At 41.5% G+C, this 144,179-nt stretch overlaps 2 protein-coding genes across 2 annotated transcripts; one reads left to right on the top strand and one right to left on the bottom strand.

Annotated features, from left to right (window-relative positions):
• The first annotated feature begins 25,561 nt into the window (after nucleotides 1-25,561).
• Nucleotides 25,562-124,600, top strand: CA8 (carbonic anhydrase 8). Its single transcript, XM_081258748.1, has 9 exons — nucleotides 25,562-25,888; nucleotides 27,161-27,352; nucleotides 40,302-40,426; nucleotides 73,085-73,180; nucleotides 79,703-79,765; nucleotides 81,772-81,820; nucleotides 83,448-83,560; nucleotides 94,347-94,516; nucleotides 119,856-124,600. Exons 1-8 carry the CDS (start codon nucleotides 25,789-25,791, stop codon nucleotides 94,479-94,481), a joined length of 873 nt encoding a protein of 290 aa, XP_081114874.1. The 5' UTR covers nucleotides 25,562-25,788; the 3' UTR covers nucleotides 94,482-94,516; nucleotides 119,856-124,600.
• On the bottom strand, nucleotides 69,458-70,393 carry LOC308630279 (developmental pluripotency-associated protein 2-like; the record flags this gene model as incomplete). Its single annotated transcript, XM_081258792.1, has 1 exon — nucleotides 69,458-70,393. The coding sequence occupies one exon, from the start codon at nucleotides 70,391-70,393 to the stop codon at nucleotides 69,458-69,460; it is 936 nt and encodes a 311-aa protein (XP_081114918.1).
• Nucleotides 124,601-144,179: the final 19,579 nt, after the last annotated feature.

The following is a 144,179-nucleotide window of genomic DNA, read 5'->3' as shown; positions in this document are numbered from 1 at the left end:
CTATTGGGAATATCATCTTATTTGGCCCTTCATTATAATCATAACTGGGTCATCCTAAGTTATCTCTTCCAGAGAGGTGCTTCAGGCCTCACCTTACCGAGCACTGATATTAATTCATTTCTTTTTAATTTATCAAGGGACTTCCATCAGCTACTAATTTAGCAGAGCCCAGAGTCTCCCTGTGTGTCCTTGAGCTGAGATGTAGAAGATAAGTATGTAAGTGAGGAACAGATATGAATTGCTTAGCCTGCCAGCTGTTCACCTTCTTGTTTTTCAAAATGGCTCTTAGCAGCAAGCAGGAGACAAGAAGAAGGTTGTTTTAAGTTGGAACCTGATTTAATGTGTTCTGGACACAAAACTTTCACTTTCAGCCCCGTCAAGCCTGAAATACATGAACTACAACCTGCAGTGTATTCAGTGCGCTGTGAGTGGCCTAGAGGTCAAAGGGAATCAGGCATTAGGGGAAATCTGATCCTGTTGAGAAGTGGCTCCTTCAGGCTGGCTTAAGACGGATGTGCTTGGGCTTCCCTGGTGGCGCAGTGGTTAAGAATCCACCTGCCAATGCATGGGAAACAGGTTTGAGCCCTGGTCCGGGAATATCCCACATGCCCCGGGGCAACTAAGCCCGTGCTCCACAACTACTGAGTCTGCGCTCCAGAGCCTGCGTGCCACAACTACTGAGCCTGTGCGCCACAACTACTGAAGCCCGAGCGCCTAGAGCCCATGCTCCGCAACAAGAGAAGCCACCGCAATGAGAAGCCCGTGCGCAGCAACGAAGACCCAATGCAGCAAAAAATAAATATAAGTAAAAAAAAAAAAAAAAAAAAAAGACGGGTGTGCTTGACTTGGTTCCTGACTTGGGAAGCAGGGACAGGGAAGTTAACAATGGCCCCTCTGGAGCAGGGACAGAAAAGCCTTTCCAGATTCCTTTCTCTTAACGTCTGACTTTAGGCAGACTGAAGTGGCCGTAGCTGAGGCCACAGGTCCAGTGGCTCCAGGCACTGAAAGGACAATTGCAGTGTGGGAACACAGCACTCAGCTCTGTCAGTGCTCAGACCTGCAGGGTCCAGGGCCTGTTTGCTGAGAGTGGAAAGAAAAAGGCTACTTCCAGTTTTTTGGGGTGGAAATTGTTCCTCTGCCTTGTTTTGCTCTGTTGCAACTTGTTGACTTTTATTCTAGTTAAGACTCATCAAGGGGTAAAAATCTATAGAATCTGAAAGGATATTTGTAACAGAAAGTAATCTAAGGATTATTTTTCTTTTTCTCCACTCTGTCTTTATTCAGAAAAAAATTACATGCAATGTGCTTAAGTTGAAACAGATTTTTACAGTTGAAATCATAATTCTGATACTAAATAGTTGTTTTACTTTGGTCCCTTAATATTTCTGGATGTCTGCTTCCTCAGATAAAAAAATGAGGGGCTTAGAATAGATGAGCTATAAAGACCCTGTTAGATTTAAAAACTTTATGGTTCTTCCAGAGGCTTAATTTATAAAGAAATATACACCCCCGTACCCCAGTCAATCCCAGACAATGGGCTGTTTTTCACAAACATTACTGATATAGCATCTATTTTCAGTTTCCTTTGAAATGGAGAACAATGTGACACATTTAAAAGCTAGCTCATGAGAATATTACCCTGCGTTTATCAATCCTTCTAGTTAATTCTCTTGATAAGAATCACATGATAGAAACCTTTCTTTGCTGCAAAACTAACAGCAGTCTAGACTATATTTGATAATACTGTACCTGCACTCTGTAATAGCTCTGAAAAATGATTTCATATTTGTCGCCAATTGAGTTTGCTTGAGTTGAGAAAAAGAAGAAAATTCACTTTTATGTTCATCTGTCCTGAATGACTGAACAGTTAAAAAGACATATGGTTTCTCCAGATCGTTAGAAACTATAGCTGTTAATTTCAACATGGATTGCTCTTGTGTTGATGATCCAGAAATGACTGCTATTAAGATAATTAAGAAATTTCTTTTTCAGTTTTAAGAAAATATTCTTCTGTTCACATACATGCTTTCTTAGGATGAATTAAAGGATGTTTACTAAGAAAGACAGGAGAGTAACTGAATAATGGAAAGCAGCATTATTTTAATAAATAACTCAGTTCACGGATGTAGTTTCCTAAATTTCATCTATCTAACAGCAATCTGGCTAATGTCTAACCATTGGTGATAGCTAAAAGAGATAGTAAAAATCTGTTTCCTTAGAGAGGGACAAGGCTGGGAGATATTGGGTGAGCGAGGTCAATGGCCCCTCATCTTTATATTCACTTTTAGTAACAAAGCTCCTATTCCTGATTAGGGGCAAACAGCAGAGTACATATTTTTAATGATGTGTTAACTTCTAAATGCGTAAGTAAAAAAATACCACAAAGTGATGGTACCTTAGCCAGTAGACATTCTGCACACAAAGATACTTAAGGGCTTTTTTTTTTTTTTTTTTTTCGGTACGCGGGCTTCTCACTGTTGTGGCCTCTCCCGTTGCGGAGCACAGGCTCTGGACGCACAGGCTCAGCGGCCATGGCTCACGGGCCCAGCTGCTCCGCGGCATGTGGGATCCTCCCGGACCGGGGCACGAACCCGTGTCCCCTGCATCGGCAGGCGGACTCTCAACCACTGCGCCACCAGGGAAGCCCAAGGGATGCTTTTAAAAAACAAAAAACCAACCCATCTATGCTGATAGTACTTCTCTTAATACTTTCCAATCTCTGATATCCTTTCTGGGAACATGGCACACATGCACGCACACGCACGCGTGCGCGCACACACACACCTCTTGAGTTGTTGATGGTGGGGAAGGAGGACATGCCCTGCGGTGGCAGCAGTGGCAGTGCTGAGTGGGGCTGGGAACCCGAGTCACGGCAGGAGCACCGCAGGAGCACTGTGGGTACTGTTCCCTTATCTCCGAAGGCAGCTGCAGAACAAGGTACCCAGGAGAGGGGGAGGGCAACACGGGGTGTGAACTGGGGAGCATCCTCAGCTGCTGCTCAAGGATGATGTCTCTATCTCCAGCTCACTTTTAACAGCAGTGATACGGAGAGAGTGTGGAAAGTGAGTGACGGGAGAAGAGGACAGTGAGACGGAGGGTGAGGGAGAGAAAATGAGGGAGGGGAGAACGTCTCTCCATGAAGCTCGACGTGGCCTCCGAGAAGGGCGACCAGGCATCCTGGGTTGCCTGTTGTCCTCATATAATTAGAAATAGTGTTCCTTCACTCTAAAAGTGTCAAATATGGATGACAAATTGTTACCCTCGATACATGCCCCAAATGCCGGTAGCATAACTGATGACAGGTCACCAGTCCTGGGGCTCTAAAGGGTCAACCGACACAGCCAAGGAAGGAAAATTGCTGAGGATTCGCTGATAACTCAGACAAAAAGGGAGAAAGTGTCACTGCATTTTTCCTGTATATTTCTATGATTTGATTGCTAGGCTTCTGGCAGCTTAGCAGCTTGGCTGTGTAGAGGTGTTTTTGTATCAAATATTACAATCTTAAGGTTCAATAAGACTTTCCCCTCATCAAATCTCTCCCTCTGTCTCTGTCTGCCTTTTGCTGCTAAGACAGACCCAGTGGTGCTCATACCCTTGTGTTATCCCTTCCCCTTGGACGTAGGCTGGGATTTGGGAACTTGCTTCTAGCAGATAGGATGGGGCACGGGTGATGGGATGCCTCTTCCAGGTTAAGTTATAAAAAGACTCTGGATTCATCCTCCCCCCTCTCTCAAACTGGCAGCCATGTCCTGAGCTGCCTTGTGGAGAGACCCACGTGGAAAGGAACTGATGTCTCCGGCCACCAGTTACCAGGGACAGAGGCTGCCCATGGCCACATGAGTGAGCGTGGAAGCAGGGCCTGCCCCAGGAGAGCCCCAGGATGACAACAGCCCCAGGTGACACCTTGACTACAGACTCGTCAGGGTCAGAGGGCACCCAAGCCAAGCCCAGGGTCCTGACCCACAGAAACCATGAGATGATGTAGTTTAAACTCATATTTTGGAATAATTTATTATGCAGCAATTGATAACTTAGATGAACATCATTTTTGTCCCCTTTCAGGGTTCGTGGATTAGCTTCCCACCGACCACACCCGATTAAAGCAAATCCTATAACTGGGCTATCACTGAACAAGGTTAATCGAGTGTCTGCTGCTTAGTAGGAAGGCAGGGAGTCAAGAGTTTCTGAGGGAAACGGCCACAGTGAGAGGGTGTATATGCAGGGGAGGTGTCATCCTGGAGAACGTGCCCACGGCAGACCTGGCCTTACTCCCGTCCAAAGTCTCTTACAGTTCGTACCGTCTATGGGAAGACGCCATCTAGACCCCTCATGTGCAGCCACTTCCCCTTCTTATGAGCTGCTCTTCAGCGATGGGGTCCTCATTCAGGCTCTCCACCCGAGGCCCCGACCCTGCTAGTCCATTTCATTTGGGGCAGAGGCCGAGGCCAGGCGCATGGAGCTCTCTCTCTTACTTTGTTTGAAGAGTGATGTTTCCACTTCCTGCTGCTGACTAACGAAACTTTTGGTTGACTTGTTCCACATTTTACTTTGTAGGTTTGAAAGCACAGCTGATGTCATGGATAAATGAGGCCCCCATTTCTCTCTGATAAGGGCTCTTATCCGGTTTCATTCACTCTTGAGAAGCAACAAAACCTGGTGGTTCAGAGCTTGGCTCTGGATCTCGACTTCCTGGTTTCCAGTTTTGCTCTCATGTTTACCAGCTGTGTGACCTTGGGCAATCTGCTTCACCTCTCTGTGTACCCGTGTACTCAACCAAACACTGGGTAATAACAACTGTTACTGAGCACTGATGACCATGTATCTCTTATTTATTTATTTATTTTAAAAGTTTATTTATTTTTGGCTGCATTGGGTCTTCATTCCTGCGCGTGGGCTTTCTCTAGTTGTGGTGAGCGGGGGCTACTCTTCGTTTCGGTGAGTGGGCTTCTCATTGCGGTGGCTTCTCTTGTTGCGGAGCACAGGCTCTAGGCGCGCGGGCTTTAGTAGTTGCAGAGTGTGGGCTCAATAGTTGTGGCTCGTGGGCTCTAGAGTGCAGCATCAGTAGTTGTGGCGCACGGGCTTAGTTGTTCCGTGGCATATGGGATCTTCCTGGGCCAGGGCTCGAGCCCACGTCCCTTGCATTGGCAGGCAGATTCTTAACCACTGCGCCACCAGGGAAGGCCCCTAAGTTTCTCTTATTTATAAGAGAAGTTTCTCTTATTTATAAGCCCCATGTATCTCTTATTTATAAACACTAGAAATGGTTAGCTATTTTTTTTTTTTTTTTTAGGAAAGAACTAGAAACTGAGTTTGACTTTTTATTTATTTATTAGGCTGTGCCAGGTCTTAGTTGCAGCACGTGGGATCTAGTTCCCTGACCAGGGATTGAACCCAGGTCCCCTGCATTGGGAGCTCAGAGTCTTATCTACTGGACCACCAGGGAAGTCCCAAGAAATGTGTAGCTGTTTTACAATGCTGAACAATCAGGAATACATGAGAACAGTCTCGCAGCGCGAGCATGAGGAAGTTAGCCTGTGCTTACAGGACTGCCTGGCTTTCAGAGAATGCTCTGTGAACCTCAGCTATTATTATCACAATATTATTTGGCACAAATCATTTAAAAATCAAAACACTTTCTTGAGCTCTGACTACTTTCTCCGATTTAAACTTTTGGAAGTTGCCGTGAATTGTGAAATAACCCATGGGCATAGAGTGGATTCTTAGAGAGTGGTTCATGACTCAGGTTCCTCAAAAGAAATAAGCCCTCCCTCTGCAAAGCCTTTGGAAGTCATTTGTATTCAAAGAGTGGGGATAAGTCCTGAATTCTTTCAAGAAAAGAGAAATTGCCTATTTAATGGGTGAAAAGAGAACACTACAGAATCGCTTATGGAAATTTTGAGGAACTGAAATATGTAAAATAAATGAGGCACTATGGAAAAGTCAGTTCTGTTAGTCAAAGGAGAGTGTGATTTAAGTTTCACTATTTTTTAAAAAAATTTAATTAATTAATTAATTATTTTTGGCTGTGTTGGGTCTTCATTGCTGTGCGTGGGTTTTCTCTAGTTGCGGCGAGCGGGGGCTACTCTTCATTGCGGTGCATGAGCTTCTCATTGTCGTGGCCTCTTGTTGAAGAGCACGGGCTCTAGGAGCGCAGGCCTCAGTAGTTGTGGCGCACGGGCTTACTTGCTCTGCAGCATGTGGGATCTTCCTGGGCCAGGGCTCGAACTCACGTCCCTTGCATTGGCAGGTGGATTCTTAACCACTGCGCCACCAGGAAAGGCTGCTAAGTTTCACTATTTTTTATCGAGGAGATGAATCTGGACCCAGTGATGATGCAGAGATATCCACAATAACCTCATGTCATACATGCTATTCATAGCAGTAGTTTTCAGTGGACTAAGGACATGTATGTATAGAATGCTTGGTTTATAAGGCCTGGAAATTGATTATCTGTTTTGATAATATATATTATATAATTATAATATATATATTATATATATAATATATATTATATGATAATATATGATATATATGATATGATAATATATTATGATAATATATTATATATATATATTTTGGCCGTGCTGTGTAGCTTGCAGGATCTCAGTTCCCTGACCAGGGATTGAACCTGGGCCACGGCAGTGAAAGCCTGGAATCCTAACCAGTAAGCCACCAGGGAACTCCTGAGTATATTATATTTTTTAAAAATGACAGCAGATCCTAGACCCTTGAAACTCAAAGTGTGGTCCTTGGACTGCCAGCACTAGCATCCCCTGGGAGCTTGTCAGAAATGCAGAATATCAGACCCCAAATCAGACCTACTAAATCTGAATCTGCCCTTTTAACAAGATCCCCAAAGATCTGTATGCCCATTAAAGTTTTAGAAGCATTTCCTGAGACACATATCAGGTTAAAAGTCAAGTTCTCACGTTGGTCTGGCATAGTGGTAAAAGCATGGAAACTGAAGCTAGCATGCCTAGGTTTAAATACTACTTTCACCACTTACAGTCTGAATCAGACAACTTTCTTAACCTCTCAGAGGCTCAGTTTTCTCATCTGTAAAATGGGAATGGTAACAGCACTATCCTATTGGATTGTTAATTGAACTAACAATTGTAGAATGCTTAGACTGGCATATAGTGCCATAGAAGCGTTGTTTAAACACATTTTTCTAAACCTACGTAACAATCAAAAAGTTCTAGAACTTCTTTACACAGTAAATTTATGGACTGATTACCAAGGCCTACCAATTTCTCCACATTCTCGCCATTACAGTGGTCCCTCAGTATCTGCAGGGGATTGGTTCCAGGACCCCTTGCAGACACGAAAATTTGAGGATGCTCAGGTCCCTTATATAAATATCCAGTCAGCCCTCCATACCCTCGAGTTCTGCATCTGTGAGTCAACGGAGGGTTGACTTACTTCCTTACTCCCCCTCTGGGCTTCCTCTGAGCCTCACACATGTTTCTACTCTGTGCTTAGTGCTCTGAAATGTGGCTATCTGTTTATCACTCTGCACTCTACACTAACTAGGAGCCCTTGGGAACAAGGACTGTATCTTAGTCTTTTTGGTATCCCCCCAGAGTCTGGCACAAGCATCAACAAATGCTTTTAAAGTGAATGAATAGATGTTTGGTCACTTTTTTGTCATCTTTCTCAAGGCCCAGACATTTGTTTTTCTCATGCATTTTTCTCTTCATATCATTTTAACACCATCAATTGATATTTGTGGAGAACCCATTATATGTAGCTGTATATATTTCTTGGTTTACTAAATACATTTTTGCATTATTTATATTTGAAAGTGATGCCTGGTAGTCCTAATAATGCAAAACCCCGCAGATTTCTATAACATGATTTCTATGACATGATTAGAGCAGGGAAGATTTTCTGCTCTAAGTTTGGCCCCTGTGTCCTTCGCAAACAGCAGGATGTGACTTCATCCAGTCTTAGCCCCTTTGTACGCATAGTATAGCCTGTATCACGCACCTAGTTATTTAGGCCTAATTAAGGCATACAATCCTATCTTTGAATACTTAAAATACTAGCAAACCAAATACAGCAATACATAACAAGGATTAGACACCATGAGAACTTGGGATTTATTCCAGGAGTGCAAGGTTGGTTTGACATCAGAAAATCAATGAATGAAATACACCATATTAATAGAATAAAAGACAAAAACTATGTGATCACCTCAACAGACACAGAAAGATACTTGACAGAATCTGCTGCTCCTTCATGATAAAAACACTTACCAAATTAGGAACCGAAGGGAAATTCCTTAAACTGATAAATATGCCAAAAACTATCAACAAGGATCATACTAAATGATGAAAGACTGAATGCTTTACCCTTAAGACTGGGACTAAGGCAAGGATGTGCACTGTCACCACTTCTATTCAAGTTCACAGTGTAGGGTTGTTGAGATGGGGGAATGGAAGTGATGCTAATGGGCGTAAGGGTTCTTCCGGCTGCGCCGTGCGGCATGCGGGATCTTAATTCCCCGACCAGGGATCGAACGAACCCGTGCTCCCTGCAGTGGAAGCGCAGAGTCCTAACCACTGGACCTCCAGGGAAGTCCCTAAGGTTTCTTTCTGAGATGATAAAAATGTTCTCAACTCAGATTATGGTGATGGCTGTACATCTCTGTAAATACAGTAAAAACGGGCTTCCCTGGTGGCGCAGTAGTTGAGAGTCCACCTGCCGATGCAGGGGACACGGGTTCGTGCCCCGGTCCGGGAAGACCCCACATGCCGCGGAGCGGCTGGGCCCGTGAGCCATGCCTGCTGAGCCTGTGCGTCCGGAGCCTGTGCTCCGCAACGGGAGAGGCCACAATGGTGAGCGGCCTGCGTACCGCAAAAAAAACAAACAAACAAACAAACACCATAACGTAAAAACCATTGAACTATACACTTTCAACAGGTAAACTTTACGTTACGTATACTTGAATATAAAGGTTAAAAAGTCATTACAATACATACTGACAAATGACAAATGTTGTAACAGCAGCTAACCTTTTCCTAAGCACTGAAGGTATCCTGGGCAGTGCAGGCAACTATTTAAATACATTATCTCCAAAATCACATGAGAGGTAAATGTTGCTATTACATCTTACTGTGTTTTACAGGTAGGGAAGGTGAGGCTTAGAAAGTTTTAAGTGATCTGCCGAGGTTACACAGCTGGCAATCGGGGGAGCTGGAATTTTGTCCTAAATACTACCAGGCTACACTGTACAGTGAGATTAAAAGGGAAGAATCTGGGCTTCCCTGGTGGTGCAGTGGTTGAGAGTCCGCCTGCTGATGTAGGGGACACGGGTTCGTGCCCCGGTCCAGGAAGATCCCACATGCCGCTGAGCGGCTGGGCCCGTGAGCCATGGGCCACTGAGCCTGCGTGTCCGGAGCCTGTGCTCCGCAACGGGAGACGCCACAGCAGTGAGAGGCCCGCATACCGCAAAAAAAAAAAAAAAAAAAAGGGAAGAATCTTCCAAACTCTACTGTTATTGAACACATGCTCTGGTCATTAAATATTTATGCCATTACAATTCTGTGGACTTATACAGACCACTTCCCTTGGTATGAAGTGGGGGCCTGGACTCGCAAAAGGGGGCTCGTGTGAGTCATAAACTGTTCCAGAAGTGGGCTCAGCTGAAACTCAAATTCACGCATGGGGGATCACACACCCTTTCGTTCACCCTACAGCAATGAGAACAAAATCCACCCAAATTATCAGCAACACACGCATGCAGGGCAGTAGGATCTTTCTCTTCCTTCAGCTCCTGGGGAGACAGCACAGAGGTGGATGAGCAGCATGGCGTTCTACCGCTTACAAGGCAGCCTAGCCCATGAAGAGTGAGCGTTTGAGAAGAAGGGATGGAGCGCTAGCAGGTGAAAGGGACCACGGAAGGAGGTCTTCCCTCATGTTACTAAAAAGACGGGACACTCGGTGAGCGCTAAAGCACATGGTTCTTCTGTTCGCTTCTTCCGCAGAGGCCAAGGGGAACTCTTTCACCCTCGTGTACTCTCTCTGGCTTCCCTTTTGTGATGTGTCTTGACTTTCAGGGCTCTTGGGCATTTCTTTAATGTGTTTAAAAATATTGAATTAGAAGGTGAGAATACGTAGGACAGGGTGAGAAATCTGAGTTTGCTGGGCTCATCACCACCCACAGTGATACGTGGGGACATGACTGCCGAGGGAGCTAGGACTTACTACTGGCCCCCGAGGGCCCTGAATCAGTTTCTTTTGAAAGTTCCCATTAGTGTACTATAATTACAAAAGTAAGACAACTTGTTTTTATAAATGTGATCCTCAATTTCACTTACCTGTTGCTTTCAGAGCCGTCTCCCCATTGTTTCACTCTGGGAAAAACCCACGTTAACTTCAGGCGCTTGAAAATAGCTATTTATGAGACATCTAAAAGAGAAAACAGAATAAGCTCAGGACAACTTTTAAATAAACCTAATAAAAAATAGGTGCATGGAGGCTTGTATGTATCTTTTTTTTTAAATGAATTTATTTATTTAGTTAGTTTTGGCTGCGTTGGGTCTTCGTTGCAGTGTGCGGGCTTCTCATTGTGGTGGCATCTCTTGTTGTGGAGCACGGGCTCTAGGCGCGTGGGCTTCAGTAGTTGTGGCTCGCAGGGTTTAGAGCGCAGGCTCAGTAGTTGTGGCGCACGGGTTTAGTTGCTCCGTGGAATGTGGAATCTTCCTGGACCAGGGCTTGAACCTGTGTCCCCTGCATTGGCAGGCGGATTCTTAACCACTGTGCCACAAGGGAAGTCCATTGTACATATCTTTCATAAGAGGTAAGGAGTCACAGAAACAATGACATAAAAATTGTGACCGTGCATAAATCAGCCTAGGTACTGCCAGCCAGTTAGCTGATGCAGAACAGATTCACGGGGAAGCCAAAGAAGCTCAGGTCAGGGTCCCTTACTTTCATGGGGTCACTTGCAAGACCCTTGAAGGTGCTCTGGCAATTTTATATTCTTAATTTTATATTATTATTATTTTTTATTATGAATGTAAAATTTTTATTCTTTTTTTTGGCTACAAATGCGTGTTTATTTAAAAATAATGTTCAGGAATTTATACCCACAGGACATGTTATAGTTAACATCCAAAGACAATCAAAAAATATTTCTGGATGATTTATTATATGCTTAGTACTAAAAGTACTCCTAAATCTGTACAGTATTGGCATTACAAGATTAGAGAGTTGTTTTTGGCTAATGATTTTTTTTTTTTTTTTTTTTTTTTTTTTTTTCTTTTTGCGGTATGCGGGCCTCTCACTCTTGTGGCCTCTCCCGTTGCGGAGCACAGGCTCCGGATGCGCAGGCCCAGCGGCCATGGCTCACGGGCCCAGCCACTCCGCGGCATATGGGATCCTCCCAGACCGGGGCACGAACCCGTATCCCCTGCATCGGCAGGCGGACTCTCAACCACTGCGCCACCAGGGAGGCCCTTGGCTAATGATTTTTATAGAAAAACAATGAGGAAAATTTCAACCATTACCATCAATCAGGTATAATTTTGTATTTCACGAAGGACAGTAGTCGCATTTAGCAACAGCCGCACTTATAAAGTGTACTCACTTCAAGGTTGTATTTTGATGCTGTTTCTTTCCCCTTCTCTTCTCACAAATAACCAACCAGATACAAACTGCTTCCAACCGACAATCCAAACAAAGGAGGAATCATGGCTAACCATCGAGTCGCTAACATTTATGTAAGGCAAATTGCAAACGTCACCAAAAGGAGTAAAACTGTTCCCTCTGACCACCTTCTTCCATGAAAAAAAGTGTACTCTGACTTCTAAGATGGATTTTTAAAATTCAGGAGAAAGATTTAGGAGAGTCATTTTATTGATGTATAACGTAACATAAGGAAGAGTGGACAACTGTGAATTATTCTTCCAGAAGAGCAGGCCCCGCCCTCAGACTGTATAAGTCTTAGTCCTACCACACCCATGTCAGCCTCTGCTTGCCCTTGCTTCTGTAGAGGGTCTTCTCGCTCTTCCTCTCTCTCATCCCTCCTGTGGAAGCAGAGTTTGCTTACCAAAAGCATCCCTGAGTTCTGAGTGATTTTTGGCATCCAGTTTGCATTTTGATAAAGACAGAAATGATACAATAGTCATTTCTTCAGGTTGGAATAATGTACTCAAATTCTCAACATTAAATTTAAAAGGCATAAATGTAAGAAAAAAATCTAGCATCTGAGTTATAAAATAAAAGGTATTCGGTAGGGGAAACTTAGCTAGAGTATCATCTGTGAAGAAAAGAATGAATGTTTTGCTTCTGTAGTGCTAATGAGCTCATTAGAAAATTCTGGAGTTAGGAGATGTGGAGTAGCCAGGCAAGCAGAGCGGAGCCCACGGTGCTCAGTGCACATCCACTGCGTTATCCTATGTGCCAGGAATCCTATTTCAGGAGTGTTAAAGCATAATTTTCAGAAAGGTAAAATCACAAAAATAAAATGAATATGTGTCAAATATTTTATTTAACTCATTAATTAAAATCCACTTAAATGTGTTTTTGACTTATAGAGATTTATATTCTCTGCCAGACAAACTTCATTTGCATTGCCATGAACAGGAACCATTTGCACTGCTATGGGCATACAACATTTGTGTTGTTATCTATTTTCTATAACTTAAACTCTATCCCTGCAGATTTGGAAAATGGCCTTGTCAATCAAGTGAAAGTGCTCAGCCCTTTGGAACTAGGTAAGCCCAGAGGGTCTGGTAACAATGCCCTGAGCTCCAGAAATCACTTTGGCCCTTTTCCAATACGTGGGCCATTTTTCGTATACGAGGGATATTTCCAAAGAGGAGGATGCTTGACAGAGTAACCGTGAAAGCAGAAGCTCTTGAAGTCATGCATTATGTGGACAAATGATGGTACAGGGGATATTTTCAGCCTAGCAAACACAAAGACACATTGTTGACAGTGGTTCAAGTTATAAAATACTGAAGAATTGTCATGAAGCAAAAGGTTATCCTTATTCTGTGTAGTTCTGGAGGTCAGAACTAGGTAAAGGAAAAAAACAAAAAACAAACAAACAAAACAACCAAAAACAAACAGGAAGTTACAGCAAGGCAGATCTTTATTCAATATATATGAAAGACCTGTTCAGAAGGTGCTCATTTGTGGATTCCCCGCCATTGAAAATATTTAAGCAGAGGTTATATAATTTTCTATAGGAATTCTGTGGAGTGAATTTTTACATTTTTAAGAAGCTTGGTCTAGAGCAGTCTTGTCCTATAGAAATATAATGCAGCTCATACGTAATTGTAAATTGTCTTATAGGTGGATTAAAAATTTTTAAAAAACCGATTAAATTGATTTAACAGTACACTTTGTTTAACCTGATATTCCAATTCATTATTATTTCACCATGTAATCAATATAAAAACATTAGTGAAATCTTTTAATTTTTTTGTACTATGTTTCTGAAATTCACTGTGAATTTTACACTTACCTACACATCTCAGTTTGGACTAGCCATGTTTCAAATGCTTGATAGCAACTTGTAATTACCTTACTGGACAGCACAGGTCTAAGACCACTGGTTCTCAAACTTTAGCCTGGAGGACTTGTTAAAACACGATCGCTAGCTCTAGCCTCAGAGGTTCTGATTCGGTGAGTCTGGAGTGGAGCCCAGAAATTTGCATTCCTAACAATTTCTCAGGTGATGTGATACTGCTGGTCCAGGACCACACTTTAAAAACCACTGGTTTACACAATGTTCACTGCAGCTCTATTTACGATAGCCAGGACATGGAAGCAACCTAAGTGTCCGTCGACAGATGAATGGATAAAGAAGATGTGGCATATGTATACAATGGAATATTACTCAGCCATAAAAAGAAAAGAAATTGAGTTATTTGTAGTGAGGTGGATGGACCTAGAGTCTGTCATACAGAGTGAAGTAAGTCAGAAAGAGAAAAACAAATACCGTATGCTAACACATATATATGGAATCTAAAGAAAAATGGTTCTGAAGAACCTAGGGGCAGGGCAGGAATAAAGACACAGACATAGAGAATGGACTTGAGGACACGGGAAGGGGGAAGGTTAAGCTGGGACGAAGTGAGAGAGTGGCATGGGCATATATACACTACCAAATGTAAAATAGATAGCTAGTGGGAAGCAGCCGCACAGCACAGGGAGATCGGGTCTGTGCCTTGTGTCCACCTAGAGAGGGGATAGGGAGGGTGGGAGGGAGATCTAAGAGGGAGGAGATATGGGGATATATGTATAGCTGATTTCCTTTGTTATAAAGCAAAAACTAACACACAATTGTAAAGCAATTATACTCCAATAAAGATGTTAAAAATATATATATATGGAAATTGAAAGAAAAAAAATACAGGATACAAGAATATCTGAGACTCATGAAAGAATCTGATAAAATTGATTAAATCCAGTTTATTCTGAAAAAGAAAAATAAAAACCACTGGTTTAGACAAACCTAAGATCTTTACACATAAGACGAAAAATGCTTCTCTTGATAATGGGTATGCGTGTTGGATATTTGTTTCGTGTTTTTGTGAGATGATGGTGTTTGTTCAGGGAAATTAAGACTTTCAGGGTGGACTCCAAAGGATTCTGCCTTTCTCAGTCTTTGTTAAAGTTTCCTCTATTATATCTTTATCTCATTCTTGAGCGCCTAGTGTTTTATTTGCTTTTGACTTCCAACAGAAGGTTATAGATTTTGAGAATATGTAAACATTAACATAAGAATAACTCAAAGGTGGAGTTTCAGATTGTTGTGTTCTTATAAAGGGCATTCAGTGCTGGGACATGATTTTCCAATGTGTTAGACCCCAGAGGCATCAATAGCCCTGTTTTTCTTTTGTAACATACCCATTGGCTATTGAACCCATGAATTTATCTAAATCTTTCAGAAAACTATAGATTTTTAAAACTATAGCATAAGTTTTCAAAACTTATTAATTGTACAAAATAGACTTTCTTTTAATTTTTCCTAAAATTACATCTTCTAATCTCCAAAAGGAACTTTCTTAATTTTATTATTCCAGAAATTGGCAAATACATCTATAACTAATTTACTGATGCCACATCATTTCCCAACTAGAATGTATCTAGTTATCTCCTTGGGAACTTCAGTTAGGGTTTTGCCCATTGGTGCTTATCCAATGGTTTTATCCCTCAATATCCATCAGGTATTCCTTTTTCAACTTATGCTATCAAAACTCATATTTCTTGCACAAGTTTTTTGTTTTGGCCCCTCAAAGATCATCAGTTAGTGCCAAAGCAGTTATGAAAAGGAAAAAAAAGGGAGGAGGAGTTATATTTCCATGTACTGGAAAAGGAGACAGGTCTGGGTAGTCTTGGTAGCCAAGAAGACAAAAGTTTCTTCTTAGTAGATTCAAAGAAACACAGATCCTTACAGAGAAACAAAAGTTTCTTCTCCTTAGGAAGTTCTGGAATACAGCAGGGACCACTTTCTCACAGTCATCACAGTTGATGGTTTCCATCAACTCCAAATACAAATGGGCTTGGATGTGCTCACTGGTCAGGAACAGCAGGTTCTCATCAGGCTTCTGTTACAGAGGGAAGCTTATCCAAGCTGGGGCAATTCCCAAGGAGGACAAAAATCAATGGTTTTAAAAGATGAAATGTAGAGACTTTCAAAATGTAATAAAATTTTATGAAGCGTTCCATAAAAAAGAACTGATTCAGATGTATTGTGGCTTAGAAACTCTGTGTAAGAATAGGACTTTGACCTTCAAAGTGTGCAGTATATGAAACAATACAGTTCAGTTATTTTTGCTTGGAAGTGTTCTGAATCACTTTTTGCAGACCCAGAATGTTCATTTTAGAGTCAAATTATGGACTTTCCAAAGCATTTGTTCTAGGTTATTTTTAAAATGATTAAAATCTGGTCATGTGCATTAGTCAACAAGCATTATTTTGAGTACCTGCCTCTTACTAGGTCTTGGGGATTCCAAGACGAATAATATGTAGTCACTGTTTCTTGAGAGCTTATACTCAAGCGCTGGAGAAAGATATGGAAGCAATGATTATGGTGCAAATGCTTCCAGAATAGCACCTGCTTTGGCAAACTGTGGGAGGTGGGGACACCTACATAGGGAGGAGGAACTTGAGCAGAGTTTTGTAGATAGTCAGGGGCTAAGAAGGACTGAGGAGGGGGAACAGGAAGATGAACAAGAGGAGTTCTCCATTTGTGTGGAGAAAACACCACCTGCAATGTGAAATACACGGTATATCTGGGGACCAGAAAGTATCTGGTGTTGTAGGTACGGAAGAGGTTGATTCAACCCAGCTGAGACCAATTCTGTGTGCAGCGCATGCATGGGAATTTTGAGAGCATAGAAGAGTCAAGATTGAGAGAATCTAGGAGGGGTAACAGCTAATAGGGAATCGGCAACAGTCGGTGAGAGACGGTAAGGTCTAATTAGCTAACATCTTGGTACTATACTGTGTACATCGGTAGGGATCTAATACCTTTTGAATGTCAAATGCCTTCCTGAAAGGCAGAGTTTAGCTTGTCAGTGATCTGTCAGCAGGTATTTACTGGTTGTCCAACATGCTCCTTGAGTCACAACATTCGATTATTGGAGTAATGGAAGCCATACTATCTTTCAAGCGAGCAGATTGTGTGCATATCCTAATTTCATCACTCATTGTTTCTTTCATTTTGGGGAAGTTATATAAACTCTCTGGGCCTCGGTTTCCTCGTCTGTCAAATAGTGGTAATAAAACTTACATCACAGAGTTGTCACAAGGATTAAATGAGTAAATAAGTCCAGTAGTATTTGATTCATACTTGTTGCCCAAACTGTGCTCATTTCCAGCCCTAACTCCTTCCCCTGCTTTGGTGTGAAGTGTGGTTTTCCCGTGTCTGCTTACAGGATTAACATTGATTGGATTTATTTAAATAACATTTAGAATTTTTGGCATCTCTTGTTCACATACTTTGAGCAATCTCACAAATGTGCAAATCATAAAGACATTCCTGAATACAAATACAACAAAAATAACATTAATAATGGAAAGATGGATAGTATTCAAACTAAATGATGACAATAATCAAATTAACTCAAAGATAAAATGATCTAAGAAAATAGCCAGGTCATAGACACCAAATGTCAGTTTCTTATATTACAACAATAATAATTACACTATTTGAGTGCTTATTAGTGGCAGATACAGTCCATTTTGCTATAATGTGATACATGTGTTCCTAAAAAACACTGTGTTATGAAAAATTGGCAAAAACAGCCACAGGGCTTCTGGGGAAAATGGGATTAGGGGCACAGCACTCAAACCCTTCATCAGTGACACATTTAAAAAAACCCAAAGGAATGGAATAAAATGGTAGCAGCTTTTACACACTTCAAAGGTTAAGAAATGCATAAATGCTAAAATGAGTGTAGCATTTTTACTTGGAAAAGACCTGACGTTTCCTTGTAGAAGTGTTTGCAGCTTGTGACTGACTGTGGAGGGGTGGAAGGAGGGTCACCTGAAGTCTGATGGAGAATTGTCAGGTCAGACGTAGCTGGCCGACGTCTGAGTGTGTGCATGTGTGCACATGTGTAGTCCCTGCATGACTCAGGTCAACTGGGTGAAGTTTTTTCTGCTTCCGTCTCATGTTTCTCACAGAAAACAAAGTGGCCTGAGCAAACAGGGAAGTCTTGGTGTGCTCAAATTGTTCCCTGATATATCAATTGCATGGGAACAAATCTGCATTTTCACAAAAGCATCCTAGTAGAAGTGGCTCTTCTAGTTCAGATGCATTATCTATATGAACTTAGGTAATCTTCTCAACACCGCTTTTGGTCTGGTACCATTATTGTCCTCATTTTATTGATGAGGAAATCGAGGCAAAGAGAGCTTAAATGACTTCATCAAGATCAAACTTATTAAGCAACAAAGCCATTATACTATACCACCTTCCAACATAGTGTATTATGCTAAAGATAATAATCCATTTAATAAGATATGTATTTCCATCAGACGTTTGATAATTCTTTATATCTGATAATTATTGTGTCTCACCCAAATCTCTCATGTTGTAGTTTTAGTCTATTTCTGTTATTTCCTTTCAAGCTGGGGACTATCAAGCTATAATGTTGTGTGTTGCTGCCCCTTAAATAATTAAGGCCCAGTGGAAACTAGTGCAGTCAGTCTGGTTTAGTACCTTGTGGGTACTGAGCACCACACTACCCTCTTTCTTCCATCATTGAAAATTATGCTAAAAGTGATGGTTAGTGAAGCCCAATCAATGGGGTTCCTACCATAATGTCAACATGTGTGCTCCAATAGCATTAGGAACGTTTATTGCTATGTGTATTTCATTAGTGTCCCTGGTTCCTCCTCATTACACAAACTCTTTATGAAATAGAAATATTTAATATAAAACACCTTGAAGGCTTTCTGTTTTTTGAGGAGTAGTGTATTATATGGCTAAGGAGGTACTTAATTTATATCCCATTGAGTGCTGGTTGCAAATGTGAATGGATGAATAACTAATGACACTTTGAATGGGATTTTGTTACAATAGTGGCTAAAACCTGACTCTAAGGTGAGAGGTGGGAAAGGGGCATGGAATAAGTGTTGGCTGTAGAGCTGGGTAGACCTGGTTATCTCCCGTACTTGTTAGCTGTGTAAACATAGGCAAAGCACTTAATTCTCTGAGTTTCAGTTTCCTCATCTATAAAAAAATACTTTTTATCATATTATTATGAATTAATGAGTGAAATCACATTACACACATAATACATAATAGCAAGTTTTGATTAGCAAATCAACCAGTGAGTCAAGAGACATCAAATCCTGGGACTTCCCTGGTGGTCCAGTGGGTAAAACTCTGCACTCCCAATGCTGGGGGCCCGGGTTCAATCCCTGGTCGGGGAACTAGATCCTGCATGCATGCTGCAACTACAAGTCTGCATGCCACAACTAAAAAAAAGGATCCTGCATGCTGCAACTAAGAACTGGCACAGCCAATATTAAAAAAATAAAAAGAGAGAGAGAGAGAGAGAGATCAAATCCTGAGTTGTTAGTCTGAGCAGGGCAAGCCTGAGGTTGAAGCAGAGGCTAAGACAAACAGAAGGACAGAGGGAGAGAGGTCAGAGCAGCAACAGAGATGGACTAATGCATGGCTGCAGAGTAGGGTTAATTTGGGAGCAAATCTCTTCAACATGGGATTCCAGCCACAGATTCCCTTTTCTCTACCTAAGCAAAGTCTTTCTTTTTTTTGCCATTCCACACGGCTGGTGGGATCTTAGTTCCCCAACCAGGGATTGAACCAGGGCCACAGCAGTAAAAGCATGGAGTGCTAACCACTAGACCACCAGGGAATTCCCACAGCTGGATTGTTATGTTTGGAAATGGGATTCCAAGAGCAGAATAAAAATACCAAATTTCATCAAATCCCCAAGGCAGAGTCTTAAAGTTATACACAGAATGTACAACATAAAGGGTGAACCCTAATGTAATCTATGGACTTTAGTTAATAATCATGTATCATTAATATTGGCTCATCAATTGTAACAAATGTACCACACGAATGCAAGATGCTAATAATAGGGGAAACTGGGCTGACATGAGGGGGTAGGTGGCAACTGTCTGTACTTTCTGCTTAATTGTTTTGGACCAAAAACTGCTTAAAAAATAAAGTCTACTAATTAAAAAAAAGTTTCAGTTTTGTATGGCTCTTTTTCCAAGCTTCCTTTCTTAGCTTCCTTGACCCTTCCATTTTTGACCCTCTTGACTCCAGCTGCCAAGACTGGTCCAGCATACCTCCCTGTTTGCCCAGAGGCAGGATGCATTAGAGCTGGAGTATGCATTTAAATTGCTGTCTGGTTCTTAACTGTTTTACAGCCCACATTCTCCTGGTTGTGGAGTCAGAGCACATTGGCTGAGTTCACCAACTCTGCGGGCAGTCAGTTTGGCAGCTCCGAGCACAGGTTCTAAGAGAGGCAGATCTCAGGTCACCCACCCCCTCTGTCTATGGCCACCGACGATCTCATCTGAACATGGAATGATATTACTAAAGCTCTTATGAGACTTAAAGGAGACAATCTATGGCGGATGCTTGACATAGTGCCTGGGACACTGTTAGTGTTGTTTCAGTTCTTTATGCTGCACAATTAACCACCCCAAAGCTTAGTGGCTTAAAACAATGATTTATGATTTCTCACAATTCTGTGGGCCAGGAATTCGGGCAGGTCTCAGACGGGCAATTTTCCTGCCCCACACACTGTCAGGTGGAGCCACTCACCTGGCTGCATTCGGTTGGTGGCTAAGCTGGGCTGGAAGGTCTCAGTCACCTGTGCCTCTGGGCTGCTCCAGGTGTTGTCACGTGGCTGGCTTGGGCTTCCTCACAGCATGGCGGGCTTGGGGTGGTAGTTTCTTCCAGGATGACTGGTCCCTAAGAGCAAAAGAGGAATCGGCCAGCCCTCTTAGAGGCGAAGCCCCAAACTGGCCCAGGGTCACTCTACCGCCGTCTACTGGACAAAGCAAGTCACAAAGCCAGCCCTGATTCAAGGGAAGGGGAACCAGCCTCCCCTCTCATGTGCCTCCAGGACAAGAATTACAGCAGCCATCTTTGGAGACAACTGTAGTGCCCGAATATTATTTTCTTATGAATTGGCTTTGCCATTTTGCACAACAGGCATAGTGCATCTCCTACTGCCAACAGCATGTTGTAGGGTACAGTGAGGCATCCCAGTTGCTGTGGGAACTGAAGTATGAGTCAGGCCAACAGCCTACTCTAACTTGGCCGTTGCATCGTTTCTTCATGTCAAGAGGGCTCAAAACATTTTTTTTTAAACCTATTTTTTTTTGGCGTAAAAGTCTCTGTATCCTTGAGGATATTTTTTTATTTTTTTAGCCATACCGCTTGGCTTGTGGGATCTTAGTTCCCTGACCAGGGATTGAACCCCGGCCCTCGTCAGTGAAAGCACAGCGTCCTAACCACTGGACCGCCAGGGAATTCCCTCAATACATTTTTAGTATTGTTGTTCTGTCAACAGTATGTACCTGCCTATCATTTACTTTGTACTTTATTTCACATCATGAGATTATTTTGAGACTTAAAAAAAAATCACTAAAACAGAGACACACTATTTAAAGGTGTCCTTTTGTCCTTTTACTAACACCACAGAAAGCCTTCTATTAACACCACAGAAAAAGAAAAACTTGATCACAAAGTGAACCCGGGCTGGCTTCTATATTCGAGTTTTTGCTGTTTGGTTTTCCTTTTCACTGGAATGTCCTTCTTATCTCGCTTCCTTCTCCCTTCTGTGGGCAAAAGAACACTTATTTATCCTTTAAGACCCAGCTCACATGTCACTTCCTTTACGAAAGCCCCTATTGACACACCTGCCACCAAGTGAACTTGATCACTCCCTTTTCTGTGGTCCCACTGTACCCTGAAAGCTTCCACCTTAGCAATTGTAACTTTTATTGCACTAATATATTGGTAAGGGCTGATCAGGTGGTACGTGGAAGCTAAGTCCTAAGTCCTACCATGAGGGGATGCAAAGAGAAATGAGATGAACTTCTTGCCCTAGAGGAGCTCACTGTCTATTGGAGGAGGTTATACAACACGTACTTCAAACACAATCTTCATTTCAGGGCTAGAGATCTACACAGATTTATTATGAATGCACTTGAACCACTTGAGTGGGCGATTTCCTTTGGCAAACACTAGGAAGGCTCCCTGCATAAGGTTTTGCTTGTTATAAAGATAGATTGTGGAGCCATCAATATAATGGTCTCAGACATCCCAGATTCAGCCTCTGTCATTTTGGTGCTGAAGGAGGCACTGGGCCCCAGACATAATTGGTGTGATCTCAGAGAAGTGAAGAGAGCTATGGCCCATGTCTACTGGAGGAGATGGGGGGTTTTCCATGGATAAGGGCTTTCTCATGGTGTGGTGAGGTCGTGAGGATCCCAGTTAGGGCCAGGGCTTCTAAGAAGTTTGCAAGGCAGAGATAAGTGCACTGTTTTAGGCTGTTTAGTTTCCTTACAGGTCAGAGAGGTACTTTTACTTTGAAAAAAAGACAGGTGCAAAAAAGCATTTGAGCCAATGAAGATTACTCTTGAACTCATCTTTACCTGAATGGCTACTGTAACAATCAGCTTTTGCTAGGTTATGCTGCTGTAACAAACAGCCCTGAAATCTCAGTGCCTTATCAAAGGTTTATTTCTCACTGACATAATAGGTTGACTTTGGGGTGTCTGTGGTTCTGCTCTCGGCATGTTTTTTATTCCAGGATCCAGAGTGACTGAAGGAGCAGTGCCTTTCTTGGACTGGGTCATTTTGGGGCAGAGAGACAAATATGGTGGTGGAACCACATAATAACTCCTAAAGCTCCTATTGGGAAGTGGTGCATGCACGTCTACTGATATTTAATTGGTCAAAGCTGTGAGGTACAATCTCACAGAAAGGGCCAGAGAATGACAGAAAAGATACATACAAACCTTCAAGTTGTGAACTTTCAAAGATGTAAATGTACGTTGCATCAGTATCAGGCATGAGTGACATTGCAGCTTGCCCACTGTCTCCTGTTGCTGACGATCCTTCAGCTCTATCATCTCCCACCTCCTCTCCCTCCTCCAGCCAGTAACTCTTCCTGCCTGTTCACTCGATGCCAGCCCCGTGTGCCAGCTGTTGTACTGTACTACTGTACTTTCCAAGGTACTGTACTGTAAGATTAAAAATGTTTTATTTTTTGTGTTTGTTTTTTTATGTATTATTTTTGTGAAAAGTATTATAAATCTATTACAGTACAGTACTATATAGCCGATTGTGTTAGTTGGCTACCTAGGCTAACTTTGTTGGACCAACGAACAAACTGGACTTAGGAACGCGCTCTCAGAACGGAACTCGTTCACATGTAGGGGACTTACTGTACAATCTCCCACAGCTACACTGAACCCAAAGACTAAAAGTTGATGATTCTGAAGACAAGAGACCAAGAAGAGGTCAAACAAATTAGGTTGATAAATGCTACTCGAAGCAGGCAAAATACGAGATTAATCTGTTGCAGAAAGAAATATGAAAGAATCAGAACTTGCCTACTAAACAAAGCTTGAAACCTTCAGAAATCAAAATGTATAGAGTGAGGAAAATTTTGACATCTATACTGACAAAACAAAAATCAGATTAGCGAACGTAACAACCAGAGAAGCGTCTTACTTCAGACGTGAGCCCACTGAAGCGCACATTTTTTGAGCATCGCGGATGGGTTTTGGCAGGTCACAGAAGGCTCTCAGAGAAGAAAATGGATCGATGACAAGCACTTTCATGATTCAGCATCATTGGTCATGGCAGTAATCCTACTCCCTCACTCACTGCCCACCCAAAAATCCTACTCATCTTTTTTTTTGCGGTACGCAGGCCTCTCACTGCTGTGGCCTCTCCCGTTGCGGAGCACAGGCTCCGGACGCGCAGGCTCAGCGGCCATGGCTCACGGGCCCAGCCGCTCCGCGGCATGTGGGATCCTCCCGGATCGGGGCACGAACCCGCGTCCCCTGCATCGGCAGGCGGACTCCCAACCACTGCGCCACCAGGGAAGTCCGGGAAGGCCCCCTACTAATCTTTTATGGTGGGCCTCAAATGCTATCTTTTCCCAGAAACCCTCCTGAATCATTCCCTTGTGTGTGAATCGCGTCTTCCTTAGATGGTGATGGTACTTGCCTCTCTATTTAACATACTGCCTTTATTACACTTAATTATCTCTTCTCACCTCCTCACTCCCAAGACAACTGTAAATTCTTTAAGGGCACAAACAGGATTTTATTCATTCTGGGGTCTCCCATAGCAGAGCAGTGCACACAAAGGAACACAATTCATTGTTGGTGACGTTCAGAAATTGATCTGGTTCAAAGCTACTTGACATGCAAATATTAGCTCCATCCTTGAGGTGTTCCTAGAGCACAAGGTGCGCACAAGATGAAGGTAATGATCGTTTATGACGACTCTAGGGCCCAAACTCACCAGAACAGTAAGAAAGCCTTGGGAAGGTAGATAAAAGGTGAGAAAAGGCTGGGAGCAGTGGGCTGTGTAAGTGTGCAGTGCTGTGATATCTAGATTAGTTTGCTCCTGTTAGGTATTTCTATTTCTCTTTTCTTAGTATCGGATAGTAATTAGTTACATATATCTTAGTTTTAATAAATTGTTTTAGGATGTGGTTTGACCTCAGTTATGCAGACGCTAAAAGCGAGCAATATACAGTTAATTTAAGGAATTATCAATAAAAATGATATTAGGTTGAAATGCATTAAAATTATACAGAGGGATATGTGTAGTACTAATATTCATAATATAGAGCATGAATATTTTTAGACTCTCTGATATTGGATTTAGGTGTGCTTGTTCTATCTTGTAAATCAAAGCAATGGCCTATATCTTTGATCTGTGTGTTTAGGTTTTATGGCGACAGATATCTTATAATAACTAGAAATAGAAACTCCATCTTTAGTGATATATAGTACAGCGATCTGAGAAGAGAAGGTCTTAAGGTGCTGTTAATTAGCAGAATTCTGAAGCACACAGTCTCAAAGCAATTAAGCCTGTTAATTGAATATTTGGACGCATGGTGGAATAGCTCATATGTTGCTTGCTGGGCAGGTATCCTAGGCTTGCAGAGAGGAGTTACATTACACACATGATGTTGAAAAATTCACAAAGAACAAATATGGGTAAACATACGTTTGTCTAGTAGCTAACTGTATTTATGAATGGTGATACATCGTGGGCTATATGCAAAATTGTCTATGAGTTGCAAAATTCAGCATTAACAATTCAATCTTTCAGCCTATCTGTTGTAGATACGGCGCACCATTTACTCATGGAAAACTGAGCTTTTCCCACAAGATTTTGCTGTCCTCTGGTTTGGTAAACATCTCTATAATTCATGTGATCCTTTAAATGAAATTGGTGGTCACACAGTGGTTGCAATCTAGCATCTATGCAGGTTTGGGGGCAAAGGGGAATGGACACTGCTGACGAGCTCAAGGTCACAAAGTGATCTATCTTGTTCTCAAGATCCTGCCTGGGTTCCATGAGTTGCAGCATTTGATGAACGTGTGAACCTACTTCTAAAAAGAAAGTCGATTGAAATTTTCAAGACTGTGAAAAAGTTTTCAAAAACGGAAAAAGAAATAAAATGTTCCTTTTAGAAGAACTTCAGTGGAAAGTGGTTAATATTTTGGGCAGTGCTTATTATTTTTAAAGGCTATATCTTTAGGGTAGACCTCTGCTTCTGTCAATCCCAGGCTTATTGGGGTGCAGAGGATGGAGGGTCTCCACTAAAGAACACCAAAAGGCAGTGAGTGAAGAATGAATTTAGTCTCTCTCAAACTGTGTATCAGTCCTCTGAATGGTGGACTTTCTGGTCTCTGTGTTAAGGGAAAAGTGTTCTCCTGCTTCCGCGCATTCGGCCCGGAGCCCCGGGGCCTTTTCGTGCGGTCCATCCCGGGCCCCCGCCTGAGCGCAGGGGGCGGTCCCTCCCCTGCCAGCCACGCCCCGGTCGGGTTTATAACTCGCCTGATCGGGCTGGCCGCCCGACAACTCCCGCCTCACACCGCTCGCGCTCGTACGCGCGCTCACGTTGCCCTTCACCGCACGCGCTCACACTCATTCTCGCGCGCTTGCCTCACGCACACACGCGCGCTCCCACCGCCCCGTGCGCCCTCTCGCGCGCTCCCCCTCGCGCTCCGGAGCGCTAGCCTCGCAGAGGCGCAGGCACCGCAGGCGAGAGCGCCGAGGGGACCCACGGCCTCCCCATGGCTGACCTGAGCTTCATCGAAGATTCCGTGGCCTTCCCGGAGAAGGAGGACGATGAGGAGGAAGAGGAGGAGGGTGTGGAGTGGGGCTACGAGGAAGGTAACCGGCCGCGCGTCGGGAGGCTGCCGCCGCTGTTGTCCCGCTGCTCTGGCGCGCTCGCCGCGCCCCGCGCCCGCTCGTTCCCACCTGCGTCCCCGACGCTTGCGCACGGCCCCGGCCAGTTTCGGGGCACCAGGCGCTCCGGGGAGAGCGGGGGTGCCAGCCGCCTGCGTTCGCGTCGGGGAGCCCGGCCTTGCTGCCGGGCAGCGGTTGGCACCTGCCGCGGTCCGGAGGGCGAGCCTGAAGGCTGCGGCGGTGACATTTCCGTCTTGCGAGTAGCGAGAAGAGCCGCGCTGTGCTGTACTCACCACCTTGAGAATACAGCGTTAGTGAAACTATTAGTTTCTTTAAAAAAAAAATTTATTGGCGTATAGCTGATTTAGAGCGTTGTGTTAGTTTCAGATGTGATTTCAGCCAGGTGATTCAGTTATGCATCTACATATATTCATCCTTTTTCAGATTCTTTTCTCATATAGCGTTAGTGAAACTATTCGTTTCTTGCTTGCCTGCGGGGAGAAAGTATTTGAGCCACTGATCTTTTCGCTGAGGATGCTGACACCGCTCAAGGCTTCCTAAGTTTTGTGCTGAATCAGTGGACCTGGCAAGACGGGGGCTGACCTTTTAATAAAAATTTAGTTTCCTAAATGTATCCCTGAAGATGTAGGACTCCTAACAGAGCTGACTACTGGTGCTGATGTTCGCTACATATGTTGAAACAAATGTAGAGTTTACAACTTGAATTATAAAAATACGAAAAGAGTATTATGTATATATTACGTATATACAGGTGTGCGTATATACGCATATGCACACTTCAGAATACTGTGTTCGCATTTCTGATAAGGAGTGTTTATTCACTAGCAACAGATTTATGGTTTTTGGCTCTCACCAAGAATGCTGAGTGTTACAGGAATTTCCCAGGTACTGCACATAATTGAACTAATGAGCAGAGGAAATTTTTGTGGTATTTTTTTTCTAATCACTTAAAGATGACCTAAATTTTCTAGAGCCATAAATTAGTACCTCTATGTAGGCAAATAGAATATCTTATTAGTCTAGGACTTTGAATGTGTTCTTTGATAACATTAGATCATTCAAAATATGAATGCAAAAATTCACACACATTACCATATTTTGTCTGTAAAGGGACAGTAGTCATAACCTTCTTAATGCAAGGATCATAAGCAGTGTTTAAACTAGTTTTCCCCATGTTACATTTTGCTGTAACTTATTTTTTCAGTCTGTTCTAAGTTTGCTTCCTTTTGTCCTCAGGTGTTGAGTGGGGCTTGGTGTTTCCGGATGCTAATGGGGAGTACCAGTCTCCCATTAACTTGAACTCAAGAGAAGCTCGATACGACCCCTCACTGCTGGATGTCCGCCTCTCCCCGAATTATGTCGTCTGCCGGGACTGTGAGGTCGCCAACGATGGGCACGCCATTCAGGTTATCCTGAAGTCAAAATCAGGTATTTTAGATGTTTCTGCATGCTTCTTAAATTAGAAGTTTATATAGCTTGTGTAACCTTAAAGGTAGAACTAACCTAACTCTGTTGTCAGGATACCTTTATAGACTATAAAATGCATTTCGGGGGGATAATTTTCTGAAACATTTTTGGAAGGATGAAAGGATGAAATTATGAAGGTGTCAGTTGGTTGTTCCATGTTGTGTGATGTTACTGGAACAACTTTAGTTGGTCAAATTCCAACCCTGTGGAATTTGAGCAAAAGTATACACAAGTGTACCAATCTGCATTTTGTCCTAAAGTGTTGATTAGCTTAACAGTATGTTCTAGATTGGTCAGTCTTAACAGTTTGCCTGCTGTATTTGTATTAACCATTTTCCTTGGGACTGTTCAAGCAAAAAAGGTAACTAACTCCATCTCCTTTTACACTTACTTGGAAATTTTAGTTAGAGTGTTTAACTGGCATGAATTAATAGGGTTGGATTTTTATTTTTAAGAAAAATTCACAAGCTAACTTCCACTTAATTCATTACCATTTGTTTTATTGAAATGTATAATTAACTGAAAAAAAGATTCTTGGGAGTACATTGTCATAACATTTAAAGAGATTTCCCTTCATTTAAACTAAATTACTATTTTATGTTGATCTGCATATTTCTGTATATTTGTCATGACAGTGCTTGCAGTCTATTTGGTGTACTGAGCAAATAAACTTTCCATTTTAAACAAACAAAAATAAATCATGTAGATAATTATAATTCTCTGTTTTATTAACTTGTAAAACTAAAGATTCGGATTTATTGACATAATCTGACATTCAGGATAGACTTTCCAAATTAATTTTCTCTGCTAAATTAAAATGACAAGAAGAATTTTAATTAATAGCAATCAAAAACAGCCTGTAAACTCAGCAGAAGATTTAAATGGCAAACAAAGCTCTTTTACTCATTTATTTTTTAACTCTCTTCCTCACCTCTGAACCTATTTGAGATGGATCTGAAATGTTTTTTAGAAAAGCTGTTGGGTAATTACCAAGGAAATTGGCTTTTGGCTTAAATGTAGGAGAGAGGAGAGTGGAATATTTTAAAATTAGCATTAGTATCTTGCTTTTCATAGTGAATAATAACTCTATTTCCCTCTTGGAAAGGATGTAAAATTAGGAGTATGTTGAAATACCAGGAAGCATTTGATAAACAGAGATCAACTGTACTCAAATTAATTCTGAATCGATAAATTCGATATTTCAAGCCATAAAATCTTTGGGTTTATTATTAGGCAGGGCAGGTATTGATTACCAACTATGGATATTTTATTCATTGTGAATGTTCCTGAGCTTTAATTTAGAGTCTTCCCAGCTGCCCCGAGTGTAGTCAAGGTATGGGCATCACCCAAAACAGAATCTAGGTGTTGGATGTAGTCAAAGAGACAGCTTCAGATGTAAATTTGAACTTAAATCAGATTTTTTGGGGGGGGGTTATCTATGATGGGACATTATGTATTATTTATAAAATATATAGTAAAATTATTGTATGCTGACTGTCCTGACATAAAAAACATTTTAAGGTAATGTTGGTTTACGTTTTAAGGTTTATTGGTATGTTGACATGCTTTTTCACTTCTGGAAATAAACGTTTATATATCTATACAACTAACTTGCATTTCACATCAAGCACCATGGTGATTGAACGTTGGTTTGTATACAAATGGATAAGAAGGTTCTTGAGGATTCCTATTAATGAAAACACAGTCGTTTAGAGCATCAGTGTAAATACGACATGGTAAGTGTTATAAAGTATCACGGGAGCGTAGAGGAATGACTGAGTCCAAAGGATGTCAATTAAGACTGTGTGTCCATTCCTGCTCAAAGATCAAATTTACTCCATCACATTGAGTTGACCATTTTCTTCTGGTAACTTCTCAAGCCTTCTCAACCTTTTCCTTGGCCCCCTATCCCCTCCCAAAACCCAGCCGATCAAGCAGTGTTTCGACTCTCCGCCCACAGCGTCCACCCCGACCGCCGAGGAAGAGCTGTCTGTATTTTTGTCTGGGTCTGATTTGACGTGCACGCTCCAGACCCCTTACTTCTGACTCCTTTCTGCCAGTATAATCATTTCTTCATTGTTTCTTCCCTTTCAGTGTTTCTCCAAACTTTAAAAAAAAGTAACCAAAAAGATCCCATGTCTGGACCAGTTTATTTATTTGCTTCCTAGCATATATAAGTTTTTCAAAGGTCTGCAAGCCCTGAACACCCTGTATTTCATTTATTTAATTCAAGCTTTATCTTTATCAAGATAGAATGCAAACATAATTTAAATAGTTGGCTAGAACTATATTTGTCTCTGCTTCGGGTTATAACCCACCGCTCCCCACTTAAAACTGTTTGCCTTGATTACGACCACTTTCATCTCTGAGCTGTTTTCCCTGCTGTCACTGCCACGTTTCTTAATAGCATATTTATACTGCCGTGCTTTGATATTTAAGATACCTGTGAACCCCCTATGCTGGACGAGTGATTACCTTCTCGTATTACCCTCCCCCATCGTGGGGTTGCCCCCGCATTGTCCCTCTGGACTTCAATTGCAGTTGTTATTTAAATTTTTTAGCTCAGTGTTTTTATTTATTTTTTATTTTTTATTTTTTTAGCTCAGTGTTTTTATTTATTTTTTATTTTTTATTTTTTTAGCTCAGTGTTTTTATTTTTTATTTTTTTTAGCTCAGTGTTTTTATTATTATGACTGTAACTATCACTTCCAGCTGAGACTATATTCTGTTTCCTTTATTGAATAATGTGGGGTTCCCCACCGCCACTGCCCGGAGTTGGTATATTTTTGTTTCTTTGGTGTTTTGTTTACCATCATGATTTCATTTCCAAAGTCTCTGATGTCTAGCAGGCACATTTTCTCCCAGGACATTCAAAAAGTCCTTCCAGTCCTCTCGTCCATCCTTCCCCTCTTCAGCCCGTCCGGACTGCCATCGCCCACAGCTGCCTGGACCTCAGGCCTAGAAAGTCCCTTGGCTTGTCTGTGTGTCCATTTCCATGTTTCCTGGAGGATGAGACATCCTCTTTTTGAGGTTGTTCCCTCATTTCAGGGATTTGTTGGTTTATTCCCTCCTACAGTTCATCTCCCAATAACTTGCTGAGAAGGAGGGCTTGTGAGAGTAATTGGTTGCATACCTTGTGTGTCTCTCTGCTGGGTCCTTGGTGGGCCCTTTCAGTCAGGATAATTGTCTTTTATTTCTTAGAAATTTTCTTATATTATTTCATTGATAAGTTTTTTTTTTTAACTCTTTTTCTTCTACTTTCTGATAGATTTCCTCAACTTCTATCTTTCTATTAAGCTTCTAATCTCTGCTCTGATATTTTTAATTTCTAAAAAATTGTGTTCTATGAATTAAAGAAAATATGGCTACCACTATTTATTTCATGATTATAGGATCTTTCTTCATTCTTTTCTGTATTGCTTTCTTTTCTGTTTCCCGTATGTCTCTGTTTTATTCTGGGATCCTTCCTCTGTTTGTTTTGGTGTTCTGTTTTATGTTGGAGATTCTCCTCAAATGTCCAGCAATCTTTGGCTCTTTGTTCATATTTAGGAATGGGTCTAAAAATTGAATCAGAGGCTCTGCACGTGGGCAGGGATTGAGGTCTGGTGGATGTCACAGTAACACGATTACATAGGACCAGGCTGTGTTGTTGGAGCAGCCTTTGTAGGTTTATGGATTTCTCTGAGGGAAGGGGTGTGATGGCTCACACCTGGCTGGCAGCATCTGGTTGTCGACCGCAGGCAAAACAGTGTAACCAGAGGGTATCTCTGTTACAGTTAATGAACCTGCATTGACAGCTGAACCCTCAGCGCCCAAGTCCATAGTTTACACTAGGGTTCACTCTTGGTGTTTTACATTCCATGAGCTTGAACAAATGTTTAATGACACGTATCCACCACTGTAGCATCGTATAGAATGGTTTCAGTGCCCTAAAAATCCTCTGCGCTCCTGTTCTTCCTTTCCTCTCCCCAGCCCTTGGCGATCACTAATCTTTATACTGTCTCCATAGCTTTGCATTTTTCACAGTGTCATATAGTTGGAATCATACATTTTATAGCCTTCCACTTGGTTTCTTTCACTTGGTAATAATGCACTGAAGTTTCCTTGGATGCTGCTTTTTTTAAAATAAAAATATCTGTAGAATAAGCACAATTAAAAAATTTTTTTGCTTTGTTTACATTAAAAAAGGATACAGAATTACCAAAAAGAATTACAACAATTGTAGCATAATTTAGATGCTTCCACTTACTAAATTAAAGCTTTTAAAATAATCCTAATGGTATAGTTCCCATATATAATAACCCTACCTGGGGTTTTGAATTTGAGGCATGTCACGAACAGGAGCCTTTCACCCCCAATCCCCTGCTGAAAGTTCCCAAACGAACGTCACTGATAATCTCATTCTACGATCGAATGGCCACTTTATTTTTATTTTTTTGCGGTACGCGGGCCTCTCACTGCTGTGGACTCTCCCGTTGCGGAGCACAGGCTCCGGACGTGCAGGCTCAGCGGCCATGGCTCACGGGCCCAGCCGCTCCGCGGCACGTGGGACCTTCCCGGACCAGGGCACGACCCGTGTCCCCTGCATCGACAGGTGGACTCTCAACCACTGCGCCACCAGGGAAGCCCTTGAATGGCCACTTTAAAATTGTCAAAATACTTTAATTCTGCTGCATTTGCAATGGAATTTTTGGAAACTCTTTCACCTGTTGGTCTCTATGACACGTCATAGATGTTTCTTCTTAATTTTGACTGCCTTTCCTTTGCCTGTTCTTCATGCCCCATTAACCTTAAATGATGGGATTTCTTAAAGTTTCTTCCTGCACCCTTTTCTCTTGTGATACAATCACCTTTCAGCAGCTCACTCACACAGACTGTATGCTACTTTCTTCAGTGTTCTGATTTCCACTAAGGCAGCCCATGAGTTTTGGAAAGGGGCCGAATCATAGATTCACTGAGTGGGATGGGCCCCTGGAGACCCCCAGTCCAGCCCCCATATCTCAGATCTTCTGGCAAGTGGCTGGGTGGCTTCAGCTTGAACAGCTCAGGAAAGGAAATTCATTCCTCACTGAGGAAATCCATTTTGCTTTTGAGTAATTCCCCAGATTGGAAAGTTTCTGGGATTGCCCTCATTGTTTCTATTTTGGGATGCTGGCCTGACACGGAACACATAAAATTGTACTTTCACATGACATTCTTTAAAATATTGACTACCATCATCATACCACGGAGTTGCCATTTTTCCTTTCAGGCACAATTAGTTCCTTCCACTGGTCCTCATATGATAGCCCTCCATTCATTAATACATACTTATTGATCATTTACTACCAGAATTAGAGATTCACTTGTCTCTTCTCAGAGAAGTGCCTATAAATGAGGGCAACCAGGAGAGCAAAACTTGCATTCATTTATGATTATATGTATTATTAGCTGACTTTGGGGGACTTGAATTACCTAGGCAGTTGCCTTCATCTCCTTCCCTTTGCTTATACAGACCCAGCTTCACTGGTCTCCTCTCCCTACTGTTACGTTAGTGCTACACTGATGAGCTGATGATATTTATTCTTTAATATGAAGTAAAGCTGTAGGTTAAAAGCTAAGGACTGTTTAAAAAATATTGATTGTTTTAAGACTTCAAATGTTAAAAAAGAACTAATTAATACTATTTTTGGAATGCTTTCTGAATACATTTGGGATTCCTTAAAAGTTAAACTGAGGTTATAAAATCTTTAAACCTGTTGAGAATGAACTTTGGGGACCTCTGACCCTTCGGGGGACACATCAGGACCCATTGGCGTTGGTGTCCCTGCACGTTGGAGTTGTGGCTTCAGCAGCCCCTGTCTCCTGGCCTCACCGTCTTCGGCCGCCTGTGACAGTGCCTTTCTCAACTGCTGTTCTTGGGTTTTTGGTTTTTTTTTTGTTTTGTTTTGTTTTGTTTTTTTGCGGTACGCGGGCCTCTCACTGCTGTGGCCTCTCCCGCTGCGGAGCACAGGCTCCGGACGTGCAGGCTCAGCGGCCATGGCTCACGGGCCCATCCACTCCGTGGCATGTGGGATCTTCCCGGACCGGGGCACGAACCCGCGTCCCCTGCATCGGCAGGCGGACTCTCAACCACTGCGCCACCAGGGAAGCCCTCAACTGCTGTTCTTGCTCTTTGCTGGTACACAGTCCATGCAGACCTGGGAGTAATATATATATATATTTATTTGTTTGTTTATTTGTTTTTTTTTTAAAATAAATTTATTTATTTACTTATTTTTGGCTGTGATGGGTCTTCGTTGCTGCGTGCGGGCTTTCTCTGGTCGTGACGAGTGGGGGCTACTCTTTGTTGTGGTGCGTAGGCTTCTCATTGCGGTGGCTTCTCTTGTTGTGGAGCACGGGCTCTAGAGTGCAGGGTCAGTAGTTGTGGTATGCGGGCTCAGTAGTTGTGGTTCACAAGCTTAATTGCTACGCGGCATGTGGGATCTTCCTGGACCAGGGCTCGAACCCGTGTCCCCTGCATGGGCACGCGGATTGTTTTTTTTTTTTTTCTTTAAAATGAAGCTTTTATACATAGCTATACACATATGAACAAGTAGCTCTGAAGGCCAGAGGACTCCAAATTCTGGAAACTTGGAGGCTCTACAGATGATACTGGTTTCAACAAGTTACAAAATCTTAGGTAATAGCACCTACAGGCTTGGCCTTACAACTGTGTGGGAGAAACTAACTCAAGAGTAAAAGCTTCACATTCTGAACATAAATAGTGGCGAAACACAGCATTCCTGGATTTAGGGAAATCAAATTGAGAGAGGGACATGATTGGAAGGAAACCTCTAGAATTCTTCTAATCCCAGGTTCCTCAAATTGGTACAGATGATAGCAATCTGAGAGCACCACCAGAGCAGTCCCCTTGGGAGTAATATTTTAATCCTTTTTTTTTTTTTTGGCCATGCCACGCAGCATGCAGGATCTTAGTTCCCCAACCAGGGATTGAACCCATGCCCCCTGCAGTGGAAGTGTGGAGTCTTAACCACTGGACCGCCAGGAAAGTCCCAGACCTGGGACCTGGGAGTAATATTTTAAAATGCAAAAATATTAGCCTCCTGCTTAAAAGCTAACGATGATTCCCTCCACGATAAACTCCAGCCCCTTCACATGAGCTGCCATCCTGTCCTGATGTTCACACCTTGAGGGCTGCCTTTGGCCATTGGGTACCTCTGACTTTATTGTCTTGGAGTACCCTCAGGCCGTTTCCCATCTCTGAGCCTTTCTGAGCCTCTTCTCTCTGCTCGGAATGTACTTTCTCACTTCTGCTGTTAGCTTACCCTTCAAGACTCTGCTTAGATGTCATCTCTTCCAGAAAGTGTTCCCTGGCTCTCTGACCGCCCCTCCCCCACCCCTTGGTTTTGGCTTGGACCCTGCTGGGCGCCCTCTGAGTGCCTTGTGCATTTTCCCCTACTGCCCGATGCAATCACGTTTGGTTCCTTAAGCACAGAGAATGCCTTTTCAGTGCTGAGACTATATCCTTCCCTTTATACACTCAGTGGTCAGCACAGGGCCAGGCATGGAGACCATCTCAAAATGTGTGTGTTGAACTCAAATGAAACGAGGGGCAAACAGCTTTTGAACTATCTGGCAAATCTGTTTTCAGCAAGGGAGTATAGAAGCTTAAATGGATTTAGGTAAATGTATATATGTCATGTCTCTATGGGATTCCCATATTTTGCAGAAGCTTCTGAAGGGAACTCTTTTATGTCTATAAGCATAATGGCTGTGCCTATCAAAGAAAAAGCATGAAAGACAACGGAGGTGGTGGCAATGGCATCGGTGTATACTGTATTCTTTTCACAAGTTTGCTATTCTCAGGAAATGTAGCATGTCATCAGTGTGAGTTTCATGTTTCCCTGTAATTTTATTGGACATAATGGCACCACAACTAATAAACCTGCCATATAGTGACAAAATATCACTAAGCAAAGTTTGATCTTCATAAATGTAGGAAAAATGCTCTTCTTTTGGTATGACTAGTTTTCTTATAAAACAAGTAAATGGTCAAAAGGAAGAGTAATGCCTTGAGAGGATGTTTCCAAATGGATAAAAGAGACCTGCTATTTATTTGTAGTCTGTAAACACAATCATTCTTGGGGGATGAACAGGTAATGCTTTTACCTGGCACCTCAGAAAATTCTGAATTCAGGATTTTGTCATTTTTTATGGCTTTGCAGCGCCTTGCGATTTTAGCGTGGTTTAACTTTGGATTCTTCTTCTGCAGCAAAAGTGAAAGGTACCAGAGCCAATTCCTGGCTGAAAGCTGCCCCTTTGTCGCCTCTCCCTGGGGACCAGGCTTGGGCAAAACGCTTCCCTTCTTTGTGTTCATTTTCAACCCAATAGAGTGTAAGACCCTGAGGATCTGGTTTCATTATAATTTTCTTGAAATAATGACCATGTAATGACCAAACATCACAGTAAAAGTCTGATCTTCACAAATATATAAATTCGCATTTCATCCCAATAGGATGTAAGATCCATGAAGCCGGTGAATTTTGTCTGTTTTGTCAACATCAGTGTATCTTTTGTAAAAATGTTATTTATATATTTTTGGCTGTGTTGGGTCTTCGTTGCTGCGCCTGGGCTTTCTCTAGTTGCGGCAAGCGGGGACTACTCTTCGTTGCAGTGTGTGGGCTTCTCATTGCAGTGGCTTCTCTTGTTGTGGAGCACGAGCCCTAGGCGCGTGGGCTTTAGTAGTTGTAGCACGCGGGCTCAGTAGTTGTGGCTCGCAGGCTCTAGAGCACAGGCTCAGTAGTTGTGGCGCACAGGCTTAGTTGCTCCGCGGCATGTGGGATCTTCCCGGACCAGGGCTCAAACCCGTGACCCCTGCATTGGCAGGCAGATTCTTAACCACTGCGCCACCAGGGAAGCCCAACATCAATGTATGTTAAACACTGAATATGGTGCCTGCTACAGTGTAGGTGATCAAAAAATATTGGTTGAAATATTTTTCAGTGGAACCCCTGTGGGCCTGGAACTTCTCCCCAGTAAGACATACATCTGTGCAGTTTGAATTTCCAGGGCATTTAAAATATCAGTTCTATTCCCAAGGTTTAATCTAAAGAAATATTGGCCATCGGTCAGGTGAGGGGTATATGTGTGAAGCACAGATCTCTTTTTGGCCCCTGAAATCACTGACAGAATCAGCTTCATCCTTTGCTATAAGAAATTACTGGTGGACTGCTCTGTAACAGTTTCAGAAACTCTGTGTGTATGTGTGTGTGTGTACCTGATGAAAATGTTTTGGGAAAAGATATTTTTAATCCTCTTTCTGATCTCACATATGCTTCATCCCACAGTACTCCCGTTTCTTTTCCCTTGGCCTTGTGGAGCTAAGCCTCGTCCAAGACAAAAGCCTCAAGTCGGGTCGTAGACCCACAAGGTGAAGGGTGTTTCCATTTCAAGTGGTGCAGGCTGGGGTGGAGCAAGCATGAGGCTGCTCTCGGGGAGATAGCAGTGAGCAGTGGCTTGAAGCGAGATCTTAGTTCCCTGCCCGGGAGTTGAACCTAGGTAGCCTGAGTGAAAACCAGGAATCCTAGCCGCTAGTCTACCAGGGGCTAGAGGCTAGAGGCAAAGTTGCCCTGGCTCTTGCCCTGTTTGAAAAATGAATTTCTCAAGGAGGCAAAAACTGCAAAAGCAGATACAGAGTTTATTATCAGAGACACAGCAAAACATGTGGGAGAGCACACAGAGAAACTATTTATTTAAGACAGAAGCAAGGCAGAGATACACACCTGGAGAGAAAGGGTGTGGGTGTCCTCCCTAAGGAGAAGCACAGTAAAGAGGTGGTTGAATCATTTATACAGGGCAGTTCTTTCGGCTCTTTGTCTACCTTTGGCCGATTATCTTTTTTCTCTTCCCACACCTGACCTGTCCTAGGGTCCTGATACGTGTGCGCATCTTTTTGCCAAGATCGATTCCAGTGTGGAATGGGGTAACGCCCCCTCCCTTTTTGACTCCCGAGGAGCCTTTCTGTGCACTTGCAGTTGGGGAGTTCTCCTTGACCTCAGGAGGGGTCATCTTATCTCTTTACACCAGCAGAGCTCAGCTCCCGCTATTAACTTGGTCCTTGGAGTGTCTGGGAAAACAAAGCTCCAGTTTATTCCACTTGACAAACTCCAGCTGTCCAGTCCGGAGCCCCATCTACCTGCTACCTCAGGACTCCCAAGAAGCCTTTCCCATTTATTCTTTTTGGTTGGGAGGTGGGGTACCCAGTAGGTGGACTCCAGGCCTCTTTCCCAGTTTTTCTTAAGACCCGGTTCGGACAGCCATGGTAAGGGAATGAGTTTGGAGGGTATTCAGAAGCTGCGGCACGCTGGTTGAGATCAAAACACTTTAGGCCAGGGCTTCCCTGGTGGCGCAGTGGTTGACAGTCCGCCTGCCGATGCAGGGGACGCGGGTTCGTGCCCCGGTCCGGGAAGATCCCACGTGCTGCGGAGCGGCTGAGCCCGTGAGCCGTGGCCGCTGAGCCTGCGCGTTCGGAGCCTGTGCTCCGCAATGGGAGAGGCCACAACGGTGAGAGGCCTGCGTACCACAAACAAACAAACACTTTAGGCCTTCTTCAGTCCACAGCATGATGGTTATTGAAGAAGACGCAGTGAGCCTGCATTGTGGTTCTGGATTCAGTAATCCCTTTTTAGCCACGTATTTACATTTTTCTTGGATTGTTCAGGAAATAGGATGAGGTGTAATCCTCAAAGGAGGGGCTGCAGTTTAGAAATCTAGGCTTAAAGACCACTGTTTTCTGGGTCATGCTCACAGGCACCGAACGCTCGGTCTCCCCGTCTCACTGCGGGCTGTGGGTCACAAGCTCGAGTCCCAGGCTCCTGGAGCTGGCTCGCTGGATGACTGGGGTTGTTCACGCTCAGCCCGTTTCAGCCACGTCGATGGGATGATAACACCGACCCCTCAGAGTTGCGTCGAAACTTAAAAAAAACACCAAGCGTGAGGAACGCGTTACAATCCTGTGACATGGTGTCATCCTAAAGGCCATCACTGCACTTCCCTTTCCTCCAGACGTGAGGGTTAAGCCCGTGAAAAATTAAAGTCCCTTTGTGCTGCTGCTGGTTTTCTTCTTTGTTGGAGCTGGAGGGAGGCTTAGCACCAAACCTGTAGGGCGCTTTCAGCGAGGTCTGCGAGACGTTCGTTTGTGCCACGGCCTCGTCGCTCCGTCTCTTTTCTGCCTCTGTCTTTGTTTGCCCTTTGCTCTTCCTTCTGATTTATGCCATCTGGCTGCAGGATAGGAACTTTTTTTTTTTTTTTTTCTTGCCGTACGTGGGCCTCTCACTTTTGTGGCCTCTCCCGTTGCAGAGAACAGGCTCAGCAGCCATGGTTCACGGGCCCAGCCACTCTGCAGCATGTGGGATCTTCCCGGACCGGGGCACGAACCCACGTCACCTGCACTGGCAGGTGGACTCTCAACCTCTGTGCCATCAGGGAAGCCCTTCATTGTAACTTTTGATTGAATTCATTGTATAGAGGAGAATAAGTCCAAAGGAGAAGGTAACAGCAAAAGCCACAGATAAATGAGCATTCTTTTTAGCTTTTTTTTTTTTTTTTTTCGCGGTACGCGGGCCTCTCACTGTTGTGGCCTCTCCCGTCGTGGAGCACAGGCTCCGGACATGCAGGCTCAGCAGCCATGGCTCATGGGCCCAGCCGCTCCGCAGCATGTGGGATCTTCCCAGACCGGGGCACGAACCCATGTCCCCTGCATCGGCAGGCGGACTCTCAACCATTGCGCCACCAGGGAAGCCCAGGATAGGAACTTTGTTGGAAGCAGCTTTAAATTCTTTTTGGGGAAAAGTTATTAGATGAAGAATGAACCAAACAAATATGGCTGCACCAACTCCCCTTCTTCTGCTTTGAGTTTAGAGGAAGTTTGGAGAACAAAGCTGGTCTGCAGTGGGGCACTCAGTTTGGCCACCATTGCTTGCTGCACAATGACAATCCACGTGTGAACACTAACTTCTTTCAAAGAGACCACATCTGGGGGAGAGGGTGAATTTTGTCAGCTCCTTGGCTGAAAATAACCAGTAATTCTTAGCTGATACCATTTAGAATGAACAGTTTTGTTATCAGGAAGAATGCAAACAACCTTTATTTGTGTCAAAATTGGTCCTTTGTAATAAACTTTATGTCAGGTTTTTCCATATGATATCAGGGAGTGTTAGCTAATCAAAGTATTTTGTTGCTTCAAGACAAGATGTATTTTTTTATCATCCTTTAGAGTGCTCTTGTTTGGGACAAAGTTCTGGGTTATCTCCAGAAATGAGACATAGAGACAGGGCTTTTAAGTATTGTTAATATTTTATTACAATTTTGTTTACATTTATGTGACACTGGATGATAGATTGCTTTTTAAAAAATGTGATTTCATTGTTGAAAAATCAAATTGGCTTCATAATAATTCACTGCATGGATAATTTTGTTGGCTGACATCTGTTGTCTCAGTTGAAAGCCTGCTCATGTAAATGGATTATCTGTAAACAAGGTTCAATTTATTGATAGGTCTATAGCGAATTATTGGTCAGCCTGAGACTCAGACCATATTCTTGTCCCCTGATCAATGATAAGTTTAAGTGTCGGGGAGTATAAATAGCTACTGTGTTTATTTTCTGTCAACTCCTATGCCTAAAATACACAAGAAGTTAACATATACATATCATTCCCAAGTATTTCAGAGTTTTTGAACTTTTACTGTATTAAGATGAAAGTATAAATTCATCTTACAGTTGTGATTCACTCTTCATTTTGGTTATGTGAATTTATTCTATAGAGCTCATGAGACCTTTCTGGCAAAAAAATGTCCCTAGTGTTTATAGTGATGTGCTGATGAATGTGTTTGAGATGTCATTAAATAGAATTTATTTTCTTTTTTCAGTTCTGTCTGGAGGTCCATTGCCTCAAGGGCATGAATTTGAGCTGTATGAAGTCAGATTTCATTGGGGAAGAGAAAACCAGCGTGGTTCTGAGCACACAGTTAATTTCAAAGCTTTTCCCATGGAGGTAAGAAGAACAAATCAGCTTGTAAGACTTTTGTTGTTCATGTAAAGCATTCAGCGATTTACTGAAAATGGTTTAGTTTAAAAGTAGATGTGTAGCTCTTGAATGTAATCAATTTATATTAAAATAAAAAAGTGCTCCATGAAATATAAGCTTGGGGCAGCAAATGAGGCTTCCCATCAGCCTTAGTGGGCTTGGAGAATGCGCATGGGCTGTTGGTTATAAAGGCAATCTATGCTATTAAGTTTCATCTTAGTATTATCACTGTTGTAAAAATTCTGCTGCCTCTGCAAATTCAGGAGGTCACTTTTGTGGATGCTCTGAATAGATGATAAGCTGAAAACAAATAACTTACGGAGAAACCTCAGCAGTAATTAAGTCTGGTTTAACTCTGGTTAAAATGGGCAAGTTGGTTTTATTCGCCTCAAGCAGTTAGAGAGCGAGAGAAAGAGTTTTAGAGAGTCATTCTTTTGTCTGAAGAGTTCTCTCCCCTGCTTATCTTCTTAGCCAACTCCAGCTCTTTCTTCAGTATCTGGTTAGAGTATTACTGCTTCCATGGGACTTTTTCTGAGTTCCTTCCCTAAGCAGCACTAATTTCTTACTCTTCTATGCTCCCAGTGTCCTTGATGGATTGCTGCTGTGACATTGATCTCATGCATTGTAACCTTTAGTGTTTAAAGAGTCTTTCTCACTGAGTGTGGGCTCCTGTTGTGGACTGAAGTGTTTGTGATCCCCGCCCCCCCCCCCCCCCCCGTGAAATTCATATGTTGAAACTCCGCCCCCTGATGTTATGGTAGTGGGAGGCGGAGCCTTTGGGAGGTGATGAGGATTAGAAGACGTCGCGAAGGTGGGGCCCTCATGAGTGGAATTAGCGCCCTGATAAGAGTCCAGAGACAGTTTGCTTCTCCCTGCTTTTTGCCGGGTGAGGACACAGGAAGACCGCCATCTCCAAGCCAGGAAGTGTGCCCTCACCAGACACCAGATCTATCGGCACCTTGATCCTGGACTTCCCAGCCTCCAGAAGTGGGAGAACTAAATTCTGTTGTTTAAGCCTCCAGTCTATGATGATTTGTTATTGCAGCCTGAGCTAAGACAGCTGCTGAAGAAAAAGTCTCCCTTTCACTCTCTGTGTTACTCCCAACATTCAGTGCAGTGCCGGGTGCATTAGAGACAACCCACATTGGTGACATTGACAGGATGTCTCTGTTGTTCATATTTATTTCTATAAGGACAGCTGTTCTCTCCTGGGAAATAGCCCATCATTGTCAAGTAATAGTACATTTCAGGGGCGGCCGCAACACCAGTTTTCCTTGTCTCTTTCCCAACTGCACATACTTAAGAATGGAATTGCTCCTGGCCAGACACCACATCCATACCTGCCTCATTGCCTGGAAGTCACTACTGTTTAACTTATATAAATGATATACGTGCCTTAAAGAATAAAGTTAGAGAAAGTATTTCTCAATGTTACTTTAATAATCATTAAAACATTTCTTTTGAAAGCCTAAACTATCCCTTTCATTAAAAAAAACTCAGGTCTTAAAAGTGAAATATTAGGACTTCCCTGGTGACACAGTGGTTAAGAATCCGCCTGTCCATGCAGGGGACACAGGTTCAAGCTCTGGTCCGGGAAGATCCCACATGCCGCAGAGCAACTAAGCCCCTGTGCCACAGCTACTGAGCCTGCGCTCTAGAGCCCGTGAGCCACAACTACTGAGGCTGTGTGCCACAACTACTGAGGCCCACGCACCTAGAGCCCATGCTCTGCAACAAAGAGAAGCCACTGCAATGAGAAGCCCACACACCTCAACGAAGAGTAGCCCCTGCTCAACACAGCTAGAGGAAGCCCGCACGTAGCAACAAAGACCCAATGCAGCCCCCCCCCCCCAAAAAAAAAGTGAAATATTAAATGTTTTGAGGATGGAGGGAAAAACAGTTGCAGTGTGTTAAATAATATATGTGGTATGTGATGCCGAGGACAGTAAGAGGAGACAGCTTCTTTAAGGCCTTGATGGGCGATGTTGGGTCTTCAAACGTTACCTTTCTAGGGGCTTTTTTCTCAGTTCCCACAGACATCCTATCACCTCTAGTGCCTTGAAACAATTCAGCCCTGTCTCTGTGTCACCTCTGGCTGTTGCCCTGTCCTCACCCAATGTGAAAGGGAAGAGTTCACACCAGAACATATCAAAGAAGAGGGAGGACACAAGACAATCCCAAACAATTAAACCTGCAGGGAAGTGGAGGGCCGAGGAGGGGCAGGAAAACACTGGGCTGTCAGGGCCTCGGCCGTGCCCTCTTCTTTGGGTTTGAAAAGCTTTTTCATCTCAGTCAGCCTTCAAAGATACAGTCTCATAATCAAAAATTTTGGGAGAGATGGGAGTCCTTGGGTAGGCTCCAGCTTCTGGAGGGGATTCAGTGACTTTGCCTGTGACACACAGAATTTACAGCCTTGGGAAGTTTCATGAGATTAGGCTAGTTGGTGATGTGTGCACTTCGCCCCACGGTCGAATAGAATTTTGGACCCAACGTGCAGACTGGTCCTGCTACTTGGTGAAGTTTTAACTGCCCTGGTCCATTAAGCACAGGTAATGGTTTGGGTTGAGTGGAGATTAAATTCTGGTGGTGAGGCTTTGTTTCTGCAGAAGTATTTATACTTATGATGATGGAATTTCTGACTAATTTTTCCAAAATAGGTGATGAATAATACTTGAATTCTTTGTTATCTCACATTATCTCTGATCCAGTCCTAGAGAAAATACTTCTGTCAGTCATCTGACGTTCGTTTAGTGCTGGATCCTGTGGAGTGCATCAGTGTTTTGGGTGCACAGAGTTTGAGGGGCATAGCTGTGAGTCAGGTGCTTTTTGTTTTGTTTTAATGGAGGCTGTGAAGAGTGAGCTGGGTTTTCAGGCAGAGAGGGCTGAGCTGGTGAAGGAGAGGAGAGAGGGACTCCACGTAGAATAGTCTGGGAGGGAATGAGATGCCTAATGTGGGGATAAGTAGGTAACTCCCCACCATCCCCCTGTTCTGTACTGCCATCAGGGCCGCTAGGAACCCAAGGACATAGCCAACAGGACAGTGGAGAGTGAGGGCACTGTTTACCTGGTATGTGATTTAAAAAAATAATTTTTTAGGACAGTTTCCATATCTCATTTACATTTTAAGACTAACTTTAATCTCCAAAAGACACATCAATACGTATTTCCTTTTTGCTGATTTCACTTAAACTTAAATGGATGGTTCATTCAGCAGCCATCTGTAAACAAATAATTACCTTGTCTGTTACATATAACGTGGGAATGGCTTTTTTAAAAAATAAATTTATTTATCTTATTTATTTATTTTTGGCTGTGTTGGGTCTTCGTTGCTGTGCGCGGGCTTTCTCTAGTTGTGGCGAGCAGGGGCTACTCTTCGTTGAGGTGCACGGGCTTCTCATTGTGGTGGCTTCTCTTGTTGTGGAGCACGGGCTCTAGGCACACGGGCTTCAGTAGTTGTGGCACGTGGGCTCAGTAGTTGCGGCTCGCGGGCTCTAGAGCGCAGGCTCAGTAGTTGTGGCGCACGGGCTTAGTTGCTCCGCGGCATGTGAGATCTTCCCGGACCAGGGCTCGAACCCGTGTCCCCTGCATTGGCAGGCGGATTCTCAACCACTGCGCCACCAGGGAAGCCCGGGAATGGCTTTTAACAGAAGCTCATCAAGCTCCCTTCTTGACTTTTTAAAATTATAAATACAGGTATAAACGCAATCCTGAATATATTTTTGATGCTACGAGTAGTCAGCACCCACGTCACTTCAAATATTAACAGAGTTTGTGACATTAAAGAATTTATTTATTTTTCAAAAGATTTATTTATTTATTTTTCTGGCTGTGTCGGTCTTAGTTGTGGCACACGGGATCTTCGCTGAGGCACGTGGAATCTTTTGTTGTGGCGTATGGGCTCCTCTCTAGTTGTGGCGTGTGGGTTTTCTCTCTCTAGTTGTGGCACGTGGAGTCCAGAGCATGTGGGCTCTATAGTTTGTGTCAATCAGGCTCTAGTTGAGGCACGTGAGCTCAGGAGTTGTGGTGTGTTGGCTTAGTTGCCCCACGGCATGTGGGATCTTAGTTCCCTGACCAGGGAGCAAACCCACGTCCCCTGCATTGTAAGGTGGATTCTTTACCACTGGACCACCAGGGAAGTCACTGACAATTTAAACTGCAGCTCTTGTACTCAGCAAAATAGATAAAGCATGTCCTTTCTGCTTTTCCTTCTTGAGGTTTGTAGTTTTCAGAAACACACATGCTTCCACAGCTACCTGACATTTTTCGCCATGCTTTCATCTTGTAACCGAATTCTATTACGAATACTCCAGGTTTCTGCTTAAATGACAGCACCTTAACAGGAGAAAAGATAATTGTGCTGCATTTTTCTTCCTGTTACCTGAAAACATAATGGGTTTGCATGTGTTAACTGTATTCTTATAAATGTCTGGGTGATGTCTACCAGCTGGAATTCTTAACGTGTGGGTATTTTGCATCGAGATATTTAATCAAGACAGCAAATGTGAGTAGAATGTTGTTGATTTAAAACAAGGATGGGATCCAGTCAAATTAATTCCTGTATGTTTGTCCTGGCAGTTGTGGTAGCTGCATGTTTTCTTTGGATGGCATTAGAGTCTTAGCTCTTGAAGTACAACTTTAATGCTGTGTGAATTTTGTGATTTCGCCAATAGCAGTATCCTTTCTGCATCCACCGTATCACTAGAATTATTTATTCTATTCATGTTAATTTTGTTACAAATCTAACTAATGGAGGAACTTCCAGGTATTTAGGTTCAGATTTAACTTTCAGGCTATGTATTGTGTTTTCGTCATTTTGTATGTGGAGACCGTCATGTTCTTTGCTACTTCGAGGTAGCCTAACTGTATATATAACTCCTGGTAAATTATGATTAATCTTTGCACATGAATCGCTACTTTCATACTGCTATGGGAAAGTACATCCCAGGCATTTAGACTTTATGCTGGAGCAGCAAAATTTAAAAAAATAATTGGGGGTTGGGGAGACCAACAGAGTGGCCAAGTTTTATTTTTTTCAAGTAACATTGTAACTCTCTGCTGTCCCCATCAGTTTGTAAAGAGAAGATCTCTAATTTAATAGCTAGATGTAGGAAGGATATGGTCTCAGAATAAACACAGGCCTATACATTTTTTAAAAATTTATTTATTTTTGGCTGCATTGGGTCTTCATAGCTGCGTGTGGGCTTTTCTCTAGTTGTGGTGAGCGGGGGCTACTCTTCGTTGTGGTGCGCGGGCTCCTCACTGTGGTGGCTTCTGTTGTTGCAGGGCACGGGTTCTAGGCTCATGGGCTTCAGTAGTTGTGGCTCGCGGGCTCAGCAGTTGTGGCTCACAGGCTTAGTTGCTCCGTGGCATGTGGGATCTTCCCCATCTAGGGCTCGAACCCGTGTCCCCTGCATTGGCAGGCGGATTCTTAACCACTGCGCCACCAGGGAAGTCCCTAGGCCTATGCATTAAATAGATTGAGCTTTTAACAAACTCCCTACGTTATTTCTGTTTGTCTCATTTCACCCCAGATGAATGATAGTTTTATTAGGATGGGCACTGATCCTACCCACAGACCAGCTGGAGATCGTGTTCGGGAGGTTTGACTTTCTTGCCCTTTGGGCCTAAAAGTTTACAATTTGAGAGTGAATTATCAAGACAGAGCACAGCATATTGTAGGGCAGACTCTTATCTTTATTTACATTGTATTTAAAGTGCCGGTCTTGCTCTGTGTACTCTGAAGGGCTCGGTGATAATTGAGCCACATACCAGCTGTTTATGGAAGGCTGAGTGCATTAGATAGAGTTCCACTGTACAGAGCAGGAGTCTTTAATTGTGAAGAGTCCAGATCTTGGCTGCAAAATAGGCCAACAAAACATTATGAAGAATGTATCTCATAATAAAGTGCCAATCCTGAATATTATACCTTACCCCCCCCCCCCCCCCCCCCCGCAATGTCCTGGGTTTCCAGATAGCCCTGCATTTCTTCTTTTCTTTTCAGGGAGATAGTAATGTCTGCTATTTAAGTGTTCTTTTAGTGAAAAAGACCTGGCTTTTGGGCTGCTGCCTTTCCAAGTGATTTGCATATTCATTTGACAGAAAGATAGTTATTTTGATTTATTTGTTTTACTACTCCGAGGAGATACCAGGAAGAGTTTGCCCGGTGAATAGTGAATTGATGATCTTTTCAAGTTATTTGGTTTCCACAGGCATCCCAAGTTGAGCTTCGAGTTTGTGAACCTCTTCCAAAACAGAGACTTCCATTGCCTTTCCAAGGAAATGTCATAGGGTGACTTCAGTGAGTTAAACTGTCATGAGGGGGCTTCCCTGGCGGTCCAGTGGTTAGGACTCCATGCTTCCACCGCAGGGGGCACGGTTTTGGTCCCTGGTCAGGGAGCTAGGATCCTGCATGCCGCGCAGCACGGCCAAGAAAATCCCCCAAAACAAAAGCATCATGAGGATTAGACATATAAGGCATATAGATAATTTGTTTGTAAAAAGAACTTTAGAGATCACCTCAAAAAGGTGTATCAAACTAACCTTTCAAACTCCTGTTTAACCCCGGAGAAATCTGGGGCTCCAAAAGGTTAAGAGTCTCAGAGCATCTTATAGGAAACCATGATGTATGGCCTGGATGAAGAAGAGTGTCTTTTGTTTAAATAAATATTCCATTTAAGAATTATCCTTTACTACTGGTCTTGTCTCTGGTGGTGTAGATGGAAGGAGACAACACCACAGTCTTTGTCCCCCTCTCCACCGCCCCTGGGAGGGCTTTTATGTCTGCATGCAGCCCCATTTAGAGGTGAGCGTGTTTTAACCTTGCCCGGAAGGGTTCTAGTGAAGCTGTGGCCTTGTGCCTGGGTCTTATAGGCTATGAAGACAAAGCTCAGATGGGCTTTGTGAAGGTACAGGGGTATGTGATCTCGAAGGCAGAAGCTTGCTGCCCCCTGAGAATTGGGGTGGATTTAATGGACCATCTAGGTCTGCCCTCCCCCCTGCCTCCCGCCCCCCCAAACCCACTCTGCCGAGATGCTCCGCAGGGTCCTGGGGGGAAGTGACTGGTTCAGGAAATGACAGAGGACACATGAGACCTGTGAACTGACTTCTGCTCTGAGGGATGCTTTTTCCACCTCCCAAAGCCAATTCTTACTAGGAAAAGCAGCTCTACTTTGAGATTTTATTTGCCATGGTAGTTACGACTTTGGATTGAGATTGCTTTAATGGGAAAAAAAGGGAATCTTGCCGTTAAGAGGAGTTAAGACTGACACTAAAGGAAACAGTTTCACATTTGAATGTTCAGCTTCTCTGGGAAGTGTTATCATTTTGACCAGAAGCAGGACTCTGACTGTAATGGTTATTATCATTTGGGTGTCCTGGGATTGTCCACAGCACTAGCCTCACGGGTAAGCAGATGAAGGAATTAGATCCCCATGCTGTGGCCCCTTCAGTGGTCGTAATTGTGGGAACTCCCTCTCCCATCTGGGTAAAGAAAAATAAAAACAAATTTTACGTTTCCTGAATTCTAATGAACACTTGCCTTTTTATTCCATAAAAATCATGGCTCCTGCTTTGATTCAGCATATTTATTTATTTTTCATTTATTAAAATGTATTTGGAGCAGAAACCTCACAGTTTACCGAGTAGAAAATAAGTTATAGTGTTGAACGTACAGAAATGTTCTTTTAGTGGTACCACATGATATGGCAGTCTGCCGTTTCTGCTTAGAAATAGAATGGTATAAGACCAACTTGACCTTTAAGTAGTCACTTTGAAGCTACCTTCAATTTTATCTTTGTAAGGATTTCTTGTAGTAGATTATTCATTGTCATTGTTTGAGGATGTATGAGAGATTTTTTGGCCAACTAACTGAAAGAAACATTAGTATGGTAGCTGACTTTACTATGTAAGGTAAATTTGTGCAAAATGAAAAATTAGTTTCTATAAACGAATATGATATATAATGAATTTTTAGGTGGTTGTAGACTTGCTGCATGTAGAAAATATTTTAATTTGGGTTCTTACAGATCGAAATCCTCCAGTAAAATACATCTTCTCTTAATAGGCCTTCCAATAAAAATAGACTCTGGTTTAAATATGTACTTCATAACCAAATGGTCATCTTTAACTCATCTCCATCCATTCTTCCATTTGTCCATCCGTCTGTTTATCCATCTATTCATTCATTCAATCAACAGGTATTTCTTGGGAACCAGCTGTTCAGGCTGTGGGCTGAGTGATAGGCATATATTGAGGGCAATAGACAACTCATGGCATTTTTGTTACACTGGGGGAGTCCAAATGCAGTGTTCAGAATTTGTCTCCTCCCCCCTTTCCTCTAAATCGATGAGTGTTTAGAAGACTTAAATGAGTGTTTCTGTGCCATGTAAAGGGCCTCATCCCCTCTATCCTGTCTATATAGTATACAAATTCCAGCTATTTAAAGCTAATTAGAGGAAGATTTTTTTTAAATTAGTTTTTATTAGAGTATAGTTGATTTACAGTGTTATGTTAGTTTTCTGCTGTACAGCAAAATGAATCAGCTATACATATACATATATCCACTCTTTTTTAGATTCTATTCCCATATAGGTCATTACAGAGTGTTGAGTAAAGTTCCCTGTGCTATACGGTAGGTTCTTATTAGTTATCTATTTTATATATAGTAGAGTTTCTATGTCAATTCCAACCTCTCAATTTATCCCCCCACCCCTTTCCCCCTTGGTCACCATAAGGTTGTTTTCTACATCTGTGACTCTCTTTTGTAAATAGGTTCATCTGTACCATTTTTTTTAGATTCCACATATAAGCGATATCATATGATATTTGTCTTTGTCTGACTTACTTCACTCAGTATGCCAATCTCTAGGTCATCCATGTTGCTGCAAATGGCATTCTTTCCTTCTTTTTTATGGCTGAGTAATATTCCATTGTATATATGCACCACGTCTTCTTTATCCATTCATCTATTGACGGACATTTGGGTTGCTTCCATGTCCTGGCTATTGTAAATCATGCTGCAGTGAACACTGGGGTGCATGTATCCTTTTGAATTATGGTTTTCTCTGGATATATCTAGAGGAAGACTTCTGAAGACATTTATTAGAAAGCCAATATGTTATTTGAGGTATAAATTATTGTCAGCTAAATGAAATATTTATCAACTAGTTTGCACAAGGCACTGTGCTAGGTACAACCCTGTTATAGGTAGTTGTAAGCTAGAGTAACTAGGATAACCTAACAGCATTAGGATTGGTGAGAGACAGGATAGGAGAGTGTTGATGGTGAGGAAGAGTCGGGAAAGGTCTAGGTTCTGGGAAGCAGCCGGAGAACATGGCACCAGTACTGCTGCCTTGATTAACAGTGGAACCTTGTGGGAGGGAGTCAGGATGGTGTAGCTGGAAAGAGTTTGGGCTTGGAAGTCAGAAAACCAGGATTGAAATCCAAGCTCTGCATCCTTGGGCAAGCTAGTAAACCTCTTCCAGCCTCGATGTTTCTGTCTGTAAAAGGGGCTTGAAACTAGCTCAGAGGCTGGCAAAGAGTAAACCTGTCAGTATGTACTTCCTGTTATTAGGAAGAGATTGGGGACGTCATTGTGGTTGTGATGATAAAAATCTAGTGAAAATATCATGGGGGGAAACCAAAAGCGTTTTTTGTTCATACAGGTAAGAAATGCAGACACTATGAATGGAGAAAAAAGTTGTTGTTTTTTTTTTTTAAAGCCCTACTCCCCTGAATACATTATCTTCTACAAGTCTAGTCAGTATGTCATTTCCTGGTCATTTTTCCTGACACATCTCTTTATGATTGCTATGCGTGCATATGCAGTAAAATTTATGTTATCAGCTTATTTTGTAGTGAAAATCAAGTAAACATTTCCTGTGTAAACAGTGTGATTAAACTTCCAATTGAATAGAAGGATGTTAAGAGATTTTTAACTTCATAAGATCTTAACCAGTATAAAAACTGCATATGTTTTTCTGGTTGTTTTTCTTTTTTCTTTTTTGTTTTGGATTTAAGAATGATAGGTTAAAATGGCACAGTGAAGTTATTAGTAAGATAATTTTGCCCTGGCCACTGCTTTGCTGTGCTTGAATACATTTTTCCTTTCGGCTTCTTAAGGCTACACACAACAAAAACTCACTATGGAATCCTAGAGCAAAGTAGCATGAAGCCTATGGGAAACTGGACTTTTTGGTGCCATGGTCCCCTAGGAGGCAGCCTGCTCTGGTGGCATAGATTATCAGTCAGGGAGGGCTACACTCTGACTCCAATTCACCATGGTGTTTGCTGTTGGACTTCTGTGTGGTTGTTTAACCTCAATTCCTTTATTGGTGCATAAGGATAATACAATTGTTCCCACCCTTGTGAAACTTAGGGAGAGGCTGTAAAAATTAATGGTATACCGTTGGAAGCACCGTGCACTGAATATAGTGGTGGAAAATAGCGTTATTAATTACAAAATCTGGTATTAAAGTGTTTCCTAAAAGCATTTTAAGGGCATAATTAGTGTTGGATGCAAATGTTGTAACATGGGACAGTACAATTGTTTTGTTTTTTTTTAAGAAGCCTTGAAATGAGTAGAAACAAAGAAATCCAGATTTTAAACTGTTGACTATAAACATTAAGTATAAAAGAAAGACATTTGTAATGATAAGTCCTGATAAATGAAAGATGGAGTTTTTTTTTTTTTATCAATTCATGCAGCGGTCCCCAACCTTTTCGGCACCAGGGACAGGTTTCGTGGAAGACAATTTTTCCACGGATGACGGTGGCGGGGCGGGGGGATGGTTTCAGGGTGATTCAAGGGCATTACGTTTATTGTGCACTTTATTTCTATGATTATTACATTGTACTATTTAATGAAATAATTATACAGCTCACCATAGTGCTGACAGGAGGCGGAGCTCAGGCGGTAACGCGAGCGACGGGGAGCGGCTGTAAATACAGATGAAGCTTCACTCGCTCGCCGGCTGCTCACCTCCTGCTGTGCGACCCGGTTCCTAACAGGCCATGGACCGGTACCGGTCCGTGGCCTGGGGGTCGGGGACCCCTGAATTAATGTTTTCACTTGGGCACCCTAGGGCAGGTGCATTCTCTAAACCTGGCTCAATGAATCACTTAGCGCTCCGGATGAGAGCGTTTATTCAGTGGAAACCAATTTATTTGGCTTCAGAGTTCATGTAGTTCCCATGAATATTCCTTGGTGGGTCTATAAATTGGTGAGTTCTCCGGGGAGATCCCATAAAGAGATTGCTTCTCCCCAGCCTGAGCTCTGAGCAAATAGGAAGTAGACATTGTTAGAGTCCTCAGATAATGGAGAACAAAGCATCACCTTTATTATGGATGAAGGACACTGGAGACATAGCTTAGTATGAGGGAGTCAACCTGCTCAGTTACAGGCAGTGGGTGGAGGGAGGCGAGATAGGAGGGAAGGAAGGGAGGTGAGGAGGTGGGGGGCGGTGAGAGGTTCCAGGTTGGGTTTATTAGCCAGCTCTCCAAGCCTAGCTCAAATTTCAAAAGAGGAATAGAGAGGAGGGTGGAGTTGGTTGAAGGAGTGGAGAGGAAGGCTAGCTTTCTTTAGGGAAAATCCCTCTTTATGGGAACAAGGAACAGAGAAGAGGTATTTCCTGTTAATAAGACTAACTCTTCAGAATTCTCCCAAGCACCCTTTAAAGTTCTATGGCACTGGACAGTAGCACGAGACCAACCGCATCTGGGCATCAGTGAAGGAAGTCCTGTTTCCTTTTACTGCAGGTTTGTCCCTTTTAACCACCTGGGACCACATCCCTGTCTGCCTGCAGCTCCATTGTACCTAACATAGTCGCACAGTTTTCCACTTTCTAGAAGGAGCTGGGGCTTGGAGTGAGCCAGGATTTTGAAGCATGTGTAGGATTTAATTTTTTTTTCTTTCTGATTCACTTGGGTGGGTTTTTGCCCGGTTCACCATCTCAGCTGTTGTTTAAACCCAAGATATAACTGAGGGCAGTTTATGGATGTTTCTCTTTTCAAGACTTGTGACCCAGGTCCAGGGCTGACATCATTAATCCTGTTCCAAATTTGGGTTGTACGGCTCTGGAAATATTTTACAATAATTTTAAAACACAAATATCACTTATTCACCTTGTGATGGAGAACAAATATTACAGACTTTTATCAGTGGGCATTGTTCCTAATTAGCTTAGCAGCCCTGACATGCTTTAACTGTGTTCCCAATCTTGCTGTTTTCTAACTGATCTAGAGCTCGACTGTGTTTCGTGTGTTTCGTCAGTGGCTTGGGTCTTAGTGGGATAAAGGCTGTAGTGATGCCTGCTACCTTTTCAAAAAAGACATTGCTGTGACTTATGTCAGAGTGTTCTGCTTATGTTTTCCTAGACAGCATTTGTTTTTAATGATTCTGTTGTCTGGTTGGAAGAGGCAGGATTAAGATAGAAACGTATGAAATGATAACAATCGAAAGGTTACATGACAATGGAAACAATTCACAACATCCATAGGAAGCAACTCCTATGTGTTTGCTGCTGTGGTTGGTGCTGATATAGGGCAGTAAATAAGAAATAATCTAGGTCTAGAAGAAGTTCCCATTCCCTATTAAAAATGGCTGTTATATATGAAAATAGCTTTAAGGGATGAAATATAAAGGAGGACATACATCATGGAATAATGGATTTCTCCTGGGCTCAGAGGAAAAACTGTGGGAAGGGGTGGATATTGGAGCTGGGCTTTGATGGCTGGGTAGGAGTTTGCTGGATAAGAATGACACGGATGGAAAGAGAAGAGATGAATATAAAGATGTAGGAGAAGACATGGGGATAGGGCTTGATGAGTGATTAGAAAAGACCAATGTGATGCTGAGAAGTGGAACGTGAGTAATTGAAATAGTGATGGCACAATTAATAGGAAAAAGAGAGAGTCAGACAGTGAGGGACCATGCTGGGGAGAAGCTAATTAATTTGGATTAATAAATGATACTATTTTAACAGGTGCCATTTTATCCTATTACTACCTACAGTGCTTTTCCTCCCAGCACACTTTCAAATTAGGTAAAGAATAATAGTAGTTGGGGTCACAGTTCTTTGAAAAATTGAAAAAAAGCCCTTCATTGTAGGTGAAGAGGCAACTGTTTGAAGCTATTCTAAGCCTTATAGCATTTGAGTCTTAATTAGAGCTAATATTTCTCCACACAGAGGAAGAGTGAGTTAAAGTAAAGATGACTAGATTTTAGTTTTTACTTGTTGTTAATTGGAGGTGATTTGTGTTCTCAAGGGAAAACATTTTCAGCTTTGTAATCTCCATTCCCTCTCTTTAGTCTAATGGTCTGAATTTATTGATCTTTACAGGGTAATACGTATTTCTGCCTGGGTTTCCTGGGCAACACCCAGCAGAACCTCTCCATTTTGGTGTTTTTCGAGGGACTTTTTCTTGATGTCTGTGCTCCTTGGAATTGCTACACTTTGCTGTGGTCAGTTGCTTGTTCCAGAGTCTCTCTCTTCCTCTGTCACACCCTTCACATGGTGTTTTTTTTCAACATAGATGTCCATGACCTGTCAGTGCACCTGATGGCTCGCATAAGTTTCTGTATTTTAAAAATTAAAGAAAGTGGCAGAAATAAAAAAAGATATTGATAGGAAAGCAGCAACTGAAGGTGCTTCAGATTACCTGGATATTCACATTTACATCCATCTCAATTTTAATGGAGACTTTATTTTGAAGTTCGTGGAACTTTACTTTGGATGATTAGAATTTGTCTTATTGGCATTACTGATCCGGGTGAGTGAAAAGCCTCTGGAGAACTAGACTTTTTGCTCCTTGATTCTAGTTAAATTTGAGCCCTCTTTGTAGGAAGAATTATCCTTAGTTGTTTGAGTCTAATGTCAGAACCATTTAGGTGGCATCTCTTATTGAATAAATAGTGAGTCCGGTGGGGACAAAGATTAGAGAGAATGGAGGTGATTCTGCCTTTCTCTCTCTGACCTTCTTTTTTGGTGGCTTGGGAAAGATAGTAGGTGCAAAAGTGGGCTGACCAGCTACTATAATTTTTTGGGGGGAATAATATTCAGTGAGCTGGTACATTGTATTATGCGTGTCAGAAATGAATGGAGATTTTGACTGGGAGGCTTGGGAGCATTGGCTATTGTTAAATGACTTGGGGATGCCAAGAGGGAGAGGGAATTGGGGGGAAGATGTCAAGGTCAGCTTAGTCATGCTGAATTGGAGATTGCTTGAGATTTGTATATAATTCAGCTGAAAGATAAATTGTAGGAATTTTCATGTTTGGAAGTTTGGTTTGACTTCTTTCAGTTCCTGGCATGTAGGGGGCCTTAAATATAAACAAGTGGGTGAAAGCAGAGATCGGGAAGTTCGAGGCATAATACCAGGTGCTGGGGATGTAAGTAAGACAGAAAGTCCTCGCTGAGGGACTTCGGCCTCGCCATCTCTGTGTCTAGAATGTTCTCCCCCCCGGTAGCCACATGGCTGCTTCTTCAGCACCTTTGGGTCTCTATTCAAATGTCACATCATCAGTGACTGTAGCGATTCTAGTGAGTTTGAAGTGGTAGCTCATTGTGGTTTTGATGTGCATTTTCCCTAATGTTAATCATATTGCACATCTTTTTATGTGCTTATTGATGATTCATATATCTTTCTATTCAAATGCTTTGCTCATTTGAAAAATTAGGTTGTCTTATTATTGAATTGTATGAGCTCCTTATCTATTCTTGATACAAGTACTTTTCAAACATATGGTTTGCAAATATTTTTTCTCATTCTGTGGGTTGCCTTTTCACTTTCTTAATGGTGTTGCTTGATGTCCCAAAGTTTTTGATTTGGATGAAGGCTAATTTATCAATTTTCTTCTCTTATCAGTTGTGTTTTTCATACCATCTCTATTAATTAAAGTAAAAATTTTATAGCTAAATAACATATAGACAGAAAAGTAACCAAATCACAAGTGTACAATTTGTTGCATTTTCACAAACCTATGAAACCAGCATTCAGATTAATAAACAAAGTAACCACTCTCCCTTCATGGCCCCTCCAGGTTTACCCATGATCTTGACTTCTGACACCATAGATAAGTTTTACCTGTTTGGGGATTTTATATAAATTGAGTCATACAGTATGGGTTATTTTGTGTCCAGCTCTTTTTTTATTCACCATTATGTTTAGAGATTCATGGGCATTGCAGTGTGTACTTTTTGTTTACTTGTTCTCATGTATGGTATTTCATTATGTGAATTTTCTATAGTATATTTTTTTAAATGTTGATAGATGTTTGGATTGCATTCAGATCTGATCTGTTAGAATGGAGTTTCTCTGAATATTGTAGCCTTTTGGTGAACATATACTTAGGAGTATATCCGGGGTTACAGGATGGTCAGAGTTCAGTTCTAGCGGACTCTGTCAAGTAGTTCACCAAAGTGGCTGTAGTAATCCACGCTCTTACCAGTCTTTGAATCTCTTTTTAGGAACTAGCAAACGTTTTCCCAGAAGTCTTCCTCACCTCCACCCTCAAGCGGAATTCCCTCACATATCTTTGGCCAGAACTTCTGTGCACACAGGTTCCTGAAACAGTCATTTCAAGGGAAAAGACGAGGCTGGAATGGTCTTGGCTTGGTCAAGATTCACCCCATGGGGCTGGGGAGGGGTCCAACCTTCCCACTAGCACTTGACCTGCTGCTGTGTAAATGCAGTTGGGTTTCTGTTTGCCTGGAAGAAAGGATGTTGAGGGGAACTCAGCTGTGTCTCCTGAGAGAAGGAACATCCAGTTAAACCAGTTAGATGCCTACCTGAAAAAGTGGCTTTTTGCTCTACAAGATAACTCTTCTGGAATTATTTTGAAAATTTACCAGGCTTTTTAGTTTCAGGGTAGCTAAATTAGTAAGTGCTCAATAACTATTTTCTATAGTGATTATATTTTTCTCGCTTTAATTTACATTTTTATACCCATATGTTTTCAGTAGGGCTGACATTATGAATTGAATGTCCGTGTTGGTACAGTGTCGCTAGTCCTTATGTGCTTACATGTATCTCCATCACAATGCCTTATTGAAAATGGGCTATGAAGTGCTCATTTATAAAGCTTTCCCATTTTCCCAGAGAAACACATTTTTATTGAACTTTTATTCCTGTTAAAGGCTTAATAGCAAATTTATTAAAAAATATCTAGTACTATGTTATATAAAAGCAAAGATAATAAAACATCTGTATGCCTCTGTAATAATTTTAGATGCAAAATTATCTTCCAAGTTATGTTGCTTTATTTGTTTATTTATTTATTTTAAGATTTAATTGTATTTATTTTTGGCTGTGTTGGGTCTTTGTTGCTGTGCGTGGGCTTTCTCTAGTTGCGGTGAACGGGGGCTACTCTTCATTGTGGTGCGCGGGCTTCTCACTGCGGTGGCTTCTCTTGGTTCTAGGTGCACAGGCTTCAGTAGTTGTGACACGCGGCTTCAGTAGTTGTGGCTCGCGGGCTCTAGAGCGCAGGCTCAGTAGTTGCGGCGCACGGGCTTAGTTGCTTCGTGGCCTGTGGAGTCTTCCTGGACCAGGGCTCAAACCCATGTCCCCTGCATTGGCAGGCGGATTCTTAACCACTGCACCATCAGGGGAGTCCAGCTATGTTGCTTTAGAGCAAGAAAGGCTCTTGCTTTTCTAAGGGACCCATCTCAATGAGTATATACTCATGAAAATAGAGTTTTGTTCTTTAATATATTTCATTTCTCTAAAACACATATGCTATCAGTAATTAAAACTTCTAGAAAACAATGATTTTGTTTCTATTATTTGAATTTGCATAGGGTTTTGGAGGACAGTTTTGGATGGCCAGGATGATAAAGGCTTTGAGCAGTGGAGCGTATGTACTGGTTAGACAACAGTGACTAACTGGACCAGGGGAATCAGGAGTGTTGTAAAACAGAGACTCCCCCAAGTCCTGGAGAGGCAGGCCCAGGGGTAGGCAAGATCGGGCATAAGCGAAGTCCTCATTTCCTAATTGGTGTTCCCATATCTGCCCTCTGAGCATCTGAAGCACTTCAGCATTGCTGATTATACATTTGGGATTATGTGCAATACGTAATCATCTTGTTTTAGAAATGCTTTTCCCCCTATGTCAGAATGAGCTGTACAGAATCACAGTGTATTGCCATGTAAATGTAGGTGAAGTTTCCTATCTGAATTGTGCTTTTCTGGTGCACACCCACTGATGTCTTTCCTGTTCCTAGCTGACCTTTTTTGACCTGAGCTGTTTTGGTACAAGTTCCACATCAATCAAGGAAATTGATACTTAACCTTATCACAGCATTGAAAAGAAACTTGGACTCTGTGTTTTAGGTCAGTAATAAGTCAAAATCCAATTTTCTAGAATGTCCTTTAAAATAATTTGATTCATACTTGGTTCCCTAGAGCCCTGCTCATGTGTTGGCAGGAAAGTTTTACACAAAGCTCCGGGAAGCACGATCCCCTTTAATTAGCACTGAGAAGTGACGTGGTTTATGGTGAGTTTGCTAAAGAATGGTTCTTTGTGCAACCGTCTTGAGCAACAAGTGAGTTGGATTAATTCATTATGATTTTAAAGTTAATAACAAAACTTATATAAATAAGGAAGCACTTTGTGGGAAGAAGCATAGGTGTCAATCTTCACAGAACTTTTTGTCCATAAGACTAGGGCAGCCTTCCTGTGTTCTCATCTAGTTGTGTAGCCTGTCAAAGTTCACTCTTCTCACACTAATTCGAAGATGCAAGATGTTTATACTGTTGGAAAGTTTTCTGTCCCTTGCATTTTCTCATAGCCATGGAGTTAATGCAAGATTCATTTTACTGCAGTTCTCAGGGAATTGTGGGGACAGTGTTAACACTTTTGAAGGCCATCCGTGTGCCAGGCACATGCCATATCTTATTTAATCATTACAACATCCCTGAGAGGTAGATGTTATGTCTGTTTTTCAGGTGAATAATCAGGTCAAGAGGCATTAAATAAGTTGCCCAAGGTTACACTGGAAATGGCTGAGACCCAGACCAACTACCATTGTTTTCCCTCTACAATATGTGCCTTCTCATATTTCTAATAAAATGGTCCTCATTTTTGCTCTAGATAATTGCCATTCAAAAAGTGAAAGCCTCTGAGTATGCTTTGTTCACAGACAAGTACCTTTCCAGGTACAGTGAGGATTAAAATGGATTTTCTTCAACATTTTCAGATAAACGCATTTTTATTATAAATCGTAATCTTTTGAATATTGTAATTGGATTAAAAAAGTATTGTTTCTGAAAATTAGATTGTTAGCCAATGTACTAGGTGTATAATAAAGTTGGAGGGTGAAAATTGACAGTGGTATTTCACAGAGAAATGAAATAGTTCTGAATTTTAAATACAATTAAGATTGCTTTCTATGTGTTCTTACTACTAAAAAGAGGTTATTACTATAATTTTTATCACCAACTCACCTGAAACAGTTAATACATAATAAGCCAAATTTGCCACACTTTCAAAGGTTATAGAAAGACGTATTCTTTTAGTGCATTGCGAGGACTGTGCCCTATGGACAGGGAGAAGCCTCTGATGAACTTTCCCAGGTGGACAGATGACAGAACTGCAAGGTGGAGTCTTCAATGAATTTGAAAAGCCAATCCTGGAGGCATGGAGGCTAGTTAAGAGACCTGGGCCATAATTCTAGCAATAGATTGTGGATATCTAAAGTAAGGAATTGCTCGTGGGAGGAAGCTGAGTGCATGGATTTGGGAGATGGTAAGGAGGTAGAAAATGTCAGCACATAGTTCTTTCTTCTTTCTTCTTTCTTTTTGATTTTGTAAAACTCTTTGTATGAATCCACTTTACATATGAATTTCTATAAATACACTTACAAAATTTCTTTTCTGTTAAAGTTGCCTATCATTTCTTCAATTTTGTAGATTTCTGAGAATTAGTAGAATGTTCTTTGCCTGGTTGTCGCTCTTATATTTTAGTGTGAACACTAGCTTTCACTAACGCCTTTTCAACTCCTTGGTCTGGTTCTGTTCCGAACACACCTCTAAATTAATGCTCTAGCGTGGGTCAAGCACTTTGAGCAGTGATATTAGAACAAGTTCTCAAAGTTCTCTAATAAAGAAATATTAAAAAATTTTTTCATCACATTCACGTGGCTATATTTCTTAGTTGTAGAAGTTGCAGGACATAGTTCTTGGCTCTTTGTAAGGGAAGAAGAGAACAGAAGAGGTTTTTGGCTTGGGTCCATTAACAGAGCTGGGGACAGAGAGGGAGACAGAGGTCTGGGGGATGGTGGAGGGACTTCAATTTTGAAATGCTAACTATAAAATATTTCAGAAGGCAGTTTAGTAGAGGGATCTAGACTCGGGACAGAGATTTGGTTAAAGATGTTGACTTTGGAATCATGGGCATCTAGGTGACAACTGAAGACATGGGGTCACCCAGCAAGAATATGCTTAATGAGAAGAGAAGAGGTGAGAGGATGGAGCCCCAATGGCACCACCCCTCGGGGGGTGTCAGGGGAAGGAAACCAGTAGAGAAGCCTGAGATGAAACTGGTATCGAGGAGGTGGAAACCCACAGAGTGTGGTGCAAGGCACGCACGGGGAGGGGCGGTTCGAGAACAGGCAGGTCTCAGATGCTGTAGAGCCGTCAAGTCAGCCCAAGCCAGAGATGTGAGTTTGAAGAAGGTTCTGGTGAACTTGGCGAGAGCAGTTTCACTACAGTGATAGGATGAGAGATGGATTTCAGTGGATCGTGGAGGAAATGGGCAGGGAGGAAGGGTCCATGGGGAGCATAGGGAAGTGTTTGAAAAAGTCTGCTGTGAAGAGAAAGTAGTAGGAGGGGTTTGAGGTCAGGGAAGTGTTTGTTTTTTAAAGGTGAGAAAAATCTGCACATATTTAAATGATGATGACAAGGAGCTAATTAGAGAGGGAGGCGTCTGGCCGCAGACCTGATGGAGCAAGGCCCCTGGCGGGGGCAGGGAAGAACAGAGCAGAGGCAGGTGTTGACTCAAGCGTTGCCTTGGGAGGAAGGAGGGGAGGATGGCAGGATGTCCTGGCAGGAAGCAGAGACAGTTCCCTTTCCGATGGTTTTATTTTCACTTCCAGGCAGGAGACCTTGCTGTTGGGATATTAACGATGTTCCCGAGGGGCTGCAAACCGGTCGCCTTTGGGGCTGGATTTACGGCTGGATCCCGTTGGCACTGTGCTTTTATTTATTTTATTTTTTGCGGTATGCGGGCCTCTCAGTGTTGTGGCTTCTCCTGTTGCAGAGCACAGGCTCCGGACGCGCAGGCTCAGCGGCCATGGCTCACGGGCCCAGCCGCTCCCCGGCATGTGGGATCCTCCCGGACCGGGGCACGAACACGCGTTCCCTGCATCGGCAGGCGGACTCTCAACCACTGCGCCACCAGGGAAGCCCGGCACTGTGCTTTTTAAATTTGGGAGTTTAAGCACCGCAGGCAGGGCACCGATTCCCCTGTTTCACAGCCCCTCCCTCCTGCCCCATCCCACATTTCCCCCATTTATCAGCCTACTTCCTGGAGGCCTTTGAACGGCTGACTGACTTTCGTGATCTGGCTTTCTATAACGGAAACATTATTAATTATCGTTAAACCTTAAGAAAATAAACCTAGAGGGGTAGGATAGGGAGGGTGGGAGGTAGACGCAAGGGGGAGGGGATGTGGGGATATATGTATATGTATAGCTGATTCACTTTGTTATACAGCAGCAATGAACACACCATTGTAAAGCAATTATACTCCAATAAAGATGTTAAAAAAAAAAGAAAGAAAATAAACAGCGAGTTCAGGCGGCATAATGAGAAAATAACCAGACAGAAGGTAGATGAGCACACCTTCGTTTTCAAAGATCGAGCTGTTTAAATACAACCCTGCCCACCTTCCCATGGCACCTCCTGCTTCTCTTGACCGTAATTGGCTCTAGCCAGTGCTTACTTGCTATTTACCAGGAACTTTTTACACGTTAGGTGGTCTGATCTCCCTTTTACAGCTGAGACCCTGGGGGCTCAGATAATTTTCCCAGGAGTTTGTAGTGAGAAAAGAGCATTCATTCACGCTGCGTGTGCTCTTGGCCTTGGGCACAGCCTGGCTGGATCCTAGCTGTTTCTTGGGTCGTACATTCTCCGTTCCTCTTCCCTGGTTTTTCTTGTCTCTACAGAGGACGTTGTTTGTCGTTCCTCCACGTATTCTGTGAACAATCACGCTGAGGGTTCTAACCTGATCAGTCTTCTACCCTCCCTCTTTGGAGGAGAGAACCGGCCTAGAGGCGATGGAGCCAAGCCGCCCGGGACCAGGTCTGGCTCTGTCACTTGTCAGCTGTGCAACCCTGGGCTGGCTACTTCCCCCTCTGTGCCTCCGTTCCCTTCTCCTTAAGATGCGGGACTGGGATTTCCCTGGTGGCGCAGTGGTTAAGCATCCACCTGCCAGTGCAGGGGACACAGGTTCGAGCCCTGGTCTGGGAAGATCCCACATGCTGAGGAGCAACTAAACCCGCGAGCCACAACGACTGAGCCCGCGTGCCACAACTACTGAAGCATGTGTGTCTAGAGCCCGTGCTCCGCAACAAGAGAAGCCACCGCAACGAGAAGCCCGTGCACCACAACAAAGATTAGCCCCTGCTCGCCACAACTAGAGGAAGCCTGCACGCAGCAACAAAGACCCAATGCAGCCAAAATAAAATAAAATAAAATAAATTTATATATTAAAAAAAAGATGCAGGGTTGGCGGCAGTCATGGCGTTTACCATCGTAAAGATGATAGTGAGGGCTGAGTGAGATGATGTTTGTAAGGCACAGCGGCTGGCAGAGCAGGTAGTACCAGTGCTCGTTAAATAAATACACATACTCAAAGCATCCTCTGTCATTTACAGGGCACGCAGACCCTTTGTGCTCATCTTTTTCTTCTGTTGAACTATCAATTTCATGTTTTTATTTATGCACTCCCTGGATTCTTTTATAAAACTATTGGAGGTCTTTGTATTTCCAGTGTTGAAAGCAGTGCACACTAAAACCCTAGATGTTATCGGTGCTCAGCAAATGTTTTGATGAATGCCTTGATTATTTTAGAGCTCTGTTGTCAAATGTGGTTCTCATTTGGGGGGCAGAGGGGGATCGAATAACAGATGCAGTCTCTAGATGACTTACACTCTATAACACCAAGACCCTTTGACAGTCTCTTTACCTTCTTTATTTTATAGAATGACACATGAAATATAGAGGATTTAAGTTATAGTGACTTAATTGCAGCCATAACCCACAAATAAGACAGAGGATATTTCTTGGCAAACCAAGAAACCAATGTCAATGAATCAGTTTTAACTGCTTCTGATCTTACATTAAATATAAAATATTTCAAAATGATGTATTTTTTCTTCGATTCGCTCTTCCAACCTTCCATAGTGAATTTCCTAAAGGCAGCTTTGTTTTTTGGGAAAAGAACCCTAACCACACTGTGATGCCCTGCTCCTAAGAAGGCAGCAAAATTGAAGTAAACAAAAGGAAATTAGCATTCAAAGAGGAAATCATTCTGCTTTGGAAAAAGTGTTTTCATAAATTACATGAAACTAGTACCTTTTCTTTTTTTAAAATAAAAAAAATTGAAGTATAGTTGATTTATTAGTGCCTTTTCAAATTGAGGATTCTGAACCCTAAGAACATATAAGTAGCTTTTGATATTAATATGTTAATAGATGAAGTTGCCCTGAAATGCTCCAACACAGCCTCCTATTTCTCTTTTTCCGATACCAGAAAGTACATAATGAAGTTTAGGCAAATGTAACAAGTAGGCGACAGTTAGAGATAGAGTTTCAAATAATTTATTTTCCATTCCTTGCTTTACAGCGCTTTGTCACTATTCTACGTCTACACCTTGAATGTCCTTTTCTGAATAATAGCGGCATAATATATTGATGATGACAGCTTCAGTGCCACAGCACCTGAAAATAATATACACTAAATCTCAATTTATCTGCAGATGGATGGCTGCTCCGTACAATTAGGAGTGGATATGGAGAGAGGGGTGCTTTCTCTGCTGTTTTTCAGTTTTTCAAAGCTCCCATTTTGTTACTCAGACATTTCACTTCCAGTCTTCTTGTCTTTTTAAAAATGCCAATACTTAACATCTTCTTTCAACCCTCAGTATCATAAGTGTAGTCGAGACATGAACCTTTCTTTTTCCTTTTCTAATTTTGTAGCTCTTTCCCAGTGCACTGAGGATGGATATTTTGGGTGTGGTAGGGCACGGGTGAGAAACTCGGCTCCGGAAACTCAAAATCTAGCGGGAGATCTGCTACAACTCTCACGGTTGACTCTTTGGGACCGAGGAAAGCAGTTAAGTCGGCACAAAAACCAGGATGTGCTCTTGGTGACTCCTTTTCTTCTGTGACTCTGTGTTGAATTGTGGCCTAGCTCAGAGGAAGGGTCTTGATGACTGTAGTTTTCAGAAAAATGGTTTTCAGGTTCAGTTACATCTGTTGTCATAGGTGCATCGAATACTTCTGATTTTTCAACGTTTATAGCAGCCTGTGATTCTTTCAGGTTTTACTTTTGCCCATTAAAAGGGTAGATTAAAAGAATGTTACAAGTTAAAGGTGACACATGTGGAATCTAAAAGATGACACAAATGAACTTATTCACGAAACAGAAACAGACTCACAGAGAGAACAGACTTGTGGTTGCCAAAGGGGAGGTGGAGAGGGATGCAGTGGGAGTTTGGGATTAGCGGATGCAAACTATTGTATATAGGATGGATAAACAACAGGGTCCTACTGTAGAGCACAGGGAACTGTATTCAATATCCTGTGATAAACCATAATGGAAAAGAATATGAAAAAGAATGTATATATGTGTGTATAACTGAATCAGTTTTGCTGTACAGTAGAAATTAACATTGTAAATCAACTATACTTCAATTTAAAAAAAAGAACACTGCAAGTGAAAGGTGAATTTTTCTTAAACTCAGGCAAATCCCTTAGCCCTCCCTACAGCTGCCTTCCGATGTGTTTTCCGATCCTCACTGCTCACCTCTAGGCTGAGCTGTTCCTGCCTCACGTGTTCATCCTGAGGTCTTTACACTCTGCCTCTGATCCTTTCATTGTATTGCAGCTGTCTTCTCAATAAACTTAAAGACATCAATCCAAAGTCTCTTTCTGTCCTCGTTTTCTTTCTTTTCTTTTTTTTTTTGTAGCCATTGTCGCTTTGTTGTGGTAGAGCCTTGACCCTGCGAACCACACTTTCTTCCAGAAAGTCTTTTCTCGTTGGTCCTAACAGGACTTTGGAATTTTCTGGGTTTCCTCCTGCGTATTTTTTTTTTTTTTGCTGTATGCGGGCCTCTCACTGTTGTGGCCTCTCCCGTTGCGGAGCACAGGCTCCGGACGCGCAGGCCCAACGGCCATGGCTCACGGGCCCAACCGCTCCGCGGCATGTGGGATCCTCCCAGACCGGGGCACGAACCCGTGTCCCCTGCATCGGCAGGCGGACTCTCAACCACTGCGCCACCAGGGAAGCCCCCTCCTGCGTATTTGATAGTCCCCTTTCCCTCACCTCACCCTTACCCAAAGCTCAGTTCTTACCCTTCCGTTGGTCTCTTCTGTGACTGGATCCCTGGGTGAGCTGACCTTATAAGGCCATCTCTCTGGGTGTCTAGGGATGTCTGAAGTCTGCACCTCGAGCCCCTGCTTCTCCAGGCAGTTCTGGTTCTGCATCTCTGACTGATGGGACCCAGTTTGACTGTATTGATGTAACTTTCAACACCTAAAACTGGACTCATCCTACTTTTGGTTAGTGATTTAGGACGGAGACCCGTTATCCCTTTCCCTTCGTATCTGTCATTTCATGTTATCTCTACCTCCAGCTCCAATCTATCTGTCTATCAGATGCCTGTCGAGGCCTCGGAGGATGGGTAGAATTTGGGTAAGTGGCAAGACAGGGGGAACAGCATTCCAAGTGAGTGGAACAGAAACAGAACGGGGAGGGTGTTGTGAGGAGTCAGGGGTCCCACCTGATTTGAGTATTTGGGGATAGTTAGGATGGGGAAGGATGGGGTTGGAGAAACTTAAGCCCTGTATGGGCAGGCAATAAAAGAAGTTAGAGATTTTGAACAGAGAAATACGGTGAGAGCAGTGTTAGAGGGAGATTGGTTGAGCTTTGAAATGCAAATGATTAGGGGTCAGCAAAGCCTTGGTGAGTTGGAGATAAAGGGGTGGGGGTCTCCGGGGGGTTGGGGGCTCCAGGAAGAAAACAGTGAGACGGTGCCTTTGAAGGGAAGGGATGTCAGTTCTGGAAATACTCAGCTTGAAGTGGCTCGAAGCCACTTGAAAGGAAATGTCCATTAAGCATTTGAAGATAGAAGACACAGAACCTGTGTGAGTACAGGGCTGGGAAGAGAAACGTGTGAGTCATAATTACCTTTTCAGTTTTTACTGCTTTTTCCATTCCTCATGATTCATTCTTTTGTACTCTAATGCTGTTGTGTTATTTATGTTAATAAGAAACCTCATTTATCTTGACGATAGCTTTCTGTTAGGCTGCCACGAACCATTCAAACTTATTTTTTCTCGGTGACAAATAAATGATTATAAGGCTACGGCTTGTCACAGTTTCATAACTTTGGACACATTTATCTATCGCTGTGAGTTAAGTACATTAAGATGAACGTTTCGCAGGTACTAATGGCGTAGCGGCGTTATCAATGGCCGGAAATTGGAATTTGTGAGCCCTTCAGCCAAAGAGCAAAGATTTTCTCTAAAACTGTAAAAGGGTGCTTTACCGTTGTTATCCTAGGGTCAGATTTTTTTTAATAGAGAGGAATGAGGGTCATGATGGCTGACAGAGTAATAATGGGTCTTTGCTCTTTTATGGCTTTGTAGTAACGTACATTGTTGACACACAAGGCCACATGCACGGAGGCCTTGGTGGGCGGGGTGGAGGAGGAACGGTAAGAGGTGAGGAAAGACTCAGCTTTAACTGTGGGCTTCCTGCTCTGATATCCCAGTTTGGGAGGAAGACAGAACATTTTGCTTCTCGAGGAAGAGTCCCTGAGGGGGTTGGGGAACTGCCCTTCGTTTCCGTTGAGGAAGAATCATCTGTTGTTCGGCTGCTGTTGTTGGCAAGCTTGGCTGGAGTTTGGGTTCAAACTGCAAGAGGCAACCCCTCTGCCACCTGCTGTCCCGTGTGTTTACAGGCAAAGAAGGTCTAGGCTCCAGAGACCTTCGTGAGGCCAAGTCCTGCCTGTGTCGTCGGAGGAGTGAGCTGGCAGAGCAGGGGGGGCCCTCTGCGTCGAGGCAGCGGACGGAGTCAGCACACCCTCCAACCCTTGTCCTCCTTAGAAACGAGCAGTGTTGATGACCTTGGGCTGCACTGCAAGCTGGAAAGCTGCTTGCCGTCCTCCACGGCATCACCCCGCTTCTCTGCCTTTGTGGGTTACGTATAACTAAAGCAAAGGAGGGCGACATGTGATAGGAATATGGGGGTGAAGAGAGCCCAACGGGAGGGCAGAGGAAGTGTGAAGAAGCCGAGCTCTAAGACGTAGCTCTCCTTACGGTAGAGGGAGACATGCTCCAAGAGGTGGTGGCTTGTGAAGTTCACAGAGCTAGGAGCTGAAACAAGCATCTAAGGCTGGTGACTCCCAGCTCAGAAGTCTTTTATGAGAGCTGTTGCCTCTAAGAAGTTAGCACTAGAGTCACACAAGTGCAGGGTTGCCCCGTGCCGTTCTGCCCTCTGCCGTAGACCTGCCCCGCCCCGGAGCGTGTCTGCACTGTTAGACTTGGAAATGAGTCTTCCAGGTGCCCTCAGCAGATAACTGTCTGCTTGGACCTCTGCTAAGCTTCCCTTGGACTCCATGGGCTGCGTCATCATTATCTAAACCATATCCTTAGTATCAAATGCCTTTCCGTTCAGATCCATTTGTCCCCAGACAAATTTCAGAGCACATGTCCTCAGTATGTGCATATTTATTACTAAATTAGTTCATGCACTAATATGTATTATAGATGTACTGATATGTATATTATATATATAATATATAATCTATTTTGTGTAGCATAGGAAAATTGAAATGAAAAGACATTGGATAAAAATAAATGTAAGCAGACGTTCTAATATGTTCTTTTTGAGCATCAGTAGGTCATTTTGTCCCCGACCCTTTGCCAGAGGAGCCATGTTTAGTCTTAGTAGAACAAATTGCAAACACTGTCACATTAATTGTTAGAGCCCTTTGTCTTTATTCCTGTTGCTTCTAATCTTGTTCAGATTTAAGCCTCCATTCATCTCCACACTTTTTTTCTCGTCACACAGTTTTTGTTTGTTTGTACAACCTGTATTAGAGTTCTCAGGAGAAACATTATATGTATATTCTGAGACAGAGAGAGGAGAGTTAAGATTTATTTTAAGGAACTGGCAAATCTGAAGTATGCAGGGCAGGCCAGAGGCTGGAAATGCAGGTAGGATTTTTTTCACTCCAGAGGTAGAATTCCTTCTCCTTCAACTGATTGGATGAGGCCCACCCACATAATGGAGGGTAATCTGCTTTGCTCAGTCGACTGATTTAAATGTTATCACAGCTAAAAAATACCTTCAAAGCAACATCTAGACTGATGTTTGACCAAACAACTGGGCACCATAGACTAGCCATGTTGACACACAAAGTTAATCATCACACGCCTGTATCATAATCTTCTGTTGGAACTTTCGTGGTAGCCACCTAGCTTACCTTCCCACCTCCCACGCCAAATACTTCCATCCATCCCCGTTCTGTCGGAAGAACCTTTGAAGGGGGATTTCGATTGATTCTAAGCAGCATAAGTAATAATAATATTCACTGCAATAATATATTGCTTTAGTGTTTCCCAAAGCACAGTTATGATAAAATTTAAACCTCTGTGCCATCCAAACCCCTCTAACTTTCCAGCCCCACCTCTCCTGTCACTGCTGGTCTTAGGTGCCCTCTAGTTACCCCCAAAGTACTCAGTTCTTCACAGGCACTGATGATTTTCCTGTCTCTAATGGCTTTGCTCTATGAAACAGAACCAACACTAATATAAGGCAAAATATAAGATGATAGGAATAAAGATGGGGCTGAGGGAGATGGGGAGGTGATGTGAATAATTCAGGCTTCTCAGACCTGAAAAAACTTCTTTAAGCTGGGGAGAAAGGAAAGGGGGAGATAGACGGTGTTAGGGGCTGCCCCTCCCCCCCCACCAACCAATTCATATGTTGAAGTCTTAGCTCTTAATACAGCAGAATGTGACTGTGTTTGGGGACAGGATCTTTACAGAGGTTATTAGGTGAAAATGAGGTCACTGGGGGGGTGCCCTTGTCCAGTATGACTGGTGTCCTTATAAGAAGAGGAAATTTGGACAAAGACGTGCACAGAGGAAAGACCATGTGAAGTCAAGGGAGACGGTGGGCATCCACAAGCCAAGGAGAGAGGCTTCGGGAGAAACCAACCCTGCCCACACCTTGATCTCGGGCTTCACGCCTCCAGAACTTTCAGAAAATACACTTCTGTGGTTTAAGCCACCTAGTCTGTGGCACTTTGTTATGGCAGCAAAGCTAATATGGGTGGAGTGAGGTAGGGCTCAGGGAGCACAGAGTGAGCTGAAGCCGAGAGGCAGCAAAAATGTAGACTGTGCGATGGGTGTGGACCGCTCACCTATGTGACTACTACCGGTTACAGCTGGTTTCCAGAATGTGTTGGAAAGTTGCCTGGTCCTTGAATTAACCATCCTCTAGTGGCTTGGAAAGGGGATTTCTGATGATGATTTGTTTGGTCTTTTTTTTTTTTTTTCCCACTGGTGTATTCTAACAAACATTTTTTTATATTGAGGTAAAATTGGTATATAATGTTATGTTACAGGTGTACAACATAGTAATTTGATATTTGTGTACACTACAAAACTGATATAAGTCTAGTTACCATCATTACCATACATTTATCCCCCTTCACACATTTCACCCACACCCCACCCCTTCCCCTCTGCTAACCATTTATTTTGTATTAAGTCATGGCCCATCTAAAAACAATGATGTTGGTATGTCCAAACCAGGTTTCTTCCTCTTCCCCATTGCAATTAATCTTTTCATAATTTTCTTATTCCTCTTAGCACATTCCGGACATAACATATTATCTTCTAGGTCTGGGGATGGGAAAGTGCAGGCAGGTAACATGAAGAGAGAGATCATCCTCCTGGGAGTGTTAGGCACCCAGGTCTGACCTGCATGGAACTGCAGGCGAACCCAACCTTCTGTGTCTGCCAAGAGTGGTCTGCCATGGACCACACACCACCGGACAGCAGAAGCTTGCGGCAGAAAGGACTCAACAGCGGTAGGCAGGCAACGTGAATTTATAGCCTTAGGTTGAACAGTTCTTGCAGCAATTCTTGACCATGCTGCCAACATGGCTGCCTGAGCTGAAGTTATCACTTCAACCATGTTAGTCCTTTCCTCATTCTCACTCATCTTCCTTTTCTGAACACTTGCTCTCTTGGTCACCGTCTTGTGTTTCCCTGGACATGACTGCAATCTGGCCTCCCGTGATGATTCAGGAATATACTGATCTTTTTCAGGATAAGCATGTTTCTGGAGTCTCAGATAAACCTCTATTTTCTGACCATTGGTACTCAAATTAAGTTGTTGGCACCATTTCCGCAAAGTATCCCGACTCACGTTGTTAATTGGAGGCAGTATGGTTGGCAAGGGATAAATTGGTTTACTACGACTAGATTTTGGGCAAGCTTTGACCTGTGCATCTGTCTGAGGAGGATGAACTTGATCATCTGGACTCAGTGACTCCATTTTGACTTCTGAAGTTGAAGAAACACTTGGTTCGGTTTGATGGTCTTCAACAATTTCCTCATTGACTGGAAGCAATGTAAGAAGCATATTTTCTTCATGTAAGGCCTCTTCAAAGAAATTCTTCTCATAATTCGGGTGTGCCATTCCAAGAAACTCTCAGAGAAAGGCAGAGCCAGCAATGTTAAGGACATCTGCAATTTAATCCTCTTAACCTCTTGTTTGGTCTTAATGAGAGAAAGCACCTCCAAGAGTGGGGCATTTCTCAGTAAATACCAGGCTGGAGCTTTGTTTCTGAAGTTTGGGTTCCTTGTGGACTGTGAGGGAAGAATCTCTTTTGCTCCTTAATGGAGTATCAACTGACTATAAGACCCAGATGGTAGAGCAGACAACGGTGGTAGAGATTCTCTTGCTATTTTTGTTCTGTGTTATTGTACTGGTCACACAAGGGTCATAGCGATCTTCTGTTATCCTTTTTAGCTTGAGTTAGTGGAAGTGCCAGGATGTCCCTTAATTTTTCTTTTCTTTCTTTCTTTTTTTAAAAAATAGACTGTATATTTTAAGAACAGTTTTAGATTTACAGGAAAATTATGAATATAGTACAGAAAATTCCCACCTGACCTACACCCCGTTTCCCCTGTTATTAACATCTTACATTAGTATGGTACATTGGTTATAATTAGTGGACCAATCTCAATACGCTAAGTATTTTACTCAGTTTCCTTCATTTTCACCTAATGTCCTTTTTCTGTTCCAAGATCTCACCTAGGACACCACTTTACATTTAGTTCTCATGTTTCCCTAGACTCCTTTTGGCTGTGACCTTGTCTCAGGCTTTCTTTGTTCTTTGACGACCTTGACAGTTTTGAGAAATACTGGTCAGGTATTTTGTAGAATGTCCCTCTCTTGAGATTTGTCTGATGTTTCCCTCTGGGTTAGACTGGGGTTATGGGTTATTGGGAGGAAAAATGTCATTTTCATCACATCATGTCCAGGGTGCCTATATCAACATGTCTGATGACTGCTGATGTTGGCCTTGGTCACCTGGCCCAGGTGGTGTTGGCCATATTTCTCCACCATCAGGTATTCCATACTGTGCTCTTTTTTTTTTGGGGGGGGTGCGGTGGTGTGCTGCGAGGCTTGTGGATCTTAGTTCCCCGACCAGGGATTGAACCCGGGCCCCAGCAGTGAAAGCACCGAGTCCTAACCACTGGACTGCCAGGGAATTCCCCCATACTGTACTCTTTAAAATGAGATTGTCATGTACAGCACACACTTAAGGAGTGGAGACCCTCAATTTTTTAAACACAAAAACATGTGAAGTAGTTTTTGAGGAACAGGTGTGAGTGATGATGTTGCTGAATTATGGAGGAGTGGCAAAAAAAAAAACAAAAAAAACCCCCCAAAACATACTTTTTTTGGTTTGTTTTGTTTCAGAAAAAAAAAAGCTCCATACTGTCACTATGAGAAGGAAGAAAAATGTTGATTTGAACTTTGCAATTTGTGGAATAAAAATAGATTTCAACCTTGGGCTTTTTTTGTTGATTTAATTAAGGCAATCAGTTCTTATCTGTACCACTGTACACTTATCTGTACCACTGGGGCTCCAAAGCTATTGTTGCAGCCAGAAAAGGAAAGATTAAATTGGTCTGTCTTTCATTGCTAACTGAAAGGTTATAGAACATCGCTTTCTTAAAGGCAGTGCCTTGACAGTTACATTTACTGGACAATCCAAGTTCATGTGGGCTTTTCATAGCCTGACCTGTCCTGGGTGACCGTTTCTATTATAGGCAGAGGACCTCATTACTTCCCCCTAGTGGTCAGCTTTATAATCTTGAATTCTAGTTGGACAAATTCAGCAGGAGAAACTTCAAAGTTAATGGCAATCCTTATGATAATTTTCCTTAATATTTTAATATGGATGCTAAAATGACATGGTGATTGAATTTTAGTATGTCTTTTTGGATTAAAACTAATTTTTAAATGGGTCAGTGTTTTCAGGCAGCAAGTAATGGTAACTTGATTAAAAGCTAAAGTGATGAAAATTAGTATTCTAGGCGGAAGGTTTACCTTGCTACTGTTCTACTGAGAACCTCAGCGGCCATTTGATTTTAACCAGGGAATTGAATCTGGCTTCTTGCAAGTGTTTTATCAGCACTGTAGGAGCAAGTGCACATTCTAGATAAACCTGAAGACTACAGAGCTTTATGGGGCTAGTAGCGAGAGAATCTTCTGGAGTATTGTTGGTCATTCCTTCACGGGTAAAATTTTATCTCCAGGACAGGAAATGGCTTTTGTTTAGAGTTCTACATCAGCATCCATTATTTTACCATGCTTTAAAAAGATGCAGCGCTTTTTATAGGATGCTATCTGTCTACATATTCTTAGAGAGTGGAAAGAATTTACAGAATTGGAGACTGGTTTTGTATTATCCTTGATGGAAATACTGGGTGACACAATACTTGAGTATGTAGGTGGTAATCCTTCGAATGAGTTCTGGTGTTTGTGCCCAGACTGGAGTGCTGTTTTATTGAGAGCCAGAGGGGATGGCGTCTAAGGAAAGGCAGCTAAATCAGTGTGAAATCTGCGAGTCTTCTTAGATGTGCTCCTGATTAGGACAAAAGCAGAACCTGAGTGGCATTCAGCACTGCTTCTGTTCAGAAATGAGAAGGGAGGAATTCACACAGAGAACCAGTATTAAACCAGTCATCTATTTGTGATACTTGCATTGCGTATGACACCATACAGATACGGTCAAGGAGCAGTTGATACGTCTTTGTTTTCCTGAGTGGAAGTACACTTAGTAACGAGGTTACCTGTCTGTTGTTGCTCACCCAGCTCCACCTGATACACTGGAACTCCACCTTGTTTGGCAGTATTGATGAGGCTGTGGGGAAGCCCCATGGAATCGCCATCATTGCCTTGTTTGTTCAGGTAAATGGTCTCCTGCTATGATTGCTATATTGTTCAGAGATGCTTATTTCTAATTCATTTTGCAAAAGGTTTTTTGTTCTCTCTCATTTTTACTACTTAGAGGTGACATTAAGCACCTATACAGAGAGCACTGATACTTTAAAAATGGAAAACTTGGGGGCTTCCCTGGTGGCGCAGTGGTTGAGTCCGCCTGCCGATGCAGGGGACACAGGTTCGAGCCCTGGTCCGGGAAGATCCCACATGCCATGGAGCAGTTAGGCCCGTGAGCCACAACTACTGAGCCTGCGCGTCTGGAGCTTGTGCTCCGCAGCAAGAGAGGCAGCGATAGTGAGAGGCCCGCGCACCGCGATGAACTTGCCACAACTAGAGAAAGCCCTCACGTAGAAATGAAGACCCAACACCGCAAAAATAAATAAATTAATTAATAAACTCCTACCCCCAATATCTTCTTAAAAAAAAAATAGAAAACTTGATCTCTCTGGGTCAAGGATGAGCAGCCATATTCACTGGTAGAAAATGGTTCATTGGCTTATTAGAAAGTTTCTTCAGAGTGGCATTCAGGGTCTTTGGAGAAAGGAGTTAGAAAATGTGTCCTGAAGGCAGAGTTCATTTTATTATTGAAAAAGAATTTCAGAAAATATTTTTGGACCTCGCCTTCCTGCAAAATTTAAGAGAAATCAATACTATAATCATGTAGTAGATTCCTTTAGCTATTTGTTATTAATAATTTTCACTCTAAGATGATTTGAAGTGCCTTGTAGAAAACACTGATAAAATGAGAGCGGCAAAGACCTTGGTGGATATAGTCAATGTAAAGTTTAGATTTGAGCTCTTTGGTGGGCAAAGAATATTATATAAATTTAGTGAAACGTACAGAAGCAGACCATATGCTTTCAAAGGTAAAAATTTAATTTAGTTCCTAAGGTGAATCTTTTAAACTTTGTCTTGATGTAATTACTTGATGTAATAAAAGATTTAGAGGTGAAGGAGACCCTGGAAATTGTAGGCTTCACCCTTCCGCCTCTTATAGAAGAGAAATCAAGGGCCAAAGAGGCCAAGTCATTGTTTATAGTCACACAGGGATTTGATGTCACCAGTCAGGACCAGAAACCATTGTCCACTCTGTGTGGTTCCAGGCTGCCTTTGGATAACCTAGTGGTCCTTAATAACTTAATTTTCCAAAGAGAGCTGAGGAAGGGGCCTTTTGAAACCTCTTTTTTTTTTTGGTGGCATATATTTCAATAGTATTAATTCCAACAATTTCCTGTTATAAATACCTCTAAGATATTTCTTTATTGATGTTTGAAAGTAGCCTTCCAGTTTTATTTAGCCTTTTGAAATCCATGTTTTGTGTTTTTTTTTTTTTTTGCGGCATGCGGGCCTCTCACTGTTGTGGCCTCTCCCGCTGCGGAGCACAGGCTCTGGACGCGCAGGCTCAGCAGCCATGGCTCACGGGCCCAGCCGCTCCGTGGCACATGGCATCCTCCCGGACCGGGGCACGAACCCGTGTCCCCTGCATCGGCAGGCGGACTCTCAACCACTGTGTCACCAGGGAAGCCCGAAATCCATGTTTTTAAAGTATAACACATGTCATGGAATTTAAAACAAATCCTTACATTTAAAAATAAATCTTCTTCTCACTATTTATTTCATGCCTTTTTCACAGGCAGGGCCCTATATTCCTTCTGTTTTATATCTGCATTGTATAAGGAGAATGGAATCACAAAATGTTGATGGAAAAGTGTTTTAAATTATACTACAAATATATTTTGATAATCTTTAGTATATTGAAAATAATAACTGTTAAAGTCCATCTTTTGTAGCCTGAGAGAGTTAACAGAGCATCCAGATTTGAGAGCATGAGGCAGTAGAAGTAGAAGGCAATGTCTCATTATTAAAAAATATAAGGATAAAATAAAAATAAGAACACAGATAACCGAAGAGTCATCTGTAGGAGTGGAGGGAACATGTTAGTTTCATCTTTGGAGGCGGTACTCAATACATACTTGTGAATGGAATTCAGTATGATCACTTGATGTTTTCACTTACTGCTTCTCAGTGTAGAACACCTGACATGCAGTAATAGTGCACTGGATTGCAAGCCGAGTCTCTTGGGACCAAACATCGCCATTCCCTGGAACCAGCTCATTACTGGAGGCAGGCAAAGCTTGGGAGCTTGTACTCTGGCTCTAACTTTCCATAGGAGCGAAAATCCAGGTTATCTATGTGAAAATGCCTTTCTCGGGAGAGAACAGAGTCCCAGAAACTATAGAGCAAACATTCACGGAGGAAAGAAGCGCTGATGGGAGTGTCAGCCGAGGCAGAGAGGAAAGGACCGCATGCGGGGGTCTTGCGCTTAGGCCAGAGGCTGGGAGAAGCGGAGGGAGGAAGTCCAGGCGGTGAGGATAGACTTCCCTTCAGGAAGCTTGACTCAAAGACAGACGGCGTGATAACTGGTGGTGACGTGCTCAGCAAGGTTCAGATTGTTTCATATTGAGATCCGAGATGGGCCTGTGTTTTTATTCTGAGCAAAAAGGGCTAGCGCAGATGTTGTTTAAACCTACCAGCAAGAAAGGGGATAATTGATGTAGAAAAGCCTCAGAGGAGGTGGAAAGGCATGGGCTGAGAGCTTAGGCATGGGATGGACTGACCCTGGACAGGACGGGTCCCACCCCTTCTCCGAAATAGAGGGCCAGGAGGAAAGGGTGGGCACAAACGGCCCACATGTTTAGGTGAAAAAAGCCAGGAATTTAGGGGGAGTTTATGCCTGATGACCTGTATTATCTCTGAGACATGCAAAGCAAAATTATTTATGGAGCAAAGGAAATATGGGTGTGGGATTGGGTTTTGAGATAGCGCAGGAGGGGAAGGACAATAGACTTGACAGTCCTCGTGGGACACCCACTTGCGATTGGACATCACAGGTGGTACAGGACAACGGATCGTGGGCTGTTCTCCATCCAGGGAGAGGAGCAGAGAATTCTAGCACTTTTCTTTTTTTCTGGCCGTGCCCCGCGGCATGTGGGATCTTAGTTCCCCGAGCAGGGATCGAACCCATGCCCCCTGCAGTGGAAGCATGGAGTCTTAACCACTGGACCGCCAGGAAAGTCCCTCTAACAAATTAATTGTTGTATTGATCCGTTACAGAGCATAAGGTTTAGGAGGACAAAGGGATTAGAGAACGGGGAATGGTTGAAGAGGTGTCATTGAGCATAGGCAGGAAGGGAAAGAGATGAAGCCAAGAGGGACCTGAGGGGCGTGACACCTTGTGATCAGTGACTAGGAAGAGAGAGAAAAGGAGAGAGCTGGACGGATGGGCACTTATGGTCAGAGGCAATGGTCTTTGTTTGGAGTTGCAGTTTTCAGAGTGAAGACAAATCCAGGGTGTGTTCTCAGGATTGGTTTGCTGAGGAGGGAGGGAGCTGATGGGCATGGACTGAGGGGTAAAGAGACAGGCCAGGGAGGGCACAGGTCGCGCACAGGGATGCTGAGGTCCTCCGGAGTGACGGCAGGAGGGGATGAGCACTGGGAACGACCGGTGGGTCAGTACGTGACAAGTAGAGCAGGATAGCATCGGAGGAGGGCAGTCCGCTCAGAGGAGGAGGATGGCTTTGGGCTTGTGGGGTAGAAGACCCATCTGAAAGTGACAGCTGGGAGCTGGCCACAGCTCTCACTCCTGTCTTGAGGGAGACTGCGCAGTGTCCACGCCAAAGGCTTGGGAGGGTGGTGGCCTTGAGCAGACCTGAGGGGTTCACAGAGACCCCCTGGAGGAGGTGGTGGGAGAGCTTGTCAAAGCTGTGGAGTCGTCCAGTTTCAGAGGCTGCAGTGGAAAATGAGGGGGGATTAGTGTTAGAAGCGGAAAAGCACAGGGCTGTGCAGGGCTGAGGTTGTCGAGAGGAAACTCACCAGAGGGCTGGCATTTGGGGCGGCAGTGAAAGACGGCCAAGGGGAGGGTCAGGAGTTACTGGGTTCCTGGTAGACTCTTGGTCCCATGTTGCGTTGCCACCTGGACTGCTGTAGGATTTTAGGGGCTGAGGTGTGCAGGGGATCCATCTATATTTTCTTTTTGGTGGCTGTAACCCCTTCAGAGAAAACTTTGACAAAGAAGGAAAGAGATTGAGCAATAGCTGAAGTTGGTTGCAAAATACGAAGTTTTGCCCATAAGGCAAAGAACCTTTATAGACAGAAGGAGCCAGTAAGAGTTATTAAGTGCTACTTTATGTAAGAACTGTATTCGATGCTGTGTAGTATTCTGATTAAGAGTAGTCTGGGTGATAGTCACTGAATTACAATTCCCCGGCCCTGTTCTAAGGTTTTTTTTTAAATTTAATATTGATTGATTGATTGATTGATTTGACTACGTTGGGTCTTAGTTGTGGCACGTGGGAATTTTAGTTGCGGCATATGGACTCTTGGTGGCGGCCCGTGGGATCTAGTTCCCTGACCAGGGATTGAACCCGGGCCCGGCCCCCTGCATTGGGAGTGCAGAGTCTTAGCCACTGGACCACCAGGGAAGTCCCTGTTCTAAGGTTTTTGTTTGATTGAGTCTTATCTTCAATCCCATCACTTTTGTCCGCCTCACTGTATAGAGGAGGAAGCTGAAGGACACAGAGGTTAGGTAAACTTGCTCAAGACTAAAAAGGGAGTCAGGCTCAGAGCCCAGCATCCAATGCAAGTGACCTTGCTCCTGGACCACTACATTGTGTGGCCTTACAACGTTCAGATGTGGACTCTTCAAAGAGTTAAGCTCTGACAAGAGATGCATGAAGTAAAGACAGAGCCGACCTGTGGGTGTAATCATCCTAATGCTACATTGTGGTTAAACCAGTACAACAGAGGGGTCTGTTTCCCCTGAAGATGGAGTGAAGACGTCTGCCTACAGGTCCAGGCTTTTGCATCCAGGAGTAAATTTTCCTAAGATATATATGTGTGTGTGTGTGTATATGTGTGTGTGTATATGTGTATATATATATATATACACACATATGCACATATAATATATATATATATATATATATATATATATATATATATATATATATACATTTTTTTAACTTAAGAGAATTCATTTTCTGTTTTTAGTGCCTATCTCAGGAATTGCAAACACTTGGAAAATGATGTCCCAATTATTTTGAACTGATTGGCCTATCTTAGGTTATGTAAGTTTCTTGTCTCACCTCTTTCCTCTGATGCCCTTTCACCTAGCCTGTTTCCCAGTTGGATCACATGGAGAGAAACAGGGAATATAAACATGGTGACAGCTCTTCTAGCTCCTTGTAGGTCATTCTCCAAAAAATTTTTTTTAACATCTTTATTGGAGTATGATTGCTTTACAATGGTGTGTTAGTTTCTGCTGTATAACAAGGTGAATCAGCTATACATATACATATATCCCCATATCTCCTCCCTCTTGCTTCTCCCTCCCTCCCACCCTCCCTATCCCACCCCTCTAGGTGGTCACGAAGCACCGAGCTGATCTCCCTGTGCCATGCGGCTGCTTCCCACTAGCTATCTGTTTTACACTTGGTAGTGTAGATATGTCCAAACTTTATGTGGAAGAGAAAAAGCCAACCGTAACAAGGATTGTTTGTCTGAGGTTATAAACTGTCTCTGCTGTCACTGCCCTCCATTAGCATGGGCTGTTGAAACTTGGCTGAAAAATGGAAATCAGATTGCACTTACAATTTTTAAAGTTAGAGTCAAGAATAGTTAACATCACATTCTTTTTAAAGTCTCAAATTCTTTGGAACACTTTATACACTGAAAAAATGTAATGATACATAATGCTTTAAAAGAGAAAGCTACTGGGAATTCCATGGTGGTCCAATGGTTAGGACTCAGAGCTTTCACTGACATGGCCTGAGTTCAGTCCCTGGTCAGAGAACTAAGACTGCGCAAGCCACTCAACGGGGCCCGGAAAAAAAACATAGAAAGCTATGAACAGCATATTCTTATTTATTTAAGAATAAAAAGGGGATTATAGAACTATGTCCTGTGGTAATCAAGAAATGTTGTCCTGATTTCGGTGACAGGACAATGATTACGTATGAAATCATGTACTCATTTTTCTGAGTTAATAAAATTTTTTCAACACGGATAAAATCTTTATAGTAATGACCTAGAAATGCCCAGGGTGAAAATGGAAGGCTTTGGGCATGTGATGAATAATTTTAATTCAGAAATATCCTTGAAATTTCTATATTGCAGTATTATTACTTTATATATATATATATATATATATATATATATATATGGCACAGTGGGTAAACCTGTACTTAGCAAGGTGAATTTAGAATGGATTCTTGGAAATGTCTAGGAACATATCTAATACTTTCTTGTACTGGCTTCTGTTACACCTTTAATTGCCTTCAGTAGATGTTGACCTGGCTATTATTAAAAAGGTCATTTGTTCCCTGGGAAGGACATTCAGGTGAACTTGAACTTCACTTCTGTTGGTTATCTTAAGTAGAAACTACATATTTAAAAGCTTTATGGTTATGGCTTATGCTTTACACATTGCAGATCGGAAAAGAACATGTAGGCCTGAAGGCTGTAACTGAAATCCTCCAGGATATTCAGTATAAGGTAAGTCATTCTTTAAAAGAAAATAAAACTACTGGCTGTGTCAGAGGCTTCCAAGCCCACCTTCAGGCTGGGACATTCCCTAAAAGGACTCACAGCCAAGTTCTTATCCTCCTGGTTGTGGTTTCTTCCAGCGGAAGGCTACAGTCCCAGAGAAGTGAGCCACAAGCTTCTAGACAGCCCCGCCCCATGGAGTCGCATAGGGACACACCTGATTCTCCTAGCGGTGATGTCACAACAGGTGTGAAGCATTGCCAACCAGGGAAGCTTTCCTGGGCCTTGGTGTCCAGGGATTTTATTGGGGGTCAGTCATGCCAGCCGGCAATGCCTGAGGGACTGACCTCAGCTACTCTGACTCTAGCCCTCCCCCACCCTGAGCAAAACCGGGCTTTCACCATAAATCACAGTGTTGGGATATACTTATCTGGTCCAACTGGTGCAGCCTGACCCAAGGCCTCAGGCACACAGAGCCACTCTTCTCAGGCACCATATTCCAAGGGCTCAGAGATGATCTCCCAGGAGCCAGCCAGGGGCCAGTCTTGAAGACAGGCCTTTTAAATTTTTTTTGGATTGTGTAGGATTCGAGCAACCCAGGCCAGCTGAGTTACCCCTTTCTGCCCGCTGGTTATAGGAAGGTACTGTAAATGAAACAAATAAAAGTTGTGGCAACCACACTTCAAAGTATTTAAGTAAAAAGGCAAAAAGAGACAAGAACATATAAGCCATAAGATGATATATCCCGTAGAAGGTGATTTAGGTTGATTTGAGCCTGTAGCGATTCGGCCTAGCATTACCAGGAAGCCCAGTTCTCTTATAAACAGTACCTTCTATGCTCACGTTGAGTCAGTAGAATCTGAGTGGCCTTGTGGGGGAGAAGTTCAGTCCCATGTGGGTGCTGGAGATACTGCACAGGGGTCCAAAGACCCAAGGCCAACCCTAAAATCTGTCTGGAAACAAAGTCTCGCTAGCTCTAGACTCACTAGCTCAAGCCCAGAGCATCTGGAACCAGGCAAGAACCTCTACAGAAGGTCTCCTGAGCGCAGGCTCAGAGTGAATCCAGCTGCCAAGGGAAAGCACAGGCTGGTCACAGAAGCTGATGAAAAGGGGACAAGGACACATTTTCACTGGCATTTGTTGAATAGAAATGGGTTGAGAAATTTTCCTTTATTGCTTCAGCTAGTGTGACATCAGTCGTTATGGAATACAGGAGATTGATGGGAGGTAAGTAAGCTGGATTCTTTAATGTGTCCAGCAGTCCCCAGAAGTAAGGAAGAGACCAAGAGGTCATGCATTAACATTCCCTGTTAATGTCTGCATTAGTGGAGTAATCTTATAAGAGACATCCAACTGGCGTGACAGGTGTGTCTGTCTAAGGACCGACATTTTAAATGGGACTATTTAAAATAGTGATTAGAAATGTGAATTGATGATGGTACAAATAGTTTATCGAAATTTAAATCTAGTTTTGATAAATGTGTATTGAAATTTAATATTTTCATCTGAGTGTCAGTTCTGCCTCTCTGGAGGAGGAGAGCATCCAGAATAGGTCCTAGAGCTGAGCTACCAAATCCAAAGGGGGCAAAACGAGAATTTGGAGGCAGCCCGTCCTGCCAAGAAGGTTAGGAATTGAGATCATAGTACCAGGGAGAAAGTCATTTCTAAAGAATTCCCTGAGCCAAGGCCTAAGTCTCTGGTCTGGATGTGCCAGGAGCTGGAAAGGTAGCTGACATGGGGCAGATGGACACTGGACGATTTTAAGTTTCATACCTGGAATTATAGGGAAAATTGAGCTGCAGCAGCAGAGAAAATAGCTACAGACTCAGAGCCGGAGTATCTTGTTGGAATCAACCCCTGTCGCTCCAATGAGAAGAGAGATTGACACAAATCTGTGGGGTCTGATAATGCCATTCAGAAAAGACTTCAACCTGGATTTTTAATGCTAATAAATGTTCTTATTCTAAAATTTAGAAATTTTATGTTAACATGGGGTACATTGTTTTCTGTTTCAGGGGAAGTCCAAAACAATACCTTGCTTTAATCCTAACACTTTATTACCAGGTAAGCATTCATCTGCATAAGATGAAATTTAACTGTGGATATGACTGCATTGTTTTCCTCAGAACATACACAACTATATCTTATTAGTTAATAAAGTTTCTTTACAATTTATATTCTCTGTAGTTGGTACCCGTTTCAGATTGCTCTAAACCTGGGAGTAAACCTTTTGAAATAAACACTTTACCACTAGTTCCATTAATCCATGAAGAGGTTTTTTTTTGGATTTTCATTCATACAAATTGCTACCTCTGTGTAAAGCACGACTGTAATAACATAACCTTGATATACATGTAAGATTGGTCAGTGCAGTTCTTATTAATCTCTCGTGTGAAATAAACTTTATATCTAATTTTAAAAGATAACCTCTTTGCAATGATATTATTATTTAGCTATTATTTCTAAATATCTAGGTATGCCTGAACAGGTAAGAATTGTATATAAAATACTCAAAATATCATTTGTAGATAAAGGTTGTTTTGTACAAAATTTTGGTCTTCACATTTCTCTGCCTAAATTATGTGAAATTTTTTGGTATTCCAAACAAAACCAAATGCATTGTATCTTCTACTTTCTACATTTAATTGCACTGCTACAAACCAGTTTTTTCCATATGTTGAATACTCACCCATCACATTTAATCACAAATTCTTCTAATGCAGGCTACAAGATTTTATAAGAATGATTTTTTTTATTCTATCATAATATGATTTCAGTATTTTGCTATTGAAGAAGCAATATAGAGGTAGCTAGAACAGCATGGTTAAATGCACAGACTGTTTTCTTGTCTCTCATTTTTATTAAAAAAAATCAGATATATGATTTAACATTCTTAAAAGAATCAAAAGCTCTAAATAATCACACCTGGGAACAACTTAAGCAGTCTCTCCCTTTAAATCCCAATAGCTACAAATGGTTGACCTTTTTTTTTTGTATTTTACAAAAATTTATTTTAACTGAATTTTTAAAAAGATAATTTAAACACACAGACTTTGAAACCAGACTGCTTTCGTTCTCATCCTGGCTCTGGCAGATGTTAGCCCAGTGACTGTGGGCATATTACATACCCTCTGTGATTCAGTTTCCCCATCTGCAACGTGCGGGTAATAATGGGACCTATCTCACTGGTTTGTTGTAAGAGTTAAATAAGTTAATGTAAAATGCTTAGAAGAGCACTTCACATGTAGTAAACATTCAATAGATATTGGGTATAATCAGTCAGGTAAATCATCCAATATAGTAAAAAGAAAAAAAAATGGATACACTTCTCCTCAAGTGAGTAAACTTGATATATAGTATATAGATAGTATATATATCAAGTATGTATATATATAATATAGTATATCAAGTTTATATACATCCAGTTTATATAGCCATATTTAAGTATGTATAGTAACCCATTGAGAGAAACTACTATAAATAATAGAAAGAGAATTCATCATGTTTTTTATTGACTGTTTTCTCCATGATGATTAGATTAAAAACACAGACGTGAGGCTCTAGTTTAAAAATGACATCAGTCTGAGAAGTGTTATTTGGACAGTTTGTAATTTTGAAAATTATTGTTGGAATCTTCCAAATTATTTTTCATTAACTTGCCTTTCCGTGACACATCCACGTGATGGCACAGACCCTCTGCTGCGCGATTACTGGGTCTACGAAGGCTCTCTCACTATTCCGCCCTGCAGTGAAGGCGTTACCTGGATATTATTCCGATACCCTCTAACAATATCCCAGCTACAGGTGAGTGCAGTGCTTTTAAATCTTCCAGAATGAAGTTCTGAGTTAAAGGTTAAATGTTGTCTCTACAAAAGGGCAACATGTCTGTTTTACGTTTTGGCTCCCTTTGGATCAGTTAGATCAGTCACATCTTTTCAGATAAAGTTAAATGTCTTGAACCAGTGAAAGCAATGGAAAGGTCAAGGATGAAGAAAACCCAGCTCTCTTTTATGATCTGTATTTTAAAAGTCAGTTTTTATAGAGTAAATAGAAGTCAGTGAAATAGCCAAACTTTTGATTATTATAGTTATTCCTTCAAGTGGGTTTTCCCAGGCATTGGAGAGAAAAAAGGTCTTGGAAGTAAAGTGAGAATGCCAGTTATTTCTGTAAGTCACATGCAGGCTTTGTAATAGCTCTTTCTTGGCTTGCACAGGAAAATCCTGTATGCAGAGGGTGAGGGCGCTAAAAAGAACGCCCCAGAAAGTTCTGGATTGTTCTCTAGCCTCATTTTTGTTCACCTGCCACCCACCTTGGGTACAGCATAGGTGCTCTAAATGCTAATGCACAATGTGTGTGGCTCCAAGGTGAGCTGTCACTAGGATGTTAGCTGGCAGAGCAGGAGGCAACATCACTACAAGGTGTTTAAACAATGGTTTTGATATTATTACAAAAAAAGCTTTAAATGTCTCCTATCTGTCTAAGGATGTGTTCTGGAAGGCTATACTTGTTCTTCATGATCAGTCTCAAAAGACTTGGGCCGTCCTCTCAATAAACCAAGATTCCTTTAGAAACTTTTTACAAACTTTTATTATATCCCGTATCATTTTATAAGAAGTTCAAGTTGACTCACTACTCAGGAAAGCCTTCTTTTGTTTGTCCTTAAATCTTTAAAATCCTTCTTTCAACCTTTAACGATTTCTGATTTCTCTTTTTTTCTAAGGATTAATTTAAAAAGTGCCCTATTCAGCATCTTCATTGTTTCATTATTTTAGAAACTTTGATCACACCACCTTTGGGCCTTTGTATTTTTAATATAACAAACCCCAATTCCTTTATTTATTCATTCATCTGTTTTTTTCTTACAAGAAACTGTTCCTGACTGCCAACCAGGTACAGAGGATGCAGAGATTCAGACACAGTGTTTACTCTGAAAAAGTTCACCATGGAGTTGTGGAGGCAGATAATTGTTAGACAGCTATGTTGTGTCATAAGTAAGGTGCTCTGGAAACACATAGGACAGAAACCCAACCCGGACTGGGAGGTCCAGGGAATAACTCCTGAAAAATATTAGGAGTTAGTCTAGTAAAGGAGAGGGAAGAAATTAGGAGTTTGAGTCTAATGTTAAGAGTAGAGGTTTGGACTAATGACATATAGATTTGGAATTTAATAGCAAAGGTGGTAACTGCTGTAACAGATATAACTCAAAACTTCAGTGACTTATCACAGTAAGAATTTATTTTTTACACACGTAAAATGTGTTTTTACATTTTACAAATCCAACAAATGTGTTTTTGATTCACAGTGAAGGCTTTTCTTTGTGCATTCAGGGAACCGGGTTGAAAGACACTCTGCCATCTTTAATACCTCACTTCTAGGTCCTTAGGTGTGGTCATGTAGCCAGCAGGAAGGGAAAGAGCGTGGAGGCTCTCAAAGGGGGATTGCTTTTAAAGGACCAGACCTAGAAATGGCTTACATTTATGCTTACATTCTGTTGGCTGGAACTCAACCACATGGACATACCTGATTGCAGGGGAGGCTGAGAAGTGAATTCTAGCTTCACGTCCAAGAAGAAGAAATGGATTTGATGATCAGATTAGCTCAAGTTGAGGAAGAGACAAGATAGCCCAGCTGAGTGCAAAACCCCAGTGTAGGTAGAGGAGATGGCACCACATAGGGAACTACGGACTTGCCCAAGGGCCTTGGGAACAGCCAGCAGGGCGTGAGTCCAGGACAGGAGAGAGTATCTGCAAGATGCGGAGAAGAAAGGTTCATAGTGACAAATGCTACAGAGAATTTAAATAGGATGCATGCTGCCCACCCAGGTAGAAAATAACTACATTGTATAAACACGTGCCCAGATGCCACTGCTGGGTTCTCACCCTTGACTCCTGTTTCTTGGTCTTGTGTGTTCACTGGTGGATCCTGGTATTGACACTTCTCTGTTGCTGAGCTTTGGCTTCTCTTCTCCAGTATTATTCCTCCACCATCCCTTCCGTTATGCTCACTCAGTGTTCCAGGTCAACACCCCAGCCCATCCAACCAGTTTGCCTTGAGCCTCTACCATGGAGAAAGCCTTCATTTCTTTTCAGAGTTGCCATCATGCAAACAAGATTCATGAACAAGGACCATCATTGCCAATTAACTGAATTGTTAACGGAAGTGAGATGTTTCCATGGAGTGTTGAGCTGAAAGGAGAAGGGGACCAAGGGTAAAAGTTTTAACTGGCATTAGTCACAAGGAGGGGAGACTGGCAGAAGTAGTAGAAGCAGCTCGGGGTCTACAGTCACACTTGTTCAGCAGTTTAAAGGTAATTTTCTAAAAATAGGTCAAATCTTTTAGTGAAAAATAAAATTTTCCTCTATAGCCACAATAAATGTCTATTTATTGCAAGTCAGTTCGAATTAACCTTGCTGAGCCACAGAAAAGAAAATTCTCAGTTCCACTTAGAATTCCATTAAGGATTCCCTTGCTAGCACGGTATGGGGAATGTTAACGGACAGTCTGTAAATGTGAACGCGGATGTTTTACTTCCACGTCGACCGGTATGCTATGCGAAAATCCAGAGACAAATCATCATGCCTTCCAGTCTCTCTGTCTTCAAAGGGAGCCTTGCTTTGTATTGTCCCTTTGAGTAAGGCCAGTGACAAAGTCTAGCCCTAACTCACTAAGTGATGCTCCTCAATTATTGGGAAATAAGCTGTATCTTCCTCAAAGGGAGCCAGAGCCAAAGGAATGTACATTGGAAGGAATAATCCCAACTGCTCTTGGAAATAGATGACTTTCCAGTTAGCTGTGGCTTTTCAAGAAAAAAGTTGTAGGTTCTGTTAGCACAGAGCTCCATTATAGCATCTGTTCAGAGGGCAGGAATGTTGAAATGGACACACACACACACACACACACACTCGCGTGTAAATTAAAATGGAATTTAGAGTGATTTAGGAAAAGATTATAATTTTAGGAGAATATAAATCAGTCTGTCCTTGGCTTGAATGTTTCACTGTTGCTGCTCATATAATTTCATAGAAAGCAGAGCCCCAAATAGAGAAAGTCCAGAGAGGTCAGTACAAACAAGAAGAACCCAAGAGAGAGGATGTGATTCTAGAATCAAAACCAAGAAACATTGAGAAGCCTCACCCTATGTGCTTAAAGAGGAGCAGAGAGATATAGAGACGGAGGCAGAAAGAGAGAGACAGAAGATTGATATAGAAAATAACAAAAGAAATAGCAAATGGCAGGTGGAGTGGCCACTAAGTTGATTATATCGAGAAATAGAAAACTTTGTATTGAAAAAATAATGTGTCCTCTTATAGGCGTAACATGTAATTAAGCAGCTGGATATTATTGTAGAAACAATTGTATCTTGAAATGCGTCATCTGTCACAGGATAATAATGTCTGCACTTGCAACGTAATTAAGGAAGAAGCTCTAGATCATAATGGTTTCCTAGGAAATGCACAGCTGCTGGAGGTGGGGGGAGCGGGGGGGAGAAGGAGTCAGCGGCTGAAGTGTGGTGTTGACAGCTAAGCCTGTCATGGACCATTTGCATCTTCCTGGGCACTAAGAATTCTAGCATCTGGGACGGGAAGCTCCTGATTGGTTGACTTTTTCATGTTATTCCTGGTTAGCACACCCTATGCTAGGGGAAAAAACCCACACAATTGGATGGATTTGGATGAGTGTAATTTAAAACATTAAAAAAAGTGATCTGTAACCATTAAATTACTGTAAGATAAACAGTGGTCTAAAGCACTAGGAAGCCGAAGTGAAAAAAAATTTTTTTTTTCAGCTGGATTGTTTTCTGTTTTTGTTTGTTTTTGGTTTTTTTTGGCTGCACTGTGAGGCTTAGTTTCCCGACCAGGGATTGAACCCAGGCCATGGCAGTGAAAGCACAGAGTCCTAACCACTGGACCACCAGGGAATTCCCTCAGCTGGATTGTTATGTTTGGAAATGGGACTCTGAGGGCAGAATAAAAATACCAAATTTAATCAAATCTGACAACGGAAATTGTAAGACACATTCTGATTTCACAGTGACATTAAAATGTGAACAATATTCAGAATTGATCACACGTGGTATTTTGATATAATGGCACATGTACAGATATGTGAGCATGCGCATACACACACACAAATAATTGATTCTTCAGTTTTACTCTCATTTTCCTGTCTTTTTTCTCCATGGTCCTCTTACTCATCTGTTTCTATTTCTTAACTTACCTACTTTTCCCAAATTAGATGTGTCTGTCTTTGTTTATTCCTTTCTCTTTCAACTTCAAGTAACGCCAGTGAAACAAAGGAATATGGATGTTGTTATTGGTTTTCACCGTGTGGATATACGGCTGTTAGAACTCGGAAAACCATCTTAAATTTTGTTTCCTCCCAATCTTGCCTCTTCTTCCTCCTTCCCCATTTCAGACTTCCTGTGGATTGAAAAGTGGGACTCTTCCTAGCCCGATTTCTGGCACAGATGCTTGTGGCCTGTGGGGTCAGGGAGCCCGTCTGGTCTTGGACCTCTGAGGAGCAGGCTTTTTTTATGCTCCATGTGGGATTTGAGTGGCCATGAACCCTGAAGACCAGGATGCTGCAGGACCCCAGCACGGTTGTGTTTGAAAATGATTCCAAGTGATTTGGAACATTTGTTGTGCATTTTCTTCTGTGTCCGTGTTCCTCTAATTTGAGTGTGCAACAGAATCCCCCCCAGGAGGGCATCTTAAAACACAGACTGCTGGGCCGCACCCCAGAGTTGCTGATTTGGTGGGACTGGGGCACTTATTTCAGGAAGCACACTTTGAGAACCACTTTCTCATCTACCCGCATTTATGTCCTCAGCTAATTGAGGTCAGCAGTCTTACCACCAGAATGCTGAGTGCCTGAAGGCCGGTGTGCTGGGTGGCACTAGACCAGTCCTATCCAATGGAAACACCATGTGAGCCGCATATGTGAGAGAAAAGTGTCTCATAGCCACAGTAAAAAAAGTCAAAATAAACAGGTGAAGTTAATTCAGGTAGTCTGTTTCAACCCAGTGAATCAAAAATATCATTTTAACGTGTAATCCGTATAACAGACCATTGATGAGATTTTTCACATCCTTATTTTCATACGAAGTCTGACTGTGTGTGTATGAATCCTCCATTTCCAGTACATCTCAGTTCAGACTAACAACATTTCGAATGCTTGGTGGCCCCGTGGGGCTGGCTGGTGGCTACTGTCCTTAAGCAGTGTAACTCTAGGACTTTCACTTGCTCCTGGGAGACTCCCTCTTTCCTTTCGTAATATGCGTTATTTTTAGGGACTTGTGAGAAAGTTTGTATTTATTCAGCATCTTCCATGATACAGAGCGCTTCCCGTGGAGTCACGAGCTCTGTAATCTCTACGTCTGGAGTAAGTGTCCATCTGTGTGGCTCATTAGTCACTGTCCTAATGATGGGATGACAGTGGCCGAGCCCAGAGCCAGGGATTGGGATGATAGGAAAGTTTACATCAGTGTTCCTGGGGCAAGAAAGTTCTTTTCTCTAAGCTCTTCCTCAAAAACAAACAAACAAACAAAAAAACAAAACCCAAAAGATCAGATTAAGGACTGATTAGTGACAGAATGAGGGTTGTTTTAGGGATGAAAGTTCAGGAAGAGAGAGCAATGATTCTAGAAAGAAAGTTAGATAATGGGCTAGAAGAAAATGAAACCAAAACAACGAGGTTCAGGACATGAAAGGTGGAGAGTTATGTATGTGTGCATATATATATATATGAAATCTCATTATATATACACATATATGGACTATTTAAGTACAATTTGCTTTGTTCCCTCTATTTGACTACCACAAGGAATCCTGTTCCTCTAATTCATGGATCATCATCGCCTGGCGATGAAAGAGAATAAGATGAGAACACTGACTTTTATGTGTTATTTTTCTCTTTTAACATGATGACATATGAACTGTAAGTCAAAATAAGTCTATTGTAGGATGTGCACAGGACCTCGGAAACTACTAAAATTAATGAGTGCCAAACCTCAGACACTAGACATTAGCCCTTTAAATGCACTCATGAAGAAAGCAGTTTGAAAGCTGAACTTTGAGTGAATCATCGGGGTCCTGCAATAAGGAGGGCACAGTAAATGCCTGAGACCCACTGGCGTGCCACCCGGGCTCAGAGGAGAGCGGCCGCTCAGCTCTGCTACCTTCAGCAGGTGAGGACTTGCCTCTGAAGTGTCGGAGCTCTGTCCTCTCCATGTGTCTCCTTCAAATTGGCTAAAAACAAATACCGTGTTTAAGTAGAGTAGCATTAAAAATCGATGAAATCGTACATCCTGATATATGTGATGACGATAGTCTCTGTACAGCCATGACATTTGAGTTTTGCTGAAGACTTTTATCCTGGACTATTATTCTGTTCCCTTCTCACTCAGTCTCATTTCAACGTGAGATAACGCAGTGTGTACTTGAAACCACTTGAAGTGACTAAAAGGTTCCGAGTGGTGGTTACTTCTGAAAAATTGGCATTTCAGAGAGATGTGTTTTACAGGGGATTCTCATGCCGCCGTGGCTCTGGACATTTTTCAGATGCAGCAAGCAATATGGGTGCTGCCATAGTCCCCCCTCTAAGACCGTGTGACGGTCTAGTGGAAGACCGTTATGTAGATTAAACAGCTAATGGCTTAGCTGACTGGCACTTCTATATAAATACAGCATGTGGAAGTTATTTTAAAAAACAGGACAATTCTAGTTGGATCAGGCTTATCCCATTTAGTGAAATCAAACAGTATTTGAAGACATGGAAAAATGGAACATTAGAAGTCAAATTTCTAACCTGGGTTCTGATCTAACAAGCCATTTAATTTTCCCCAACTCTTGTTTTACAACACATATATGAATGGTTTGAATCTTGTGAGGTTCAACTCTTTTGGAGTCAGGAACCTCTTCTTAAGAAACTACTACACAGGGATGCAGAGAAAGCTTTCGACAAAATTCAACACCCATTTATGATAAAAACCCTGCAGAAAGTAGGCATAGAGGGAACTTTCCTCAACATAATAAAGGCCATATATGATAAACCCACAGCCAGCATCGTCCTCAATGGTGAAAAACTGAAACCATTTCCACTAAGATCAGGAACAAGACAAGGTTGCCCACTCGCACCACTCTTATTCAACATAGTTTTGGAAGTTTTAGCCACAGCAATCAGAGAAGAAAAGGAAATGAAAGGAATCCAAATTGGAAAAGAAGAAGTAAAGCTGTCACTGTTTGCAGATGACATGATACTATACATAGAGAATCCTAAAGATGCTACCAGAAAACTACTAGAGCTAATCAATGAATTTGGTAAAGTTGCCAGATACAAAATTAATGCACAGAAATCTCTGGCATTCCTATATACTAATGATGAAAAATCTGAAAGTGAAATCAAGGAAACACTCCCATTTACCATTGCAACAAAAAGAATAAAATATCTAGGAATAAACCTACCTAAGGAGACAAAAGACCTGTATGCAGAAAATTATAAGACACTGGTGAAAGAAGTTAAAGATGATACAAATAGATGGAGAGATGTACCATGTTCTTGGATTGGAAGAATCAACATTGTGAAAATGACTCTACTACCCAAAGCAATCTACAGATTCAATGCAATCCCTATCAAACTACCACTGGCATTTTTCACAGAACTAGAGCAAAAAATTTCACAATTTGTATGGAAACACAAAAGACCCCGAATAGCCAAAGCAATCTTGAGAACGAAAAATGGAGCTGGAGGAATCAGGCTCCCTGACTTCAGACTATACTACAAAGCTACAGTAATCAAGACAGTATGGTACTGGCACAAAAACAGAAAGATAGATCAATGGAACAGGATAGAAAGCCCAGAGATAAACCCACGCACATATGGTCACCTTATCTTTGATAAAGGGGGCAGGAATGTACAGTGGAGAAAGGACAGTCTCTTCAATAAGTGGTGCTTGGAAAACTGGATAGGGACATGTAAAAGTATGAGATTAGATCACTCCCTAACACCATACACAAAAATAAGCTCAAAATGGATTAAAGACCTAAATGTAAGGCCAGAAACTATCAAACTCTTAGAGGAAAACATAGGCAGAACACTCTATGACATAAATCACAGCAAGATCCTTTTGGACCCACCTCCTAGAGAAATGGAAATAAAGACAAAAATAAACACATGGGACCTAATGAAACTTAAAAGCTTTTGCACAGCAAAGGAAACCATTAACAAGACCAAAAGACAACCCTCAGAATGGGAGAAAATATTTGCAAATGAAGCAACTGACAAAGGATTAATCTCCAAAATTTATAAGCAGCTCAGGCAGCTCAATAACAAAAAAACAAACAACCCAATCCAAAAATGGGCAGAAGACCTAAATAGACATTTCTCCACAGAAGATATACAGACTGCCAACAAACACATGAAAGGATGCTCAACATCTTTACTCATTAGAGAAATGCAAATCAAAACTACAATGAGATATCATCTCACACCAGTCAGAATGGCCATCATCAAAAAATCTACAAACAATAAATGCTGGAGAGGGTGTGGAAAAAAGGGAACACTCTTGCACTGCTGGTGGGAATGTGAATTGGGACAGCCACTATGGAGAACGGTATGGAGGTTCCTTAAAAAACTACAAATAGAACTACCATATGACCCAGCAATCCCACTACTAGGCATATACCCTGAGAAAACCATAATTCAAAAAGAGACATGTACCAAAATGTTCATAGCAGCCCTATTTACAATAGCCCGGAGATGGAAACAACCTAAGTGTCCATCATCGGATGAATGGGTAAAGAAGATGTGGCACATATATACAATGGAATATTACTCAGCCATAAAAAGAAATGAAATTGAGCTATTTGTAATGAGGTGGATGGACCTAGAGTCTGTCATACAGAGTGAAGTAAGTCAGAAAGAGAAAGACAAATACTGTATGCTGACACATATATATGGAATTTAAGAAAAAAAAATGTCATGAAGAACATAGGGGTAAGACAGGAATAAAGACACAGACCTACTAGAGAATGGAGTTGAGGATATGGGGAGGGGGAAGGGTAAGCTGTGACAAAGTGAAAGAGCGGCATGGACATATATACACTACCAAATGTAAGGTAGATAGCTAGTGGGAAGCAGCAGCATAGCACAGGGAGATCAGCTCGGTGCTTTGTGACCGCCTGGAGGGGTGGGATAGGGAGGGTGGGAGGGAGACGCAAAAGGGAGGGGATATGGGAACATATGTATATGTATAACTGATTTAATTTGTTATAAAGCAAAAAAAAAATAAAATAAAATAAAAATTAAAAAAAAAAAGAAACTACTACACAGGGAAATTTTTACAAGTCATTCAGGAGTTTCATGGATCCTCTAAAGTCTAGGTGTTTTTAGACTTTTATTCAAACCCTGAATTAGTTAATCTCTCGCATTTTTTTCACCTTATGATCGGGAGAAGTCTGTGGGTGTGCTGTATGAACCTTTGTAGGCAGAAGCCTCTGGTTCACAGATGGTGAACTTTTGGTGGATTGATGCTGTTCAGATCACACTTGCTCAACATTCTGGGATAAGTGCCAGATGTAGGGTCTACTGATGACTAGAATTTCTGAAGAGGTGGCTGTGAAGCTGGGAAAGGAGCAGCTGGACTTGGCATTGTCAGACCCGGCTTATCTGGAAACTTCCTTAACCCATGTGGCCTCAGTTTCTCCTTTTGTGTAAGGAATGAAGAATATCTGTGGCATGTGATTTCATGGGGCATTTAAATGAAATAACAGACCGTGACTTAACAGAGGTAAGTCAACTGCTAGATGGCAGTGAGCCTGGTGAATGCTTATCACGTGCTTACTTGGTGTTCAGACACTTCCCAGAGGGTTGTGTCTGGCACACTATGGATTCTTAGGAGGTGCAGACCCGGCAAGTCAGGGAAACTGCAGTGCACTTGATGGGAATGGTCCCGTGGGACTATGGGAACCTCTTCGTGTGTAACAGGACACCACGGTATCTGGGGAGGCCTCCTGAAAAGGGAGATGAACTTGAAAATCGCTCTTGCCAGGGGAGGAAGATGGGCTTAAACTTTTGGAAAATCAGAGGCACTCTTTGGACCTGTGCTTTCCAGAGGGCTAGACGAATATCAAAGAGAGTCTTTTGATGAAAAAACCTCCATCTGATACATTTAACATCTGGTCAGTGTTAGCATACAGTAACACCAGAATTCGTTACTTAAAGAGATACTTGGGAAGCATTTCAGAACACTGCTTCATTTGTTCACTTTTTCTCATTATGTCACAGGCGGCCGTAAGAGCTTCTTGAGAGAAGGGTGTATCATTTTCGTACAAACAGAGCCAGCAGGTTTCCATGGCAGTTTGGGTTGTCTGCAGACCTTCATATCCCTACTTCTGCGGTCTTCATTCTTCTTGCAGGGGTTGCGTCTAATGTCTTAGGTCTGGAAGGATGAAGTTCTTTTTCTCTCTTTGAAGTTTAATTTGTCTCTTTCTAAATGCTTATAATTTATGCATATTTTAAGCCATTGATGAAACTGCAGTCTTGTTCATGGCCGGTAAGTGATTAATCTGTTTTGTTCTGCCTTTATTTCCAGATTGAAGAATTTCGAAGGCTGAGGACACACGCAAAAGGGGCAGAGCTTGTGGAAGGCTGTGATGGGATTTTGGGAGACAATTTTAGACCCACTCAGCCACTCAGTGACAGAGTCATTAGAGCCGCGTTTCAGTAGCTGAAGGGAGCAGAAGCCGGTGCGTCTTCATCTGGGTACGTTTGGATTAAGCAAGGAAAGCGAGGCACACACAGCTGAGCCTGTCACACCAAAGCCACTCTCATTATGATCCTCATAATTTTGCAATGTCAGCGCACTTCATTTTTTTTTGCAATTAATTTTATTTATTTATTTTTATTAGTTTCTGCTTTATAACAAAGTGAATCAGTCATACATATACATCTGTTCCCACATGCCTTCCCTCTTGCGTCTCCCGCCCTCCCACCCTCCCTATCCCACCCCTCCAGGCGGTCACCAAGCACCGAGCTGATCTCCCTGTGCTATGCGGCTGCTTCCCACTATCTATCTACCTTACGTTTGGTACTGTATATATGTCCATGCCTGTCTCTCGCTTTGTCACAGCTTACCCTTCCCCCTCCCCATATCCTCAAGTCCATTCTCAAGTAGGTGTGTGTCTTTATTCCTGTTTTACCCCTAGGTTCTTCATGACATTTTTTTTCTTAGATTCCATATATATGTGTTAGCATACGGTATTTGTCTTTCTCTTTCTGACTTACTTCACTCTGTATGACAGACTCTGGGTCTATCCACCTCATTACAAATAGCTCAATTTCGTTTCTTTTTATGGCTGAGTAATATTCCAGTGTATATATGTGCCACATCTTCTTTAAACATTCATCCGATGATGGACACTTAGGTTGTTTCCATCTCCGGGCTATTGTGAATAGAGCTGCAATGAACATTTTGGTACATGTCTCTTTTTGAATTATGGTTTTCTCAGGGTATATGCCTAGTAGTGGGATTGCTGGGTCATATGGTAGTTCTATTTGTAGTTTTTTTTTTTTTTTTTTTTTTTTTTTTGCGGTAGGCGGGCCTCTCACTGTTGTGGCCTCTCCCCTTGCAGAGCACAGGCTCCGGATGCGCAGGCTCAGCAGCCATGGCTCACGGGCCTAGACGCTCTGCGGCATGTGGGATCTTCCCAGACCGGGGCACGAACCCGTGTCCCCTGCATCGGCAGGCGGACTCTCAACCACTGCGCCACCAGGGAAGCCCTATTTGTAGTTTTTTAAGGAACCTCCATACTGTTCTCCATAGTGGCTGTCCCAATTCACATTCCCACCAGCAGTGCAAGAGTGTTCCCTTTTATCCACACCCTCTCCAGCATTTATTGTTTGTAGATTTTTTGATGATGGCCATTCTGACTGGTGTGAGATGCTATCTCATTGTAGTTTTGATTTGTATTTCTCTAATGATTAATGATGTTGAGCATTCTTTCATGTGTTTGTTGGCAATCTGTATATCTTCTTTGGAGAAATGCCTATTTAGGTCTTCTGCCCATTTTTGGATTGGGTTGTTTGTTTTTTTGCTATTGAGTTGCATGAGCTGCTTATAAATTTTGGAGATTAATCCTTTGTCAGTTGCTTCATTTGCAAATATTTTCTCCCATTCTGAGGGTTGTCTTTTGGTCTTGTTAATGGTTTCCTTTGCTGTGCAAAAGCTTTGGAGTTTCATTAGGTCCCATTTGTTTATCTTTGTTTTTATTACCATTTCTCTAGGAGGTGGGTCCAAAAGGATCTTGCTGTGATTTATGTCATAGAGTGTTCTGCCTATGTTTTCCTCTAAGAGTTTGATAGTTTCTGGCCTTACATTTAGGTCTTTAATCCATTTTGAGCTTATTTTTGTGTATGGTGTTAGGGAGTGATCTAATCTCATACTTTTACATGTCCCTATCCAGTTTTCCAAGCACCACTTATTGAAGAGACTGTCCTTTCTCCACTGTACATTCCTGCCCCCTTTATCAAAGATAAGGTGACCATATGTGCGTGGGTTTATCTCTGGGCTTTCTATCCTGTTCCATTGATCTATCTTTCTGTTTTTGTGCCAGTGCCACACTGTCTTGATTACTGTAGCTTTGTAGTATAGTCTGAAGTCAGGGAGCCTGATTCCTCCAGCTCCGTTTTTTGTTCTCAAGCTTCCTTTGGCTATTCAGGGTCTTTTGTTTTTCCAAACAAATTTTGAAATCTTTTGTTCTAGTTCTGTGAAAAATGCCAGTGGTAGTTTGATAGGGATTGCATTGAATCTGTAGATTGCTTTGGGTAGTAGAGTCATTTTCACAATATTGATTCTTCCAATCCAGGAACATGGTATGTCTCTCCATCTATTTGTATCATCTTTAATTTTTTTCATCAGTGTCTTATAATTTTCTGCATACAGGTCTTTTGTCTCCTTAGGTAGGTTTATTCCTAGATATTTTATTCTTTTTGTTGCAATGGTAAATGGGAGTGTTTTCTTGATTTCATTTTCAGATTTTTCATCATTAGTGTACAGGAATGCCAGAGATTTCTGTGCATTAATTTTGTATCCTGCTACTTTACCAAATTCATTGATTAGCTCTAGTAGTTTTCTGGTAGCACCTTTAGGATTCTCTATGTATAGCATCCTGTCATCTGCAAACAGTGACAGCTTTACTTCTTCTTTTCCAATTTGGATTCCTTTAATTTCCTTTTCTTCTCTGATTGCTGTGGCTAAAACTTCCAAAACTAAGTTGAATAAGAGTGGTGAGAGTGGGCAGCCTTGTCTTGTTCCTGATCTTAGTGGAAATGGTTTCAGTTTTTCATCATTGAGGACGATGTTGGCTGTGGGTTTGTCATATATGGCCTTTATTATGTTGAGGAAAGTTCCCTCTATGCCTACTTTCTGCAGGGTTTTTATCATAAATGGGTGTTGAATTTTGTCGAAAGCTTTCTCTGCATCTATTGAGATGATCATATGGTTTTTCTCCTTCAACTTGTTAATATGGTGTATCACATTGATTGATTTGCGTATATTGAAGAATCCTTGCATTCCTGGAATAAACCCCACTTGATCATGGTGTATGATCCTTTTAATGTGCTGTTGGATTCTGTTTGCTAGTATTTTGTTGAGGATTTTTGCATCTATGTTCATCGGTGATATTGGCCTGTAGTTTTCTTTCTTTGTGACATCCTTGCCTGGTTTTGGTATCAAGGTGATGGTGGCCTCGTAGAATGAGTTTGGGAGTGTTCCTCCCTCTGCTATATTTTAGAAGGGTTTGAGAAGGATAGGTGTTAGCTCTTCTCTAAATGTTTGATAGAATTCGCCTGTGAAGCAATCTGGTCCTGGGCTTTTGTTTGTTGGAAGATTTTTAATCACAGTTTCAATTTCAGTGCTTGTGATTGGTCTATTCATATTTTCTATTTCTTCCTGAGTCAGTCTTGGCAGGTTGTGCATTTCTAAGAATTTGTCCATTTCTTCCAGGTTGTCCATTTTATTGGCATAGATTTGCTTGTAGTAATCTCTCATGATCTTTTGTATTTCTGCAGTGTCAGTTGTTACTTCTCCTTTTTCATTTCTAATTCTATTGATTTGAGTCTTCTCCCTTTTTTTCTTGATGAGTCTGGCTAATGGTTTATCAATTTTGTTTATTTTCTCAAAGAACCAGCTTTTAGTTTTATTGATCTTTGCTATCGTTTCCTTTGCTATCCGTTTTCATTTATTTCTGATCTGATCTTTATGATTTCTTTCCTTCTGTTAACTTTGGGGTTTTTTGTTCTTCTTTCTCTAATTGCTTTAGGTGCAGGGTCAGGTTGTTTACTCGAGATGTTTCCTGTTTCTTAAGGTGGGATTGCATTGCTATAAACTTCCCCCTTAGAACTGCTTTTGCTGCGTCCCATAGGTTTTGGGTCGTCGTGTCTCCATTGTCATTTGTTTCTAGGTATTTTTTAATTTCCTCTTTGATTTCTTCAGTGATCACTTCGTTATTAAGTAGTGTATTGTTTAGCCTCCTTGTGTTTGTATTTTTTACAGATCTTTTCCTGTAATTGATGTCTAGTCTCATAGCATTGTGGTCGGAAAAGATACTTGATACAATTTCAATTTTCTTAAATTTACCAAGGCTTGATTTGTGACCCAAGATATGATCTATCCTGGAGAATGTTCCATGAGCACTTGAGAAAAATGTGTATTCTGTTGTTTTTGGATGGAATGTCCTATAAATATCAATTAAGTCCATCTTGTTTAATGTATCATTTAAAGCTTGTGTTTCCTTATTTATTTTCATTTTGGATGATCTGTCCATTGGTGAAAGTGGGGTGTTGAAGTCCCCTACTATGAGTGTGTTACTGTCGATTTCCCCTTTTATGGCTGTTAGTATTTGCCTTATGTATTGAGGTGCTCCTATGTTGGGTGCATAAATATTTACGATTGTTATATCTTCTTCTTGGATCGATCCCTTTATCATTATGTAGTGTCCTTCTTTGTCTCTTCTAATAGTCTTTATTTTAAAGTCTATTTTGTCTGATATAAGAATTGCTACTCCAGCTTTCTTTTGATTTCCATTTTCATGGAATATCTTTTTCCATCCCCTTACTTTCAATCTGTATGTGTCTCTAGGTCTGAAGTGGGTCTCTTGTAGACAGCATATATATGGGTCTTGTTTTTGTATCCATTCAGCCACTCTGTGTCTTTTGGTGGGAGCATTTAGTCCATTTACATTTAAGGTAATTATTGATATGTATGTTCCTATTCCCATTTCCTTAATTGTTTTGGGTTCGTTTTTGTAGGTATTTTCCTTCTGTTGTGTTTCTTGCCTAGAGAAGTTCCTTTAGCATTTGTTGTAAAGCTGGTTTGGTGGTGCTGAACTCTCTCAGCTTTTGCTTGTCTGTAAAGGTTTTAATTTCTCCATCAAATCTGAATGAGATCCTTGCTGGGTAGAGTAATCTTGGTTGCAGGTTTTTCTCCTTCATTACTTTAAATATGTCCTGCCACTCCCTTCTAGCTTGTAGAGTTTCTGCTGAGAGATCAGCTGTTAACCTGATGGGGATTCCCTTCTGTGTTATTGTTTTTCTCTTGCTGCTTTTAATATGATTTCTTTGTGTTTAATTTTTGACAGTTTGATTAATATGTGTCTTGGCGTATTTCTCCTTGGATTTATGCTGTATGGGACTCTCTGTGCCTCCTGGACTTGATTAGCTATTTCCTTTCCCATATTAGGGGAGTTTTCAACTATAATCTCTTCAAATATTTTCTCAGTCCCTTTCTTTTTCTCTTCTTTTTCTGGAACCCCTATAATTCGAATGTTGGTGCATTTAATGTTGTCCCAGAGGTCTCTGAGACTGTCCTCTGTTCTTTTAGTTCTTTTTTCTTTATTCTGCTCTGCAGCAGTTATTTCCTCTATTTTATCTTCCAGGTCACTTATCCGTTCTTCTGCCTCAGTTATTCTGCTATTGATCCCATCTAGAGTATTTTTCATTTCATCTATTGTGTTTATAACCGATGCTTGATTCATCTTTAGTTCTTCTAGGTCCTTGTTAACTGTTTCTTGCATTTTGTCTATTCTATTTCCAAGATTTTGGATCTTGGAAATAGAATGTTGGATCATCTTTACTATCATTATTCTGAATTATTTTTCAGGTAGACTGCCTATTACCTCTCCATTTGTTAGGTCTGGTAGGTTTTTATCTTGCTCCTTCACCTGCTGTGTGTTTTTCTGTCTTCTCATTTTGCTTATCTTACTGTATTTGGGGGTCTCCTTTTTGCAGGCTGCAGATTCGTAGTTCCCGTTGTTTTTGGTGTCTGTCCCCAGTGGCTAAGGTTGTTTCAGTAGGTTGTGTAGGCTTCCTGGTGGGGGGGACTAGTGCCTGTGTTCTGGTGTTTGAGGGTCGATCTTGTCTTTCTGGTGGACAGGTCCACGTCTGGTGGTGTGTTTTGGGGTGCCTGTGGCCTTATTATGTTTTTAGGCAGCCTCTCTGCTAATGGGTGGGGTTGTGTTCCTGTCTTGCTAGTTGCTTGGCATAGGGTGTCCAGCACTGTAGCTTGCTGGTCGTTGAGTGAAGCTGGGTGCTGGTGTTGAGATGGAGATCTCTGGGAGATTTTCACCATTTGATATTATGTGGAGCTGGGAGGTCTCTTGTGGACCCGTGTCCTGAAGTTGGCTCTCCCACTTCAGAGGCACAGCACTGACTCCTGGCTGCAGCACCAGGAGCCTTTCATCTACCCGGCTCAGAATAAAAGGGGAAAAAAGTAGAAAGAAAGAATTAGTAGAAGAAAGAAAGAAAGAAAGAAAGAAAGGAAGAAGGAAAGGAAGGAAGAAAGAAAGAAAGAAAGAAAGGAGGGAGGGAGGAAGGAAGGAAAGAGAGAAGAGGGAGGGAGGGAGGAAGGAAAGAAAAAGAAAGAAAGACAGGAGGGAGGGAGGGAGGAAGGAAAGAAAGAAATAAAGACAGGAGCGAGGGAGGGAGGAAGGAAAGGTAGGAAAAAAGAGAGAAGATAAAGCAAAATAGAATAAAGTATGATAAAATATAGTAACGTTATTAAAATAAAAAAGTAATTAAAAAAAAACGGACGGATAGAACCCTGGGACAAATGGTGGAAGCAAAGCTATACAGAGAAAATCTCACACAGAAGCATACACACACACATTCACAAAAAAAGAACAGGGGGAAAAAGTCTTAAATCTTGCTCTCAAAGTCCACCTCCTCAATTTGGGATAATTCGTTGTAAAAAGAGGAAAAGGGGAAAAAATCTTAAATCTTGTCCTCAAAGTCCACCTCCTCAATTTGGGATGATTCGTTGTCTATTCATGTATTCCACAGATGCAGGGTACGTCAAGTTGATTGTGGAGCTTTAATCCACTGCTTCTGAGGCTGCACAGAGAGATTTCCCTGTCTTTTCTTTGTTCTCACAGCTCCCGGGTCTCAGCTTTGGATTTGGCCCCGCCTCTGCATGTGGGTCGCCGGAGGGCGTCTGTTCTTCACTCAGACAGGAGGGGGTTAAAGGAGCCGCTGATTCGGGGGCTCTGGCTCACTCAGGCCGCGGGGGAGGGAGGGGCACGGAGGCGGGGCGAGCCTGCGGTGGCAGAGGCCGGCGTGACGTTGCACCAGCCCGAGGCGCTCTGTGCGCTTTCCCGGGGAAGCCGTCCCTGGATCCCGGGACCCCGGCAGTGGCGGGCTGCACAGGCTCCCCGGAAGGGGGGCATGGACAGTCACTTGCGCTCGCACACAGGCTTCTTGGTGGCGGCAGCAGCAGCCCCAGCGTCCCACGCCCATCTCTGGGGTCCGCGCCTTCAGCCGTGGCTCGCGCCCGTCTCTGGAGCTCCTTTAAGCAGCGCTCTTAATCCCCTCTCCTCGCGCACCAGGAAACAAAGAGGGAAGAAAAAGTCTCTTGCCTCTTCGGCAGCTCTAGTCTTTTTCCCGGACTCCCTCCGGGCTAGCCGTGGTGCACTAACCCCTTCAGACTCTCTTCCCGCCGCCAGCCCCAGTCCTCTCCCTGCGCTCCGACTGAAACCCGATACCCGAGCCTCAGCTCCCAGCCCCGCCCGCCCCAGCGGCCGAGCAGACAAGCCTCTCGGGCTGGTGAGTGCCGGTCGGCACCGATCCTCTGTGCGGGAATCTCTCCGCTTTGCCCTCCACACCCCTGTTGCTGTGCTCTCCTCCGGGGCTCCGAAGCTTCCCCCCTCCGCCACCCTCAGTCTCTGCCCGCGAAGGGGCTCCTAGTGTGTGGAAACCTTTCCTCCTTCACAGCCCCCTCCCACTGGTGCAGGTCCCGTCCCTATCCTATTGTCTCTGTTTATTCTTTTTTCTTTTGCCCTACCCGGGTATGTGGGGAGTTTCTTGCCTTTTGGGAGGTCTGAGGTCTTCTGTCAGCGTTCAGGTGTTCTGTAGGAGATGTTCCACGTGTAGATGAATTTCTGATGTATCTGTGGGGAGGAAGGTGATCGCCGCGTCTTACTCTTCCGCCATCTTGCCCTGGACCCAGCACACTTCATTTAAATCTAGGACACATTCTCAAGCCCCATTAATTACAAGTCAGGTGGTCTGTAAAAATTTCATGCCATGTTGGACAGAAATCTACAGTCCTTATGTTTTTGAGCTGAGCAGCCTTTCATTCTGAGTTTTGCTCTCATATCGGCTTTCGTAAGGGAAGGTGCCTGAGGCAGGGGAACAGTGACATGCAAGTACCTCTTTGGTCTTTTACTATGTTGTTGCACCCTTGAAACTGCAGCTGTCACCCCCTATTGATGGGGGAGTGTAAGGGAAGGGACTGGGGGACCTGTTGAGCCTCAAAGGGGCCCTTGTTCAGCGCAGATTTGGTCGTCTTGCTTATCGGGGTAGGTAGGTGAGGGCAGATCTGGCATGAATGAAAATACTTGTCCTGTGGAAGTGCTTTTATTCGGTAGATCAAGAAGCCCTTGCTAATTATCTGAAGGTAGTATGTTTCTGTACTGATTAAAACCTAATATGGGGCTTCCCTGGTGGCGCAGTGGTTGAGAGTCCGCCTGCTGATGCAGGGGACACGGGTTCGTGCCCCGGTCCGGGAAGATCCCACATGCCGCGGAGCGGCTGGGCCCGTGAGCCATGGCCGCTGAGCCTGCGCGTCCGGAGCCTGGGCTCCGCAACGGGAGAGACCACAATAGTGAGAGGCCCGTGTACTGCAAAAACAAAAACAGAAACAAAAAACCCCCTAATCTGTACATTTTAATGTATCGAATTCAGTCTTTGTATTCCTTACCCTTAAGGACTAACAAAGTAAAACATCACAAACAAGGAAAAGATAAAATATACATAAATGCCTCTGTACTGGGTTACTTCTTCACCTTGTAGATTGCCCAGGGGCATGTACCTAGGTCAGTGTGCGTTGCTGGGAAACCACTGCTTCTCGTAAGAGGGAAGCGTCTGTTGGAACAGTTTCCTAGGAGTCAGGTCAGAGCTCTGGCTGCTTAATGGACTGTTAAGAGTATGTACTCTCATCCCGTGTGAAGGGTACAGTGGACCGGAGAGTCACAGAGGAGCAGACATCTCTGGCCTCAGGGAGCTCACAGTCTCGTGAGCCAGACAGCTGATAGAGGAATTTTAAAGGGTGATCACTTTGTCCACGTGTTTCCCTCTCCATTTTTCTTGCCCCTCTATTATTACTCTACTGATGCACCCAGTACTCCAGCCAGTCTGTCTTTTCTCTTCTGTGAATGTGCTTTGCTCACTCAATCCTTCTCCCCTTTCCTTTTGCTCGTTGAAACCCTAGCCGACTAGAGGCCCGACTTGCATACCGCCCTCAGCAGGAGTTCTCTCCTTGTCCCTTATATTGTACCTCTTGTTTCACATTTTTTCTTCCAATTAGCTATTCGTATATTTATTTCCTGTGTCAGATTTCAAGCTTCTTAAGGGTTGAAACGTGTTGATTTTACTTTGAATCCATCATGGCATGTAACACTTGGAGTCGTGGATGTCGTTAGAGAAATTAGAAATTCCTTAGAACTTACGTGTGTCTTGTATCAGCCAACTGTGTTCCAGTCCTCCGTTCCTTCTCAGTTTCTGTGTCAGCCAGTAGATGATGAGATGATGGGGATGATGATGATGAGGCCAGGCAAAGTCACCTGTGGTAGGAATGAGAAGGAGCTTTCAGTAATTCATATATGATAACAATGGAGAACATCCCAGAGGGCTTTAAGCTGAGCCTTATAATGGATGAGCTAAAGAATTAAAATAATATTCAGTCAGAGGTCATTATTGAGAACCTACTATGTGATTGGTTCTGTGTATACAGAGATGAGAAGAACAGATGTGGTCTCTGCCCTCATAAAAGCTAGAGTCTGAGATGGGGAACCTGACAATGGAGAAACAAACACTTCTGGCACAGGGAGATCAGCTCCGTGCTTTGCGACCACGTAGAGGGGTGGGATAAGGAGGGTGGGAGGGAGATGCAAGAGGGAGGGGATATGGGGATATATGTATGCATATAGCTGATTCACTTTGTTATACAGCAGAAAGTAACACAACACTGTAAAGCAATTATGTGCCAATAAAGATGTTAAAACAAATACACAGTTAATAAATTCCATGAATGAAAAGAACCAAGAAATGGAGTGAAGGAGATTTCAGATAGAGGGAATATCTTTTGCAGAGACCCCGAGGGCCCAGTCTCTGTAGAGGTGATAAGAATTTGATGCATTGATGCACCTGAAAGAAGCCTTGAGAGTCTGGGGTATGGACATAAAAAGGGAAGGCCAGGCAGGGCCCATGACTTAGAGGGCCTCGGCAGCCGTGTTAAGACATCTTTATTTCATCGTCAGTGTGCTGAGATCTAGGCATTCTCAGGGGAGTGGCCTTCTCAGGAGATCACAGTGGCTGGAGGACGAATGGATCAGATTATTGTGGGCCAAGCTGTGGCGGTGGAAGGATATTTTAGAGGTCCACTGGGTAGCCAAGGTGAAAGGCATGCAGGCATGGGTACCAGCCTAGGAGCAGTGCATATGGAGAGAGGCTGACATATGTGAAAGGGTCTTGGAAAGTGATATCTAGGGATAAATTGGACGAGGGTGGGGGGAGATGGAAATATCAAAGATAACACCCGGGGTTTGGGGCTTTAGAAACTGTGTGGCTAGGGTGCCATTGAGTGACAAGAGGGAAGCCGGAAGAGGCTCTGTCTGAGATGGAGAGCGGGAGGGGACTGAGAGAGGCTTGTCAGTCACAACAGTGGGCCTGGCATGAAGGAAGCTGGAATTTCGAGAGCGGAGATCAGAAAAGAGGTTTGAACAGAATGCGGGAGTCGCGGGCATAGAGGTATTATACATACAAGTGTGTACGTATAATGTTCTCATGCTACATGGGGATGACCTCGGATGTTCATAAAATCTTACGGGATGCTTTATGGCCAGTTAACCAAAGCTCAGAGAAGTTAGGTCATCTGCTCAAAGCCACTGGGCAGCGGGCCTGGAAGTTGGACCCAAGCAACCTGCCTGGCAGAGCCTCTTGTTGTAAGCACTGCAGGACAGAGGTCAGGGAGTGTCCCCACGCTGGCGCTCAGGGTGGCAGGAGGACGGGGGAGGCGGTTACAGTGGGCAGCGTGAAGGGAGGGGGTGGAGATACCTTGTGGTGGCAGCTTCAGACAAGCGTGTGTGCGTTTAAGGTGTACGATGTGTGCTTCGATTTGATCCATTTTTATATTACAATATGATGCCCACCTTAGCGTTGGCTAACACCTCTGTCATGTCCCATATATATCATTTCCTTTTTGTGGTGGAAATGAGACTTTTTTTTTTAAACAAAAGAAGTAGTAAAAGTTTTCTGTATGTGTGTGTGTGTGGGGGGGGGGGGATGAGCCAGTGGATGGTCAGGGCTGAAGGTGCTGTTTCTCGAGGGGCTGGTCCTAGCAGTGAAGTCCCTGAAAAGTTGCCAGGGGATGGGGCCCTCGGCACACATGGAGACCGACTTTTGTTATGGGAACGGACACTTTGTGTGCTATCCCAGGAAGGAAGGAGCTGGCGGTTTATAGACAGCGTTTCACGACTTGCTTTACTGTTTAAGGATGGTTGGGTAGAAGAAGCTAGAAGAGGTGAGCGCTGCCAGACAGCTGGGAGATGGGTGCAGAGTGAGGGTCCGGAGGGCTTACGGGCACGACCCGGTTGGAGAGGCAGGCAGAGAGGGACGGTGAGGTTGGTGAACGTGAATTTATGAATTTCCCCAGTGTAGGTTTGGTATACACTCTGTGAATGTTGGTAACTATAAATGACGCTTTTTATGAAATAAGATTATTGGCTTTAATTTTTGATCCATATCTGGCCCTACACCAGAATTGCCTGTCTCTAAATATCTAAATAACCATCACTACTTTATCTCTCTCTTGCACACACACACACACACACACAATTTTAAATGTTTATGAGAAGATTACATATATTTCAGATACTTCATATTCATGGTATGATAGGAGGACAGTGTGTAATTTTCAGTCTTCGATTAATTGCAGTTTAGATATTTTAAGAGAGAGGATGGATTTATGTCCTTGTCTTGGTGGCTGAGATTACTTAAAGGAGGTCATTTTCCCCCAAATTCCTAAGAATGATGCAGAAATTCTTTCAAAGGCGACTTCACTTCTGACCGTATCCTTTTATGAATACATTTTTGATCCTTTTATCTTGAAATGTGTAATACAAATCTAGTCATACTGCTACATAAAAATTATATTGGGAAATCAGACTTATGGATGTGTGCTTTTTATTTGATATTTAATAGTGCCCTAAGGCAGGTAATTCAAATTTTTATTAAAGTGAAATGACTTGACAGTCAGACTTTGAATTTAATGCATGAATGTTTCATTTAAGCTCTTGGAACTGAAAAGGAAAAAAAAACTTTTTTTCTGATAGTTCTCTAAAAAATGTTCAAAATAATTCAGATTTATTTTAGCTATGTGCTTTACTAAAATAACTTTAGTTTTTGGACTTAAAATGACATTTATTTTTGCATGACATGTCTAGGCATCTGGAGGGTTTTGATAACCAAGACTTATTACTCCCATGAATTATCTGTGACTTTTTGTATTACCATTTAGGAAGCATGAACTATGGTTTTGTACTTGTTTAAAGAGTTAGCACATAAGTCACCCAGGTGCAGGGCCAGTTCAGATTTCTAGGAGCGAATTTACCCACTGAACTTTCTTCACGATGCAGGAGAACCAAATCTTAATAACAAACCAAAATAAGACCAAGCTTTATGTCCAGTTTCCTTGCTGCCCTTGGCATGATGATATTGGTACTACCCTTCCAGTGAAATGATTATTTGCTTGTTTGTTTCATTAAATATTAACCAATTTTTAGAAAGCTATTCTGACTGTTCGAAGATTTGCCTGCTTCCCCTGTGACTCAAATATTGTTAAACTGCACACGTTTGCAGTGACCATAGTTAATTATAATTATTTTCTGTAAAAAGCAATGCCACAGAGCTCTTTAAATACCTCCTTGTAAACAGGTAAATAAATATCCTACATTTCTTGGCAACATTATTTCCAATTACATTAACAGTTTATCTGTTTGTGAGATCTGTTATTTACATAAAACCATGTTTCTTGAGTTGATTTAGCTTTAGAACAAAACAATATGATTAAACAACATATATTTTAGCCATAGAATTAATATAATTATGAATAAAAAATGTTTTCTCCAGAAAAGAAAGTAACCTCCCTTACCCCCCTTAAAAGGGGAAAATATGTGTGCTCCAAATAGATGAGGAAAAAGAAAAACAGAAAAAAGGAAGAAGAAAAAAGAGGGTTATTAAACAAGTATCTCTGATCCATGTGTCAAACTTACCCTCATATTTGGGCAAAGACCCATTTTGGGTCTTTGAAGTCACATTCAGACCGTACTGAGCTCTTCCCCATGTATATTTTTGCAATTAATAATGTTGTCTTCTTAGCTTTAATAAATGCTATAGCTAGCATCAATTTCATAGCAGCTTTCTTTTATAACTTGACAGAGTTGGAGGTTAGAAAAGACTAAGCCATTATGGAAAAGGAGATGATTTATGGGAAAGGCATAATGTCAACTCTGAATGACCAAGTAGGTAAAAGCTATTATCCTTTCAGGATAAATGGGAAGCTCAGAGCCATATTTTCAGTCAATAGAACTTGGACTGACTTCACTCCAATAATTTAATATGATGCACAGCATTAGGGTGAGAAATGAAAGCTCGATGGTAGAGCTGTTTTCTGTTTACTGTATCCTATAGAATTGCCCGAAAATGAGTGGATTTCCTAAAGGATATCAATATGATTTCAGGAAAAGGCCAAAATACCAAGGGTGGTCAACCCATCTATTATGTTTTGATTCTGTGTTACAAAAATTGTTCTTAACCCAAGAATGAAAAGTATCAAAGCGGTATAGACATTTCTTCAAGATTAGTAAAGAAGGAAAATAATCCCTGCTTCCATATCTGTCCTTTTTTTCCTTTTTCAGTATTAGAAAGGTTAATTTACTGTGGGTAAAAATTCCTGAATGATTTATTCCCCTCCCCACCCATGAATTTAAACAAAATTGTGTTTGGGAGGAAGGAAAGAGAACATCTTGCAGTCATGGGTCAGCTTTTATGTTGAACATTAATATATTATGATACCCTAAATATAGTCGATTTCATGATTTTAAACTTCATATATTTTCCATAAGAAAGTCACCGAGACCAGGTTATCTCCTCTAAACATGTTGTATTATGTCTTTTTCCTCACGGATGCTCATTTTTGGTAATTTCCTCAAACCAATTTTTAAATTTTATTTTTCCAGTTTGAGACTTCTTAAGAAAACATCGTTCACAAAGAAGCGTTCATTTCAGTTTCTTCCTCATTTACTGTCTGTCCTTTCCAGTTCCTCTTTTCCATGATGAAGTTCATAGAGACTTAGGAAAGCAGATTCATCATAGACCCAGGGAACTGTGAAAGCCCAGCACACAAAGGGACCTTCCTGGAGGCCACTTGCTGTTGGAGTCCCCATGGCTCAGCCTGTGGCGCTTCCTCTCTTTGTAGGTGGATCATCTACACCCACAGCCTCTGTTACCACCAAATGCAGATGACCCTCTCATTTATCTGCCGACACCAGGTCTCTCTGTTAAGTTCTAGAATTGGATGCCCAACCGTTTGCCTCACTTTTCTTTTGGATGCATCAAAGGCATCTCACACTCAATATATAAAAGATTGAAGTCCTTCGCAGACTTGGCCTTCTTCTAGTTTTCTTAGGAATTCAAGTCACACTTGACACTTCTCACCTCACCTCACCTCACATTTCCAATTTATCGTCCAGTTCACAGATTCGCCTTTGGATAGCTCCCAAATCCACCTCTGTGCTCATCACAACCCATAAAGTTTGCATCAGCTCTCACCTGGGCTGTTGCAGGAACACCCCCCTCTCTTCGACATAGGATTGTTGAAGAAAGATTTGTAAAAATAAAAGACACGGGTGACAGAGAGCCCTCAAACTTGCGCGTCAACTCTGATTGACTGATATAAGCTGTCTAGAGTGTTGAGAAGGATTCTGCATCCACGGCTGAGCGCAGTGCGAAAGGGTGACAGGACTCGCGACATCTGTCGCTGGGGGCTGGTGGCGGTATTGTAGTTTGTTATTCCCATACGCAGTGGAAGGTTGGGTGATTGGCATCTGACTTAAATGTCTCAGTTGTGAAGTTGCAGAGTCTTGAATGGGCTTTGGAAAATTGACCTGCGTTACATCTACTGATACGTAGCTGGATGTTAGCAGTTATTGAGGAAATACAGAAACATGATGAAAAGACTGAAGTCCCCTGATCAACCTTCTTTTTAATATTTTCATTTTCTTTTGTATTAGTTACTAAACATAGCAAATAGCTTACGTATAGCAAAACCTAGGAGATCTGAAATCTCAGCATAGAAATGAAGTGGCATGGGGTGATGGAAGGATCATGGCCTGAGAGTGGAGGAACTTACCTGCTCCAGGCCCTTTGTTAGGGATGGAAGCCATCTCCTGAAGAAGGGAAAAGGGTTTTGTTAAAGAAGAAACCAGGTAAGGGAAAAGTAGATACTGACATGCCACCCACAAGGGTGAGAAACAATGTATTTTAAAGTATTAAAAAAAAAAGCCATACCAAAAAATTGTCAGTTTAACTATATAGGTCTTAGAGATATTTATATGTTAGTACAAATAGATTTGCCTTATTCTTTCGACTACTTCATTTTTTAAAAATTGAAGTATAGTTGATTTACAATGTTGTGTTAGTTTCAGGTGTACAGCAAAGTGATTCAGTTATACGTATATCTGTTCTTTTTCAGATTCTTTTCACTTATAGGTTATTACAAAACTTTGAGTATAGTTCCCTGTGCTACACAGTAGGTCCTGTTGGTTATGTATTTTATATATAATAGTGTGTATATCTTAATCCCAAACTTCTAATTTATTCCCCCCCCCCTTTCCCCTTTGGTAACCATAAATTTGTTTTCTACGTCTGTGGGTCTACTTCTGTTTTGTAAATAAGTTCATTTGTATCATTTTTTTAGAGTCTACATATAAGTGATATCATATGATATTTGTCTTTCTCTTTCTGACTTACTTTACTTAGTATGATAATCTCTAGGTCCATCCATATTGCTGCAAATGGCATTATTTCCTCCCTTTTTATGGCTGAGTAATATTCCATTGTATACATAGACCACATTTTCTTTATGCATTCCTCTGTTGATGGACATTTAGGTTGCTTCCATGTCTTGGCTGTTGTAAAGAGTGCTGCAAAGAACATTGGGGTGCATGTATCTTTTCGAATTATAGTTTTCTCTGGATATATGCCCAGGAGTGGGATCCCTGAATCATATGGTAACTCTATTTTTATTCTTTTAAGGAACCTCCATACTGTTGTCCATAGTGGCTGTAACAATTTACATTCCCACCAACAGCGTAGGAGGGTTCCTTTTTCTCCACACCCTCTCCAGCATTTGTTATTTGTAGACTTTTTGATGATGGCCATTTTGACTGGTGTGATACTTCAGTTTTAATTAAACAAACATGCCAGTGAAAACTTGTTTTGGTAGCATACAAAGTTAAAATAGTCTAGACAATGCCCAATATCTTGGACAGAATCTGAAATATTTGTTGGATAATATGGAGGTTTCTCCAATCAAGAAATTTGCCACTATGTAACACCATTCTCAAAGTAAATTAATTGTTAAAACAATAAAACCACATTGCTTTTGGATGGGTCTATTTTCTATCACAGTACTTCTTTAAATGCCTGCAAAATTTCTGAATTCTTATACTTTATATATAAAGGTCTTTAGGGCTTGTCTGCAGAAAATATTTTCAGACACATCTTAGAAGCATGGAGTCGAACTGGATCTCAAAAAGTTATTTAATCTAGTTTTCTGCCTGAAAAGGTCTTCAGCTAAATTATTATAGATGATTAGTCCCCACATCTAGAAACAAACAAGCAAACAAACCTTCATTGTATGAGATACCCACTTCAGAGGTTCTCCTACTCCTGCATAATGCAAACGGGGGGAAAAAAAAAGAACCTCATGAAATACTCTCCTGGTAAAGTATGAACTGAATTGGAACACCATTTTGATAGTAATATTTTTTATGGTTTGCCATAAGTGAATATTTTTTTTTTTTTTTTTTTTTTTTTTTTGCTGTACGCGGGCCTCTCACTGCTGTGGCCTCTCCCGTTGCGGAGCACAGGCTCCGGACACACAGGCTCCGCGGCCATGGCTCACGGGCCCAGCCGCTCCGCGGCATGTGGGATCTTCCGGGATAGGGGCACGAACCCGTGTCCCCTGCATCGGCAGGCGGACTCTCAACCACTGCGCCACCAGGGAAGCCCAAGTGAATATTTTTGATGAATGTAACCAGTTATATTCCAGGTATTCCAAGATTTATGTTTTTCTTGTGTTTGCAGCATGTGAGGGTTCCTATAACCTTTACAGTGCAGAGAAACTCATGTAATTTTTCACAAATATGAGTGTTCATTCTGATTTTAGTATGAGTACAACCAGTGGTTCTCTAATGGTACCATTTCTTTCAAGAATGGTTATATTTAGTGGGTCCCAGCAATTAAATCACTATAATGAGAAATAAAAGATTGTAAATAAGAATAACAATGTTATTAATCATCTAAATTAGTCACTTATGGCACATTCCTGGACCTGAAATATTTCCATAGGAAATAATACTAAAATCCACATTTACTTATAATTAGACATAATACAAACCTTCTCTCATTATAATAGTTGCCCAAATCCCACTTCAACTTAATTTCATTGACTTTGATTTCTGGACTGAAAGCATTAAGCTTGAACCTAGTGAAAAATGTATAATATGTGCATTCAATTAAGAAGTAATTAGATATTCAATCACCCTTACAGCACCCTAGGGATTAGGGAAGGAGGAAGAAAAATGTGACGTGCTGTAGTGTATAACACAGTTTTGTTAATTAGTGTAGTGCTAATTGAGATTGAGAAAGTGTCAGAATAGTATAACAGAGGTTTGCTTGTGAAGAACTTTAAGAGCTAAGTCTAGTGGTTTATGATACTTTGATACAGAGTTGTATAGAATATACCAAACAATCTGATGTGTCCTTGAGTTTCAGTTAAAGTTTACACATTCATTCTAAGTGACACATACTAGTGAGTGATGAAGGGGAAACAACAGCTGCTTTTTTATGTTTCCGACCCTCTGCTATATTTTATCTCATTTAATCCTCACAACGATCTTGTGAGGCATGTGCTTTTATTTCCATTTTAGAGATGGAGACCCTGAGGCTGAGAGGGGCTGAGTAACTTGCTCAGGGTCACAGCCAGTACAGGGCAAAGCCAGGGTTCACACCCAGGTAGGTTTCACTGCAAACCCTGAGCTCTTTTCACTATGCCTTTCAAATAACAAAGGGCAGGTAATTATGAAGTCCTTGTATATCTTTGCCTCCTTATCTCTTTAGATGAGTTCCTGGGAATGAGATTTCTAGGGAAAAAGGACGCCCGTGTTTTCATTTTTGGTATCACATTGCTAATAGTCTCCCTAAGGGTTAACGCTAATCTATGCTTGCACCATGGATTGAAGGTGCTTTTGCCCTTTTTAAAATCAATCACTCTGTATGCTTTCCACCTCTTTCTCATCTCCTTTTTACTCCTCACTTTCTCGAAATGTGTTCATCTCCGTTTGCCTATTGAAATTTCTGTGGCAAGAGTAACCCCTTGGATTTTTCTGAGTATGATACATATTCATGGCGGAAAATTCAAACAGTGCAGAACAAAATGAAGCAACGGGGATCTCTCAGACACTCCTCTCGGCGACAGTCACCATGAGCACTGGGGTGAACGTGGAGGTCCCCCCATAGCTCAGTGGGGGATGGCTTAAGTTCCATTCTGACTCCCCTGGTAGTTAGTTGTGTGACCTTGACCAAGTTCCTAATATCTCTAAGTCTCTTTTTTCATCACTTAAAAGAAGGCCATAGTAGTACCTACCTCACAGAGTGGTTGTGAAGATACAGTGAAGTAATACAATTAAAGTGCTTACCATGTTTTTGGTCCACAGTGTTAAGTATTTAATAAATGTTACCTTTATCATTATTTTTGTTCTTTTGATCTCTCTTTTTGCATATCTCTCATTAAGCACATCTAGACATATAATGTTCCTCATGGGATTATATTATGCCTGATATTTTTCTATCTGCTTCTTTGATATATCTTTTCACGTCATTCAATAGATACATGTGTACATTTTAATGATTGTACATAAGTTGTCTTTAATTATGTACCAGACTTTATCGAGTGTTCCTCTATTGTACATTTTAGGTCATTTTCAGACTTTGCTATAATCAACAGTACTGTGGTTAACATATGCATTTATTTCCTTAAAAACTTCTTAGTAGTGAGATTACTGGGTCAGAGAGTTTTAATTGTAATACTGTATATGTGCAAATTGCTCTAAGAGTTGTATCCCTTTATGTTTCCACTGACCATGTGTCCAACTACACATTTTTCTTCACCTTCACTGACATTAAGTATTTTCAGATTTCTTATCCTTGCCAATCTGATTAAAAATGATTCTGTTACATTATATTAAGTCTTTCTTTGAGTACTCGGTTTTATCCTTGAATTTCCTGTTCTGTTCCATTAATCTATCTGTTCATGAGCACCAACCATTGTGTTTGTGACATTGGTATATATTTCAGTGTTTGGTAGGACAAGATCCTTTACTAATCTCTTCTGCAGAATTTTCTTATTTCCATGTGTTTAGTTCTTCCAGATAAGTGATAGGATCATTTTACCAGAAGGATTGAAGTAAAGAACAAAAGAGAGAGTGAGAAAAAGAGGATGAAAGAAAGAGAAAAAGGAAGAAAAAGAATCTTGCTAGAATTTTTGATTTGGATTGCATTGAGTACTTAGAGTAATTTAAGGAGAATTGATATCTTTACAATGTTGAATCTTTCTATCAAGGAAGAATGCATAGGTCTATGCTGATTAAAGTTTTTTTTAAATTTTCTTTAGATGTTGTATAGTTTTCTCCTCTGACTGAATTTGCTACAGGATGTGCATTTGGACTCTGGAGTCAGCCTGGGGTGTGGCTTGATTGGGAATGTAGCACTTTCACCTCCTGCTCCATGGTTTGGGCAAATTTTTGATATTCTTTCAGCCTCGGTTTCCTCATCTGTGAAATAGGAATACTAAGAGTCATACCTCCTAGAGGTGTTGTGAGGATTAAACAAAATATGGTAAAGTGCATAGCATGGTGCTTAGCAGGGGGCTAGCATTCAATAAATGTGAGCATTACTATTATTATTGTTTTTGTATTCATTATCAATTTTGATTAGTGTCATTTTTCACTACATTTTTATATTGGTTAATATTTATTCACTGAAAAAATAATTGCTTGGCTTTGTCCTTGGCTTTCTTATTGACCTTTCATATAGTTTCCAATGACATTTTAGTTGATTGTTCGTATTTTCTAAATAGACCCTGGTCATATCTGTAAATAATGACAATTTCATCTTCTCCTTTCTAATTTTACTAGTTCTTATTTTATTGCACCCTCTAGAGCTCCCAGAATAATGTTAAATAATTAATAGTGATACCTGGTTTCCCTTTCTTATTTCGGATATGCCTGGATTTCTATTTCCAAATCCTGTGTTATCTTTCCCACCCTGTGTCCTTTAAATCTTCAAAAGCAGTTGACACTCTTGACCTTCTCCTTTCTCTTTCTCCTTTTTCTGTTTATTTTCCTTCCTCCTGACCTGATACTGGTATTAGTGGGTGTGTTGAAAAAGAAGGTTCCTATCTTGCCCTTGCTTGTAATGGAAGGACATTTATTTTTAACCTTCTGTTCAGTGTATGGCAGTATTCTAGGGACTGTGTGCAAATATACACATTATCAGCATAGACTCCCCTGAGGAGCTTATAGCCTGGTGTTGGGAGCGAATCAGGTAACCCAGCTAACTCCAAATCCAAGCAGCATGAGAAAAAACTGCCCCGAGAGCATTCGAAAAGAGTTCTCACGTCTAGCATCTTGCTATTTCTTAAAAGACTCTTCTTCTGGAGATTTTACACTGAATTATCTTACTTAAAGAGGGACGTGGCAGTGGGTTATCAATTAGCTGAGCCAAAGTCACTGGAACTGAGGTCAGCCCTGTGACCTGCAGCAGCCTTTGTGAAGGACACGTGGGCACATGTGCTTTTTTTAAAATTTTTGATAGCTTTGTAGGAAATTCTCCAATGGGGATTTGATTTGTGCTCATCCCCAGGGGTCTCTTCACAGAAGATCATTTAAGGTTCAGAAATAGTCACATGAAAGATGGCATCTGTTATAATTATATTGAAATAGCTTTTGATTTAGAAGACTTCTTAGGATTATGGCCTTACTTCAAGGTCTCATTATGAACAATGATCACTGGATAATAGAACATTTCCTTTTATAGTTAAGCTTTCTTATTATTTATATATAGATAAATGGGTATTTGGGAGGAGGTCCCAAAGGGGAGAAAGTCAGCCTGATTACCTTTGTGTATTCTGAGTGTCATTTCTTTATCCAAATAATAGGAAATCTGGAGAGAGAGCAGAGAAATTTTAGGAGAGGACCAGCAACAAAATCATTCAAAACACTTTTTCAGAACTCAGGGACATAAATCTACAAATTGGAAAGACCCACTGAATTTCCAGGGCAGTAGATCAAAATGCATCCACACCACTATCGTCGTGAAGTTTCTGAACATGGAGGGAGAAGTTACAGGGAGGAAAAAACAAGTCAGACTCAAAGAACCTGGAGTTTAAATATCAGTCTTCTCAACAGCAATACTGGAAGCTAAAAACCAGGGAAGAATGACCTTCAGAATTGAGAGAAAGTTGCAGCCCACCTACAATTGCTCACCCAAACTTTCAATAGTCATGTTCAGATATCAAGGTCATTAAAAATTTATTTCCCAGGAAGCTACTGGAAGATGTGCTTCACCAAAATGGCATAAACCAAGAAAACAGATGTGGGATCCAGGAAACAGGAGAGCCGACAAAGGAGAAAGACAAAGGAGATTCCCAGAATGATGGTGAAGTGAGGTAGCCAGCATAGAGGGTGTGAGTCCAGATGTGAGCAGTTGAGAAAGTTCTAGAAGAGCTTCAGGGAGACGAAGTTGATAGACTGCATGATGTGCCTTAACTTCTTGAGAGAAGAGTCAGACAACTGTAGGTAGTTTTGGATTGAGGATGTAGGTGGAAAAAACTCAAGATAATGATTCACTCCAGAGAAAACAAGTTGTGCAAGAAAGGAAAATTAATGATATATTAATACATGTAGTTCAGTTCTGAATAATATTTACATCATCACAATGAGAGAAATAAAATATTGATCCAACCCCAATTATTATATAACTGTATTGGGAGGGTGGAGTGAAGGGAAGGGTTTACAGTGTGTGAGTGGTGTGTGTGTGTGTGAGTGGTGTGTGTGTGTGTGTGTGTGTGTGTGTGTGTGTGTGTGTGTGTGTAGAGAGGTAGGGGCTGATAGGAGGAAAGAGGGTCAAATGACATTCTCCGCAGGGAAAGTTGACAGACAGTGCTAAAGCAGAAAACTGAAAAGGAGTAATGCAGTCATATCGATTAGCTCTACAATATTAATAATCAGCTCAAAGAGTTGAGGAGGAGCAAAGTGGTGGCCTATGGGACAGGAAACTGATAGTTTTTGTAACACACCCTTTAGAACTACTTAACTTTTTCAACTATGTGCATGTATAATATTGATACAAATAAAAACGTTAATAAAAATGTTAAAAATCTAACTTTTTATACAAGTAAAAATGTTAAATAAAAACGTTAAATAAATGACAGGAGCAATTGCTACTGTCATTTTGTTATACTTTTTAATGTATGTACGCACACATGCCTGGACACACACGCACATACACAGACATACATACGTGCATTTTCTTGGAGTGTTTGCTTTGAGCCAGATGTTGTGTTGGGCCTTGGGAACACAGTGCAGATGAGATCAAGTATGATTCCATCCCATGAAAAATTTCTCTGAAATGCTGAAAAGCAAATGTCAAACACATGCTATAGAAAATAATAGGCCATACCGTAGTTCAGTTTTCATTTAGTGAGATGTCTGTAAAATCGACGAAATAGTCACCAGTCACTCAGTTATGTGCCCAGGAGGCACTGTTGTCACATTATATCTGTTGTCGTATTCCATTCTCACACAAACCCTACAAAGTAGGTATTGCTATCTGGGGCTCAGAAGGGGCAAGTAGATTGCCTAAAATCTTCCAGACAGTTGGTGGCAGAGCTGGGATTTGAACTTGAGTCTTTCCGATTCCACATCCACACCCCAGAGTGTGATCAATGGAACTCAGGGACATAAATTTTTTTGGTAATTTTTCCAGCTAATCTGGTATCATGCAGTGAATGAGATCAAGCATCCATCTCTGGGGGGAAGCTAATAGATCATCCTCAGAGTGCCTTGGCTTTGGGAGGTGACATTTTCTTTGTTTGAACAACGTAAAGGAGAAAAATTCAATAAGCATAGGGCATTAACTTTAGTTTTCCTGTGAGGGAGATTTTAACAGAGTGAGCACCTAAATTCACCAGCAGAGTCCACACTCAGGTGAATTAGAATTCATTCTACATTTATTGAGAATCCTGTAAATCAAGCCATTAGAGCTTTAAAATGAACAAGACAGACACCTACCTGAGAGCTTGTGCACCTGTTGCACTCTGGTTGTATGTTCAATGCTAAAATGCTTTGGGTAAGACCTGACCTCATGCTTTGGGTAGTACCACCTCATTAGAGTGACTGCATATTTACTTACCTGTCTTTTGTCTAATTGACGTTTTAGACCATGGTAGCTTAATTTTTAGAGTAGTTGGGTAAAGCGTAATTGAATTACTTTCATAAATTTGGCATCTCTGCCTCTAGGCCAACCTTTCCCAAGTGTGTTCTGCAGAGCATTTGGTCCATCAAGATGTTTGTTAAATCAAGACGTGACTGTCCCATACATTTGGAGAATCCTGAATATAATATTTTTCTTTTGCAGATTTACAGTGCACATTAGCATATTAGAGACTGACATGGTTTTGTTTGAAAGAATCATATTTTACTCTATGTAATCAGAGTTTTCACAGTATTTTTTGAATACAGATTCACTTTTTCCACCCAACTTCTAGAGTTATGTGGAACACATCTTAGGAAATGGGGGACTCCAGTTATTTTCCTTTTGCAAAAAATTCATCCATGCTGACTTTTAGGCTCCTTTTAAAAAGCTCTAAAGTGCTGAGGCGTTACAATTTGGATCATCAGTCTGTTTTATGTCGGTCACTTTGATTTATAAATGCGTTGGGTTATAGTTGTCAAATGTATACACAAACAATGTCCTACTTTACCTTTGAAATCACTTCTGTGAGGCATAATCTTAAAGATTTGGTCATGACTTACTATCGTATTTGAAATTTTAGTTTGGGAATATATACCCCAGCATTATTAATGTTTTCTAATAAATTGTTCCAGAAATTATATGTATGTGAACATATGCATACATGTGTGGACATGTATATGTACATATGTACAAGCATATCCACCCACATACCATGTATGAACAATTTTAAAGTATTCCATTGTATCATAATTTATTTTTTATTTTTTTCACATCTTTATTGGAGTATAAATGCTTTACAGTGTTGTGTTCATTTCTACTGTACAACAGAATCAGCTATATGTACATATATATCCCTGCATCCCCTCCCTTTTGAGCCTCACTCCCTATCCCATCCCTCTAGGTCGTCACAAAGCACTGAGCTGATCTCACTGTGCTATGTATCATAATTTATTAAGGAAGGAAATTATTTAGCTTTTTCTAGTTTTTTTTGCTTCAGTGAATATCCTTATACATAAAATCTTTGTATGATTAGGTGGTTATATCTCTATGATAAGTTCCAAGAAGTAGAATTCTGGGTGAAAAGTATATGTGCTCTAAATTTTAATAGATATTTGTTGTCCAAAAGATTGGACTTGTTTATTTTTAGCAACTGTATTAAAGTGTGTTCCCCCAGTCCCATCTCTGGCAACACGAGTAGATGTATTGAACTGAAATCTTAGCTGATGTTGTTTTCTAAATGGGAAGACTATTAGTTCTCTCAAAATGTACGTTTCATGTGTTGTTCTATATTATTTCCTGATTTATTTAATAGAAATGTCACATTATTTGGGGACTAGGAAACAGTGGTCTTTGTGCTCAAACAGTTACCATCTGCGGTTATTACACAGGAAATTAATGGCAATAACTAAAAGCTTTAGTTTTATTTATTATTATGCATGACGTGTAAATTTTTTGTTTAGAAAACAGTTCAAGCGTTCGTTTATTTATTTTGGTTGAAAATACATGTCTCTATGAAATTTTGCATTAATAGATTCAGCCAGAGAAATAAAATTATGGTAAACTTTGTGGAAAAATTGCAGAGATGACAAACTTGAGCACGAAGATATTTTTGAAATTTCCACATTTTCTTATGAAACTTCTCGTTTTTGCTGTCTCGTTGGACTGTAGAAAGACTTTCCAGTCTGCCTTGGAGGAATGTCAGTAACATAATCGATTCCTTCTTTTTGCCTTAAAGGAGGAAGACAATGGTCCTATAGTGCCCATGGGTGAGAAACGGAAACTTTGAGCTGCAGCTTCGGTTTATCCTCAAAGCCTGCATTGTCTGTCTTCATCTAATCGAGCTTTGATGGACATCTGTGACAGCTGCCTGTACACATGCTCTAAATGAAATATTAGAAATGGCTGTAAATTCAAAAGAAACCCCATATTATGTATCTGCATCACTGCTGCTAGTATTCATATTTTTGCACATACTGTTTATTGCTTATGTGTAGAAGAAATGAAACTAGTTTTCAGAGTTATTATGAATATATATCATGTATTAATACTGAGACAGGAAAAATACATTTCCAGAGTTCGCAGTCCTTCATTTCCTGTCTCGAACAGAAAATTCACTCATTCAGAAAATAACATAATTCTTGATAATAAAATGAGAGTTTTGATCAAGAACAGCATACAGCTCCAAAATGGAATGTGAAGGATTAGTAAAAAACATATCTCATGTTACTTTGCAACCCTCATACCACGGTTAATGTCAGGGTGATTTGTTATCAAACACGATTTGGGAGTTAATGTAAAAAGATAATACTCACTTTATATATTACTTTCTTAGTTAAAGGATTTAATTGAATATACGAATCTAATCATACTTATTTGACATATTAGAAGCTGAGGTTTCTAGGAATTTGAGAAAAGTATAAGAAATAAATAGGCTAAAGAGAAAGTGGATACTTTATTTTATAGCTTTATTTCCCATGATAGAAACATAACTTTAATAGTATCCTATAATAATTTAGTGTTGTACATTTTGTAAGACTTTAAAATATTTTATTTTATAGGTTTCACTTTGGCATATTGAGATCTTTGTTTTGAAGATGAATCGTATCCTTATTTTAATTAATTTTAAGTGCTACTGGCAAATTTAAGCATATGCTTAGATGCAGTTAGATGTGATAGAATGAGATAATTTATGTAAAGCAGTAGAGTGCCTGGCACAAAGCAAGTACTTAACAAATGTTATTAGTTGTTATAATTATTGTTGTAAAACTAAGGACTTCAATAACATAATACACTCAATTTGGAGGGATTTTGTGATGCAGAATATCTAAGTTAGAAATAGAAAATAATACAGATGGAATAATTATGTGTTGAGAGATTTTAGATGTGTTGGGTAAAGGTTGTAATAATGAAAAGCATTAAATGCAAATAAAAAAATCATACCAAGTATCCCTGAAAACAGAAGCCAAGAAGGTTCACGGTGGAGACTTTGGGCAGGGAGAGAAAGGACCAGAGCTGCCCTAGAGAGAGGAAGCGGAGGCGGGTGAAGGGTCAGCATCTAACAAAGCCCTGGACCACATGAGGGCGGCATCAGGCAGAGCCTCTGAGAGGCAAAGGCAGTCCCAGGATTTTCCCTTCTTTAGTTTCTTGTATACAAAAATGAAGGAATGGCAAATCATGGCTACAAAAACTTGGCATATTTAAATACGTATCTTGTAGATACCACGTACTTGCCAGACATTGGCTGCAGGTGTGGCCTCATTTGCAGTTAACATCAAAAGACAAAATCAAAACCCTCTCGTGAGTGAGAGGCCAACAGGGCTGCTGGCACTCCTCTGGTAGACCCTGCGTTCAGGCCCTGGGGCTAAACAGTACATGGGCACCCAGTGTCACTGATCCTGATGTGGTCGGTACTGAGCAGCTGGAGACCGTCCTTGGACTTAACTTCTGATGCTTCCTGCAGTCTCCAATCACTTGTCCCTGAAAAATACAAAATAAGCATAACAACAAAAACTAATTCAAATGACTTTCAGGGTAATATCTTGTTGCCCATATTTCCCCTCCAAAATATCTTTTTTAATTGAAGGAATCAAATTTATTTACTGGATATTTTCTGATTCAAAAGACTGAAATGAACTACTTGGTTCAGCTTGTGGTGTTCATTGGTGAGATTGCGTGGAAGCTTATATTCTTTAATGTGGGAAACCCCTTCATTCCACCATTAGGTACCTCAAACTCAGATTAGGAATGCTGGTTGTAGTCATGCTTTTGTGGGAATGAAGTTGAAAGAGTAATTGGTCAATAACAAAAGTGTAAATGACTGGTCAGAAATCCATCTAGTTTTGATGGTGGCATGGGAAAGAAAAGTATGGGATGGACCTGGAAATTGGGGAAGAAGCCTCCCAAAGCAGAAGTGTTTGTATGGGGTAGCTAAGTAGGGAAAAGGGAAAATTTCACAGATGTTGAAATTTAATTTAGGGTGGATTTTGTTTACCTGAAAAAATGGTAAACTGAGGGTTTTCTTCTCATATGGTTTACACATACATAAGCACCTCTTATTCAAGGTAATTAATGTAGCTGATGGTATGTAATGTAATATTGATCTCAGAAAGTTTGTCAGTTCAGGTAATTTGAGTCCTTTTGTTGGTCAGTCTAGCTGAAAGACTTGCTGATTTTGTTGATTCTTGATCCTTTCAAAGAAAGGATCTATTGATTCTATTGATTCTATTGGTTTTCTCTACTGTGTTTTTATATAATCTTTTATTATTTCCTTCCTTCTACTTGCTTTGGGTTTATTTTGTGCTTTTTCCATTATCTTAAGGTGGAAGTTTAGGGTATTGGTTTGAGATCTTTTTAATAAAGGCATTTATAGTTATAAAATTTCCTCTAAGCATTGCTTTAGCTGCACCCTATAAATTTTGTTTGTTATGTTTTCTTTCATCTCAAAGTATTTTCTAATTTGCCTTGTGATTTCCTCTTTGACCCAATGGCTTTTTAGGAGTGTGTTGCTTAATTTCTACATATTTATGAATTCCCAAATTTCTGTTATTGAGTTATAATTTTCATTGTAACACACTTTGTGTGATTTGAATTCCTTTAAACTTACTAAGGCATGTTTTATGGCCTAGATATGGTTTATTCTGGAGAATGTTCCATGTGTATTTAAGAGGAATGTGTATTCTGCTGTTGTTGGTGTTATGTTCTATGTCTATTAGGTCTAGTTGATCTTTTGCATATTTCTGTCTATCACTGCAAACAGAATATTGAAGTCTCCAGCGATTATTGTTGAATTACCTATTTCTTCAGTTCTGTCAGGTTTTTTTTTTTTTTCATGTACCTTGGGACTCTGTTATTAGGTATATATACATTTATCATTTTTATATCTTTCTGATGGAGTTATCCTTTTATCATTATAAATTGTCTCTCTTTATCTCCAGCAACATTTTTCTTTTATAATAGACTTTCTAAGACATTAGTATAGCACTCCAGCTTTCTTATGGCTGCTGTTTGCATGATATGTGTTTTTCCATCATTTTACTTTCAACCTATTTGATCTTTAAATCTAAAGTGTGTCTCCTGTAGACAGCTTAAAGTTGGATCTTGTTTTTCCATCTAGCCTGACAATCTCTGCCTTTTGATTGGATTGTTTAACCCATTTATATTTAATGTTATTGTCAATATATTTAGGTTTATGTCTGCCATTCTACTTTTTGTTTTCTACCTGTCTCGTGTCTTTTTTTGTTTGTTTCTCTGTCCCTCCTTCATTGCTCTCTTTTGCATTAAGTGACTATTTTCCAGTGTACTATTTCTTTTTTTTTTCTTTTATTATTCTCCAGTGTACTATTTCAATTGCTTTAATGATTTTTTAAAAATTTTCTTTGGCGTTTATTTTCTTAGTGGTTGCTCTAGGGCTTACCATATATTGATACATGTTAATTTATTAGAATCTTCTTCAGATTTATGTTAACATGATTACAGTTGGTGTTCTTTGTTCTTGTCAACTGCCTCTTGCCCTAGGCAAAATCTTTGAGTCACAGCTCAGGAGCTATGGGTAGGGACAGTGGTTTGCTCTTTGTGGAGTGACACTCCTGCTTTGCAGACAGGGTTCTGGGTACGGGCAGAAGCCTCTGGTTTTTGTGGCTTGCCTCTCCCAGACGGAAACTTCCACTCTATGAATAAGCCAGGGTGAAGATGATCAAGGTCGCAGTATGCTCAGCCTGCTGCACCTGGTGTAGAACCTCTGCTCTGTGAGTGGGGGCTGGGTGGAAGAAGGGAGCTTATGAGCTCTTGGAATTTAGCCTCTGTAAGCCTTTTATGTATCCCTTGGTTGGGATTTGAGGGAAGAGGGAGCCCCATCTTCCTGGCCTTACCCACTTAGAATGGATAGTTAATCATGCTAAACTGGAGTGAGTGTGTTTATGGCTCAAATTCTAAATAATCTTATTGAGATTTAGGAGATTTTTCTTGAATATATTTTTTCTCCATTTGCTGTATGTCCTTGGGAAATTTTCCAGACACTTTAAATTTCTTCTTCTTCTTCTTTTTATTCTATCAGGTATGGTAGTTGCACTGGGAAGCAGGTCTGTGGAGCTTCTCACGTGTCCATTCTGGGTGTAATGCTCTGTCATCTAAGATGGCACATTACTCAAAATGTCAGGCTATCAGATTCCTTTTGGAATTTTCACTTGAGTAAGCATATTTTTCAAAATTGTGTGCCAAATATCATCATTGTGATTAAGGGTAAACTCATGCTTTTGGATAACTTAAAGTTTCTTAAAATGAAAATGAAGTTGACATAACAATGATAGTAGTTAACTTATTGAGTTAATTGCTCTGAAACTTCTCCATTTTATTTTTCTATTTAATTAATTAAAAACAATTAGTGTATGCTGATTAATGATTTTCAAGTCTGACCTCTACAAACTGAGACTCAAGATGGCATGTGTGTGAATAGACACCCAATAAACCTCATTTTCCTTAGAATCTATTCACTTCTATTAGAATATATTCATATAGCAAATATACGATAAAAAGCAACCTATATTTTATTTAATACAGAATATTATTTGGGTCATAGTGTAGAGTATTATGTAAAAGATGAGGCTTTATACACCGATAATGTAATGCAATTCCTAAAGATAAGCTCACAGAAACCTTTGTTCCTTTTTTTCTATGTTCCCTTCCTTTGTTTAGAGGTATTTCTTGTGCTGCTTCTGTGTGAAGCTCTTAAGTGACACTCAAGTAGTGAGGTGGTGACACGTGACCCTTCAGACGAGTTTTTTTTTTAAGAAAGATAAAAACAACATAGAAGAAAGGCTTTTATTGGAAACTTTGTGTTGTGTCAGACTTAGATTACATTTAATAAAGTATACTAGAAGTTTTATACTTCAGGTTGTACAGGAATCCCTGCTTGGAAATGACACTATTGAGTTTTGAGAAACTTTTCAATTTCTGAAACTTCAGTGAATCTGCATAAACGACTGACTTGTAACGCTTCTACACCTCCACCACCCAATGGGACACTGTAGTTTACTGAGTCAATAAAATTTAAGAAATTTCTTAGAGCTGCTCCAGAGACCTAGATATGCTTGTTTTACTCCCTTTTGGTCCTGATTCATTTCCAGAATAACTCTACTGCACACTTCCTTTGATAAACTTTAATTGCTTTCAAATTACATTGGAATTTAGTCAACCTCAATAGGAATTTTCCTGTGAAATTATATTAGAATCTGGCCCAAAGGGATTAAAAAAAAAGCATAATAAAGTCTATACATTACACGAAAAACACTTTATCTTTTATAACATAAAGATGCTTCTTTATGGCATGAAAGAAATCTACAGTGTTCTTACAGCACAAGACTGGGATGAAAATTAACTCCTTGAAATTTCAGTCATATTAAATAAATTTCCTAACAAATGCTGTTTTCAGCAAATCTCATTTGAATAACCTTAAAAAATCTTTATAATTAACATGACTTCTTTCCCCCTTTTTTTTCTGCTCAGAAATTATCTTCAAATGACATAGTTCCAAATATTCAAGAAATATGTTTGGGGCCCTATTAAAAAATTCAGATGCACATCTAATGAAGTCATTTATGAGGATTTTGCCTTTGCTCTTAGGCTCAGTAGTTACAATGGTTGAGCTCAGCCTTCATACCTAACCAGAAACTTGAAGCAGCTTAGGAAGAACTGGGACCAGCTAAGAAAAACCTACAATTCCACAGATCTTTATTTTCTAAGTCCACAGAAAAGAAATGTGAATACAGTTCTTCTGGTAGGGAAATTGGTTTTCCCAGGAAGAGGAATTAATGCTTCTAGAGCACCAAGGAGGTGATTTTCTCATTTATGTAAGTGTGAGAAATGTCCTAAGTGGTACTCTCTTATGTGAGAGAAGTACAGGTGAGCAGTTAACTCCAAGGAACTGTGCACCTCACAGAGGCCAGGACCATTATTACTGCTAGTCCTTGCACGAAACTATGTATTTGAAAACATTTTATGGACATTGATTACACCTATTATTTCTCAATGAAGTTCCGACACTTGGGCTCCAGCCTTGCATTTCTCTGTTCTCAACACCCCACTCCCTCCCCCACCGCGAAGACTAGAGGGTCCATTGTTGCTAACTTCTACATCTTTGGCAAGAGAACACATATCTTCATTACTATCCTTGGAGGCCTTTTCTTATTTCTGGATTACTGACAATTGGTCTGTATTGTTTTTTATCATCTCATGCATTTGTATTAAATATATTTGAATCATCATAATCACTGTATTGTGGGAATTGGCTCAAAGGAGGCAGACAACATTTAAACCAGAAGAAGCTTTTTTTTTTCTTTCTTTCTCAATCACCTTTTAAAAACTGGTCACATAGGATGATGTGATTGATTTCTGGGGTTTCTTAATTCTGTCCTCTGATTTAGCTGAGGGTAAACTTCCTTTTTTTTGACCAGAAAGAAAAATTTGTCAAGTATATGTGTGGTCAAACCTATGCATCTTCTGAAGAATTATTTTTATTTTGAACTGTTTTAGAATATTTCCAACTTTCCCCAACAGTATTCATTTCCACCATCACCCTGGGAAGCAGGAAGATGAGTAGCAGTAGCCCCTCCAGGTGAACTGTGGCCAGAGAACAACTCAGCCAGTGGAGACAAACGGTGCTTCCCAGCAGAATGCGGTATGTGAGGAGAGAATGTACCTGGGGTGGGTGCAGACATGAAAGAAGCTGTGAAGACTTCCCAAAAGGAGCAGAGAATTTCCATGAAGCCAGACCCGCTGTAGAGTAATAGCTGTAGCTGATACAGGTCAATACCTTGGATGATTCAAAGTGGTGTTCGTAACGCTGTTCTCTGGACAAAGTTCTGTGACTGACTGCAGGTTATGTGGTCACATCCTGTCATGCGATCAGATGGGCGGAGGTAATAGCAGTTCAAGACACAGACAGAAACCAAACTCCTTGACTTAAATGTTGGATCTGAGTCCTGCTGGAGATGCGTGACCTTGGTCTGTATACTTAACCTCATTGGCCTCAGTTTCTTTGTCTTTATTTAAGATTTACTACTTAAATCTTGAGATGTCTGTTTATATTATTTTAGCACTCATCGGATTATCTGGATAAGGGTTTGCTATTATTCCTCTATCCCTTATAGGCTCTTTGCACCACAGTGGCCAAGAGGCCCGGGCTGTTGGAGCAGGGCTGCCCCATATGGTCATCTTGCTTCTCTTTTTTCTCCCTCACTTTCCCCCTTTTTCAAGGACAGTCATTCCTGTGCCCATTGGCTCCACCAAGGGCCCTCTGTACAGCCATGGACTTCTCTCTGCAGCACATGCCTGTATTAGTATGTGCTCAGGTACCAAGAGGGGAGCATCTCTTTCTGAGGCAGAATCTCCCGAGATGCTTCACAGCCATTTTTTCTTCCCCCATACTAGGCCCCCAGAGTAGCTGTATTCCTTAGGAAGGATCAACCTCAAATAGGCACCTGAATGCTGAAATATTTGAAGGAAGATGATGAAATAATTTGTGAAGGGTGAGTGAAGCCATACTCTGAAATAAGGAGCAAATATGTGGTCGCCATGTGTAATTTTGCAGGCTCTGTCTGTTGATGCAGACAAATAATTGAAGAAGTTAACTCTGCCTGCCTCTTCAATAGGTAGAGACAGTCTTCCAAGGGTGCGACTTCCTAGGGCTTCAGAGTGGCTGAGGGACCCCCTCTGAGAGATGCGAAGGTAGGCAACTAGACACCCATTGCTTGAGGGAAGGGCACAGAGGGACATTTTGACCTTGACAAAGGTCCTCTGGAAAAGGAGACCTCTGGGGTGGAGGTGAAGCTATTTGCATAAGGAGTTAGAGTCCTTCCGGGAGTGAGGGAGCTGAGGGTCTTAAGCGAGTTTTAAAATTAGGGAAACTCATGGGAGTTCACTGCTTGGGAAGGGCAGAAAAGCGAGGCACCACACGGGGACGGGCAGGCCGACCTGGTGCCATCTGACCAGTGCTGAGCCTAAGGGTTGCAGGTTCGTACTGGTTCCAGCATTGTGGAATCTTGTCAGCCTCACACTTGACCCTCACAGCTTTGGATAACACTGCTGAACGTGAATGCCCCTCAGGGCCATGGGAGCAATAACGCTGGGACCACTGGACTGGCTTCCTTTGAAAGACAACACTGGATGCTTGGACAGCTCCAGAGAGAGAGAACCCCCCCGCCCTCGACGGGGCTTAGACTTCCTACTGATAAGGACGTGTGGAGAAACAAGCCCCATCGAAAAAAATAAGAGCTGTATGGCCATTTTTGATACCCAAGCTGGTAAGGGAAGTCATATCCATTATTTACACACAACACACTCTAAAGAACATCTGCTGGATTTGACACAAATCTATAGCTCCCCCTCACTAAGAAGCGTTATGAGCCTTTAAGCAAAGTGGAACGAATGTGGTTCTCTCTGGATCTTTTCCTCGTGTTGCAGATTGTTCTCTTCCAAGCCAGCTACCTTTTCCCTCATTATTATTATTTTTCCTCAGCACTGATAATTCTTAGTTTTTTGCTTATGGACTTGCTCCAAGTGCACTCTTGAAGTCCTGAGTTTTCTTCGGCAGATTCCTTCAGAAGCTTTCCTTTCCTCTGCGACGTTCTGTGAGGTGATGGCTCACCTGAGGCCACAACTCTGCTTTTGTCCCATCAGGTGAGTCTGTGTCCTCTAGAGCAGCTTCCTTCTCTCTGGTGATAACAGCGTCCCCCACTGTGTAATGGTAGATGTCACGCTTGAAACTGAGCAGGACCCTGTGAGGCCTTCCCAGGTACAGAAGCCCCTCTGTGACCCCTGTTTCTTGTTTGTAGGAAAAAAAGGCTTTGGTCTCCTAGGCCTTCCGAGTTCCAAAGAGCAGACTCAAGCAGTTACTAATTAGGGAAGTGAGGGCATGCAGAAACAAAGGAAAAGCGGTTAAGCAAGAAAAGTAATAACAGCTTAGATTACAGTTCAGTGATAAAACAGAGACCTAGTTCCTCCTCAAGGGGCATACATAATAATCTGATGCATATCTTTGAGCTGTCCTGCAGAAACTAAGATGCTCCCCCCGACCCCAACCCCTTGGAGGGCAGTGACTACATGCTGGCCACAAGCACTTAGACCCCAGACTAGTTGGAACCAGAAGGTAAAGGATTAAGTTTCCTGAAACATCACCCTGTTACCTCACCACCAACCAATCAGAAGAAAGTCCACGAGCTGCAACCCTTATCCCAAATGTTGCCTTTAAAAACCTTTCCCTGAAAGACATCAGGGAGTTCTGAGCTGCCTGTTCTCCTTGCTTGGGGCCCTGCAATAAATGCTGTAGTTTCCTTCACTGCGACCCTGTGTCAGTGGATTGGCGTTGCTGTGCGGTGGGTGAGCAGACCCAAGCTCACTTTGCTAACACACTCATACCCAATCCGGTTGGGAAAAGTCACTTTCTGCTTGGGATCTGAGTGGAAAAATCTTCCACATTCCCTCATAACACACCAGACTTCTTATGCACTAATGTGAAATCTGAGTTTCATGGGGCATTATTTTTTAATCAGTTAACTCCCAGCTTTGTGTGTGCTAGATTATGATTAGGCTAAGAATTCCCAGTTTTTCTTATCTTGAGTAGAAAGACAATATTTAGTTTCCAGGAGCCACTTAGATAAGAAAAAGTTGAAAACACCGTGAAGGTAAGTGGAATTGCTGGAAACTGGAGGACTTCCTGTGTTCACTAACTATGGACACTCGTTGCTTCTGCTTCCTATAGAGGGTCGGCATTTGGACCTTGCCTGTGGTCTGTTTATTGCCCACATTAAGGAGGCGTCTCTGAGGGCCAGATGGGTGAGTGAAAGTAAGCTCCTCAATTTCCCGTCTCCACTGATAAATCCGACTTTGTCATAATGACAGAGCATCCAAAGCAAACAAGTGCAATGCGTGGACACTTCGCTCCATCCTGGTGTGTGCAAAGACCTCTTAAACCCGCACAGAGGTAGATTTTCAGTTGCCCCTCAGCCACCAACCAAATGGATGACACTAGCAGAACTTTCCAAAGTTTCTGCCTGAAAACACTCTAGCAAGAGAATCTGAAGCAGATGAAATAGATGGTCATTTGATTCATATGAATCATAAGCTGCGGAATTTGATCTAGTTCTAGTACATTAAAATCGTAATAGTTTTGTCTTAACTGGCTTTTAGTTGAGACTCTAAAAAAGTCAGCAATTACTGAATTACTGAATCGCAAAGGTAGGCAATGGGCAGGGCTTTTCTCAGCAGCACGCTGACCACGGAAATGAAGTGACCAGGAGGCTTGAGGACCCCTGGGACTAAAACTCTCATTCCTTACACATTGGACAAGTCCCTTCTTAGACAGGATGTTGGTTTGCGGGAGGTGATCTGTGTATAAGTGTGAGTTAATAGAAGTCCCTTTAATTCTATTCCCCACATTCCTCATTAATCCCACCCTATTGGATCACTGCTTTATTTTGTTCCTTTATAAATTTAGATCACAAAACCTCGATTTATGGTATCACCATTGATAAGTTTTTTCAACATACACAGTCCATTTATTTTCACGCCCACTTAGGACCAGTGAAATGTATGTAGCAACATATTATTAATTGCCTTCCAACTTCCATCCATCAGAAATATTTAACAAATGTCCCCACCCATTACTATAAAACTATTCCTGAAGCAAAGTGCTTTCAGAGATGCATCTAATTGATGCATTGTCTTTTTTTGGAGATGTACAGATTTCTAGAAAGCAGTCCACTGACAGGGGTCTCTAAGTGATGGACGGGAGTGTTGTAACTCACTGAGATGCCTCCTGGAATGATGGCCTGGCTCACTTTGAAGCAGAAAATAGAATAAAATGAGGTTTATGTGCTGTTGGGGTCAGAAAAGCCCATTACGATGATTTTGCTTAATGCCTGTCATCTAGTCTGTAGTTGTCTGTAATACAATGCCTGTCCTGATGCAGATTTTTTGTTTTGGGGAGTGGGTATCCATATCCACAAATACAGGGGCTGCTGGACAGTAGGAAGGGTACATGGAAGATGGCTGTGGATGGCGCGGGAAACTGGGCAAAGTCAAGGGCAGTAATTAAGCTCCTCCCTCTGACTTGCTTCTTTTCTTCCTCTTCTATTGCTGTAAATTAAACTTGGTTGCTAAAGTCTGACGTTTCTCCCTTGACGGCGAGGGGGACAGGATACAAATCTGTCATTTGTTTATTCAGCAGGTGCTTATTGATTTCTTCCTGTGTGTCAGTTACTGTGCTGGTGCAAAGAAAACTCAATCCTTACCCAGAACACACCTAATTATAATTCAGAGCATCTTCTAAAAGCCTTATGAGTGGCATAAATTATATGTTCAAAAAAGAGAAAAAAAGTATCCTGAGGTGAACAGGGCGTATTCATGGAGAAGGTGTCAGAGGACTTAAAAGTTGGAGAAGCAGGTGAGAAGAAGGGGTCCACGTTTGCAGACCAGCAGGAGGAAAGGTGTGAGGAGAGTGAAGCAGGAGGCCTTAGACAGAGTTGGTGCCTGAAGCATTTTAGCTGAATTAAAATATATACACGAGAGTGGAGAGATGTTATGATAAAAGGCGGGATGAAGGAACCAGACTGAAGACTTTGAGAGCTAGATGATGAAATCAGACCTTTATTTCTAGGAGATAACGGATCCATCATGCAAGTTAATTATGGAGCGCTTGAGTAGCAGGCACTGGAATAGATCCCGGGAAGGTTGGAGGATAAGTGATGCACAGCCCCATCCCTCCACTAGAGGCAGCAACAAGGCCCAGAAGAGTTTTGAACACGAGATTGATGTCTTCTGGAGATTAGCCCCACGTGTTATTCATGGTGGACTGGAATGAGGTAAAACGGGGGGTTGGCAAACCTGTCACCCAGAGGTGCAGGCAGGTGGGGGAGAAGATCGGGGCCAAGAAGCAAAACGGAGAAGCAGACGAGGCAGGACAGGTACCTGCTCTACCTGCTGGCTTGAGAGCTTGTGTCCGAGGCTGCATCCTTTCCCACGTCACAAGCTCTTCTCCTCTTCATCCAACGAATAGACGAGTCCAGATGTGAGTGAGCAGCTGCCCCTCAGTTGACTCTTTGGGGAGAGTCATTTGCAAGTTTTTTACGTGACTCCCCAGCTCCAAGAAGTATAAACTAGCTCTCTCTCTTTTTAAATGTCTTGCTTGTAAATGGTCCCTAAAAAACTATTGTGCTCATGTCTGATCCTTGCAGGTAGCACTGAAGCACCTTGAAGGTAAGGACTCTTTGACAGGTTCCCACAGCTTATCTTTCTCCCCTACACCCTTGTCGCCTGACAGATTTCCCAGTGAGACAAAAGATTCTGAACTTATTACCAGACACAAACAAACATCAGTAACAACTACATACAAATTTTCTTATCTTTTCGGAAATGTAAAATATACCTCTGTGTGCGTGTGTGTATTTTCCACCATCTTTTCTCAGCTCTCATTGCTAGATCCGTGATTTCATGGTAAAAATAGCTGTAACCTGGAAAACGACTAGAAACTTCTTGGTTTTTAATATTCTCCTAAAGGCAGAGCATCTTTTTCTTTCCAACTTGCTGACAACACAGTTGTTGGGGGTCAGACACTCAGGATGGGTGCTTCTTGATAAAAAATAATGGACACGTGGTTTTCCTAGCAGCTTCTGACCTTGTTTCTATTTTCTACGTGTTCTCTAAGAGGATGCCTGGGTCAGCTCTGACACACCCAGGGCTTTCAGCTCTTTCTCAGCATCCTGGACCCCTGCCAGTCTCCATTTTCTCCAGGTCCATGAGGCATAAGACAAATCTACAAGGACTTTGGAGCTGGGCATCTACAAGGCAAAGTTGAGGAGCTGGATGGTCCTCGGCCAGTGCATAGAGAGTTGGGGGTACCAGCTGGTTGATTGGGCAGGTCCCCAGGCTGAGCAGGATTCCAGCTCAGTAGACTCAGAGCAGCCCTGGGAGAACTGGTAAACCCACCCAGGGCTCTGGCCCGGCCCATTCTTCACCTTGTCAGTGTCACCATCTTCTAACCTCTTTTTTGATTGTTTTCAAACAGCCCTCCTTTTGAATATTCGTATTCCTTTAGAAGTTGATTTATTGTATCTGCTTTATGCCACACGAGTGCTTTTTCATTTGGTGTAAGCTGGTGCTCTTTCTCCTTTCGATGGGGATTTGTCTTCAAAATTAATTTCAGTCATTTCTTCTTCTCTTTGTATCTTTATCAACTCACAAACATTTCTTGGAAAGACCAGTTTATATGATTTATTGGATCTTTAGAAAACCATTACTATCTCTTCTATTCCATAATTATTTTACTTAAAGCTTTATAAAGTTATACTTTTTTCTTTTTTTATTATTTCCTCTCTCTCTATTTATTTATTTTTTATTGGAGTATAGTTGCTTTATTCAGACATGAATGTAACAAAAAAAAGTGTCCTTCTGTTTACGTAGTAAGTACAGGATGAAAAATACCAGGGTTTGTTTTTTGTGTCCACATATTTCAGTGGGTTTTCTTCAGCCTTTGCAACTACAAAAGCAATACAGTTACCTTCCTCGAAACCTACCAGGGAAAAGGGGGGCTGTCAGCTCTCAGTAGTTTTTCAATTAGTTGAGTCTTTCTTTCTCCACTGGTAACAAGCGTGCTGCCCGGAAGCCTTCTCCCGTAGTGCCGGAACGATGAAGCATGCGTGGCACATGGCATTGCTTGCAGTGACATCTTTTTCTGCACAAGCGTTCTGAAATCACTGTGGATGGATAGATAACCTGTCCCTAAAAGGACAGCCTGCTGTGATTCGTAATCCCGGTACTGCAACAGGAGGCATAGCTGCCTAAGACAAAAAGGCTTTTTCCAGCTTTGTGTGAATCATCGCTCAAGCATTTAAAACACGGAGTCTGTTCTTCCAGTGCAAAGCACTCTCATTAATGTTAATGAAAGTCACACATTTTCTCTCAAAGACAGAAAGGATGCCTCAGTCTTTCCCCAGGAATCCTAGATTATAAAGGAAGAGTATCTGTAAGTGCATTTTTTTTTTTTTTTTTTTTTTTTGTCGTGGAGCAGAATGGAATAATAGAGCTTAGGCAGAAGCTGGCAACATTTAAAATCAAGCTCTCTGTTTGTTGACACTAGAAAAATACCTCAGTGTTGGAGCATAAATGCAAATGTCTCCCTCCGTGTTTCATACTTTTCAGGTTTCTCACTCTCTTTTTCACTTTGAAGGGAAAAGAAAAACCATTTTGGTTTTTAAAAGATCAAACAGATTTTTAAAAACATTTAACAGACACTAGCTACTCATTTCCCCATTGATTCAAATCAAGCCTTCTTACTGATAGAATCTGAGAGAAATAGAGGAGATAAAGCACAATAGATGAAAGACACCGATAAAAATAGTGGCAGCATAATGGTCCTGTTCTTCAGCTCTTAAGGGAGCATATACTATCATTCTTCTTCAGCCAAACCACCTCTGATATTGGAGGGCTGAGGGCACTGAATATGCCTCATTGTCAAAGTATTAGCAAGATCAATTAGTAAATCCTCACAACCAAGAGGAGTAAAAAGCATTCAGCAGTCGAGCAGTATCGTGTGGCACTGTTCTAAGAATTACCATTTTATGTTTCAGTTTTCTATGTCAATCCACATGGTGAATGCTGTCCACTTTGAGAATTTAGGAGTAGTTCAGTATCTTGCTCAAAAAATAAGAGGCTGCCCATTTAGTGGAAAGGGCATGGGTTTGGCACTTAGAACACAGGCTCGGGTTTACTTAGTAAATACTTACGTGCTGTGCGCTCCAGTGCTCATCCTCGTAGGGCTATGGAATTCTGTGCACGGGACTTAGTGTTTCTGGGCTTGTAGAAGTCTATCGCATCTTGTCTGCTCAGCAGTTTTCTTTCAGGAACTGCCACCTTTCTACCCAACAAGGTTGCCAAGATCTTACCTCCTCTGTAAAGTGACTCAGATGGGACGGTCTGAAACAATCAACCCTAATGGCCACCATGATTAGCTTTGGGTGGACCCATGGCCCGAACTGAGCCAATCTGAGAATTTTACTGGAGCTTCCTGGACAGAGGAGTGAGTGAGCTCTAGGATCACAAGTTATAAGGACGGTGTTAACTTTGTTTCCAGATAAGAGCTTATCTGCGGATGGATTTTAACCCACAGAGGAGGAGGCCTATGGAGCTGTAAAGAGTCTGCACAGGAGAGCTCTGATAACATGTTTTGAGCCACTGCATCTAAACTCACCTGGATCCAGTTCTGGACATTTCAGTTGCATGGAATTAAAGGGGTTCCAAATGGGCCTCCCCACAGGGTGCCACTCTGGCTTGTAGATTATTCTGAGCTGAAGACAATCAAGGCCCAAAAGACTCAGAAAGAGCTTTTTACCTCCCCCTTAACTGCCTAAATGAAGTTAGATAGAGGGCCTGGTCTAAGAAGAGAACTATCACCAGAGATAACTACAAAGAGTGTGGGCGAGGTGTGGTGAGCTGGGAGGGGCCGGCAGGGCCTGTGTCCCATTGTGTGTATATGGCATGTGTGTCCCATTGTGTGTCTCTGTGTCCCATTGTCTCTGCCTGGCTCAGCAGACATTTGTTTACCAAACATGTGCTCTTCCCACTGTCCTGTGAATTGTCTCCCTCCCCTTTGAAGTTCCAGACCCCCACCCCGTCCTCCTTAGCTCAGGATGGCAGATAAGCCTCAATAGCCTGACTGCCTTTGACCCTTTCATGTCTATGTGAGCCTCCCATACACAGGGAATTACATTTATTTTTCTCCTGTTAATCTGTCTCAGTTCAATTTAATTATGAGATCAGCCAAAAGAACCTGGAAGGGTAGAGGAAAATTTTTCAAGATTTTTTTTTCCTTTTACCTTTTTTTTGTTGCATTTTGTTTAGACCAGTTCAAGTCCTGACAAGGACATTTTAGTTCTTCATTGGTGAAACTGGAATAGTAATGCTTCTTCCTAAAAGGTTTGTTGTGATGTCTGAATGAGATAATGTGAGTGAAAGGGAAATACACAGATTACCTGCAGGATGCACTCACCACGGGAAAGCACTTGGAAGGTTAGGACCCCAGTAACCTTTTTTTAAAAAATATTTTCTGGTTGAAATATAGTTGATTTACAATGTTGTGTTAGTTTCAGATGTACAGCAAAGTGATTCAGTTATACATATACATATATCCATTCTTTTTCAGATTCTTTCCCCATATAGATTATTACAGAATACTGAGGAGAGTTCTCTGTGCTATACAGCTTGTTGATTATCTATTTTATATATAGTAGTGTGCATATATTAATCCCAGTCTCCTAGTTTATCCCTCCCCCCTGCCCCAGCTATCCCCTTTGGTAACAGTAAGTTTGTTTTCTATATCTGTGAGTCTATTCTGTTTTGCAAATAAGTTCATTCATATCATTTTTTTAGATTCCACAAATAAGGGATTCTTTGTCTTCTGTCCTAAGGTATCATTATTCCAGGCAAATTATGTTTTGACTGACAGGAAAGGGATAAACCCTCCACAACCACTAGTATCCATTCATTCAACAAATACCTGTGGGTGCCTCTGTGTATCAGGCACTCTTCTGGATGCTGGAGTTAAAGCGGTAGGGATGAGGTGAATCAGCTTCTGCTCCTGTGGTGCTTCATTTCAGTATAGATGCAGGACTGTGCACAGAAATGTACTCCAAATGGGATTTGGGTCAGCCCTTGGGTCCTGGAAATATGACTAAGAATTCCAGTTCTATCGCTCAGCTCTCAGGTTCCTAACCTCCTCTTGGGGCATGAGGAGGTTAAGCCCCAGGTTATTTGATTCCTTTCCTTTCTTCAGTAACTTACATGTACTTCTGATCCAGATCTGCCCTGATTTTCTTTTCATGAAAATTGGCAAAATGGGAAGACAGATTTGCAGATGGTCTCAGGGTCCGTGAACGAGGCACCAGTGATGCCGAGGCAGTAAGACAGCTCTGAAGTTCGCTCATTTGGCGGTGCTCACCCCACTGCCTCATCACAAGTACGAGGAGTATTTGCTCAGCTTCATACTATGAGGAGCGATCTTGCTCAGAATAATGGAAAATAACGCTTGACCCATATAAGGCATCAACTGTTTTAAATGCATCTAAAGTTTGACTTTTCACTCTGGGGCTTGTGTTGAGCTAGGCTTTCACTGTGTTTTAGTCATTCTAGCCTTGTGAACAAATTGCAGTGTGCAAAAAGCAATGTGGGGTGTCCAGTGAAAGGAGTGCCAGCTTTGGAATCAAATGGATTAATGTGAGTCCTGGCTCTGCCACTTAGCATTTGCACTTACCTCTTTTCCAAGTATGTAAAGATAATCTTGAATTAGTAACTAAATCAACCTTATTTAGAAATATTACCTAATTCAAAATGACTTTTTGCAGTGATTTATTTTTTCAACCAGTGGATTATAAATGCATAAATAATATCAGATATGACATACTGGATTTTTTTTACCTTCAAAAGGAGATCTCTCAAAAGGTATCAATATTTAAAAAATATTGGTCCCTGTTTGTTTTGTTCTATTTTGACCTCCTTCCAGTTCCATCCTCATCTCCCTTCTTCCCCGCCCTTCTTTCTCTCCAGCTAAGGTTCTCTAATCTCTATGTCCAAACCCACTGTGGGTTAACACGTTAAAACTAGCCCCCTCTCCCCACAGTTGGCTGTTGCTTTTTCTCTTGGAGTTGCTTTCAAAGAGCCTTGCCAAAGTATACAAATTGTACAAGCAGTTTTTATCCCATGCTACCGAAATTCATTTTTTAATGGCTTTTTATCCTGTCAACCAAGGTTCTCCTTAGGGGTTCACAGTGCATGTCTCAGTATACCAGTTTTGTTATGTATACATCTAGGTGTACACCCGCTTCACCTCCATGGATTCCAGGGCACACAACACACTGGCCACAACACTCTGGCCACAGCTTGAGAAAGAGATCACATAAAGTCACACTTCCTCAGCTCTCATCCACTCATGGTCCCAGTATCTTCTCTCTAACACCAAGCCAAACTACCAAAATCATTGCTAAATTCTCAGACTTTGAGTATCTTTTTACTTTTCTTCAATTTTGAACAACACATTTGTAAGTTTAAAATTTAGAGAAAGTTAAAATAATGGTAATAAAATTAAGAATGTATTTTCTCACCACCAAGAATTAACTATAAAGAAAATTTGTTATATTAGCTCAGCCTGTTTGTCAAAAATGCAAAACAACACGAAGCAGAAACCCCCTTTAACCACCATCACTTGTCCTACCCCGCTACCCATTTTTCAGAGACAATCAGTATAATTAATTAGTGAGTAGCTTCCCAGTTCATCTAAATGCACATATATTGACTACGTAGTATTGCTTTTGCATGTTTTTATTCATTCGTTTATTATTATATAAGTATCTTTTTTATCTTGCTTTTTCACACCCAACATTTTTTTTTTTACTGTCTCTCAATGTAGAGTGTCCTACTTTATGGCTTTATTTTGTTTATTTGTTCCCGATTCAGTGGTCATTGCTACCATCCAAAGATGTCATCAATATCCATCTTTGTATCAGTGGGAGAGCTTTCCTAACATATAACATTTAAACACTTGGTACTGTAGGAAAGGCTATGATACAGTGTTAAGACCTTAGAATCCTTCTGGTGGTAGAGTCACGATGCTAAAATTCTCTTCAAGTTTTCAGCATCCGTAGTAGTGTTTTGTTTTGCCAAGTGTTCAAAATTCCTTTCTCCATCTTTCCCCTTGATTACCCCCACCCTTCCACATGTCCCCTGCCCCTCCTCGTAGATGTACTCATAAGCCATCCTCCCATCCTATTAATGTTTTACCCGGTGTAGTTGCTCAGAGGATGTACATACATATTGTTTTCCTGTGACACTTGCTTCAGAAATAGCACAAGTAAATCTGATGGAAAAAAATCACAGAGAAAGACCTATTCTTTATAATGCCAGCTATCAGGCTGATATGAATGACTCAGATTCAGGAAGTGACAAGTAATGTGTTGTCATTTTGGAAACAGAAATTGCTAATCTTTAACCCTTGACCAGCCAGATCATCGCAGATAAGATTTTCTTGGTACTGCCTAAGTGAGGACAGCAGGCAGCCTACCCAAAACAATGCATATCCATTCCTTTATATATCAGGTCTCATTACAGAATATTTTATAATGGGAGCCAGGTATTTAAGCAAATATTTGAAGGAGCAAAAGGGGATAATAGTGTCAAGTGACAGGGTAAGGAGGAGGAAGAAAACCTTAGATGCCAACAGTTTTTGTCCTAGAATTTGATCAGATTAAAAACTCTCAGACGCAAATAGACAAGATATTGTAGTTTTTACATATGAAGAATATTTAAATTTCACTACTCTGTTTATATGTGCTTTGTGAAGAGGAAACAGGCTTGGGTGAAGTCCACATAGATCTTACCAGTGGCAAGATGGTATTTGAATGCATGGCAGCTGAGTTCAGTGCTTCCCCATTGTATGATTATGGGTATCATAGTTCAGACAATGATGCAGTGGTCTCAGAAAATTAATGCTTCACTCCTGGGTAAGTGCTCAGTGTCATTGCAAATGTTGCGATGAACAGGGGCACTCAGTGTAGACAGTGTAATGGTTTGGAAGGAGTTTGAACTTGCAGTCAGAATCACAGTGGCCTCATATTAGCTTTGTGACTGTGGGCTGGGCAAGTGTCCCTCTATCCCTGTCAGTAAAGGGAGCTAGTATATTATACACATATGAAATCCTCAGATCTCACCATTGTCAAATATCAGTTTCCTTTCTTCTGGCTTTTTTCCCTTTGGACCTCCAACAAGTAGCAAATGTGCTCATGGAAGTTTCAGACCTAAAAATTAGTGCTACTTAGAAAAACAATGGTTGGGTGAATGAATGAAAAGCCTTATAGGATAGTTCAAAAGAAATTCAGATGTAATCATTACAAAGTATACATTCATACAAATAACAGGGTACTTCTAATATCTCTTTTAGAGATGCTTTGCTAGATGGAAAATTAATTTGTGATTATTATGATAATCCTGGAAATAAATACCTGTTGGTGTATACTGTTTAACTAGGTTTAGATGTAGGCTGCATTAGCACTATTAATTACTAAGAAAGTATAAAATATTAGCTACTGCAGGACTTCCACTTCTGCCCGGGAAGAATTAAATACTTTGGAACCTGCTTTTCTCCCATAAAGCCTAGAAAACTGGATTGTGATCCCAAGAGAAGGAAAACAATGGACTGAGCCCTGCAGTTGGCCAGTTTACTGCTTAGAGGCAGTTTCCAGACTGTGGCATAGAACAGAAGACACACATGGAGCAGGCAGCTTGCTGACTTGAGGAGACAGAAATTCTAGTCTGGGGAGGCTGAAGCAGTCACACTTCATGGGCAGAGCACCAGGGAGAGGGAGAGAGCTTGGAGACCTGCAGAGATTTCCTTCTGAGTCTTTGGCTAAATGCTGATCTGCACATACAGTGCGTGAATCTTCATAAGCCAAGAAAAGAGCCACCAGAAAGCAGTATGTACACCAAAGGATTTCCAGAGCTCACACAGGACTAAGTAGAGTTTACATTCTCCCCAGTCTGCATGAAGAAATCTGGTATGACGTGGCATATCGGCAAAATTCTCCAAGGAGTCACACCATCGTCTTGGGGCTAAATTAGCCCTGGAGTCATCTGCTCTGGGATTACCCTGATAAAGCTTAGCACCAAGCCTTGAAAGGGTCAAAATGATATGCAAGTAAAAGTGCCAGAGAAGCCAAATACTCTTGAAAAGAAAACAACAAAATCCAACACTCAATGACATAAAACTCACAGTCATCAGTAAATGATAAAGAAATCACTCTGCTTGCAAATAAGCAGGTAATGAAGACCAATACCCAAGGGCAAATCAACAGTATGAAAACCAAAAATGATAGAGATAAAGACATTAGGAGACAAGAATCTTAAGACAACATTTATAAATCTTAAATATGCTCAAGGATGTAAAGAAAACATGAAAAAGATCAGGAAAGAAAGGATAGACATGATAAAGAACCAAAGGAAAGTTTGAGGGGTGAAAAATACAATATATATACACATACAAATAGACTGAATGAGATTAACATCAGATTAGACACGGCAGAAGATCAGTGAACTTGACAAAGCAACAGAAACGACCTAAAACAAAGTGAGAGAGAGAAAAAGACTGAAAAAAAATGAACACCATCTCTGTGACCTATGCTACAATATCAAGCAGTCTAACATATTTAATTAGAGTCCCAGATAAGAGGAGAAAGAATGGGTGGTACAGAAAGAATATTTTAGGATCTAAGAAAATCCACAACCCCTGAAAACAAAAACAAACAAACAAACAAAAAACCAAAACAAAACCACAGTGTGTCAAGTTCCAATTAGAAGAGAAACACGACACAGTCATTTGGACGGGGAAAGTTTAATATGAAGGTTTATTAACTGTAGCAGGGGGTTGGAGTAATAAGAGGCTGGCTAGTAAGAAGTAAAGAGAACTCTAAAGAACACAGGAATGGCAGCTGTAATGCACAGTCAGTACCCCTAGGGCTGAGGAAGAGCCCTCAAGGATGACACCCTCCAGGGCTGAGATCCAGAGCCCATTGAAGAGGGCACACTGATGGCAGAGAAATCACCGTGGTGTCATGCCTGGACCTTGCTGTAAATATACCCTCTGGTACTTGCTAAAATCCCACACTCTAGCGTGCTGGGGAAAGCTGTTTTTTGGGGAGGTGTTTCACTGAAGATAGTGCTACAAAACCACCTCAGGGGGTCCTAAGGGGAGTTGCTAGCCATGACGTGCTCCTGGCCACACGTGCTGCAGGATACTGCCAAACCAGAACTAGGCACAATCTCAGCTGCTCTAGGTTCTTTGGGTGGAGCGACCCAAACATTCTTTCCCAAAAGATCTGAGTCCTCAATCATTCCGCTTGTTGTGGTTTTTAAATTACTTCTACTATTGGGCATGGAAGTGGCAAGAAGCATCCCTGAGGATGCCCTGGGCTCTCTAGGCAGTCCTCCTTGCCCCCTCTGTACAGTAGCAATCCAATTTCCCTTTGGTGATTGGGAACAGTCACTCCAGTCAGGAGACTAAGACCTTTCTAAGCTATTGGTTCAATGGTGTAAGGAGCCCAAAATGGCAGGTAGACGTTTTAGTGACACCACTGTTGTGTCCCCGATGGGTTCATCTTCCCCTTGAGAATCATTGCCAGAATTCTATACCCAGCAAAATATTTTTCAAAAATGGAGGCAAAATAAAGACTTTTTCAGACCAACAAAAGCTGAGAGTAATTCTTTGTTTCTTTGCATGTGTCATTTAAAGACACCCACCCTTTATTCACTGGTTTCTTTTAAAATTGTATATTTGTTTTTGGATTTTTTGCAGTTTCACTATGACAAGTACCTGTGTGTTTTTCTTCGTTTTTCTCTTTGGTATTCATCAGGTTTCACGAATATGTGGATTGTTTCACTTCTGGAAATTTATCGTTTCTTCATCATTTCTGGAGAATATTTAGTCACTGTTTTTTCAAATATTCCTTCTACTTCATTCTTCTTGTTTCTTCTGTCTGGGTCTCCAATTAGGGATGTGGTAGACCTTCTTCTTACTGTATCTGCTATATCTCCTACACTTAAAAAATGTTTTAAATCTTTTTGTTACTTCAGGTTTCATTCAGCTAATTTCTTCTAACCTATCTTCTGTTTCATTAACTGTTCAGCTGGGTAATCTGAGAAACTCTTCCATTCAGTTACTGTATTTTTTAGTTTTGAACTTTGTACTTGGTTTTTCTCCAAATCATCTATGTCACTGTGTAATAGTTTCCACTTTAGTCCTGATAATTTTAAGCTTGGCTTATAACAATATAGTTGTTTTGTAGTCTGTTGTCTGATAATTCCACTGTCTAGAGCTCCTGTGGGTCTATTTCAGTTTTCTGTTATTTCTGCTGATTCTTATTCCTAGGGTCTTATTTTTTCTAGATGTTTAGTCATCTCTGACCTTTTTGGACACCTGAAATTTTAAGAATAATCTGAGGTCCCAGATGATATAAACTTCTTTTGAATATCTTTAGGGTATCTATAAATTGTAAAATATTGTGGTATCTATCTACAAAATTTGTGAGCTTCAAATGAATGAGATTCCATTGTGTTGTTAAAAATGTATGTGTATCTCTACCTTAATCGATCTATTCATGTCATTAAATGCTTTAATTTGAGGAATCTAACTTGATCTAATAGCTAACTCTGGACCAGGCATTTGTATTCCTGATTTTTGCATATTTCATTAGAACTGATTTGATTGATGTTCTTGTTTCCCTTTTAAGCTTTTTGTTGTATACTGTGAACATTAAAAAAATTATTCCAGATATAACATTCTGAGTCACATGACTTTTAGACTTTTAATTGATTAATAAATGTATTTATATTGCCTAAATTTAAAAATCATGTTTTTTTAAAAAATAAATTTCTATACATGATATCTTTTTGTTCCTACTACCTTAAAATATGAGATTCAAATAATGGTCACATTACTTTTGCACAAGAACAGCCATACCAATATTACACTGTAATTTGTCCTGATTATATTGATGGCTTCTTACAGAATCTATGAGATTTTGATCACAGTGATATGGTCCCCTGGAGACTATATCCAATAGCTATGTGCCTGATATTACAGAATGTGGTAGATAAAAGAAATTAGTTTTAAAAGTTACCTTGATATAATTTAAGTTTATTAATTATTAAGCATGGAATTCATTCTTTTCTAGGAGCTGCCAGTAATTGTGTCTCCTTGAAATCAGTATTCATTCCAACAAAAAGATAAAACCAAATTGCAGAGAGTCATAAAAATTCCTTTTCCCTTCTCACCCTCATTTCTTGTCATACTATTATCTTATTTTCTTTTAACTTTTTCTTCAGCTTTATTACTTCTAACCATAAATATCTTACAGCTATCCCTCTGATTCTAACATTTTTCCTTTGGGGAAAATGAGGCTTTGCATTATACTATTTTTCCAAATGCTTCTAGGGTTAGAAATACAACATTACTCAAATAGGTAGTACACATATT

Source organism: Mesoplodon bidens (assembly GCF_964165515.1).
Source record: "Mesoplodon bidens genome assembly, chromosome: 16".
NCBI classification, from domain to species: Eukaryota; Metazoa; Chordata; class Mammalia; order Artiodactyla; family Ziphiidae; genus Mesoplodon; species Mesoplodon bidens.
This window is presented reverse-complemented; position numbering and strand designations above follow the sequence as displayed.

Excerpts from the sequence above, each read along its gene's own strand:
- CA8 (XM_081258748.1), top strand. The coding sequence starts at position 25,789 with ATGGCTGACCTGAGCTTCATCGAAGATTCCGTGGCCTTCCCGGAGAAG. Across the intron at positions 27,353-40,301 it reads TATCCTGAAGTCAAAATCAG|TTCTGTCTGGAGGTCCATTG; the intron begins GTATTTTAGATG and ends TTCTTTTTTCAG. Across the intron at positions 79,766-81,771 it reads TCCAGGATATTCAGTATAAG|GGGAAGTCCAAAACAATACC; the intron begins GTAAGTCATTCT and ends TTTCTGTTTCAG.